Source organism: Squalius cephalus (assembly GCF_949319135.1).
Source record: "Squalius cephalus genome assembly, chromosome: 3".
NCBI lineage: Eukaryota > Metazoa > Chordata > Actinopteri > Cypriniformes > Leuciscidae > Squalius > Squalius cephalus.
In genome coordinates, this window is record NC_137124.1 from 3,521,291 (window position 1) to 3,638,831 (window position 117,541).

General features: G+C 39.5%; 7 protein-coding genes across 7 annotated transcripts; 4 read left to right on the forward strand and 3 right to left on the reverse strand.

The window, feature by feature from the left end:
• Positions 1-25,486: 25,486 nt before the first annotated feature.
• LOC307155338 (C-type mannose receptor 2-like) lies at positions 25,487-48,540 on the reverse strand. The gene is made up of 5 exons (XM_079865942.1): positions 48,484-48,540; positions 48,267-48,305; positions 47,805-48,173; positions 26,531-26,875; positions 25,487-26,366 (listed from the first exon to the last, which is right to left on the reverse strand). The coding sequence occupies exons 2-5, from the start codon at positions 48,301-48,303 to the stop codon at positions 26,011-26,013; spliced, it is 1,107 nt and encodes a 368-aa protein (XP_079722068.1). The 5' UTR covers positions 48,304-48,305; positions 48,484-48,540; the 3' UTR covers positions 25,487-26,010.
• A 9,482-nt stretch (positions 48,541-58,022) lies between these two features.
• LOC307156511 (aerolysin-like protein) lies at positions 58,023-63,047 on the forward strand. The gene is made up of 2 exons (XM_079867923.1): positions 58,023-58,043; positions 62,082-63,047. The coding sequence occupies exon 2, from the start codon at positions 62,099-62,101 to the stop codon at positions 63,044-63,046; it is 948 nt and encodes a 315-aa protein (XP_079724049.1). The 5' UTR covers positions 58,023-58,043; positions 62,082-62,098; the 3' UTR covers position 63,047.
• A 6,731-nt stretch (positions 63,048-69,778) lies between these two features.
• LOC307155350 (aerolysin-like protein) lies at positions 69,779-70,716 on the reverse strand (the record flags this gene model as incomplete). The annotated part of the gene is made up of 1 exon (XM_079865955.1): positions 69,779-70,716. The coding sequence occupies exon 1, from the start codon at positions 70,712-70,714 to the stop codon at positions 69,779-69,781; it is 936 nt and encodes a 311-aa protein (XP_079722081.1). The 5' UTR covers positions 70,715-70,716.
• Positions 70,717-88,388: 17,672 nt separating this feature from the next.
• LOC307156311 (aerolysin-like protein) lies at positions 88,389-89,336 on the forward strand (the record flags this gene model as incomplete). Its single annotated transcript, XM_079867602.1, has 1 exon — positions 88,389-89,336. One exon carries the CDS (start codon positions 88,389-88,391, stop codon positions 89,334-89,336), a length of 948 nt encoding a protein of 315 aa, XP_079723728.1.
• An 11,733-nt stretch (positions 89,337-101,069) lies between these two features.
• Positions 101,070-101,448, forward strand: LOC307155373 (histone H4). The gene has a single exon (XM_079865979.1). It carries the CDS (start codon positions 101,076-101,078, stop codon positions 101,385-101,387), a length of 312 nt encoding a protein of 103 aa, XP_079722105.1. The 5' UTR covers positions 101,070-101,075; the 3' UTR covers positions 101,388-101,448.
• Positions 101,449-102,882: 1,434 nt separating this feature from the next.
• Positions 102,883-103,257, forward strand: LOC307155366 (histone H2B-like; the record flags this gene model as incomplete). Its single annotated transcript, XM_079865972.1, has 1 exon — positions 102,883-103,257. One exon carries the CDS (start codon positions 102,883-102,885, stop codon positions 103,255-103,257), a length of 375 nt encoding a protein of 124 aa, XP_079722098.1.
• A 10,062-nt stretch (positions 103,258-113,319) lies between these two features.
• LOC307155343 (aerolysin-like protein) lies at positions 113,320-115,608 on the reverse strand. The gene is made up of 2 exons (XM_079865947.1): positions 115,554-115,608; positions 113,320-114,365 (listed from the first exon to the last, which is right to left on the reverse strand). The coding sequence occupies exons 1-2, from the start codon at positions 115,576-115,578 to the stop codon at positions 113,395-113,397; spliced, it is 996 nt and encodes a 331-aa protein (XP_079722073.1). The 5' UTR covers positions 115,579-115,608; the 3' UTR covers positions 113,320-113,394.
• Between the last annotated feature and the right edge of the window lie 1,933 nt (positions 115,609-117,541).

Genomic DNA, 117,541 nt, shown 5'->3' on the forward strand with positions numbered 1-117,541 from the left:
TACTCCAACCACTGTCTGTCCCTTCGAGACCCTGGTCCCATATAGCGCTAGATTTTATAACCGCCCTCCCACCCTCCCAGGGTAAGACGGTCGTTTTGACCGTAGTGGACCGGTTCTCGAAGGCGGCTCATTTCATCCCCTTGCCCAAATTACCTTCAGCCAAGGAGACAGCGGTGGCTGTCATAGATCACGTCTTTCGGTTACATGGCCTCCCGACTGATGTGGTTTCTGACAGAGGGTCCCAATTTGTGTCCAAATTTTGGCAGGAATTTTGTAGATTACTGGGTGCGACTGTCAGTCTGTCTTCGGGTTACCATCCCCAAAGCAATGGGCAAACCGAGAGGGCCAACCAAGATCTTGAGAGAGTGTTGCGATGTTTGGTGTCCAAGAATCCTTCCTCCTGGAGTCAGCAACTTTCATTGGTGGAGTACGCCCATAACTCGTTACCAGTGTCATCCACGGGCCTATCTCCGTTTCAGTGTAGCTTAGGGTACCAGCCACCAGTTTTTTCTAGCCTGGAATCCGAAGTCGCGGTCCCCTCCGCTCACGCCTTCATCCAGAGGTGCTGCTGCACATGGACCGGAGCCCGTGAGACTCTGCTCCAGGTGAGGGCACGCACCAAGGCCAAAGCCGATCGCCACCGGTCTAGGCCTCCCGTATACGTCGTGGGTCAAAAAGTGTGGCTTTCTACTAGAAATATTCCGCTCCGCTCCGTCTCTAATAAACTTGCTCCTAAATTCATTGGCCCATTCACTGTCACCAAGATCATTAGTCCGGTGACAGTCCGCCTCAAACTTCCTCCAGCGTACAGGAGAATTCATCCCGCCTTTCATGTCTCCAAATTAAAGCCTGTTTTTCGTTCTCATCTTAATCCGCCAGTCCCGGTTCCCCCACCGCCGCGACTCGTAGATGGGGAACCTACATATTCGGTAAAACGTATTCTGGACTCGAGAAGGAGGGGACGCGGATTTCAGTATCTGGTGGACTGGGAAGGTTACGGTCCTGAGGAGAGAAGTTGGGTTCCTGCAAGAGACATTCTGGATCAGTCCCTTATTGATGATTACAATCAACAGGTAGGTCCTCCTGGGAGCGCCAGGGGGCGCTCCTAGGGGGAGGGGTAATGTCACGGTTCATGAATTCACTGACTCCTTCTCGCGCTGTGTTTGTGTTGTGTGTGTGTGTGTGTGTGTGTGTGGGCGTGGTCGCTGATCAGCCGCTGATTGTCATCAGCACCAGCTGATTCTGATCAGCGATCTCTATTTAAGCTCATGGTCTTTCGTCTTGTGTTTGTCAGATCGTTGTGGGATTTTTCCCCTGTGTAGTGAGTCTTCGTTTGGTGTTCCTGATTCCCGGTGTGGTGTTCCTGTCGAGTTCGTTCTGCCTATCGTCTTCTGTGGATCCTGTTTCGTCTCTTCACTCTGCGGACTCGTTTGGTGTTCCCGTCAACTTCTTCAAGGATTTCATCTCACCTGTTTACACCACGGGATCCGGGTTGCCCATCTGCCATCCTGTGCTACCAGGGACCATCGACTGTGTGCTTTATATCTCTGACTACGTGTTCATTCAATAAACCTTATTCTTGCATTTGCATCTTCTGTCCTTATTTCACGTGACAAAGGGCTACTTGAGCAGGACTTTTTTCAGTGGCTATGTTTACGTGCACAACTTTTGTTTCAACCGAACTGAACTGATTCCAATTGATGAATCTAAATGTAGTGTTTACATGAACGCTAAACATGTGATCGGGTTAATGTCACAAGCTTCAAATCGGAATAGATCTTTGGTATGCACACACTGCACGAATATGCAGTTTCCAGCTGTTTGCGCATAAGTACAATTCTCCTACATTTGTTTGATTTATTTTGAACAGCAGACTTGATATTTATTTTAAGAATTTAAATACCACCCGTTTCAATCAGATCGAAATTTAATTCAGACTGAGCTCAATCGGATCGATTAAAGTGTTTACATGATGGCTTTTCAGTCCAATTGAGCCATCAATCCGATTACTAACGGATTATTTGGTTGCATGTAAATGTAGCCAGTGATATGCTACTCAGTTTGAGGTACATTATGAGATGTTGCAGCTGTAATTCCTCACCATCAGCATTGACAAGTGTATGTCCATCAACAAACCTATGTGAGTATTTCTAATTTATTGCGGTGAACATGCAGGAACTGTCTCAATAACAGTGCATACGTTAACCAAACTCTAACGCGAATGAGTGATGTGACATTAAATCTTTCAAGAGCAAGCATTTTGCAAATCCCGCGTTGAACTCCGAGATTTGAGAAGCAGTCGTCAAATTACGTGTTTGAAGGCGGGTCAAGTTGTTCACAGACGGACAATGGACAACGTACAAGGCGGGCATTAAGCAAATATCTCATCTAGTGACAGAACCGTAACGCGGTGGGATTCAAACTATAGACGACTCGTTTAGGTGGCTCAGACTCTATTCTTTATTTTGGGAGACAATAACTTTACTAATCGTGCACTTTTGACTTTAAAACTTTGCAGAACTTTACATTCACAAACACCTATATTACACACTGCATGAAAGAGAATATTAAAATAATAATTGGCCATGTTAAAGTCACCCTTACGCTGATTAGTGTGATTTAGTTCCCTTTCGAGGGGACTCGCACTGCATCGATGACGACACTATGGGGAACGCCTCTTAGAATAACGTGTCTGAAGTGTGAATGAACTAATCCAATCCTCTTGCCGTTGCGTCTGACGGCATACACGGAAGCTACAAAGGGATGTTGGCACACAACAGCATTAGCTTTCACTCTTCAGCAAGGGCTCTCTGTTATGTATCTGTCTATTTGGTGTTGTCTGTGAATTTACATTGTTTTGAAATGGCAAGCGAGCAATTTAGAAAGTGTGTGCATCCCTGCCCTCATTTTCTCACGGTAGGGAGTACGCGTTTTGTGTGTACTAGAGTTGGGCGATGTCCCCTAAATTGGCAGTTGACGATGTTTACAGTAAAACATTGCAATGGACGATGATATCGCCGGATGTTATTTTTTATTTTTTTCAATAACATTTCAACAGTAGTAATTATTAGGTCCATAGACAACTAAAAACAAACAATTGACATACAAACAACAAAAATACATACAGGCAAATATTCAGCAAACAATAAATAAGTTGCAATATGGAATTAATTGTACAGGGCTTTCACTGTGAGGTTGAGTTACCAACTGATGAGCATAAATCCTTTTCGAGAGAGAGAGAGAGAGAGAGAGAGAGAGTCTACTTACATCTACTGTGTTTACATGAATACTCGACTTGGCATTTTGATATATTTCTGTGTTTATTTTAACGTTTAGGCGCGCAACCGAAGACAAAGGCTACTATGCTCGTCCGTGTTGCGCTCACACAGCATCCTGTCAGTAGAATTCAGTTCTCTTCCGCGCTTTTCATATTTCTTTTCAATATAAAGCACATCCTGCTCTTTTCTTTCTCATTCATTCATGTTTTGTTATTAATAACTTTAAACAGAATCGTCTACTGAAATCGGCGTGGATTATCAAAAATACGACACATTTATAGGACATAAGGGTCTCTGCGGCAAAAGTGAAAGTACCCACGCCCAGCGGGTGAAATGTTTCGAAAAGTCTCTTTGCACAGCAAAGCACCCGTTTCAATAAAAGGATATATTAAAGTTTATATAGCCTACTTTTACATTTTCGCTGCTGTTCTAAAAATGTTTTCGCCGTTACCTTAAACTAGCTGCAGCTGCTTGAATCCCAATGCAGGAGCTGTAGGTTACCACAGAAACGTAAGTGGTTGATTGCTGTGGTGAGTGAACTCGTGACACTCGCGAACAGCACTGAACTCGCACTTTTGCCGGTACAACTTGAATATTATTATTATCATAAACTTTTCACTAACTTCAGTAGGCTGTACAACAAGGGAATTGTAATTGGCGTTTTTTTCTGCAGAGAGACGATTTCTGTTGATGTGTCTTTTTTTGATGAGAGACCTTACGAGCCACATTATTTTTGCTAAAGAGCCAGGTGTGGCTCGCGAGCCATAGGTTCCCAACCACTGGTGTACACGAATCAATAGATTAAATTACGTGACCATTTCACAAACTGCCGTGAGACTGGGCTGGTCGGACAGGATGGGGGGCGTGGCATCACAATGGTGGCTCTCCATCTTGATGTCGGTCAGCCATCACGATGGACGATGATATCGTACTACATATGCATATGCTTTGGTGGGCAGAGCTTACATGGAGGCGGGTCGGGCTGGTGCGAGCCTGCATACCATGGCCATCTTGCAGACTTACCAGGCCAACCTGTTAAAGGACCTTGATGAAGGTGAGGGTCCTACTGTTGAGAATATTGCAGAGCTACGCAAAGCCACAGACCTATCTCTCCATGACAGGACCACAGGAGCACTGCTGACAGGACGGCAGCACTGATAACCACAGCATCTGTGGCTCAATCTGTCGGGCATCAAGGAGGAGGAGAGTACCTTCCTCCTGATGCCCCCGTCTCACCTACTGGCCTGTTTAGCGATGCCGTTAATGCGGCCGTCGACAGGTTACAGGAAACGGAAATCAAAGCTTAGCGTTCAGGCAGTATCTCCCTCGCCGTTCAAGGTCCAAAAAGGCTGCAGCTTCCTCATACCGGCAGGGTCAAAAGGAGTGTGTCACTCCTAGAGGTCCCCCTCGGAGAGCTTGGGACTCTAGGTGGCGTTCTCGCCAACAGCCACTCATTCACGAAAGCTTGAATTTTAGCAGAGATTCACTTGCAGGAGGCTCGTTTTCTCCTGACAGTGAAATGGACATATTTGTTTGACTTTCTAACATTTGCAGATGAAGAATATACCTGTGAAATGTAAGTTAAGCACTGAGGAAAGCACCACATCTCAAACGCATTAAACAGCGCAAGTATGTATCTGTCAATCAGCAACAGTAGCTGTCAGAGCATCTGACAGGGCAAGCTGCTTAAAGCTTGTTAACTATATCTTACCAGTTATTTTAAAGCCCTTAATATAAGATTGTGTCATGTTTAGGACAATCTGTACTATATACTTTCACTGCAGGAGCTCACACTGTGTCCTCAGCTATTTTTCAGATTTGCTCACTCATATCAAACTACTGTATCGATATAAACATATTGCCTCATTCCATATCGTTTAAAAACATGTATATCGATATATCGTACAAACTCGATATACCGCCCAGCCCTAAAGGATACTTAAATGAGCTGTACGTAACCGGCAGAGCAGCCGTGTCAAGTTCTCAGGAAACATTTAAAAATGTAAAGCAAAAACCCCCAAAACCCTTCCTTCCAGTGAGAGCTCTAGGACATGTATGTCAAACTAAAATACCTGGGAGGTGTGACATATTTGATCAGGCTCAGTTCTATCAGGTGATTAAAGCATTTCCAAAAATAATTCCAGTCCTCTGTAACATAAGTCAAATAGTTGAACTAATACACAGTGCTGAAGGTCAGATCATCTTCTAGAGAACAAGTCACATTAGTTTTGGTTTTGGATGTTTGAGGGAGTGTCTTTTCAAAAGTAAAGTATCCGGCTTATATATAAGACAGCTTTTCCACGCAAAAAGAAGGATTCGGGGTGAGAAAAAAAAGAAGGTAAGTGTACACATTATGTACTCTTTACTAGAGGTCGACTGATAGTGGATTTGACAGATACCGATAACTAGGTTGGGCCATACTTGCCGATAACCGATTCATCAAACGATAGTTTTTAAATTGGATACTGGACAAAAAACAAACACTCCAAGTAAAACAGTGCTGAACTTTAAAAAAAAAAAAAAAAAAAAATTTTTTAAAGCATGTAGCCTATTAATATTTGATCAATACAAATGTACCTCGATCATTCATGTTAATTATTAGTGCATGCATAGGTTAACAGATCTAATAAAGTCTCGCTCATTATTTGCTTCTATTTTAGAACACTTGATTACCCAATCAAAATAACAAAATATGTATTACAGTGACAAAAAAATAACTGAAATCTAATGTATTTCTGATGTGTTTATATGTTTCTGTCAGCTGCATGAACTTATAATATAAATATATGAATATGAAAATGAATATTAAATTGAGAAGTTCTATAGAATGATACAGAAAATAATTTCAACATTAAAATATTACAGGTTTCTTTAGCTATAACCTAGAAACATACGTAAATTTCATATGTCACTGATTCTTGAGAGTCGGGACAAAACATGTCCCACATAGAAAAGTCTAATTTATAGCAAAAATTAAGAAATTCATCATGATTGACATACTTACAAAGTTAAATCAAAAGGAATTGTATATACCTATCTGATTTTTAGAATAAACTTTTTTATCTTTTTGGGGAAAATTTGTTTAAATGTATGGTCTGTGGTTAGAAGGTCCATGTTATTGCACTTGTCCTCAGCAAGAGGTCACAATATTAACCATCCCAAAAAACTTTTAAAAAGCTCTACAATTGTGAAAACATATATATCAAATAAAAAATAAGGGGTATAAATATAAAAAACAATGCATGAAGTGAACATCAAACAATATTTTCCATAAAAATCTGCCTATTAAAGTTGTGTCCTCAGTTTCTGTCAACTCCGTCAGATTTTTTCATAAAGCTCTTTAAATCAGGAAATAGCATGGTCAGCTATATCCCTGAGGACCCCTTTTCATCTCCCTGCCTGTGGTGAATGCAGCACTACCACACATGCTCTGGTACATTTTACATTTTTTTATATTTTAGACAAACAATGTCAATATTCCTATGGTCACAGCTGCACCATGTCAATACCATCTTCCTGTTAAGATACTTTTTTTAAACCATAGTGGATTGAATTTAAGCATTTTAGTGAGGTTATTGGGACAGCTAGCAACTGAGGAAAAACTACCTAGCTGCAGTGTACAATACATGTTTTGGCAGGAAAATACATGCCCTTACATCAACTCCGTCAGGTTCTATGTCTGACGGAGTTGACCTGTAAGCTGACGGAGTTGACAAATCCACCAATAACCTCTTAATGTTCGAATATAATATTGTTTGTGAATATAGTGAAGAGTTAAACTGTTATTTTAGGGTTTTATTTACACATAAATGCTCATACATAGCATGCATTACATTATTTAACCATACGCATCTGACTTGTAGATAATGGGCAGGCAGTGGTCTGCTTATTATTGTGTAACGTGTAACTTTGCCAGCACTTTAATATATATATTTATATATGTAGAGACAAAGATAGAGATATGAGAAGCCAGTGTAGGGCTGAGCGATATGGCCAAAAAAAATTATCACGATACATTTTTTATATCAGTCGATATCGATAATTATCACGATCATTTTTTTTATATCAGTCGATATCGATTATTATCACAATAAATGTCAAATCTTTATTTCTTTCAAGTTTAAAGGCAGATTTTTGCTCCTAAGTGAAAGTTGTAGAAAACAGAGCGTTAATTGTGGTTTTAAACTACTCTTTATTGTCAGAACATATCATGACAAACAGGTGAACATTTCACAAATCTGAGGTAAAACATTCAAACATGTTTTGTCAACACCGTCAGTTTTTCGTCAACACCGTCAGATCTTTGTCAACAGCGTTGGATGTATGAATGTTTTTGTTAATTTTTTTGGGGAAAAAAATATTCTTCCTTTAGTTTATGTTGTTTTTGTACTAAAGGACCATCTGACCTACATCCTCTTATGTTTTATTTATTTAAGGAATTTGTTTTTACAATATTGAAATTAAAATCAAAGTTTGAAAATGCAAATATTTAGAAATCTGAGTTTTCAGAATAGTGTGAAATCACAACTTAAGTTTATATATTGGATTTTTTTTTACATATCAGAGTAACTAAACACTATTACAATATACTTCAGAACTTTAGATTCTTGTTGGATTTGAATAATTAAAATTGTACACTTTTTTGTGTGTCTGACGGAGTTGACACAAATCCAGTTCTCAAGGGAAACATGTTTATTTCTTAAAAATGTGTTTTTATTTAGAACCTGTTCCTTTACATGGTTAAATAGCTAAGACCTTTCTCTGCAGAAACATATAACTTTAATTGATATAGTGTGTATTTAAAAAAAAAGTTTTTTAAAAAGTGTTTTGTCCCGACTGTTAACTAGCTTTCATGAACAATTTTTTTTACAGCATGTATTAATATTTGAGCAAGACAATTGTACCTTGATCATTCATGTTAGTTCATAGTACATAGTACTAAGGTTATAGCCTGGAAATCCAGACCTAAATCTAAAAGATTAATGGTCTGGCGTTGACTAATGAAAATCGGCCAGCTCGAGGGGCGGCACCAAGCATGCATTTGAAAATCTCACTGCACGCAATTGGATAACACTACGACCAATCACAACAAGCCCCATACGCTTAGCTACCAGCGGAGCTAATTGGTAGATTAGACTCTTGCCGTATCCGGTCGGTAAAACAGCAAAAACGCCCTTCTTGCAAAGGAACGATTCGAGAGCCGTCTTCTGTTCCTGTTTTAGATAAAAAGCCAAGTCTAACTCGTTCATTGTAGCGGCCAAAGCCGTTTCAAACAAGGTGTTCATCCATTGCCATCTTGCAATGTTTACTAATGACTTCGACGTCGCAGCGCTGTCGTCATCTGTTTAGCTCGCCTCTGGCCCACCTATATCAGATAACCCGATGTGATTGGTGCAGCTCGGATACAAGGGCATATTTAATGAGCATCATTACTCTACGCCAGAGTAAACTCGCTGAGCAAATTCAACTTGTGCTCTCATGAGAAGTCTGGATTTCCAGGGTACTAAGGTTAGCAGATTAAATAAAAACTAAATTTAAAATGTATTAGTAAATATTGAAATTAACAAACTAACAAGGGACAATACTACAACATTTATTAACCTTAGTTAATGCAATTTTGTTTTATCTTAAAAGTGTTACCATTTCATATAAATACAAAGAGTCTGTTATGCTTAAAGATGGCCATTTCATTTGTTTAATTAATAATATATATTAAAAAGTAAATTCACTATGAACCATTAAAAATGCTCTGCCTTACCAAGTACCAAGTAGTCACACAGTGAGAAAAAAAAAAAAAAATCTAGATATATATAAAAAAAAAAAATAAAAAAAAAGATTGATAATCGTTTTATCATCGCAGCCCTCTGAATCGTAAATTAATCGAATCGTTAGGTGCCTGGAGACATTCCCACCCCTAGTTCTCAGCCTCTCCAGTAATGGACGCAACCCAGAAAAACTATCTGTATGGATTTTTCCAGATAGGCCTAAGTGATCGTTCCACCAATCAGCACCGATTAATTGGCAAAACGGATGAATCGATCGACCTCTATTCTTTACATTTTACTGTAGCTTACTATGAAGATCTATGTTTCTAGTGTTTCTACAAATTGAATTGATATTTACTGTATTGACCCCAAAAAAGAATTTGGACTGTAGTTTTGGGTGTAGTTTATCATATTAACTATATGATTTGTTTCACTATAATACATGTCAAACTCTGGTCCTGGAGAGTTCATGTCAAACACTATAATACACGTCAAACTCTGGTCCTGGTCAGAATTCCTGGAAGTTTCTAGTAATCCTGAAGAGCTTGATTATCTGGATCAGGTGTGTTTAATTAGGGATGGAGCTAAACTCTGCAGGACAGTTGCCCTCCAGGAACTGAATTTGACAGCCCTCACACTATAGAATTTGATATCCACAGTGTCAAATTACATTTCAATCCTAATTTTTAATATACTATATTGCTGAATGGATGTCCCAACAAAATGTTTAGGTCTTTTAAACAGTATTTGTGAACGTGTTGAATCTGAGATTGTAATGTGTGTGCGTTCACATGTACTTACAGCTAACTTCACTGGCAACTTAAACATTATTCCATTATTCTATGATGGCTGGGCGTCAACCTCGCCAGGTGTTTGGGAGTCAGTATCCCAACACTGAGCCTCAACCTCGTCGCGCGCCTGGGAATCAGTATCCCAACACTGAGCCTCAACCTCGTCGCGCGCCTGGGAATCAGTATCCCAACACTGAGCCTCAACCTCGTCGCGCGCCTGGGAATCAGTATCCCTACACTGAGCCTCAACCTCGTCACGCGCCTGGGAATCAGTATCCCAACACTGAGCCTCAACCTCGTCGCCCGCCTGGGAATCAGTATCCCAACACTAAGCCTCAGCCTCGTCGCCCGCCTGGGAATCAGTATCCCAACACTGAGCCTCAACCTTACCAGGTGGATGGGAATCAGTATGCCTACACTGAGCCTCAACCTTACCAGGTGGATGGGAATCAGTATGCCTACACTGAGCCTCAACCTCACCAGGTGGCTGGGAATCAGTATGCCTACACTGAGCCTCAACCTTACCAGGTGGATCATTCACATTCTCGAAAAAAGCATCGAAAAAAACTCAGAGAAGAAAGAGATCAAAGTGGCAGCAGCAATTCCTCTTCTGATTCCTCTTCTGATGAATATAGTTGAATCAAAATGAAACACTGATGGTTGCACTGATGAACAAAGATCCCTAAACTAAGCAAACTGTATCCTACAAACTTCCATTCAAACAGCAGAAGTGTTGCTCTCCTGGAAAGGGAAGTTGAAGATCAACATACACCTCACAATGAAGGACACTGAAATGGAACACATCAAATAAATTACTGCAGATTGAGATGCAACTGATTGACTTTAATGTCATCTTAATACAATGTAATATGAAATCAAATAAAATGTAATTATTACAGTTCATATGACTTTTGTTTTGTTGCATGTGTATAATGTTTGACTGATTGGCAATGTCATCTCAGTGAAAGATCCATATGGAATGAAGCAAATCTCAGATCAAATATGCATCTATTTAATTGCAAGTTTATTTTAAAGGGGAGTCAATGCATTTCTTATAGGCAGTTTCATTCCCATTTTAATCCATTTCTTCTTCTTCTTCTTCTTCTTCTTCTTCTTCTTCTTCTTCAAAAAAAAAAAAAAATATATATATATATATATATATATATATATATATATATATATATATATATATTTATAATCATAATCTGATGTCAGACATTGAAACATATCAACTGCAAATCAATCTTTCAGGATCTCTGCAGAGGAAGACTGAAAAACTCCAAAAACAGCATTACAATCTCCATTTATTACAAACCAGTTTGACTTTCTTTTAGGAGTGCTCCAATTGATTTGCTACCCATGGCTAATGGCTGATAATCGCTCAATAGGTAATCTCTCAATTTGCAGGCCGCAGAACTCATTGGTATTTGCAGGCCGCTGATGCACAAAAAGACGCACATGCCATGAAAGGTATGGCATGACATGCTTGCAGCAATGCTGTCAAACTCGCTCTCTCTCAAAATGCGCAAATTGCTTCACATCACCACATCATGTCTGTAGTAGTGTTGTCAAAAGTACCGACTTCGGTACCAAATTGGTACTGAAATTTTTAATTTGTGACGCTTTGAGAGCCGACGAGCGGCCCCTACGAAGAGTTCTGTGTCAGTGACATTCCTTTAAAGTTGTTTTTACATTCAATAAAAAGAATTAAGCTTTTATATCACGTCGTTGTCTGGCCTTTGGTGTACTTTGGTGTAGCTCCTCCGGAGTGGTGGTTGTCCTCGGCCCTAGCGGTGACATACGCATCTGCTCAATTAAGCGTGAGCCGCTCAAGAGTCGCAGCACAGATCAGCAGCAGGAGTCAGGTTTCATTCATCACGAGAGTGAGGAGCTTACTGATGATGGCAGAAGATTTGGTTTCAAAGCGAAATGTAAAAGCATCTATTTGGCAATAATGTTTTAGATTTAAACCCAATGCTAATAGGGAACTTGCAAATGATTAGTAGCGTTTTTCCATTAAGAATAATAATGAACCCACCATTCAAGCAAATTCCACCCCCAAATTGGTGCAAATTCAAAAGAAAAAAGTAAAATGCACACAGGCAATCATAACGGTGCATAATCCATTTTGTTCTAAACATGAGCCATACTTTATATTAAGGGCTTCAATATAGCTGGTAAGGATTAGAGATGCAGCCAGTGACTGGAATCAACTGATTTTCCAAATGATAGTGCTTGTATTGTGCATACTTTTACTAACTCCCGCAGGTTTTACACTTACACTAAAAGTCAGCAGAACGTCTCGGTTACGTATGTAACCCTCGTTCCCTGAGTAGGGAACGGAGACGTTACGTCGGATGACGACGAATGGGGTTTCGCTTAGAAATCCTATCACCTTCGAGTATATAAAACGAGTCAATGGCAAAGAAATGCCATGGGTCTGCGGAATTTGCATAGCACAACTCCTCCCCACCCTGGGAGTATATAAGGAAGTACGCTGGCAACATGCAGATATGTCTTCGCTGAGGAGCCGAGACTGAACTCAGGCATTCCAGCGGTACAGCGGAAGTGGCAGGGAGACGTAACGTCTCCGTTCCCTACTCAGGGAACGAGGGTTACATACGTAACCGAGACGTTCCCTTTCGTTGTCACTCCGAGTTACGTCGGATGACGACGAATGGGGTTCCCAGTGAAATCACGCCACCTCTCGACTGTCTTCCAGTGCCCTGCGTAAGTCTGAGCTCCCTGTCGTGAGACTAGCACGGACGAAGGAGTCCTACTTAACACAGGAATACCAAGGTACACTGGGAAGCATATCCAGTGGAAATATGCAATCATGCCCAACCCGAAGGGGGGGACTTGGAATACACATATGACAAGAGGATGCCACACTCCGGGTGGAGTGGGCCGTCACACCAAGGGGGCACGGTCGACCTTGCTGCTGGTATGCCAAAGCAATGGCGTCCACTATCCAGTGAGACAACCTTTGCTTAGAGAGAGCCTTTCCCTTCAGCTTCCCACCATGACAGACAAAGAGCTGGTCTGAGGTCCTGAAACACTGCGTTCTGTCAACGTAAGCACGGAGTGCGCGTACTGGACAGAGCAGTGCCAAGGCTGGGTCTGCCTCCTCCAAAGGCAGCGCTTGCAGGTTCACCACCTGGTCTCGAAAGGGTGTGGTGGGAACCTTGGGCACATATCCAGGCCGGGGTCTCAGGATCACGTGAGAGTTAGCCGGTCCGAATTCCAGGCACGCTTCGTCAACCGAAAATGCCTGCAGGTCCCCTACCCTCTTGATGGAGGCCAATACAACCAGGAGCGCTGTCTTCATTGACAGGAACTTAAGCTCCACTGATTGCAGAGGCTCAAATGGAGCACTCTGCAGGGCAGTTAAAACCACACAGAGGTCCCAAGAGGGTACGAGGGGAGGACGAGGAGGATTCAGTCTCCTGGCTCCCCTCAGGAACCTGACGATCAGGTCGTGCTTTCCTAAGGACTTACCATCAACTGCGTCGTGATGTGCGGCAATGGCGGCAACATACACTTTCAGGGTGGAGGGAGACAGCCTTCGCTCCAACCCTTCTTGCAGGAAGGAAAGCACGACACTGATGGGGCATTTCGTGGGTTCTAGATTTTTAGAAGAACACCAGTTGACGAAGAGGTTCCACTTCAACGCATAGGCATGTCTCGTGGACGATGCTCTAGCGGAAGTGATGGTAGCCACCACCGCTGGTGGTAGGGTACTCAAACCTGCCTCGTCCCATCCAGGAGCCACACGTTGAGGTTCCAAAGATCGGGACAAGGGTGCCATAAGGTGCCCCGTCCCTGAGAAAGCAGGTCTTTCCTCAGAGGAATTGGCCAGGGAGGTGCTGTCGCGAGGAGTACTAGTTCTGAGAACCAGGTGCGGTTGGGCCAATACGGGGCAACCAAAATTACCTGCTCCTCGTCCTCCCTGATCTTGCGCAAGGTCGGCGCAAGAAAGCTCACTGGGGGAAACGCATACTTGCGGAGGCCCCGCGGCCAGCTGTGCGCCAGTGCATCCGTGCCGAGCGTGCCCTCGGTCAGGGAATAAAACAGGCCGCAGTGGGACGAGTCGTGGGAGGCAAACAGGTCTACCTGTGCATCCCCCGAACTTATCCCAAATCAGCTGAACCGTCTGGGGATGGAGTCGCCAATCTCCAGCGAGAGGCCGAAGCCGAGACAGCTCGTCGGCCGCCTGGTTCAGGTCTCCCGGGATATAAATGGCTCGAAGCGACCTCAGATGCTTCTGACTCCATATGAGGAGGTGGCGGGCGAGGTGTGACATACGGTGGGAGCGCAGACCACCTTGACGGTTGATGTACGCTACAGTCGTGGTATTGTCCGATCGGACTAGTACGTGTTGACCCCTGAGCAACGCATGGAAGCGGTGCAGGGCAAGGCGTACAGCCAACAACTCGAGGCAATTGACATGCCAAAGGTGCTGGGGTCCTGTCCAGGAGCCCGCGGCAGCATGTCCATTGCACATGGCGCCCCAGCCCGTGGTGGAGGCATCTGTTGATACAACAACATGCCTGGAAACTGGTTCCAAGGGCACTCCGGCCCGAAGAAAACTGAGGTTCGACTACGGGGTGAAGGTCTGACGGCAGGCCGGAGTCACTGGGACTCGGAACGTGCCGTGATGCCATGCCCACCTCGGGACTCGATCGCGAAGCCAAAGCTGAAGTGGTCTCATATGAAGCAAACCGAGCGGCGTGACTGTGGCTGTGGATGCAATATGCCCCAGGAGCCTCTGAAAAAGTTTCAGTGGAACCACACTCTTGCCCTCGAACTGACGAAGGCAAGTCAGCAGTGACTGCGCGCGCTCGCTCGTAAGCTGCGCGCACATGGCGACCGAGTCGATCTCCATACCGAGAAAAGAGATCCTCTGCACTGGGCAGAGTTTGCTCTTCTCCCAGTTGACCCGAAAGCCCAAACGAGCTAGGTGCCGGAGCACTAGGTCCCTGTGTTCGCAAACCTGGTCTCGAGAGTGAGCTAGGATCAGCCAGTCGTCAAGATAGTTCAGGATGCGAACCCCGTGTTCCCAAAGGGGAACAAGGGCTGCCTCGACGACCTTCGTGAAGACGCGAGGAGAGAGGGCTAGTCCGAAAGGGAGAACCGTGTACTGGTATGCCTGCCCCTCGAAAGCAAACCGTAGAAACGGTCTGTGTCGAGGAAGAATGGAGACATGAAAGTAGGCGTCCTTCAGGTCGATCGCTGCAAACCAATCCTGCGGCCGCATGCACTCGAAAATGCATTTGGCCGTGAGCATCTTGAACGGCATCCTGTGAAGGGAGCGGTTCAAGACGCGCAAGTCGAGGATTGGTCGTAACCCACCGGATTTCTTCGGTACAATGAAGTAAGGGCTGTAAAAGCCGGACCTCATTTCGGCTGGAGAGACAGTCTCGATCGCACCCTTCGCCAGTAAGGTAGCGACCTCCGCTCTCATAACCGGGGCATTGCCACCGACCATAGTGAAGCGAACTCCCCTGAAGCGGGGAGGAGACCGCGCGAAGTGAATCGCGTAGCCGAGCCTGATGGTCCTCGCGACCCAGCGGGACAGCCTGGGAAGCTCTAACCAGGCTTCCAGGAACTGTACCAGCGGGGTCATACGGACCACAGACGTACCCTAGGTGGTGCAGCGAGGCGGAATGACCGGCCCAGGCGTGGGTGGCATAGCGGCCGATGTGGGGGCACGGTCATTAGCCGCGTCCTGCCAGAGGAGGCCAAGGGAGGACCAGCGTCCCACTGGGGCGTGCTCTGGCAGGGGACTGGCGACAGAGGGGGACGAGAGTGGCAAGGCTCGTGAGCGGCGCACACTGTCATCCGGACACTCTGTGTGCTCAGAGATGGGAGAGTGAGTTATTTCTTTAACCACATTAGGGAGCTGCTCGTCGTGGGAGGAGGAACTGCTGGGCAAAGTCCTCAACCGCCCCGCCGTTTTTTTTTTTTAAGAGAACCTACAGGCTTTGGAGGGGTGCTTTGGGTCACCGCGGGCAGAAGCACTCTGAGGACACAGTTGCATCGCAACAGAGCGTTCAACCTGGGGAACCCCAGTGTACCCTTTGGCAGCCGCCTGATCGAGAGGAGGCAGGGCGGAGGAGGTCGCCGAGCGATCACGATAAGACAATGGTGCCTTCCAGGACCCTGTGATGCAGCGATTGACATCACATCTTCCTCTGGAGCACCGAATGAAACGCAGAGGACTGTACGGCGGTTTCATTCGGGGCACTCGCGGGTTGCACGGCACTAGAGGACGGTGTGGAGCGTGGAATAGTCGGCGCTTTGTTCCACACCGTAACCCTCAGGTCACCCTGGCCGCCAGCCGAAGTACTAGCTCTCGCGGAGCCCGTAGATCGGGGTGCGGATGAGGGGACTCTACCATGAAGGTCATTGAGTCTCGACCGTAACCGTGCGATGGGCATGCTCCCGCAATGGGAACATGACTCATCCACAAACGCTGCCTTAGCGTGCTCTAAGCCCAGACACACAAGACAGCGATTGTGCCCATCAGAGTCAGAAATGGAAAAACCGCAACCAGAAGTGCACGGGCGAGGCATCTTTAAAAATACGTGCCGCGTGCAAGCTCTTTTAGAAAGGAGATTTCTCCACAAATGCTGAAGCGACCAGGGAGAGAACACACACACACTGGCAAATCACTGCACAGATAGGCAGGGAATGTGCACTCGCTGGAACTCGCTGTCACACCAACACTTGGAGAGAGGCTCGTCTCGAAGAGAAATGAAGAGATGAATCTCAGGATTGGCTGTGGAGTGAAGTACATCAACTTGGCTCCGAAGCGAAAACATATCTGCATGTTGCCAGCGTACTTCCTTATATACTCCCAGGGTGGGGCGGAGTTACGCTATGCAAATTCCGCAGACCCATGGCATTTCTTTGCCATTGGCTCGTTTTATATACTCGAAGGTGATAGGATTTCTAAGCGAAACCCCATTCATCGTCATCCGACGTAACTCGGAGTGACAACGAAAGGGAACCACTGATCTATATAAGTCACAACACACAAAATTATGTCAAAATGTATTTGACAAGTATTCAGTTAAACACAGTCAGTTTTGGGTGAGTGAGATGATGAATGGAACCATGGTTTGTGTTACTGTGAGGAAATAACAGGAGGATGCAAATGCAAGTAAAACTTCGAGTGAAACCCAGGAACCGTGGAACATCCAGACGACACGAAGAAACTGACGAAATCCAGATGAAGAACTTTGCAGACGAGGCACGAGAACAGGACACACACCGAGGAACAACCACAACGATCTGACAACATGAGAGGGAAATACTTGGCATATAAAGGGAACTGGGATTGATGACAGCTGGTGACACTAATCAACACAACGAGTAACCACACAATTACACTCACGCAGACATATCAGCATGAGACAGCCGATTCATGAACCGTGACAGTTACATTAGTAACACATTATTAGCAGTTCAGTAATGTAGAATATTCATTACCGCTATGTGTCCAACGTTGTAGAGAGAGATACATACAACGCATTACCATTCTGATACATCGACTTGTAGATGTGCCTGTATAATTCACTCTTCCACTTCTTCTGAACCAGTTTCTGGTTCAAACATATAGTCTTTGGTTGATTTGAGTGATGAAACTGAGTTCAAAATGAGTTTTAAGGGATACAACTATTGACTTATAGGGGGACTTTAACTAATGAAACCTTATTGTAAAGTGATAATGTTCTTTATAGATCTTTTGCACTTTAATCTGTTTGAAACATTTGTTTGCTTTATAAATGTGTGTATTGTTTTATTGTATTTAAATATTCGGGGCAGTTTTAGTAGTCAGAAAAAAATATATTTATTAAATGTATTTTATTGGACAAGAGGTTATTAAAGGCTTCTCATGCTTGGAAAGCAGCGTTTACAGAGCTGATTGTTAATGACAAGCTGCAAATAACAAATAACCACAGCCTTTGTGATTTCATAATCGTGATAAGCCATCTCGATTTAAGTTGGATTACATGGAAATTACGATTAATCGTGCAGCCCTAATGCTAATATACAGTTTAAAGTAGAACTATAAATAATTACGTAATTATTAAAAACAGTTTGAAGCTGAAATATGTAAAAACATCCTGGTTGCGTATGCAACCCACCGATCCCTGAAGGAGGAAACGGAGGACGTAGTCGACATCGACTGAATGGGGATCACGCTTAGGGAGCCTGTCTTCTTCATACTACTATTTAATCAAGCCAATTCAACATTGGCGTGCGTGATTACACGTTCTGCCCCACAGCGCGGGTATAAACACGGAAGTGGACGCACGCACCAGTTGCTTTTTTGCTGAGGAGCCGAGCGGCCCCCAGAGTCAGCTTTGGTCCAGCAGTAGTGGCGAGGGGACTTTGTCTTCCGTTCCCTCTTTCAGGGAATGGTGGGTTGCATATGCAACCAGGACGTTCCCTTTGAGTCAAGAACGTCAGACGTAGTCGACGTAGACTGAATGTGGATCTATTGAAAACGCCACTAGTGCTGCCACCTTCCAGTGCCTAGACAGAAGCCTCCTGATCCCCCAGCAATTTAAGGTGGAGAAGGGACAGGGCTTTAGGCCAGGGAAGTCATTGCTGTTCCTACAGGACAACTGGGGAAGCGTTCCCTGTACATGGAAGGAAGGGACGCTGTGGAAGCCACATCCTGCTCACAGGGAGGTAACTGGGAGAATACATATATGAACTGGGTGAATTGACGGGCAGTACAACATACGGAATGCCACTGGGGAGGCTCCAGCCTATCACGGGGGGAGATAATAACCAGACAGTGATGGCAGAAAGCTCTGCCAAGGGAAGACACGGGCTCGCCGCAGGGCCTAGTACAAGTTCCATCAGTGCATACGAGTGGTAGGCCTGGCTTCGGACGTTCCGCCGCGTCCGTCGCTGGAGGTTGTGGAGGAACTCAACAAGGTTTGGTTTAAGAGGGAACTCTACTGGAGCAAGAACTGCGCACAAATCCAGTCCATAGGAGGGGAATGGTGCAGCAATCCAACACTTCGAACCGGGCTCACAGTGAAACTAGCTTCATGAGAAGAGAGCCAATGGGAGCAGCAATTCGACTTAAGGTGTCACCCAGCCCCCAACTCTACAATATCTGTCAGCGAAGCACGCTGTGTCAATGCCTAGGTGGGAGCACACACTCAGGAGGTGGACCTGCACCTAGGTGGACACGTGCACCTTGGGATTTTCACCAAGATGAAGGCAGCCACCATTTCAGTGGGCCAAGCTCGCTTGGAAACAGCCTTCCCTTTCTGCTGATTTCCTTAACAGACAAGAGCTGATCTGAGGTCATAAGGCTATAACCACAATGAAGCGGGCAGACAGAGAAAGCCAGGGCTGGGTCTGCCTCCTCCGGGCCAGCACTTGCAGGCTCACTACCTGGTCCCACCTTTAGGGAGAGGTAGGAACCTTGGGCACATATCCAGACCGGGGTCTCAGTTCGTGAGAGTTAGCCACACCAAATTCCAGGTACAACTCGTTGACCGAAAGTCCATACCCTTTAGTAGAGACCTGTTTCTTTAAAAGCAGGAGAACTGTTTCTTTAAAAACAGATTTTTTAAATCCACTGCCTGCAACGGGCTCAGAGGCGGCCTCTGCAGTGCAGTAGCACCAGAGATAAGGCCCAAGAGGATAAAGAGGGGCGTAAGGCAGATTCATTTTCCTTGCTCCCTCAGGAACCTGATGATCAGGACATGCTTCCCATGCTACTGCATCTTGATGTGAGTCAAGCATATGTGAGGCAACCTCATTTTGAGGGTGGAGGACACAGCCCTCACTCCCAACCCATCTTGCAGGAAAGAGAGCACTGAAATGACTGTACAGAGATAAGACTCACTCAACGAATAGGTTCCACTTCTATTTGGCCTAAGCAAACTTCCTCTTAGGGGGTGCTCTCGCAGAAGTGATGGTGACTACCACATAATCCTGCGGTAGCTACCTGAACCTCCGAGTCCCTCCAGGGGTCTGAACGCAGGTGCCATCATGCCCCGTCCCTGAGAATGTATTCAGGGGAAAGTCAGGAAGGGCTGTCGAGGGGAGCAAGTTCAAGAGAACTAGGTCTGGTTTGGCCAATAAGGGGCAACTATCAAGACCTACTCCAATCCTGACCTAGCACAGTATGTGCAAGCGACATGCGCGCACAAAACAGGAGCACTGCTCAACACCTGAGTGTGATGAAAAACACTGAACTTGAGCGGGTGCCAAGTGACAATGAGTCGCATAGCCACTTTATTAGAAGGCTCACTGGGGAACGCATTTCTCCGGGGCCCGGGGCCAGCTGAGAGCCAGTGGCTGTCCAAGGGATGTCCGCTCGGACACAACTGGCAGAGGAACGAATCTGGAGAGGGGTGCACAGTGTTTCCCACACATAGATTAATTTGTGATGTTTTTAATTTGTGCATTTCGTTATTCATTTCACCAAAAGTTTGTCTCTCGTGAACACCTTTACACAATCACACATTAAACATTAATATGTTATATTCTAAATACATTGTTGCCAGTGTACCCGACCCTTAGCAAACAAGCGATTGTGCCTTCTTTAGAAAGTTAACTAGTCGCAAGTTTGCAGTAAAATTCAGTTGGGTTGTCGAGGTCAAAACACTATATAAGCTGTGAACCTTTTCACGATAAAGCAACGCTGATGAACCATGGTTTGGACGCATGTTAATTAATATCATCCTTTACAGGTAACAAATGTATAAAATGCACATCATCATTGTTCTTATAGCTTCATAATTAGGACTGTTAAATGTATTAATTGTTTTCCGATGTATATGAGAGTGTTATGACTGTAATCTCTGTATAGTGTTAACGATCGGTGCTGCACACATGATTAGCAAAGAGATAAAGTACAGTATGTGGTGTTATTGTATGTTTCATGTTTTCCTTTATTCATTGTGTTATGAGTTTATTTCATGCTGTTTCACTGATAGTGTGAGTATGTATATGACATCATGAGTATGTTGTCGAGTGAACTTGGATGAACATACATGGCATGAATGGAATTTGAGTGATTACATTACCAGCATGTAATTTAAAGCTGTGTGTAAAAGTATGAGACTATGCACACGCACTAATTTCATACAGATCGTGATGCTCGTTAGGCAAGACGGCCCCTGACCGAGTGTTGTTGAGCTTTGTCTTGTCTTTACAGCAGAATATGTAAACAGAATCATTCAGCTTCTTTTTAGTATGGTCGCCTACCACGCGGTACCAGGCGTTCAGGGTTGCACCGTCCCACTCCGCAACGTACAAAGGCTCCTCGCCGCCGTCGTTCAGATCCCTCCAGACAAATTTGTAAACTGGAGACCAGTCTTTTTCAGGAAATACCACATATGCATCTTCCCCAGCCTGAAACTCGCCGACACCGTCAGTGTTATGTAGAGCATAACAACTCTAGTTGGTTTGTGAAATTTGTACCCGAATACACGGTTACTACACATCATAAATTCGCCTTTAGTCCATTCCGAAATTTCATGGAGAAAATTTGTCAAACGGATGTGACCAAAAGGTTTTCTCGGTGCCATAGTCAGACTTTCCATCATCCTGCTGCTCAGCCCCGCCTCTGGGGATTAAGGGGAGGAGGAGGAGGATAAACCGTCCATGCTCATGTAACTCATGTTTCTCTTTCTGGTGGTTGTAGAACACACTGAGCCCATTTATATATGCTGCTCTGGAATGTGAAGGTGGGAGGGAGCGAGATGCTTGCGTGTGACACACCATATAACCAGACACACACCCATATAACTCGAACCTGACACCGGCTTCAAACACCCATCAAAACTACATGATTTAGGGCTAAAAAGGTTAAAAAGATCAAACATCTGTCAAAACCACATGATCTAGGGCTAGCAGGGTCAATAGGTCAAAAGCTTCTGTCAAAACCACATGATCGATGGCTAGGAAGGGTAAAGGTTAAACCCTGACCCCTATACCGGAAGTTCAACCTGTCAAAAGGTGAAAGTCATTAATCATTTTGACACATGGTGTAGCATAATCAATACTTTAGTTATTCTGTGAATTACACTATGCAAACCAAAAGTAATAGTACCCACTGGATGAAGAAGTGTTGGCTCTCCACAGAATATAAAGTATTCATTTTATTTTATTTTTCGTGTTCACATTTATGAGGAAAAAACAATGTTACAGATGTGACAGTTCTCCGTTACGGACGTGAGCGCTCTGAAAGCGGCACTTAAAGACTGCTTTAAAACTTTCACTGAGACCTCAAACAGGCATTTAAAACACCAAATATTAAGGATTGGCATATCAAGCAAAATAATATTCGATGATTGTTCGAAAATCGTATCTCTCCCCCCACATGCTCACCGGTAAGACGGCGCTTGCTCAAATCCCACTCCAACATTACATTTCTCTGTACTGTAGGCTAATAGGCCTATGTGTTGTAGCCTAGTCATTAAGTAAAACGATTTAGTTTCATATTTATATTAAAAAAATATATATATATTTTTTTTTATTTCATGTATGTTGATTATATGAAAAGTGAAAAGCATGAGTAAGATCATAAGATGCACAATATATCGGGAGACAAATGGAGTGGGCAGACATGATTTTGACCACTTCATTAAGTTAGCTTTCACTTCATTAAGAAAGCCTTTCTTTAAAGTGAATTTCGTTTTGTATTAATTATCTTAATTTGAATCAATGTTTCATCAACCAATTGCATGGATTTAATTTAAGAAGTAAATATAGCAGGCAATAAAATCTGGACACGGAGGAACCGGCGCCTGAACTGGAGCTTATTTCATAAATTAACCGAAACTCAGCGTATAAGGAAGCCTACTTGCCTCACAGACCTGAGAAATATATCTATAGAAAGCTTGAAATGTCTTCTTTTAAACAAAACAATTCAAAATGAAAGAAAACAGACTGCTCTCTGCTTATGTAATCCACATGAAATGTGCATTTCTCTCTGGCGCATTCACTACTGCGAAGATCGCGGGTCAGCATCGTCAACTTCATTTTGCAGCCGACACTGACACTGAAAACACTTGTTTATTAATAAAGAATTGAAATGTCTCCTTGCTATATTTGACTTATTCATAATCATTACTTTTGCCGGTTCTTTGTGACAGCTTTTAGGTGTGTTATTGGCAGCGCCATCCTGACATGTTACATGAACGCGTCACCACCGCTCAATAGTTAATATTGTTCTTTGGTGTTCAGTTTATGCGGGTTTTTCAAATGTTTTTTAATAAAAAATTGTTTTTTTCCCCTCAAAATCTCTCTTTTTTTTCTCTCCTCCAACCTAATCTCCTCCAACCTCTCCTTTTAATTTACTTAACTTAGTAGAGTTTTTTAATTCCATATGTGGAGTTTACTTAATCTGCGCACAAAAGAAATATTAAGGACATTTTACTTATTGTTTTTTTTTCAGTGTGGCTGGACGTCAGTTGTAGTGAGTATTGAACACACACACACGGGCCGTTTTACTTTTGCAGCGGGCAGGAGTGGACAGTCAAAAAAATAAAGTGCGGGTCCTGTAGTCCCGCGATGTGCCATGTAACATGAAAGGAATCAACAAAGGAAGTTCACGCAGTCGATCAGTAACTCTTTCTCCATAGCATTCTGTAGAAGGCTCGGCCAAGTGATTCATTCATTATTTCATTCATATGGTAAGTAAATACAAACATAACGGCTAGAAATCCCCCCAGAAAGTCTTTTCTCACTAAGTTAAATATCAGAATGACAGTTGACAGATGTGAGTGCGGAAACTACCTATGTCAAACACAAGAGGTATACTCACCTCAGAGAAGAAGATATGGATTATATTTTGTGTTGTATTTTGTTAATCTTCATGTCTTGCAAAATGTGTGTTTTTCATGGCGAGTCGGAGTGAACTGCGGTGCTGTCTCATGAACGCGCAGTCGAGCACAGACCATCAGGCAAGGTCAGGATTTTCGTTAAATAATACATTAAATTTCATATCGTATACCAGAACACTATAGCCTACAGCATGTATCGCATAGGATTATTCAATGATATCGTTGTGTCTTTTTGAAAAAAATAGTTGTTTTAACAGTTGATAGAATTGTAGGCTATTGGTGGTGCTAGCATTATTTTTAGTTAAACGCAGAGATGGGACCAAGTCACACATGTGCAAGTCTCAAGTAAGTCTCAAGTCTTAACCTTCAAGTCTCAAGTAAGTCCCAAGTATTTTTTTCTTGGGCAAGTCAAGTCAAGTCAAGTCACAGGCTATGTCAAGTCAAGTCAAGTCAAGTCCTGTAGTAGGTCAAGTCAAGTCCAAGTCAAGTCACCTTATTATTGTAATTTTACCTGCAGAATCTGATCTAAATAAAGTGAAAAGACCAGATATAAGTAACTGTCAATAAATTACAACAATTTGGATTTGCATTGTAAATACTCATGTTCAGTAAAATACATCATGGAATCAAACAAAATTGTAACTTCATAAAATTATTTATTTTTCACTTCTGCCAACAGTGTTTAAAATGTATCGAAGTTTAATGTTGTACGTAAACTGTGTTTACAATAAGTGTATTGTGATTGTCAAAACATTTTAGTAACTAAACTGAATTGTATTCGGTTTAGTGACAACATGTTACAATGTTTACATAGTACAATTTCTGGTAAGCTATGCTTTTTTATTATTTGAATTCAATTCAATTATTGTGATCTGATTTAATATTGACTCATTTGGATAAATATTAGGTAGGCTACACAAGATAGCCATTCATTTTTCTCAAGAAAAAAACAACTCACCTAATGCTGTAAACATACAGATAGATATATAATGTGTTTTTTATTATAATAACAACTTTATTTAATGATATATGTAAAAATATAATAAATATAGTACACATATAGTGCTATAGCCATATTATGGTCATCAAATGGCTTTCCTGGGGTAAATGTTATGTGACATTGTTCTCCAGCTGTTTTATTGACCCATTTGTTTGATTGATTGGTCGATATTTGGTATGAGGAATATACATTTCAGTAAGTTGTACTGTATCTTTCAACAGTGTTCATTCGTGTTTATTTACTATTAGCTAGAGATGATTGGTTCACGTGCTGCCAGGGATCTGTCACATCACATTTTCACGTGCCAAAACGGTATTTATTGTTTGAATTTCGTAATAAAAGTGACTGAACCTGAGAGCGGAGATTTTTTTTATCATAAGTAACCTGCTCTGTCCAGTCTGTCGGTTTCCGTGTCCTCTTCTTTGCTTCGCGATTTTTCTATGCGTGAGAAAATGGATTTGTGGCGTGAGTGTGTGAAAAATGTCTCACGGTGAATGCGAGAGAGTTGGCAGCTCTGAAAATATCCGGATAAGTTACGGCTGGCAATATGGACGGATCTTTACTTAAGGCTATTGGGTCTATTTGATATGGGTCCACACCAATCAAGCTTATCTTCTCTTGATACCGACGAGATGAAGTCATTAGGCTACTGCTCCCCTCCTCAACTCAAATCTGCGTGCGGCTAAGGGCAGGACAGATGTCATGTCAACAATATGGCCGCGGTTAGCTACTTCCGGTGTTTGCGAATAAGGCCTATAGCCTGAAAAGTCTGATTTACGCACTGTTACAACAGTTGTTGAACACACATTACAGGTTGCAAGATACTTTATACTGAAGTTTATTTTTCTCTTTAAGAATCAACCATATTTCATTTCATTGAGACACATATAGATGCTCACGAACATATTTTAAACAAGTAATTAGTAAATATATGACTGGTGCAAAACACAGGAGAGAGGAGAAGAAAGAAGCCACACCACCAGGATAACAAGATCCCATGAAATTAACTGACGTGGCTTGTGCTTTGCGTTTATTTTCTTTTAAACAGCCAATATACTTTGAGCCACATCCTCGAATCATGATCTTCTACTTTATATTTAACAGCAAGTATGTTTGACTGAACAGTCACAAATAAAAACTCATGTTGATGTCATGGGGTCTTTAAAACATATAGTGCACATTTGTATTTTAAATACCCAAAGAACATCACATTGATAGTAATAAGACTCATATGATACTTTTAAATGACATACATTAATTTAATTGTACTGATATAAGCACATTATCTGATGATTAAAACAATACAAAAAAACATTCACCAGTTATGTAAGAACACAATCATATCCTTCACTCCTCAGATCTGCTGCAGATGAAGTTGAGTTTGATGTGTTCAGGACGGCTGATCCAGAGCTGATCTCCTCCAGACTGAACTGCTCCAGATCTCACTCCAGACACACAGTCCTCGTCTCCTGAAGCCCATTTATGATAGCTCACGGTCTCTCCACTCACCCAGTACCAGATGCCCAAAATATGGGAGTGACGTAAACCCAACCACACCGCCCCAGTAGACGCACCTTTAACCACATTCATCACACGACGCTGCATCTCGACTGAATGAACCGAGACCAGATCCGTATAATTCTGTCTGCAGTATCTCAGAGCTTCAGGCCACGTCAGAGTCTCTTTGATCAGAATCAGTTTATCTGGACACAAAACAAACCACAAGCAAAAACTAGAGAGAGACTGATCAAAAACAACATGCAGAACAAACACTGTGGAGGAATCTGTCATGTCAGACATGTAGCGTGAACTTTAAGATATCTGGAGGTGATGGATGGATTGTGTGTGTTTGAGAGGATCTGCTCACCTTCATGACACACAAAAGGATATTGGTTGTTGCAAGAGATGTCATGCCACTGTCTCAGATCATTGTTTTCAATAACAACACAGTTTTCATCACCTCCACTATTATTAGGTTCACCTGTATTCCAGTATCTGAATGAGGAGTTACTCTGATCTGACCACTGCCATGAGTCTCTGAACAGACCGATCCAGATCCGTGATCCTGATAACTGATGACCACTAATGAAATCCTTAACCTGTTGATTCTCATCCTGGTTCCTCACACTGACCAGATCAATGTGATTCTGTCTGCAGAAACTCTGAGCATCTCTCCAACTCATCTGATCGACACAGACGAGTCCTGTGTTCACTTTAAAAAAAAAAAAAATTCAGTTTGTTCCTTTTTTTTTACTGGACTTTTTTCAGAAAATGTTTTTTCTACACAGAAATTGACTCAACATTGAAAGTGTGACATTTATCCACAGTCTGTTCTATATTCACTAACAAATTACATGAATTACATACAATAATGATGTTATGCTGGGTACACACCAAAAGATAATCGGGCTGATTTTGGGCAGATTTCCCCCCTTCTGACAATCCTAGCTGCGTCCTGATTATCTTGATGGTTCTACAGATTATCTTATCAGATTTTCCCTTGGTGTGAGGTGTGTTAAGAGTGTCCTAACCTGCTCGGAAGAACACCGGAGCCGCTCCGATCACAAAACGTAAATATTCAACATGTTTAATATCTACGATCAGAAATCCTGATGTGTGGGGGAACCCCGAAGAGAAACGCACACACTCTGGAGATTATCACGTGAAACAAAACAATATCCAATCAGAAAGCGAGATGATGGAAGACACGGTTATTCACACACACACACACACACACACACACACACACACACACACACACACACACACACACTTGCAGGAAGCTGAGTGTTAAGATTTAATATTCATAAGTGTAAATTTGGAGGAAAAAAGCCTTTGTTTTTCATTTTAAGAGCAGAAATGTTACAATACCTAAACACAATATTGGGTTTGAAAAATAAGAAAGCTGCAAAGTGCGTTTCAATCTGTAAACATTTAAAACATTTTGTTTAACTTTTAAGTTTGTCACTGTTTATGTATATGTCTTTTTATGTTTGGCTTTACTCTTTGTACCCCCCTGACTGTAATTGTAATTCTTAAAATCAATTTAAAAAAAAAGATTAAAAAAACAGGGATTAAATAACTTTTTCTAAAGAGACAATAAATCCAATAAAGAATAAATAAAGACAATAAAGAATGAATATATTTCTGTATAAAAGGTTATATATAGGCTAATGGTGGGTACAATGTTTTTTTTTCACGTGAATTTTATGTGAAAATCATTCCAAACACTATCGCAATTTCTTCCTGCATATCATCCGCCATGCTTATTCTGAAGTCTCGCGTCATTATGTGAGATTTCCTGTGTTCACAGTCGAGACTCTGGTTGAAAATCTGTTGGTGTGTGGTGTGCTGTCTTTGTCACATCATGGCACACACACACTATAGGAGCAAAATGCTTAAATCTAGGATTTTTTTGTCCTCAAGTTTGTGGTCTATCACATTTTGAAAATCTTATAAGATGTAAAAAATCTTTTGGTGTGTACCCAGCATTATTATATTTTACACAGTTACATTTACTCAGATTGTAATATAATTTGTAAGGACACACACACACACACACACACACACACACACACACACAGGGTGAGGCCAGAAATGGAATGGACTTTATAAAACAGGATAGGTAAAGCATAAAGTATGAAAACTGCACTCCAAATTACCAAGAAAAAATATATATAATTATGGGTATATGAATCTGTTACATTGTTCCTCAGTCACTCCTGAAATTGTTATGATTGACAGTGATAACCGTAGCAATGGGCGGGACAAAACCTTTGTCAAAATAAACCTGTGCATTTAGTGCTGTAGTGTAAATGCAGACTTATAGACCTGCATTAACACAGACCAGAAGAAGAAAACAGGTCTGTGTTTTCTGGGTAATTTTAGCTGCTTTAAAGATTTTTGTAATATATTTTTTTTCCACATGTGTCTTTTAGCAATGTTTAAAAATCAGTTTAATTGTAGAGTTTAGCATTTTAGCACTTCTGGTTCCATCGTCCCGAAGTCAATGGGTTTTTTGAATGGGATTTTGGTTAAATGGCTGAAATAAGGTCTGTGGTGAACACAAGCTCAAGACACTTTCACGTTTTATTCTACGACATAAAATACATCAATATTACGCCACTCATGATTTTCTGAAGCTGTTACATGTCTAACAAGTGGCTAAATGGGACTACAGAGGCTGTCGGAGATTAAACAGAATAGTTTATTTGGAGATTAATCTCTTATAAACTATATTCCAACTCAATGTTATGGGTACATGTTTTTAGATAAAAACTGAAAGAGTTGTCAGAAGCTTTAGTGATGATAGTCTTGAATTTGTGGGACCATTGTGGAGTTCGTTTATAGCCTAACTTTAGCTTTTTACTTCTGGCGACTGCATTTATGCTTCAAAATTCATAAAAGTTGTGTTCATCTGTGATCTTGATGGACAAAACGTGCAAGTATCATAAACTTTTGTTAATTACAGAGCTTGTTTTTTAAAGAGCAAACGAGTCCTCTGCTGCCATCTACTGGTTATAGTGGTAATTTCATTATGCCATTTATTAAAGGTCTTTGTTTTCCACTAGGGGACAGAAATCATCCACTAAACTAAAGCATGGCATATTTTCCATATCTCCATTAATGAAAAAGAGAAATGTAGGCTAGATCTTCTTTAAACTAAATTCAGTCTACAACTATAGAGGTAAAATATAATAAAGTGTTTAAGACCTTCTATAAAATAAAACAAATAAAAAAATATTGGGGTCTAAACAGTAAATCTGCTTACAGTTCAAAACGAGATAATAGATGATGACACAAAAATTGCCTTCGTTTTTAATTCTTTTTTTTATTGATTCTGTTCAGGAATTAGGAAATCATTTTAAACCTAGGGAACAATGTATTAGCTTCGGTATTGTAGGAGAGGGTTTTGACTTAGTTACAGTCACTGAAGAGGAAATAAATAAAATTATTTGCTCCCTAAGAAACTCAAAAAGCAAAGATGCTTCTCATCAGGACACAATGTTTATCAAAAAACACTCAGCTACTCTAACCCCCCCTATTGCCCGTCTAGTAAACCTCTCAATTATTCACAGTTTCTTTCCTACAGACTGGAAAAACGCTATTGTAAGTCCTATTTTCAAATCTAGCGACCGTCACATAGTCAGTAACTACAGACCCATAAGCTTACCAGTAATCTCCAAGGTTGCTGAAAAAGTGGTCATAAACCAACTTACAGATCACATTAACAGCTGTAACCCTGGTCTAAACCCAGTCCAGTTTGGATTCAGAAAACTTCACTCTACAGAAACAGCAGTTCTACATCTAACAGAGCAAATCAGATCTGGTCTTGACAAAGGTGGAGTTGTTGGAGCTGTGTTTTTGGACTTAAGTAAAGCCTTTGACACAGTTAATCACAATGTCCTTATGTCTAAACTCACTAGCTTCAACCTTTCGTCCAATACACTTGCATGGATTTCGTCTTACCGATCCAATAGAAGGCAGTGTGTAAAAATCAAAGGCATGTGCTCCAGCTTCTTGAGGTGCACAACGGGTGTACCTCAAGGATCTGTGTTAGGCCCACTACTCTTTAGTCTGTACATCAACGATCTACCTAAGTACTGTCACGACGTAGAGGTACAACTCTATGCTGATGACAACAGAGACTGCTCTTTGTAAATAATTGGAATCTTTTCTGGGAGCGACCTAGGCTCTTCCGTGCTGATGGCCTGCACCCCAGCAGAATCGGAGCGGCTCTTCTGTCGGACAACATCTCCAAGACGCTACACACCATATGACTAGTAAGTCAAAGTCCAAATCACACTCTTTGCTGTCCAAACTTAATTGATATAAGTACCAATGTAGAACATTATATTGAAACTGTGTCTATTCCTCGTTTAGTGAGATCAAATAATAAATCTACTGCAGGATCTAAGAAAAATCTAATTGTGATTAAACCAGAAAATCTCAATATTAGTGAACAAAAACAATTTATAAAGCTAGGTCTTTTAAACATCAGATCGCTTACACCTAAGGCGGTTATTGTAAATGAAATGGTCACAGATAATAGTTTCGATGTACTTTGCCTTACTGAAACCTGGCTTAAACCAAATGATTATTTCGGTCTTAATGAGTCTACTCCTCCTGGATACTGTTACAAGCATGAGCCCCGTCTGATTGGTCGTGGCGGTGGTGTTGCTATAATCTATAAAGATATTCTTACTGTTACTCAGAAAACAGGTCACAGGTTTAATTCGTTTGAAGTACTTGTGCTAAATGTTACTCTCTTAGATGTAAGAAAGAAATCCATATTATCTCTAGCCTTGGCTACCGTATATAGACCGCCTGGGCCTTACGCTGATTTCCTAAAAGAGTTTGCAGACTTTCTCTCAGATCTTTTGGTCAATGTCGATAAAGCATTAATTGTTGGAGATTTTAACATACACGTAGATAATTCAAATGATGCTTTAGGGGCTGCGTTTACAGATTTATTAAACTCCTTTGGGGTCAAGCAAAACGTAACTGGTCCCACTCATCGTCTTAATCATACGCTAGATTTAATTATATCACATGGAGCCGATCCAACCGATATAGATATTATACCGCAAAGTGATGAAGTCACTGACCATTACATGGTCACTTGCATACTACGTACCGCTGAAATTTGTCATGTTGCGCCGCGTTATCGACCAGGCAGAACAATCCTTCCAACAACTATAGATCATTTCTCAAATAGCTTACCTGATCTGTCTCAGCTGCTCAGTGAACCCAAACAAACAGATGAACTAGAGGAAATGACTAGCACTATGAGCACCATTTTCTCTAGTACATTAGACATCGTTGCACCAATTAGATTAAAAAAGGTTAGAGAGAAAACTAAAGCACCATGGTACAACAGTGTTACGCATGTTCTAAAGAGAGAAACTCGTAATTTAGAGCGTAAATGGAAACAAACTAATCTAGAGGTCTTTAGAATCGCATGGAAAGACAGTATGTCACGTTATAAAAAGGCCCTAAAAGCAGCCAGGGCTGAGCATCTCCGCAAACTAATAGAAAACAACCAAAATAATCCTAGGTTTTTATTTAACACCGTCGCTAGACTAACAAATAAACAGACGTTACCGGAGCAAAATATTCCGTCACAGTGTAGTAGTAATGATTTTATGAATTTCTTCACTGAGAAAATAGAAAGCATCAGAAACACAATTGTAAATGTACAATCTTTAATGGTGTCTTATGATTCAGCCTCAATTATCACCCCGCAAGAACAATTACAGCGCTTTGCAACTATAGGACAGGAAGAGTTAAATAAACTTATCATTGCATCTAAACCAACAACGTGTTTATTAGATCCAATACCAACTAAACTACTGAAACAAGTGTTACCTGTAGTGGAAGAGCCTCTTCTCAATATTATTAACTCGTCTTTATCCTTAGGTCATGTTCCAAGAATATTCAAGTTGGCAGTTATAAAACCTCTTATTAAGAAACCACAATTAGATCATAATAACCTAGCAAATTACAGACCCATTTCAAATCTTCCATTTATGTCTAAAATACTAGAAAAAGCTGTGTCCGCTCAACTGTGCTCTTTCTTGCAAGAAAATGATATCTATGAAAAGTTTCAGTCTGGATTCAGACCGCATCATAGCACAGAAACTGCGCTCGTTAAAATCACAAATGATTTACTTTTAGCTTCTGACCAAGGCTGTATCTCAATACTAGTTTTACTTGATCTTAGTGCTGCGTTCGATACTATAGATCACACAATACTCTTAGACCGACTACAAAACTACACTGGTGTTCAGGGACAGGCATTAAGCTGGTTCAGATCATACTTATCAGACCGTTACCATTTTGTCTGCGTAAATGGGGAAAAATCGAAGATAACGTCAGTAAACTACGGTGTACCGCAAGGATCTGTGTTAGGCCCTCTGCTATTCTCAATATATATGCTGCCACTTGGTAATATTATAAGAAAACATGGAATTAATTTCCACTGTTATGCTGATGACACTCAATTATATATTTCATCACGACCAGATGAAAACGCTAAATTATCTAAATTAACAGAGTGTGTTAAAGATATAAAATACTGGATGACATGTAATTTTCTGCTATTAAATTCAGATAAAACGGAGGTATTACTTATTAGTCCAAAAAACTGCCCACAAAACCTCTTACAATACAACTTTAATTTAGAAGGGTGTCCTGTTACTTTATCCTCTAAAGTAAAAGACCTGGGTGTTATATTAGACCGCAACTTGTCTTTTGAAAATCATATTTCATATGTTACAAGAACAGCCTTTTTCCACCTTAGAAACATTGCTAAGCTACGTAATATGCTATCTGTTTCTGATGCAGAAAAGTTAGTTCATGCATTCATGACCTCAAGACTAGATTACTGTAATGCCTTATTAGCTGGTTGTCCTGCATCCTCAATAAACAAGCTACAGTTAGTCCAAAATGCCGCCGCTAGAGTTCTTACTAGATCAAGAAAATACGATCATATAACACCAATTCTGTCGTCTCTACATTGGTTACCTATAAAGTTCCGTATCAATTACAAAGTATTGCTACTGACCTATAAAGCCCTAAATGGTTTAGCTCCCGTGTATTTAACGGAACTTCTATCGCCCTACAATCCATCGCGCTCTTTAAGATCACTAAATTCGAGGCTTCTGGTCATTCCTAGGATATCTAAGTCCACTAAAGGAGGGAGAGCTTTTTCACATTTAGCTCCTAAACTGTGGAATGGCCTTCCTGATATTGTTCGAGGCTCAGACTCGCTGTCCCAGTTTAAAACTAGATTAAAGACGCATCTCTTCAGCCAGGCATTCACATAATACTTACATTTTATACTACAGTTGAATCAGATTGAATGCATTAATATTGCGAACAGCAGCTACGCTAATTATTTCCCATATGCTTTTCTGTTGTTATCTCGGGACGCTAGTCCCGAGGTAAATACAGATCGTCAGCTCCAGTTTGTATCCAGCCTCTCATGGAAACTACAGATTCTCCAACACCCGTGCAGAGACGACTCGGCGCCTGTGAAGAGACGACTCGACGCTGGCGATGTTTATGCCCTAAATCAATACATGATTAACTAACTGTATTTCTCTATGTACATTTCTGAAATGCACTTTCTGTAAAGCTGCTTTGAAACAATATGTATTGTGAAAAGCGCTATACAAATAAATTTGAATTGAATTGAATTGAACAGTCTTGTACACTCATGCAACATCAGCTCAACAAGCTGCAACTAAATTAACCAATGCTTTGGTTGGAGTGGCCGAGTGGCTAGATCAATCCTGCCTTACTTTGAACATAGGTAAAACGAAAGGCATGTTCTTCACCAAAACCAAGCAGAACATTCTAGACGTAAACATCTGCTTTAAAGGTAAACAGATTGAGACTGTTACTGAATTCAAATATCTTGGAGTGCTGCTTGATTCAAACCTGACCTTCAAAAAACACATAAAGAAAATGACAAAAATCATTAAATACAATTTGGCAAATTTTAGACAGATTAGATCCTCTCTATCAACAGAGGCTGCTAAGATATTCTTACATGCTTGTTAAAGAGGAGGTCAGCAGTGCCATCTGCTGGACAACTATATTATCCATCCAACAAATATACTAATAAGCGACATAGTGATCATGCCCTGATCACGCTGTCATTCCCCGATCACGCTGACGGACAGCCAATCACATCGTAGCATTGGTCAAATGACCGTGCGCATAACCTTTTAGTTTCGTTTCGCCTTATCGCTGATGGTTCGTGTGTTGTTTTTGTTCCTAATACCTGCCAGAGTTGTGTGCGTCAATGACTCAAAGTAAGTGTTTATTCATCTTACATATATTGCCGTTGTTGCTGATCAAGATTAATCGCTGAGTTGTTTATATGTAAGATAGAGAGATGCACGAAAGACCCGCGGCTCCGCACAACGGTTGTTGTGTAAACAGTATTGCATTAGGTGAACTTGTTTATGCTATTGTAGCATATTTTCCGCCTAATACAGATGTTAGTTAGATTAGATGTAGGATGACCCAGTAAAATGTACACTTTAATGTATATTGACCTGTATGCACATGTAGATTTGGTTCATAAAGCCAATAAGTTTAACCCTCTGGGGACCAAGCTGTTTTTGGGGTCCTTGAGATGTTCTGACATGCCTTGATATTTGTGCTTTTTTCAGTTATTTATAAACATGTTAATGGCAAAGGTGTAAATTCACTCTATATAGCACAAACAGGGCTACCATAATATGCGAGCAACGTGCATGTAGATGTTTGTATTTTTAAGAGAATAATGTTTATGCGTGGTTATTGGAAAAAAATAAAATGAAAGTTGCTGATTTAAGAACACAAAACACATAATAAATATGTGTCCACAAGACTTTTGACTAATTGATGTTGTCCCTTTGAGTTCTAGCTTCAAAATTATATGAAAATCATCCTGCCTGATTGTTCACATGAAACACTACATTGATTTAAACATTGTAAAACAGTTTTTTTTGTCAGAAGAGGTTTATGCGTGGGAGTGGTAATGGGTCATCAATATTAATGAGATTCAGACCAGAGGTGTGACATAGACGCTCCCCCAAGTGTTAATGGGCCATCAGTGAGGCAGCCTGAACAAAGAATGAGGAGATTCAAATGTTTTGTTTTTCAATCTGTTTTATTGTAATTTTGTAAAAACAAAAGTAAAGGCAGGTATCTCACAGTAAATGCTTATGCCCCGTTGATGCGGGCTCTAAGCAAATCAAATGTGACCATATATTACATATATGTGACCTTTTATATTAACATTACCAATCAATAATTGTTATATTGTGCATGCATAACAACACATTTGTTGCAAAGCCACACAGGCACATATAGGCTACATTTGTATCATCAGTATAAGTATATAAACAAAATGTAACTAACATCTGTAAAATAGTAGGTAAATATGTACTTACTCTTTTTGATTTTTGTTGCTGCGTGTCCTCGTTGCAGTGGAAGGCGAGAGTGAACAAGCTACATTCCTTTTAAAAAAAGTTACAAAACATATGTAACATCAACCAATCTCCAAAAATAAATAATAAAGTCATACAGGCTCATATTATTAACACTAAGTATAAACAAAATTGAACTAACACCTGTAAAATAGTGGGTAAATATGTACTTACTCTTTCTGATTTCTGACTGTGTTGCTAAGCGCACTCCGAGTTGCAGGCGGAGGTAGTGATGAAGCTACATTCCTTTTAAAAAAGTTGAAGAATATTATTACATAAATATAACTATAGTAGCATTAGTCTATAATGAATTACTGATGTAAATAATTGTAGACGCGTGCAATAAGCCTATATGCGTGTCAATGGGCCATTACCGGAGAGGCACACCGCAAACATTAGCCTAACACATTTGTGCACTTCATTAACTGGGTATATTTACACATTTCAGCACATTTACACACATTTACAACTGATATTTGCGAGCATGCATCGTTAATGATAATGAGGCAGCATTTATATAGTCAAAATATAATCTAAACACCTACTTTCTAAAATAATTTCTAAATTCTATCTTTCATACATAATGATCTAAACATATCATTTAGGCTACACATACAAATACAAATTTCCTAACCAAGGGGTGTAGCATATGTACACAAAAAAACAAAACAAAACATTTTTAACGTTGAAATGGTACGAAATATTAAATTCATGGTATAAATATGCACTTTCATTAGATCGTGTTGAATAGGTAGATATAAAATGTCAGTACTCTGGATGGCAAGTCCACCCAGTATAATATGTAAGCTCATGTTTTGAATAGCTTGTCAATTAATGCAAGTAAGAATAAATACTTACTCATCCGAAATTCTATCCACGGCTGGATCAAGTCGCTCTTCAAAATACAAACGGTCGTCATCAGAGTAGTCGCGCTCCTCTTCTGATGAAAATCTGGACTCTTCGTCGCTAGTATCCAGGACGAACTGAAGGGCTTCCGCACCGGTGTACCGTGTCATCTTCCCAACGCGCAGGTGACGAAATGATGAAACTTGAAGCGTTTAATGCATTTGCTTGGGGGCGTTTACCTGTTTTGCATAGATGGCTTAGCACATTATCTTGTGAATAGCGCGCTCCGTGAGTAGGCGTGAACGAATTAAAGTCAATGAGCTCGTAATGAGCTCGACTGGAATCGCTCTATTTTTATACAGATTACAGAAGCTGATAATATTTGTTTTTTATATAAATGACTTCATTTAACAGATGCGATCTCAAGCTTTATGCCCGTGGGTCTGTTTGCCTGTTTGACTGAATTTTCGCGGAGTTATAGATCATTTTCGAACGCGTTTCAAATGGGAGTTTACTGACAGAGAGAAGGCAGAAATCGCATCATGTTAAAGTTTCTTTATTTGTCAAAAAGCAAAACACTTTATTTTTATTGTGAGTATACAGAAAAAAAAAAGAAACTGAACAGGATCGATTGATGTATAACACGAAAATTAAAGATCAAAATTAACAGAGCATTTTGTGTTTATTTTTCATTGCTAAAAAAAAAAACGAGCAAAATGCGCCGGCGCGTTTTTGGTCCCCAGAGGGTTAAGGATTCACATTATTTATGTATATTGTGTTACAGTGTCATGTACAGCTTTACATCTGTTATGTTATCTGGTAATTTACATGTGGTAATGTTATGTTATCCTAGACTCACTTAATTTATGCCATTTATTTCTTCTTTCCTTTGTTTAGACCACACACATACACACGCCCATGAGTTACCATCTATTGCAATGTAACCAGTGAACTTGATGGACATTAAAGTCATTCAAATGGGTTCCCTGTCTCCGTGTTCTTACCGACACACCATGGAGATGACCAATTCTACCTAATAACCAGTCCACCTTCATTACAAAATTGGTCCTTCGAGCCGGATACAGGTCATTACCATGGCAACTCCAGAGTCGGCGATGTCAAAGTCTGCTCCAGCCTCATCTCGCCGTCCACAAAGAGTAATTCAGAGGCCTGTTTACCTAGATGACTACGTGGTCGACTATGCTGGGAACCCATCAGGACAGACTGTTAGACCAAAAGAGAAGGTAATTGTGGCTTCAACACCCATCTCCTCTTACCAGCCATTCGGAACAGCTGGTTCATCAGAGGACTTTATGCTGCAAATAATGGAAATTACTAAGCAGCAGAGCGAGACTGCTAGGCGCCAAACAGAACTATTGGAGAAAGTCCTGTTACACAGCACTCCTCAAGCATCTGCTCACTCCTCACAAGCATCATCCCGGCATCAGACACCTAGAGCCCAGATCCTGAAATCAGTGGAAAAGGGACAGTTGAGATCCGATGCTAGCCCTGATGATGTCTACTCGAATCGTCATCATTGGCCACAGCCTGCCAAACCCCAACCTGCTTTCTTTGAGGAGCTTTCACAAGTATTGAGGAAAACTCAAATCAGAGACACTCCTTTCCAGTCACCACCTCCTGTGAGTAGAGAGACTACCCTGTCGGCGCACCAGTACGCCTCACCATGCAGCAGTTCTCCGTCAGAACCTATTAGAACCCAGGTGCACAACAGAGAAGAGCCCTGGATGAAACCATTGCCTCCTCATCCTGAACAGAGGCCGAGCCCGACAACCCAGCTTCCTTTCTATCAAGTATCAGTTACAGAGGCCTTTCCAGTACACAGGCAGTTTGCTTCAGAGTCTGAGCCGATGCCAAGAACTGTGTACCCAGTTACAACATCTCAGCTTAGGGCTGAGGCTCTACCCTACACTTCCCATCCCTCATCATACTGGGCTCCAACAGTAGAAGGCCCAACCTTCCCAGATTTTAGTAAAAAAAACAGAGCTCAGTACGTGGAACTTAGGATCGCTCTGGACAACCTGCTTCACCCACAGTTACCAGAGCATTATAAGTACTCCATCCTTCTTAAGCATGTGAAGGTGCCTAATTGTCACAGACTGGTGTTAGCACATGCAGAGTCAATCATGCCTTACACTAACGCCCTGCAAGCCCTTGACAGAAGGTATGGTCGTCCCTACCAGTTCGTACTGAAGGAAATAGAGACTTTGGAGAGCCTGCCGCCTATCCGTGCCGGTGACGAACGAGCATTCGACAACTTTTCCCTCAGAGTCCAAGCAATAGTCGGCATGCTTAAAGCCCTAAAGGGGGACGGGATTGAAGAACTGCACAGTGGGTCAAATGTGAAACGTCTTTTGAATCGTCTTCCTCGTTCACAACAAACTCAATTCAGGAGGCATCACCTCAAGAGAAACCCAGACAAGACTAAGTTCTCCCTCCTCGAATTTGCAGATTGGCTGCAGCTAGAAGCTAACTGTATGGAATTTGATCCAACTGACGAGACAGGAGCCACAAAGCGAGATCAAAGGGTAGCATTTCGAGGACAAAGTAAACACACCACCATATTGCATGGCGTGGAACAAAGACAAGGCATAGAACCAATAACCAAACCCAAGGCAGTTCATCTTAAAGTACCCACCAAGCCCAAAGCCATCTGTCCATACTGCAGTGCTGAACATTACCTTAGCCAATGTACCACATTCACAGCATTAACCAAAGAGCAAATGGTTGGCTGGATCAAAGACAATAAACGGTGCTGGAAATGCGCACGTTCCCACATGGCCAAAGACTGTGACCTAAAGAGGCCTTGCCACCTTTGCCAAACCAAACACCTCTCCATACTCCACGACATAAACCAAAGGAAAGGTGAGGTTACCAGTGAGAGCAATAACCTATACAACTCAGCCACAGAAACTCTATATTTAGACCAACCCCGATGTGGTGGGAAAGTGTTTCTGAAAGTTGTTAAGGTTACCCTCCATCACCAGCACAAAGCTTTAGACACATTTGCTGTACTTGATGATGGTTCAGAGCGCACCATTTTGCTCGACTCGGCTGCACAACACCTCGGTTTAAAGGGCAGACCAGAGCAACTGAATTTACGGACGGTGCATCAAGATATCAGGACATTGCACGGTACTTCTGTGAATTTCAGCTTATCCACCCCAAGTAACCCAAGAAAAAAGTTCAACATCCATGGAGCCTTTACAGCAGATCAATTTGGACTAGCAGAATACAACTACCCGGTGAATACCCTGCAGGAAAGGTACAGACACCTCAGAGGGATACCAATATCACCTCTGGTCAAAGCTTGTCCCCTACTTCTTATTGGTTCAGATCATACTGAGCTCATAACCCCAATTGAACCAGTGCGATTGGGCCCACCTGGGGGTCCAGCTGCTATAAGAACTCGTCTCGGCTGGACCTTGCAGGGCCCCTCCAAGCATCTGCAGGATCAACTCTCAGTCTCACAGTGTCTGTTCACATCTAACTGTTCCCCATCTGCAGAACTGTTTCATCAAATTGAAAGATTATGGCAGATGGACATCCTGCCTTATCGCAGTGAAAAGATGGTGATCAGGTCACAACAAGACCAAGAAGCATTGAATATGCTGGAGACACAGACAGTGCGAGTGAAAGTGGATGGAATTGAATGATACGCCACTCCACTTTTGAGAGTTAAAACCATGCCTCTGTTACATGCTCCAAAGGATGCTGTGATGGGCCACCTCCGTAACACTGAACGTCGGTTAGCTAAAGACCTGCCATTGGCTAACAAGTATCAAGAAGAGATCCAAAAACTGGAGAAAGCTGGTTATGCCATTAAAATACCACCTCAAGAGGCAGCCCAGTCTACAGAATCATGGTATCTGCCCCACCATATTGTGACCCACAATGGGAAACACAGAGTGGTGTTTAACTGCTCGTACACCTTTAATGGGGACAATCTAAACAAGCAGCTATTACCTGGACCTACACTGAGCCCCTCTCTCCTTGGAGTGTTAATCCGCTTCAGAGAACATCGAGTGGCCATCAGTGGAGACATAAAGGGGATGTTCCACCAGATCCGGTTGCTCCCCAAAGACAAACCCCTTCTAAGGTTCTTGTGGCGGGACCTAAAGCCTGGGAACCCACCAGACGTGTACGAATGGCAGGTCCTTCCATTTGGCACAACCTGTAGCCCCTGTTGTGCGACATTTGCATTGCAGCAACACGTTCTCACCCATTGCCAGCAGGGTGATAAGAGAAGACAATCAGTTGAACGCTGTTTTTATGTTGACAACTGTTTACAGAGCATTCCATCCTCAGTTGAAGCCCGTGAGCTAATCGATGGATTAAGGTCCTTACTGATTTCAGGTGGGTTTGAAATCCGTCAGTGGGCGAGCAATGAGGCCTCCGTGATTAGTCATCTCCCGAAAGAGGCTAGATCAGAAAACACTGAGTTGTGGATTTCCCGCAGTCAATCAGACCCTCAAGAAATGACCCTGGGATTAAACTGGCATTGCGTACCAGACACCCTAAATTACCGCCACCGTCCTCTATCCTACCATGAGGTAACAATGAGAAACATATACCGGGTCCTCGCCAGCCAGTACGACCCCTTGGGTTACATAATACCTTTTACAACCAGGGCCAAAATCCTAGTGAGACAATTATGGGAGAAAAAAACGGGGATGGGACGACCCCCTTCTTCCTTCTGAGCTGCTGCAGGCCTGGCAAAAATGGGAAGCAGAACTGGAACATCTACCATTAATCACTATACCCCGGTGTTATGTGTCAGCCACACTAGATGTCCCAGAGGTGGAACGAGAACTTCATATCTTCTGCGACGCCTCTGAAGCAGCCTATGGGTCAGTAGCATACCTACGTACTGAACAGCAAGGTCAAGTTGAGCTGGCATTCGTCCATGCCAGATCCAGAGTATCTCCAAAAAGGCAACAGTCAATACCCAGGCTTGAGCTATGCGCTGCCCTCACTGGAGCACAGTTAGCCAAACTACTCCATAATGAGCTCTCACTGGAAATCGGGAACACATTCTTGTGGAGTGACTCAACAACAGTACTCACCTGGCTGAAATCAGAGTCCTGCAGATTCAAAGTTTTTGTAGGAACCAGAGTAACTGAGATACAAGAACTTACCGAAGGTCATTGTTGGCGCTATGTAGATTCAGAGAGGAATGCTGCAGATGACATTACACGTGGCAAAACCTTGCTTGAATTATCCCAACCTAATCGATGGAGTAAGGGGCCTGACTTCCTTTACCTACCACCTGAATCATGGCCAGAAAATCCTCCCATCGGACTGAATGAGGACCCTATTGAGCTTCGTAAAGCAAAGTTTTGTGGCCTCACTTTGACTGATCCTGTAACACCACTGCCAGATGCGACTCAGTTCTCGACTTTTGAGGAACTCCTGGAAGTTACCTCCAGATCTCTGCATGAGGCGACGGGAAAAACAGGTGACCCTGGATCACTGGAGTACCAGCAGGCTGAAACAGACCTATTACGGAAAGCCCAATTAGACAGTTTTCCAACAGAATACCAGGCTCTTACAACTGGTAAGCCAATCCCTTCATCTAGTCGTCTGCTCACATTGTCACCAGAGTTAGATAAAACGACTGCGCTCATCCGTGTAGGAGGACGACTACGTCAAGCTACCCACTTAAGTTACAGTACAATACATCCCATAGTCTTGGACCCAAAACACCCTATAACTCGCCTCCTCATTAAGCAATACGATACCAAACTCTGTCATTCTGGTCCAGAAAGGATATTCGCAGAAATGCGAAGATGCTACTGGATCCTCAGAGGGAGAGAAGCAATAAGGCGCCATCAACATTCCTGTGTCGAATGCCAAAGGTGGAGAGCCAAACCTAACATACCAAAGATGGCAGAACTTCCTCCCGCCAGAGTCCGCCTACTGAAACCAGCCTTCTTTTCAACAGGGGTAGATTGCTTTGGCCCATTCCAGGTAAAACGAGGGAGGAGCAATGAAAAGAGGTGGGGAATCATTTTTAAGTGTATGACTACCCGCTGTGTCCACTTGGATCTACTGAGTAACATGGATTCAGATTCCTTTCTGATGGCTCTTAGGCGTATGGTTGCTCGACGTGGAACTCCTTCGGAAATCCTAGCGGATCAAGGTACCAATTTTCGAGGAGGTGATAAAGAGTTACAGACAGCTTTCACATCCATGAGTCCACATCTCCAAACCCAATTAGCAAAACAGAAGATACAGTTCCGGTACAACCCTCCAAATGCCCCACATTTCGGAGGTATGTGGGAGCGTGAAATTCGCTCAGTTAAAACTGCTCTACGTACCATAGTAGGGTAGTAGGGTATTCCTTATAGAGGTCGAGGCTATACTCAATGCAAAACCACTGGGGTATGTCTCTTCCGATGTAGCGGATCCAGACCCGGTGACCCCGAATTACCTGTTGATGGGGCGGCCAGATTCATCACTACCACAAGTGATTTACTCAGAATCTGAAATTCTTAGTCGGAAAAGATGGCGGCACTCACAAGTATTGGCAGATCAGTTTTGGACAAGTTTTATTAAGAATTACTTGCCCACCCTGCAACCACGTCAAAAATGGATGAGTGACTGCAGCAACCTCACACCTGGGACTGTTGTTATGGTAATAGACCACCAACTTCCTCGTGCTCTGTGGCCTGTCGGCAAGGTAATAACCACATACCCTGGATTGGATGGCCGGGTCCGTTCTGCAAAGATCGAGGTAAAAAACAAGCACTACCATCGACCAGTCTCTCGTCTCATCACACTGCCTGCCATCCCAGATAATGACCCTACAACAGACTAACAAAGAATATGGAAAGTACATTTGCAAAGCAAATGTAGGGGCGGCTGTTAAAGAGGAGGTCAGCAGTGCCATCTGCTGGACAACTATATTATCCATCCAACAAATATACTAATAAGCGACATAGTGATCATGCCCTGATCACGCTGTCATTCCCCGATCACGCTGACGGACAGCCAATCACATCGTAGCATTGGTCAAATGACCGTGCGCATAACCTTTTAGTTTCGTTTCGCCTTATCGCTGATGGTTCGTGTGTTGTTTTTGTTCCTAATACCTGCCAGAGTTGTGTGCGTCAATGACTCAAAGTAAGTGTTTATTCATCTTACATATATTGCCGTTGTTGCTGATCAAGATTAATCGCTGAGTTGTTTATATGTAAGATAGAGAGATGCACGAAAGACCCGCGGCTCCGCACAACGGTTGTTGTGTAAACAGTATTGCATTAGGTGAACTTGTTTATGCTATTGTAGCATATTTTCCGCCTAATACAGATGTTAGTTAGATTAGATGTAGGATGACCCAGTAAAATGTACACTTTAATGTATATTGACCTGTATGTATATACATGTAGATTTGGTTCATAAAGCCAATAAGTTTAAGGATTCACATTATTTATATATTGTGTTACAGTGTCATGTACAGCTTTACATCTGTTATGTTATCTGGTAATTTACATGTGGTAATGTTATGTTATCCTAGACTCACTTAATTTATGCCATTTATTTCTTCTTTCCTTTGTTTAGACCACACACATACACACGCCCATGAGTTACCATCTATTGCAATGTAACCAGTGAACTTGATGGACATTAAAGTCATTCAAATGGGTTCCCTGTCTCCGTGTTCTTACCGACACACCATGGAGATGACCAATTCTACCTAATAACCAGTCCACCTTCATTACAATGCTCTTATTTTCTCACATATCGCATACTGTATCACCTGCTGGGGGCAGGCTAGTCAAACAACAATTAGGCCATTAGAATCCCTGTATAAACAGGCCCTGAAAATCTTTGATAAAAAGCCATTTAGGTACCACCACTGTGACATACAATCTATTGACTTTTGAAATTTTTTGAATATTCTCAAATTTATGCACAGTTTACAAAATCCTAAAAGGCCTGGCCCCCACCTGCTTGAGTGAGTTTGTCTGTTACCTTTCTGTACATAGCTGCACTGTACCCTTTCGCTATTCAGCATTTGGGCAGGCAGCTTTCTCTGTCAAAGCAGTGATACAATGGAACACAATTCCAGACAACATAAAAACTTGTGACTTGTTTGGTGCCTTTAAAGTTAACATAAAAAAAACACTTAAAACTTTCACAACAATGCATCCACTAACTTGTTAGTGGGCAATATCACTTTTCATTCAGTCACATTTACCTCCTTATAGGGTTAAGAAGGGCGTATGCCGTATGGGTTGAGAAGGGGTTGTGTGTGGGCATAATACTGTATGTTGTGATCATAGTGTGTGTGTGTGTATGCATGTGTGTGTGTGTGTGTGTGCCAGTGAGGGGCACTTCATGAGTGAAAGTATATGTTAAATGTTCTTGAACAATGTCTGACGTTTTATGTTTGATATGTCACATATTCTTCAATAATGTTGATATTTTAATCTGTGCTGTATTTATTTGTACCTGGGGACTGCAGATGCAAATTAGCCTAACTCTGGTGTAATGCATCAAATGTTTACATTTATGTTTTTAATTACACATGGTCCCTTTTAAATAAAAAATCAATCAATCAATCAATCAATCAATCAATCAATCAAAACATCCCTAGTGTGCACCATAGACAAAACGGCCCGATTGCGCAGACCTCCATGATTGAAGATAAAACATTTCAGCATGAAAACACTGCTTAATTTAGTGGCATTTTTCAGATATCTGAAAAGGAGGCATAGTGATGATGTGAGTAATAATACTTTTTTTAATACGTTTAAATTAATTTACCTTGATTATCATTTTTGTAACAATAGGGGTTTGTGGTAGATTTGTAATCTGGCTTAAAAACAAATTGACCAAGGATACTTGACAAAGAGAATATCTGCAAACAGTTTATCAGTAGGCTATACATAAAGTTTGTGTATTGTTCTTTTTAAGCATTTTTTTATATATATAAACATTTGCAAATGTGTCTACAAAACCTCTGGTTTATATATTTTTCTACACTTAAAGGTACAATATGCAAGATTTTCTACATTTTGCTACATTCCAAACAACAACACCGATGTAGCTTGATGACGATGTGAAGGAGCGTGGAATGATGGGAACTGTTGTTTTCAACTCCACCGTGGATGTAAATCAGTCAGATCCCATGACAAATGACAAACACCTGTATAAGGGACGGGGATTCATGGAGAGAGACACACGGAGATCGGTGGGCTGAGAGCGCGAGGACACGATCGCTGTTACATTGGACTTTGGACTTTGCTGCTACAGCGCTGTGTGCGCGACTTTTTGTTGTTGTTTTTCTTTCATTTATAAATAAATACGCCCACAGCTCTGCAAGCCGACCCTGTCCTCTTCCTTTCTTGAATTAGAATTTTGTTTCAGTTTAATTAAATTGGTTATCATAGATGTTACTGTATTTGTCGAATTCATTCTTGTGATAACGCTGCACAGTTGTACGTGTTCTAAACAACTGTTGTAAAAGTACATTCGAACATACCCACATCATTTGCCAAAATACTGATTAATCTTCATGTATAACACATGCTATATGCAACGAAGTTCAGATGTTATGGGAAGAAGAAGGCGGGAACCGGCGAACATTCATGACACATTTTAATGATAAAAATAAAACAAATACAAAACGAAAGTAAAAGATAAAACAATAAAACAAAACACAACACAAGTTCAGGCCTGTCCTCTCTCGCTCTTCACTGTCGTCACTTTCCCTTTATGCTTCCGCTCCTCCGTGACTATTGTCTATCAGTAATCACGCCACCGGCCTCGTGCCGCTCTCTCCGGCCCTCGGCCTCATCCTGCTTGCCACACTATATTTATTTACATGGCCATAAACACCAGATGTGATAAACAATGTCAATAAACTAAACACAAACCTAAAGCAATAATACCCGTACGTTGACGTTTATGGGACTTGTCTTTGTCGACAGAAACAGCTGCAATCGGTAAAGAATAATTGTGTTCCATAACGACTGCACGAAACAGGCTAACGTGTGTTGCTTGATAGACACTACAACTACAACTTCCGCATTTGTCCAGGACTCCACGCAGTACGAGCGGAAACCGAGGGTAACGCGGATATGACGCCATTGACTGGCGACTCCCAGCTCCCCCCTGCTCTAACGCCCCGTTTCCTTGGTTAAAATCGCAATTTTCTCATGATTTAAAAATAGTTGGAAACATTTGAGATATTGTAAGTAATCAATTTAACAAAATATATAACACTGGCCTTGTGATTTTGGGATATTTTAATGCAAAAATCTTACATATTGTACCTTTAAGATATGCAAATGAAAACTAGCCTACCTGTATATATAAATATATTCTTTGTGTTTTTGATATTTTTTTTTTTGTGTGAATTTTTGATAAATCATTGCATATGCACCCGCGTCACACATCATCAGCGCGTTCTGTAAGGCTTTGCATAAACACACAGTCACTGAGCGCCACAAACACACACAGTGTCTTTTACAGTTCCTCGTGAACCAGAACAACGAGGTCATGCTGCGTTCACACACCATGAGTAACCGTAATTATGAGATGTCAAACTCTATACCAGGAGCTGTTCACGTCCTCAGACTCAGATTGATGTGTTTCTATGTCAACACTATCAACGCCGAAATGAATCTACAGCAGTCAGGTGGTACAACTAGAGCTCCGTATGCTGTTTACGTTCATTATTATTGTAATGTTATGTGCTTTGAAATCATGAAATTGTCCATTTCTCATCATAGCACACTCATCTCTGCCTTCAGGTTGCCCAGTAGCAATGTAAATTATCAAGTACTCTCGGTTCTTTTTAGCGCAATTTTCCTACGGACAAAATTGCGATTGTTAACTCACAATTTCTGTTCTGTCTGTGCGCACCAATCTTGCACTTCTATCTCCTCCTCAACCAGACCACCTAGAGACTTCGGGTTTTCGGCATTATGTTAAGGAAGGTCTAATCTCGGGAACGCACAAAAAAAAAAAAAAAAACATAAAAACATTTACTATCTCTTAGTGTTGTGATCCCATGACGTCAGAAAATTGCGCTAAAACACTCACTGAGTTTTTATTACTTGTTTAGTTACTGGAACTTCTATAACTGAACTATTCTAACTAAGCTTTTGCCAGTGCAACAAACTATTCCTATTTCACTTTACTTTTTTTTTTTTTTTTTTTTTTTAAGGCAATTGGTTTGCATGCTTTTAAGTAAGTCTAACTAATTAGATTTTACAGTACAGTTTATGGTGTATCTTTTATAAATGAATGTTTATTGTGATTGTATGGAGCTGCACTTACTGCTGTTAGATGAACTGCAGATGAAAGCCAGGCTGGTACTACATGAAGAAACATACCATTGTCCATCAGAAATGAAAGCACATCTCTCATCTCCTCCATCAGGTGGCCCAGATCTCCAGTTCAGATAGAGAGCAGGTTCACCTGAAGACCACTGCCATTTCTCAACACTCGTCTTCTGCAGCCCAATCCAGATATACTGAACACCTCCATCATTCACACTCTTGTTCAGCTCGTTCATGTCGTTCATGTTGTCAACGGTGGCCAGATCTGTGTAATTCTCTCTGCAGAATCGCTGAGCTTCAGTCCAGTTCTTCCTCACGTTTATAAAGTGATACTGACGCTGAACACATTCAGATACGGAGCAGAGAGCTGTGAAAGACAGCGTTTGATTTAATGCTGTTCATAACAGGGTCAAACCTGATGAAACTACAAAACCATAAATAATACAACAAACACACTCACCAATGAGAATAAGAATCAAATATAGAGTTGGGTCCATTTCTGAGGAAGAAACACAGAGAAAAACTCAGACAACAAACATTCTCTGATTCATTTTGGAGTAAAATATGACCATTTCATTTAGTATCTCAACAGCAGCATGAATTCACTGTACATAATCATTCAGACAATATTAACATCTGAAAGTGTAATTGTGTGTGAAGAATGAACATGTTCTTACTTTAGAGGTTGTGTGTTTCTGTCCTGAGTCTGATGTTTCTGTCTGCAGATTTACACTACGCTATTATTATATCTGCTCTCATCCCTCATTCAGCTCACCACATCATTTGTGTATTAATCTGAAAACCCCTATTTCATATTTTACTTCCTCCTTATTTGTGTATTTTTTCCACCCTTGTCTTTCCCTTTATTTGCATATTGACTTCTGTGTCAGTCAGTATTAGTCTATAATATATATAAATATATATATATATATATATATATATATATATATATATATATATATATATATATATATATATATATATATGTATATACATATATATTAGACCTTATGGAATCAAAAAAATCATTTGAACATTCACAACTAAACACTGCTTTAATGATATTGCTGGACTGCATAACTCGTGTTTCATCCCTGATCATCTTGAAATCATCGTCCATCCACACTTGCCATCTTTGCACTTCACCATTTGTCTACTATATATTTTTCCTTGTATTTGGCCAAGTGTTCAAGTGTGTGTAGAACTTTTGATGACCTAATTTGACACACTTATGGTGTTGTAAAAATGCAAGTGTTTATTTTGATTTTCAAAGCTTTGCATTTTTAAATAAACCTCTAAGTGTCTGTACAGCAGTGCCTATGTAACACAGTTTACTGGTAACGATGGTGCTTTTAACTAAATGATAAAAAGCATTTGCAAATGTTGCAGAAATGACAAAATACGTTCACACCGCAAGTCTTAATGCTCAATTCAGATTTTTTGCTCAGATCCGATTTTTTGATTGGCTGTTCACATTACCTTTTAAAATGTGACCTATATCTGATTGCAGTGTGAACTGTTTGAGGTTTCAAACTAACCCGCATGCGCAAAAGAACAATAACAATGACATCAGACGCAGCACGCGGTTTCACTAAAGTTCGTGAGGTTATGGAGGAAGTAAGCATATTCGCATTTATTTCAAAATGTTTGTGTAATGGAAGCCGTAACATTAATGAGCAGGTGACGAGGAGGAGAAGAACGAAGAGAAAGAGAGCAAAATTGGCTATTTTTGCCTTTTGCGGGTTTATGGCTGCAAATTCACTACAGAGGTCTGTGTGGATGCGTAGTTTGACACTGCAACCACGTTCTCCTGTGTCCCCGTTCTTCCATTTCGTGTGCAATTTTTTCAAAAACGGAGCGGTTACGGTAGGATCCTTCTAGTTTAGCTTGAATTGAAGTATCTCCCCATATACTAATTAGGTCTAACACCTCACTCTCCCTCCATTGACTCGCTCCATCACTGTTCTCCATATCTAGTCAAGTTTTTAATGTTAGGCTACTGTCTGTGTCTGTTGTGTCTAGGGCTTCGCCGGCGCATAATTGTGACAATTGTCGACGTAGATGGACGTAAAAGTCGCATCAAATCCGCCTTGGTTGTTCACACTGCGGCCGCATTGAAAAAAAATCAGATCTGGGTCTTATTCAGGACCACATATGTATGTGGTCTAAATCTGATTTGAAAAAATCAGATCTGGGTTAGATTTGAGTGTTCACACTACCTCTGAAGAAGTCTGACCTGGTCACTTGACCCCAAAAAAATCTGATTTGGGCCACTTTTGCCTGCAGTGTGAACGGGGCCATACTCATGTTTGCACCAGTAAAATGTGCTCACTTATATCCTGTTGCGTGCACATATTCTCTAGTGGCCAAGTGTGGGTATTCGGACATACCCCATGTTTGAGTTTCTCTGTTTTGGGCCACTTTTATCTGTTGCTGTTTGAACTGAAAGAAGGGTTGAGTTCAGTAGTGAAGACTGGTGACACTGGTTACTGAGAGCCTTTAAAGTTTGAATATTGAGAGAGTTTGACTAGTGAGAGAGTTTGGGGCATTAAAAAAGACAAAATGAAGAGGAAGGGAAGACAATTATTTTTTCCCCTCTTCTGAAAGCTGAGACCCGTCACATTAACAACAGAGACAAGATAAAGACATGAAAGCTTTCATTCCCCTGAAGTCCATCTCTAATGTTAGTAAAGATTATTAGACTCATTATCCCACTGAAATAATATCATCTTCTTATTATACTGTTTCAGAATAAACATCTTTATTTCCTCCGTCTAAATACTTGATTGTGATTGGTTGGAATGTGTTCATTAAAACATTGTTACATTTTTAAGAATTAGTCTTATTTAGAAAATTCTTATTTTGTTTCGTGTCATACTCCTGCTGTTCTTAGTTTATAGAACATGAACACATTTGCATGTTAACGCATCCTTATCACTCATTTGTTTAGGTCCACATGTAGACGTTCAGGGTGGACAATATTTGCATCTCTGACGTGAAGCAGAAACAGTGTGTGATTGTACATGTTATTGACACATTCCATGGTCTCATTCAGTCTTATTCATCTGTTAGTTTTATTAAAGGGATATTTCACTGCTGGAAAGATGAATGTGTATTTAAATTGGGTCATTTATGTAGTAGAAATGTGAAATTATTTCAGAAGTTGGAGCCTTCTAGACTGAAAAAAAAAACGAGAAAATGTATTTTTGGCTCATGTGGATGAAAAACAAAAACAACTCCCAGAATGCACTTGCTTCGCTGCTCTATGAGGCCACTCCTAAGCCGCAGCTGCTCCGGCCGCCTCTTGTTCCTCCATCATCCGCATCTGTTCATCGCTGTATTGTGGCTCTTACAGGCAGCCACGAGCATCGGATTCACGCACCAGATCTTCAAAATCCCCTTCTGCCATATCATCTTCAAAACTACCTTTCGCCATCGTGTTTAGCCCACTACTCAGCTTTCTCCACAGAGCAAGAGCCTGTTAGCTTAGCTTAAAAAAAAATCGCACCCCCTATGGGCGGGTTGAACACATGCCGAGTAGCTCCTCCTACTGGCTGTAGTGTCTCGCCCAAGCGGCAACCTCCCCGTCTCTCTCTTCAAACCAACACGGAAGTGAGTTAAACTGCAATTCATTGACTGGCCGCTTGAGGCTGGCTGCAGAAGTGAGTCAAATCTGTATCTCCCCCATGTTAACATTACCAACTTTACAGCAGAAAAAACATGTTTACAGCCTGGATCTCTCTGTGGCTTTGGTCTATACAGCTAATTTTGCCCTTCATAACAACTGTGAGGGGGGTGCATTTTTTTATAACTCATCCGTTTAGTTGATTCATATTTAAAGTTCTGCATAATTAAGGGTGTGGCCACTTGAGTGACAGGTGGATTGTCGCTGATGTCAATGCTAGTATCTGATGTCAATGCTAGCTAGTCTGCTGTTACTAGCCGTCACTTCACCTCAGCAAATGTTAGCTGCTTAACTTGCCATCTCTGCAGTGTTTTGTGCTTTTTTCCGGGATTATTTCATACAATTTTATACACCCATTACTTCACCCACGGCTTAGGATTCTGTCGTCGAGTATCGTTCGAGAGAACAACCAGCGCTGCAGTCGGTCGGTGCGCGTTCACGGGAGATGGATGCCGGCGTATGACGTAGGATGCGCGTCGACCATTGCCGGAAGCCAGTTATTTTCATTTATAAAGTTTTAAATATGTATATTTTTACGACAAAACACGTAAAAACCCACGGATTACCCTCAGAAGGCCTTCGTTTATCCCCCTGGAGCCGGATGGATTACTTTTGTGAAGGATGCATGCACATTTTTGGGACTTGAAGGAGGTGGACCCCATAACTTCACATTATAACCACTGAAAGATCTAAGTAAGACATTTTCTAAAATAAATGAAAATGTGTTCATCTGAAAAATGATTGACATATGCATCTCGAACAGCTTGAGGGTGAGTAAATCATGGGTTTAATATAATTTTTTAATATCCCTTTAAGCTGAGGTTTGACTGATATAGGCTGATATAGGCTTTTCACGCTTGTCTGTCAGTGAAGAAAGTAAACAGAGAGTCAACTGATAGGTTGATTTATGAATTTTTCTCAGAAGCATTCATTTACTGAAAGGTACTAGGAAATCTAGGTAACTAAGTTTATTAAATTCATTCACAATATGCACACATTCATTACTGATCTTATGCCTAATTCAGGGCCGTAGACAAGGCTTTAAAATCAAAGAGGTCCTAAATTTGAGGTTGTTAGGGAGTTCAATTTTTTTATTTGTCTGATATGTGCATTTCAAGATGTTTGAAGGGCAAAAAAGTATAAGAAATAGCTTTAAAACCATGTTTGCGGGCAGTAGATTATTTGTCAATACCTTCTCTCTCCTCATTTCTCTTAGTCTCCTCATCTTGCCCTGTCTCTTCCCCTCCTAAAGCTGAGCTTTTTCTTTTTTTTTTTCATTATCACATTATGATACATTAACAAGTCATGAATTCATGTTACTTTTACTTCATGGCGGGGCACATTATTACTAACTCATCATTAATTACTTGGAAAGTAACATGAATTCATGACTTGTTAATGTATCATAATGTCATGACTTTACTTGGGGGGGCACATCATTACTAACTCATCATTAATTACTTGGAAAATCCAAGAGTAAATCTTCAAAAATGTATCAATTACACATGTTTTATACATATTCAGCTCCTCTAAATCAGATATCATTTGGTGCTTGTCGGTGGTTTGTAAAGAAGTGGAAGAGCAGAGGTGCTGTGCCTGAATTTAGATGGAAAAGGAACTGAACGGTAGGAAAAAAGTGGACAAATTTTGAAGGGGCAATAGTGGCCCCAAAGAAGAGCCAGCAAACAAGACTAACATCCGACTGCATTATGATATAAAGACAGTAAACAAATCCAGAAAATAACCATCATCTGTGCTAACACTGATTTTAATTTTGAAAATTGCATCTGTTTAATGAATATGCTAGTGTAGTAGGTATTTTACACTTGAAGGCAGCAGTGGAATCACTTAAAACGGAATGTGTGTTCAATGAGTAGGTTTAATATAAATATTTCAAGACATCTTGTGTCATTCACTGATGTATGTGACAATTGATGGTGTTAAATGTATGAACAATTTAACATTGTGCCCTTTTAGTACATCTTTCTTCTGATCTAGAGCATGTTTGATTTACTTTACCTCGAAATGTTAATTAATACATTAATTAACAAGCATGTACTAACGCGTAGTTAAGATGGTATATTCATGTAGGAATTCATGATACTCATGTCGTAATTAAGGTTAGTACCTCATTAATACATGTCTTAACTCATCATTAGTTCATAGTAAAGTAATTATTAATTCAGGAATTAGTACATGATTATTCATGTACTATTATTGTAAAGTGTTACCGCGAGTGTTTATAGGTGTATATGCATGCAGTTTATATGTATATGCGAGTGTTTATAGGTGTATATGCATGGAAGTTTATATGTATATGCGAGTGTTTATAGGTGTATATGCATGGAAGTTTATATGTATATGCGAGTGTTTATAGGTGTATATGCATGGAAGTTTATATGTATATGCGAGTGTTTATAGGTGTATATGCATGGAAGTTTATATGTATATGCGAGTGTTTATAGGTGTATATGCATGGAAGTTTATATGTATATGCGAGTGTTTATAGGTGTATATGCATGGAAGTTTATATGTATATGCGAGTGTTTATAGGTGTATATGCATGGAAGTTTATATGTATATGCAAGTATTTATAGGTGTATAAGCATGGAAGTGTATATGTATATGCGAGTGTTTATAGGTGTATATGCATGGAAGTTTATATGTATATGCGAGTGTTTATAGGTGTATATGCATGGAAGTTTATATGTATATGCGAGTGTTTATAGGTGTATATGCATGGAAGTTTATATGTATATGCGAGTGTTTATAGGTGTATATGCATGGAAGTTTATATGTATATGCGAGTGTTTATAGGTGTGTATGCATGGAAGTTTATATGTATATGCGAGTGTTTATAGGTGTATATGCATGGAAGTTTATATGTATGTGCGAGTGTTTATAGGTGTATATGCATGGAAGTTTATATGTATGTGCGAGTGTTTATAGGTGTATATGCATGGAAGTTTATATGTATGTGCGAGTGTTTATAGGTGTATATGCATGGAAGTTTATATGTATGTGCGAGTGTTTATAGGTGTATATGCATGGAAGTTTATATGTATGTGCGAGTGTTATAGGTGTATATGCATGGAAGTTTATATGTATGTGCGAGTGTTTATAGGTGTATATGCATGGAAGTTTATATGTATGTGCGAGTGTTTATAGGTGTATATGCATGGAAGTTTATATGTATGTGCGAGTGTTTATAGGTGTATATGCAGGGAAGTTTATATGTATATGCGAGTATTTATAGGTGTATGCGTGCGTCAAGTTTATATGTATATGCGAATGTTTATAGGTGTATATGCATGGAAGTTTATATGTATATGCGAGTATTTATAGGTGTATGCGTGCGTCAAGTTTATATGTATATGCGAATGTTTATAGGTGTATATGCATGGAAGTTTATATGTATATGCGAGTATTTATAGGTGTATGCGTGCGTCAAGTTTATATGTATATGCGAATGTTTATAGGTGTATATGCATGGAAGTTTATATGTATATGCGAGTATTTATAGGTGTATGCGTGCGTCAAGTTTAGATGTATATGCAAGTTATTCACAAGTGTATATGCATTCATGACTAACATAATATGTATTGGTATGGATTTCATATTAGTGTGCACGTGTATTTCATATATGTATTTTGAACATCCAATAGTATACATGTATATGCGAGTAATTTATAGATGTATATGCACGTGTGTTATGTATGTATTGATAAGCGAAGTTTGATTTAAATACTACGTGGCGCCTCATACATTTCACCAAACACAGTACTACACATCTAATTTGAACTTTTTAAACATTCTTGAGGATCACAAACAATTTATCATCTGCAGAGTATGTGTCAAAGGGCCTGAAAGTCCATCTCTTGCCCTGATTTCATAATACTCCATTCAAAGTCAACTTTGACTGTGTACGCATGGAAGTGTGAATCATACGACACTGGTATTGAAAATTTTGCCACACAGAAACCATACAGTATTGACATTTAAAATGTACTCAACTTGGAAAAATAGAGGAATTTCTTCTGCATGGACATAGTCAAGTTTATGTACGCTTTGCAGAATAAACTGCTTCATCAGGGTAGTACTAAATAAAAAGAGAACATATACATTTTTATGATCCCTCTTATTGCTAAAATTATTAACATTTTGCAGATACTGCAAGGTGTATATAAACTTTAAAGTGCAACTGTATATCTATCACTTTCATTCATTTGAGCCAAATATAATAATGGACTGGATCTGTTTTATAAACAAATGTTTTCCTTCTGTTTTTTTTCCTAATTTTTTTCTGACTTTCCTGCCTCTTTGAAACATTTCCATTCACATTTACTGTGGAGAGCACCTGCGACATTGACATAAACAGCACTTTCCAACAACTTCAGAAAATTTGGTGACACATGATTTTGGTTTTCTTGTTTTTGTGCCTTTGGATTTCTTCAGTTTTTGTTTTGTTTTTAGACAAACTTATATTCACTGTAATGCTGGAGTAAGCATTTTGTCCTGTTTAATGTTGGTGCTATGTAAAGGTTTTAAAGCTAAAATTAACAAGGTTTGGTAACACTTTAATTAGGTATCATTTGTTAATATTAGTTTATGTATTAGCCAACATGTTTTTTTTGTTTTTTTTCTACTATGGAAGTCAATGGGACCAGTTAACTGTTTGGTTACTGACATTCTTCGAAAATATATTTGTATTCAGCAGAAGAAATAAATTCATACAAGTTTGAAACAACTTGAGAGTGAGTATATGATGACAGAATTTTCATTTTAAAGTGAACTATCCCTTTAAAGTGTTGTAACTGTTTGTTTATGTACAGTATAGTGTTTCTTGGGTTTTTCTTGTGCATCAACAGAAAGGTTTTTATGTATTTATTTTAGAGATTGTTTTGTCAGTAAATGTAGAGGGTTTTAAATTGAATTTGTGTTGATTGTAACTAGGTTATTAAGATATTTTTTTATTCAAATTTGAAATAAATTGCAACTTTATTATTATTTTTTTTTAATTACAAATGTATTTAATTATATAATAGTGTACATGTATATTACATTAAAGTATATTTTAGTTCACATTAATTGCTTGTCAGTTCATTAAACAGTACACTTTAACTATATTTTAAATACACTATATGCAATTATAAAAGTACTTATTACATTTGTATTAAAGTCCCATTTAAGTTGTTTAAACAAGCATTCAAAAGTGCAACTGATTGCATTTAATATGAAGTTAATTTGTGATACATTTGAAACTAAATACAAATAAAATGCACTTAAGCGGTGAAAACATTATATTTAATTCACACTTAAGTGTATTGTTAACTGACATTAAAGTACATTTTAGTTCATATTAATTGCTTGTCAGTGCATTGAGCAGTGCACTTTAAATCAATTTTAAAGACACTAGAAGCAATTATGAAAGTAAATATAAAGTTGTATTAAAGTCCCACTTAAGTTGTCCCAAAAAAATCACTCTTAATGACAACTTATTGCATTTTATTTCAACTTAATATGTGAAATATTTGAAATCAATTACACTTAATGTGCATTCAGTGCACCGAAAACATTGCATTTAAGTCACACTTAAGTGTATACATTTAAAGTATATTATTTGTATAATAAGTACACTTTATAAAAGGACACTAAAGGTCAGTGAGAGACTGATTCTGCTTCATCATACAGTTGAGTAAAAATCAATGTCACTCAAGTCTTCTTCATTGTGATTTGTTCTGGTGATTGGTTTGTAATGATCTGAGCTAGTCATATGACTGTTAGTTCTACTGTGTTATGCACTTTTTGGTTAAGTATATATGACCTTTGACCTAAGCATCCTTAGTCTGTATTTCTCTGTACATTTAATGTTGAAAATACCCATTAGCCTACATAAAATATTTCTATCACAAGACTCCCACAAAATATAGTGATAGGCTTTGCCTTTTCTACTAAGCTTATCAAAACGTCTCTTTCTGTAGCATTTCATTAAAAGACCTGAGAGTAGAGAACTGAACTCAATGGAGTGGTTTAAGATTTCCTAACTACAGATTAGATGAGATTTTGTAAAATAGAAGTTAAGTATCAATTTCAGTTAATTTGTTTATGTACTATGAATTTGTGAAGAATCCTAAATTAACTTGTCAGATCTTAACTTAAGACTAAAGATAGAAAGTTTCTGTAAAATGCCCCCTGGACTAGAGTTAGAGTTAGAGTTAGTGATTCATAGTTTGGCGAGGCTGACCTCTGTTGATAGTTAGAAAAACTATTCTACTTTATTTTACTTTTATATAGGTTTGCATTCATATTTGCATTCAGACCTAACCTATTATCAGAATGTTTTTATTACAAGCTGCATTCCGTATGGTTTTAATATGACACTCTACTTTGTGAGGTGGAGCAGATTACACAATCATTGATCAATCACTCAGGGTGTGTTTTAAGGACTTTCAGAGCTGTATTTAAGCAGCAGACTGACCAAACACATCACACTTCTCCAGCTTTGACCAGGCGAGCTGCTCTTGAGAAGAATTTCAGACTGCAGTCATTCATGTAAGTATACTTTCACTCAAGGGCACTTGACTTAAGATGTACTGTAGCTAGCTAACAGTTTCTAACACTTTGTATAGCTGTATACACTGTATAGCACGAGTTCAAGCTTTCATTTGCCATGCTCTTTACGCAAAATTTACCCATTGACTTTAATTGGTTGTCTAGCCACCGCAATCCAACAGGTTATTTTAAATGAAAAGTCAAAATATGTTTAAGTTAGGTTTAAAATGTTATGGGTAGGTTTAGGTAAAGGTTTTGGGGTTATATTTACGAAAATAATTATCAATCTGGATCTGGGCATTTCCCCTGATGAGGCAAGAGAGGCGGCTCAAACAACTGGATGAGAAAAAATCCGTATTATAAAAATAAATCAAAGCAAATATTAGGAAATGTGACATTCAAAAGTGTAAAAATCACTCGTTTTTCTAAAGTAACACTAACAGTGGCATCCGCAGGGTTACAGGGAGAGTCCGCTGTTTTCCTCTTGGCCACGACTTATGTTGAGGAGCTGCGGGAACATTTTAGGCTTGTTGGACTTGAACCGGCGCTGCACAGACCGATCGGTTTATGACATCAAAGTACCGCGAGAGCAACTCAAAAGCATAAGGAGCGTCTGCTCTCTATTCGCTCTCGCTCTCGCGGTACTTTGATGTGATTCACCGATCGGGTCTGTGCAGCGTCGGTTCAAGTCCAACAAGCCTATTATCAGGGGTGCTGGAGGGCGGGACATGATGCTACATAAACGCTTTTTGACTTTCTCAGTTTGTGTAAATCTATAGGGTTCAGAGTATTTATTTTCTCCCACAGTAATTTCACACGTCTAGTACAATTATGTGGTTTTGTTTTATTAATACAGTGTATACGTTTTTCTTGATATACCCCGATAGAATGGAAGTGAAATGTGACAACATGCCCCATAGGTGGAGTTCATTGTAACATGACCATTTGACAGCTTATAATGATATCTGATCTAATAAAACTATATATATATATATACAGTACCAGTCAAAAGTTTGGAAACATTACTATTTTTAATGTTTTTGAAAGAAGTCTCTTATGCTCATCAAGCCTGCAGTTAAAAAAAAAAAAAAAAAAAAAAAAAAAACAGTAATATTATGAAATATTATTACAATTTAAAATAATGGTTCTCTTTTTTAATATACTTTAAAATGTAATTTATTTTTGTGATGCAAAGCTGAATTTTCATCAGCAAGTACTCCAGTCTTTGGTGTCTTATGATCCTTCAGAAATCATTCTAATATGATGATTTATGATCAATGTTGGAAACAGTTGTGCTGCTTAATATTTTTTTTATAACCTGAGATACTTTTTTCAGGATTATTTGAAGAATAAAAAGTTAAAAAGAACTGTATTTATTTAGAAAAGAAATCTTTTGTAACAATATACACTACCGTTCAAAAGTTTGGGAACAATAACAATTTTTTTTTTAAGAAATTAGTACTTTAATTCAACAAGGATGCGTTAAATTGATAAAAGGTGATGGTAACGATTTATATTGTTAGAAATGTTTTTATTTTGAATAAATGCTGTTTTTATGAATAAATGCTGTTAACGTTTTACTCATCAATGAATCCTGAAAAAATTATTCCAAAAATATATATTAAACAGCACAACTGTTTCCATCATTGATAATAACTGAGTATCAAATCATCATATTAGAATATTATGATTTCTGAAGGATCATAAGACACTAAAGACTGGAGTACTTGCTGATGAAAATTCAGCTTTGCATCACAAAAATAAATTACATTTTAAAATATATTAAAAAGAGAACCATTATTTTAAATTGTAATAATATTTCATAATATTACTGTTTTTTTTTTATTTTGTTTTTTTGTTTTTTAACTGCAGGCTTGATGAGCATAAGGGACTTCTTTCAAAAACATTAAAAATAGTATTGTTTCCAAACTTTTGACTGGTACTGTATATATATATATATATATATATATATATATATATATATATATATATATATATATTAAACCTGTTGTAGGAGTCTCCAAAACAACATTAGGAAACTTTAAAATAGCAGAATAGGGGCACTTTAAAGAAACATATCAACTGTTAAATAACATATTGGAGATTAATATCAGATTTGTCTAATTTAAAATCAATACCAAAAATAGAGATGAGAAATTAACATGAGAAAGAAATGTACTTTTTCTATGGTTAAATGCATGTTCTTTGATATCTCCCAAAGATTTCTGAAATTTGGAAGCAATTTCAGCTCGTTTCAAGCCGCAACATAAAAGAGGGATCATACACCAACGTTTAATGAATACAATGTTTTATTTTCTTTAACAAATACAACAATAACCACAAAAACAAACATAAGTATTGGGGTAAACAAAGAAAAAAGTTTCCCTTTTTAACATAAAAAACATAATTTTTATAAAAGCATCACAAGCTTTATATATCTCATCCCCAGCATTAAGCCAATCGTCAAGTCATCCGAACCACAGGCTCTTCAACACAATGGTAACCACACAAACTCACACATACCAGAAAAGTTTTTAAATTCCAAAATAATAGAACACTAAACGCGAACATATCTCCCCCTATATTAATATTGAGCAAAACAAATGAAATAACACTTACTTTTAACATTTTCTCCAGTCTGAAGCAAAGCATGCTGGGAACTCATTCAGTGAATATATGTGTATATATGTGTGTGTGAACATACATTTACATTTATATGGGAACATGTATGCAATATATGTAAAGGATGAAACCTTTTGTGAATATTACATGTTATGCTATTTTTGTCTTCATTTATAAATATGTTTTATGTATTAATATATAGCCAGCATGGTCAATGCATATATTACATTATATTGAAAAATATAAGCACTAATTTCCCATATATGGAAATGTATTATGTAATATATTGCATTATATTTTGCAGTGTAATTCCATATAGTTTTGTTCCATAAGGGAAGACACAGCCGACAAGAGGCAACAACAGCTTTTGTCTTGGTGTGTCTCGGGCTTTAGAGAAAACATGTTAATATCTTCCACCAGAGGAGAAATAAATTAACAAAGCTTTGGAGAAACAAGGTTGGGAGTGTAAAATTATTAAATTAAATTTACTTTCATAATATGCTCTAAGTTTCTTTCTTAAACCAAAGTTTAAAAGCAGAGAAATAAGAATACTAATAGCCTAATAATTCTACTTACTACTGATAAAAAAGAAAAAAAAATTAAACTGAACTGGATATTGTGTATCAGATGCATGTAAAAGTTGTAAAAGTTGATTTCTGCCTGAAGAGTACGCCAAATGAAAGCATGAACTCATGTTATAGATACGCTGTACCACAGGACTACACAACAATAGCGAACAATAGCCACTTTTCCACCATCGGCCAAACTCTGTGCTTAATTGCTCCTTTCCGTGCCAATCCGGCCCAGCCGGTATGGATATGGTTTCATTTTCCATGTGAGATTGATGCCAGCACTCTTTGCAATGTGTTCTAATGTGTCAGTCATTGCCTTTATAACACAAGAGTTACAGACGTATGAGCGGTACAAAGGATGATTGGATATTTCTGTTAGTAACTTGTTTACTACGCTCAAATAGTGCACTTGACGTGCAGACAACAGACAAGTGACCAATCCTGAGTGGCGAAGTCACAACATGCATGGTTAGCCAATGGTGCGGAGACTTCCGAGCCGAGAATGGTTATTAATCGTGCTGTGCCGAACCAAACTCGAGTGGAAATATAACATTAACCATTCCTTACCACTCTTATATCCGTCTGGCCTGACAGTGGAAAAGCGGCTAATGTTTCCCAACCCTGTTTCCAGAGGAATGCCAGAACTGCACATTTAGCATGTTTGCCTATTCAGACACACCTGATTCAAGTCAGCTTATTAGTAGATACTCCAAGACCCGAAATGGATGGGTCAATTAAGAAAGAAGTCCAGCGTGTGCTGTTGTTGTGTCTATAGAAACTGGGTTGGGAAACACTGCAATAAAGTTTAAAGCTGATGTTAATTCTGATCTGATATTTCTTTCAGATCGATTTAATTCCAAGATGTCCGACACAATGAATCTACATATAATTGGTGGAAAAGGAGGTCATGCATTCTCATTTACTGGTCAGAAAAACGGTGCCAGTTTAGAGAAGATCGGAGTCTGGGTGGGAGAATGGCAGGTGAAGGCTGTCCGGGTCTGGCTTTCAGATGGGAGAGTTGAAACTTTTGGAGTAGGTTCTGGACCGTATCAAGAGTACACGTTCACACCTGGTGAGTGTTTCACCTCACTGTCCCTGTGGGGGAACGGAGCAGGAACACGTCTTGGAGCCATCAAATTCAAGACCAGTCTGGGGAGAGAATTCTTTGCAAAGATGACAAGCTGGGGTTTAAAAACAGAATATCCCATGGATGTCGGGTCTGGATATTGTTTGGGAGTTGTAGGAAGAGGTGGTTCTGACATTGACAGCATGGGATTCATGTTTCTCAAAGCAGTTGAATCAACAGTTCTCACTGACGTCAACTATCCCACTATCAACCAACTGATACCACAGGTGGCAGTAGAAGAAATCAAATCCGCCCATTTCAGGAATGACTCATCCACCACGGACAAACAAAAAGTTGAAAGCTCAAAGAAAATATCTAACAAATCTTCATGGTCTGTGAGTGCAAGTTTATCTGCAACATTTAAAATGGAAGTAAAGGCTGGGATTCCAATGGTTGCTGAAGTTACTGCAGGATACAGTGTCACCATTGGAATTCAAGGCACTTATGGTCAGGAGTACACAGATGAGAGAACCGAAACTCTGACTACAGATGTAGAGGTGCCACCAGGGAAGAAGCTGCATGTTTCAGTCACTATTGGCAGAGCCACTTTTGACCTGCCTTACACTGGCACAGTGAAGATGACCTGCAAGAACGGCAGCGTGTATTCGTATGAAACCAAGGGCACATACAAAGGCATCAATTACACTGATATCAAAGTGGATACCAAGGAATCTCCTCTGTAATGTCAAGACAGATTGCACATGTAATGCACAAGTTCTTTGATAACTTCTAATTGTGTCAATCATGTATCAGTTGCTTTACATTCAGGCCTCATTGTATTTTTTGGGCTGGTGTTTGAGTGTTATGGGGAAATATATATATTCAATATTTGTTGTTTTCAAATAACCTTATATAATACCAATACACAAATATTCATATAGCTTAATACTTTTTGTAATCAATTAAAAATAATCTCCAGATACTGATTCTGTTATAATGTGTTTAAAATGACATTTAATAAAAAATAAAAAATAAAATAAAAAAAATTATTAAATAAACCCTGTGTTGTAAGCATTGTTCCCTCTACTTATTTTCTTATTTTCATTACTTTTCTCTATTGGGTGAACATTTCAGCCACATGAGTAATGGTCTTTATACCAGACCTGAAAAGGGACAAAAAGTGGTTGAATCATTTAGTTGTAAGATGTAACTTTAATGTGCTATTTCTATTTGATTTGACCCTTAAAGTAACTTAGTGATTTAATAATAATATACAGTATCTCTGTTGCTCTATTATGCTGTAGTTCATTAGAATGTGCAGAAATGCTTAGGGTTAGGGTTGGGATCTCAGTCAAGGAGTAATTTCTCACAACATAGTGACACTTTATAGTTAACTTAATGTATTACTAATTTACATACTTTGTAACATGAAGCGCCTTTTTATATGGATTAAAAGATAGTCCAATCACAGCGAGTTCTGCGATAAAGTCACAGCCAATGACAACCCATCTGAATAGAGGCGTCACACTTGTTTATTTATGGTAAATTATGACAGATCTCTTTCACAGCTGAAGGGATTGATTCCTTAAATATTTAATATTTAGACTGTTACACAGATTTTTTTCTCTAATTAAATAATAATAATAAATAATAATAAAAAATTTCTAAGCAATGTACAGCAGTGGTAATCTTGCAGTATTCAACAAAAGATAATTGCATCTACTAAAGTGCTTCTAACTTTTACAGAGTATGTATAGTATATCAATGATATAAATGTAACCACTTCTTTGGAATTAAAATAAATGTAACAAACCACTGTATTAAAAGGTTTAATAAAGCTACATGTGTCAGGCTTCTGGGTGGATGAAGTAGGAGACGAACACGAAGATTATGAATTCCAAGATTTTAATTCTAAATATAAACAAATACAAACAAAAAGGGAGCGTGCGCTCAGAACAAAGATAAACCTAACATTAAACATTGACCGACAAGTGAAGAGTGAAAACCAGGAACTTAAATACACACACAGATGAACACAAGACAGGTGATGCAGATAATGATGATGAACAGGTGGGTAATGAAGGGAGTGAGTTCAGGTGTGGAAACAAGGAGGATTCTGGGAACTGTAGTGCAGACAGGACGATGACAGACAGTGAATGTGACATTACTCCCCCCTCCCGATAGGCGCGTCCTCGCGCCGTAGAAAGACCAAAGGGGTGGGAGGGTGGGTGCCCTGGAGGCTGACGGGGAAGACAAGGCAAGGGAGACAAGGCAGGAAGCCTCCAGGGCGGAGCAGACTGTGGGTGTGGTCACGGTGGAGCAGGCTGTGGGTGTGGCCAGGACGGAGACGACCCCTCGGGCGGCCACGGCGGTGAGGACCCCTCGGGCGGCCACGGCGGTGAGGACCCCTCGGGCGGCCACGGCGGTGAGGACCCCTCGGGCGGCCACGGCGGTGAGGACCCCTCGGGCGGCCACGGCGGTGAGGACCCTTCGGGTGGCCACGGCGGTGCGGACCCTTCGGGTGGCCAAGGTGGTGCGGACCCTTCGGGTGGCCAAGGCGGTGATGTCCCCTCAGGCGACCACGGCAGTGAGGACCCTTCGGGTGGCCATGGCGGTCCGGACCCTTCGGGTGGCCAAGGCGGTGCGGACCCTTCGGGTGGCCATGGCGGAGAAGACCCTTCAGGTGGCCATGGCGGAGAAGACCCTTCAGGTGGCCATGGCGGAGAAGACCCTTCAGGTGGCCACGGCGGTGAAGACCCTTCAGGTGGCCACGGCGGAGAAGACCCTTCAGGTGGCCATGGTGGTGAGGACCCCTCAGGTGGCCATGACGGAGCCCTTTGGCCCCCCCCCCAAAAAATACTTGGGGAAAGTCCCGGGTCTCAGAGAGGGATGGTTAAAAACAGTCTCTGACCGGGCTGATGGGGACCGTGAAGAGGGTTCGGTGCTGGGCAGCGATAAGGGCTCGGTGCTGGGCAGCGATGAGGGCTCGGTGCTGGGCAGATCCAGCGATGAGGGCTCTGTGCTGGGCAGATCCAGCGATGAGGGCTCTGTGCTGGGCAGATCCAGCGATGAGGGCTCTGTGCTGGGCAGATCCAGCGGTGAGGGCTCTGTGCTGGGCAGATCCAGCGGTGAGGGCTTTGTGCTGGGCAGATCCAGCGATGAGGGCTCTGTGCTGGGCAGATCCAGCGGTGAGGGCTCTGTGCTGGGCAGATCCAGCGGTGAGGGCTCTGTGCTGGGCAGATCCAGCGGTGAGGGCTTTGTGCTGGGCAGATCCAGCGGTGAGGGCTTTGTGCTGGGCAGATCCAGCGGTGAGGGCTTTGTGCTGGGCAGATCCAGCGGTGAGGGCTTTGTGCTGGGCAGATCCAGCGGTGAGGGCTTTGTGCTGGGCAGATCCAGCGGTGAGGGCTTTGTGCTGGGCAGATCCAGCGGTGAGGGCTTTGTGCTGGGCAGATCCAGCGGTGAGGGCTTTGTGCTGGGCAGATCCAGTGATGAGGGCTTTGTGCTGGGCAGATCCAGCGACGAAGAGGGCTCTGAGCTGGGCAGGACCAGCGGCGAAGAAGGCTCTGAGCTGGACAGGACCAGCGGCGAAGAAGGCTCTGAGCTGGACAGGACCAGCGGCAAAGAAGGCTCTGAGCTGGACAGGACCAGCGGCGAAGAAGGCTCTGAGCTGGACAGGACCAGCGGCGACAGGACCAGCGGCGAAGAAGGCTCTGAGCTGGGCAGGACCAGCGGCGAAGAGGGCTCTGAGCTGGGCGAAACCAGTGGCGAAGAGGGCTCTGAGCTGGGCAGGACCAGCGGCGAAGAAGGCTCTGAGCTGGACAGGACCAGCGGCGAAGAAGGCTCTGAGCTGGGCAGGACCAGCGGCGAAGAAGGCTCTGAGCTGGGCAGGACCAGCGGCGACAGGACCAGCGGCGAAGAGGGCTCTGAGCTGGGCAGGACCAGCGGCGAAGAGGGCTCTGGGCTGGACGGGACCAGCGGTGAAGGCTCTGTGCTGGACGGGACCAGCGGTGAAGAGGGCTCTGAGCTGGACGGGACCAGCGGTGAAGAGGGCTCTGTGCTGGACGGGACCAGCGGTGAAGAGGGCTCTGAGCTGGACGGGACCAGTGGTGAAGAGGGCTCTGGCAGGCCGATGAGAGGAGGAAGATCGCTGTCAGTCACAGGCGCGGCGGGCACGACGCTTACTGCCTTGGTCTCGGCAGATCTGGCGTGAAGTGCAGGCTCGGCTGGACTGGCGTGAAGTGCGGGCTCAGCTGGACTGGCGTGTAGTGCAGACGGTGACATGGCGTGCCACGGGAGGAAGCTCTCCAGACAACAGGAGAGTGCCTCTCTCCAGTCCTGACCGGAGAGATCTGGAAGCTCCCTCGGGTCGACCTCCTTGGCCCCAAGCCGGTAACACGCCTTGATCGTCTCGTCATCCAGCGAGCAGGAGGCAGCAAGAGGAACAAACCCCCAGGTGAATTGGAACAGATCGCGGCTATCCCGAGCCAAAGCCGCGATCTGTCCAGCGAGCTCCCAGCTCATATTGTGGTCGGTCAATCTGTCTGGCTTCTGGAAGGATGAAGTAGGAGACGAACACGAAGATTATGAATTCCAAGATTTTAATTCTAAATATAAACAAATACAAACAAAAAGGGAGCGTGCGCTCAGAACAAAGATAAACCTAACATTAAACATTGACCGACAAGTGAAGAGTGAAAACCAGGAACTTAAATACACACACAGATGAACACAAGACAGGTGATGCAGATAATGATGATGAACAGGTGGGTAATGAAGGGAGTGAGTTCAGGTGTGGAAACAAGGAGGATTCTGGGAACTGTAGTGCAGACAGGACGATGACAGACAGTGAATGTGACAACATGCCAGACATTTTTTAAGTCCATCTAAATGTAAATGTAACAAACTCACAGAATATTGTCCAGAGTGTCATTTCTGATCAGCACCAAACAGAATTCAAAAGGTTTTCCTGAACATCTTCAATCTTTCGGACAAACTCGATGATGATATATGAGTTATATACCTTTAATGAGTTCCCAGCATGCTTTGCTTCAGACTGGAGCAAATGTTAAAAGTAAGTGTTATTTCTCAACATAAATATATACACACTTGCTGTGTTACAGGCGTACCAGGCCGACCTGCTGCGGGATCTCGACCAGGGGACAGGACTATCTCCTGAGGCGGTCATTGAGCTGCGCCGTACCACGGATCTTGCTCTCCGGGCCACCAAACAATCTGCTGCCGCTATTGGCCGGTCAATGGTGGCTATGGTGGCCACGGAGAGGCATCTGTGGCTTAACCTGGCTGACATCGGGGAGAAAGAGAAACTTTCGCCCGCTGAACTTTTTGGCCCCTCCGTTCAGACGGTGGTTGAAAAGTTCAGGGAGGCGAGGGTGCGCTCAGCTGCATTTAAAAGCTGCATTCCGCTGAGATCCGAGTCAGCGCCCAAGCAGGCGGGAAGGCCTGGCCCGTCTTGGTCTGAGGGCCATAGACAGGCCCAGAAGGCCAGTGTCTCCTCTCGTGCGCCTCCTCCTGTCCAGAGTAGGTCACAGAGGAGACGCAACTCCCGCAGGAAGAAGGATCTGAGGGAGGTTATCCAGCAAAAGCGCACTCAGCGGCGTTAGGGGTAATCTCCCCGGATGCCTTCTCCTAACATTCCCCAGGCGTTTCTTACATCAGGCCTGGGGCTGGGCCTATGATGAGTATCATGTCTGATGGCCCTCCTCGGCCTGGTTGGTATGAGCGCCTCTTTTAGGCATGTAAGTGGTGAACCCAGGTACTCTTTGGGAAAGAAGGAATTCCTGACGTGTCTTTACTCCACACGCCGCAGGTGTACTGTCTGTTTGTTTGTTTTTTTTTGTGCGCAAATATAAGGGGATCTAGCCCAGGGTGTACTTCACTGTAGAACCGCCACTGCCCTGTCTGTTCATGATGTTTCTCCACGCCTCATAAGCTTCCTCTGTTTGCAAGAGTGAAAATGACAACAGATGTTCGATTTTTTTGTCATAATCAGATCAGTTACACTGCTGATAACTGGCCCGTTTGTATCCAAATCGTGTTGTTGTTTTTTTAATTTTTTTTAACAAACTCATATGAATATAGCTTGCTAATAAAGAGACACTTTTAATAATGGAAATATCCACATATCAGTGAACTTATTACATAAATGCATTTAACGTTTAGTTATGCAACACTCTTTACAGAAAGAAATAACACAGTTATGTACAGTATCATCATCGAGTTTGTCCGAAAGATTGAAGATGTTCAGGAAAACCTTTTGAATTCTGTTTGGTGCTGATCAGAAATGACACTCTGGACAATATTCTGTGAGTTTGTTACATTTACATTTAGATGGACTTAAAAAATGTCTGGTATGTAGCTTTATTAAACCTTTTAATACAGTGGTTTGTTACATTTATTTTAATTCCAAAGAAGTGGTTACATTTATATCATTGATATACTATACATACTCTGTAAAAGTTAGAAGCACTTTAGTAGATGCAATTATCTTTTGTTGAATACTGCAAGATTACCACTGCTGTACATTGCTTAGAAATTTTTTATTATTATTTTTTTTATTATTATTATTTAATTAGAGAAAAAAATCTGTGTAACAGTCTAAATATTAAATATTTAAGGAATCAATCCCTTCAGCTGTGAAAGAGATCTGTCATAATTTACCATAAATAAACAAGTGTGACGCCTCTATTCAGATGGGTTGTCATTGGCTGTGACTTTATCGCAGAACTCGCTGTGATTGGACTATCTTTTAATCAATATAAAAAGGCGCTTCATGTTACAAAGTATGTAAATTAGTAATACATTAAGTTAACTATAAAGTGTCACTATGTTGTGAGAAATTACTCCTTGACTGAGATCCCAACCCTAACCCTAAGCATTTCTGCACATTCTAATGAACTACAGCATAATAGAGCAACAGAGATACTGTATATTATTATTAAATCACTAAGTTACTTTAAGGGTCAAATCAAATAGAAATAGCACATTAAAGTTACATCTTACAACTAAATGATTCAACCACTTTTTGTCCCTTTTCAGGTCTGGTATAAAGACCATTACTCATGTGGCTGAAATGTTCGCCCAATAGAGAAAAGTAATGAAAATAAGAAAATAAGTAGAGGGAACAATGCTTACAACACAGGGTTTATTTAATTATTTTTTTTATTTTTTTTTTATTTTTTATTAAATGTCATTTTAAACACATTATAACAGAATCAGTATCTGGAGATTATTTTTAATTGATTACAAAAAGTATTAAGCTATATGAATATTTGTGTATTGGTATTATATAAGGTTATTTGAAAACAACAAATATTGAATATATATATTTCCCCATAACACCCAAACACCAGCCCAAAAAATACAATGAGGCCTGAATGTAAAGCAACTGATACATGATTGACACAATTAGAAGTAATCAAAGAACTTGTGCATTACAAGTGCAATCTGTCTTGATATTACAGAGGAGATTCCTTGGTATCCACTTTGATATCAGTGTAATTGATGCCTTTGTATGTGCCCTTGGTTTCATACGAATACACGCTGCCGTTCTTGCAGGTCATCTTCACTGTGCCAGTGTAAGGCAGGTCAAAAGTGGCTCTGCCAATAGTGACTGAAACATGCAGCTTCTTCCCTGGTGGCACCTCTACATCTGTAGTCAGAGTTTCGGTTCTCTCATCTGTGTACTCCTGACCATAAGTGCCTTGAATTCCAATGGTGACACTGTATCCTGCAGTAACTTCAGCAACCATTGGAATCCCAGCCTTTACTTCCATTTTAAATGTTGCAGATAAACTTGCACTCACAGACCATGAAGATTTGTTAGATATTTTCTTTGAGCTTTCAACTTTTTGTTTGTCCGTGGTGGATGAGTCGTTCCTGAAATGGGCGGATTTGATTTCTTCTACTGCCACCTGTGGTATCAGTTGGTTGATAGTGGGATAGTGGACGTCAGTGAGAACTGTTGATTCAACTGCTTTGAGAAACATGAATCCCATGCTGTCAATGTCAGAACCACCTCTTCCTACAACTCCCAAACAATATCCAGAGCCGACATCCATGGGATATTCTGTTTTTAATCCCCAGCTTGTCATCTTTGCAAAGAATTCTCTCCCCAGACTGGTCTTGAATTTGATGGCTCCAAGACGTGTTCCTGCTCCGTTCCCCCACAGGGACAGTGAGGTGAAACACTCGCCAGGTGTGAACGTGTACTCTTGATACGGTCCAGAACCTACTCCAAAAGTTTCAACTCTCCCATCTGAAAGCCAGACCCGGACAGCCTTCACCTGCCATTCTCCCACCCAGACTCCGATCTTCTCTAAACTGGCACCGTTTTTCTGACCAGTAAATGAGAATGCATGACCTCCTTTTCCACCAATTATATGTAGATTCATTGTGTCGGACATCTTGGAATTAAATCGATCTGAAAGAAATATCAGATCAGAATTAGCATCAGCTTTACACTTTATTGCAGTGTTTCCCAACCCAGTTTCTGGAGACACAACAACAGCACACGCTGGACTTCTTTCTTAATTGACCCATTCATTTCGGGTCTTGGAGTATCTACTAATAAGCTGACTTGAATCAGGTGTGTCTGAATAGGCAAACATGCTAAATGTGCAGTTCTGGCATTCCTCTGGGAACAGGGTTGGGAAACATTAGCCGCTTTTCCACTGTCACGCCAAATGGATATAAGAGTGGTAAGGAATGGTTAATGTTATATTTCCACTCGAGTTTGGTTCGGCACGGCACGATTAATAACCATTCTCGGCTCGGAAGTCTCCGCACCATTGGCTAACCATGCATGTTGTGACATTGCCACTCAGGATTGGTCACTTGTCTGTTGTCTGGCTCTCTGTGGTGAAGTGCGCTATTTGAGCGTAGTAAACAAGTTACTAACAGAAATATCCAATCATCCTTCGTAACGCTCATACTGTACGTCTGTAACTCTTGTGTTATAAAGGCAATGACTGACACATTAGAACACATTGCAAAGAGTGCTGGTATCAATCCCACATGGAAATTGAAACCATATCCATACCGGCTGGGCCGGATTGGCACGGAAAGGAGCAATTAAGCCCCGAGTTTGGCCGATGGTGGAAAAGTGGCTATTGTTGTGTAGTCCTGTGGTACAGCGTATCTATAACATGAGTTCATGCTTTCATTTGGCGTGCTCTTCAGGCAGAAATCAACTTTTACAACTTTTACATGCATCTGATACACAATATCCAGTTCAGTTTAATTTTTTTTTCTTTTTTATCAGTAGTAAGTGGAATTATTAGGCTATTAGTATTCTTATTTATCTGCTTTTAAACTTTGGTTTAAGAAAGAAACTTAGAGCATATTATGAAAGCAAATTTAATTTAATAATTGTACACTCCCAACCTTGTGTCTCCAAAGCTTTGTTAAAGGACAAGTTCGGTATTTTACACTTAAAGCCCTTTTTACAGATAGTTTCTGATGAAATAGAACGGTTAAGATTAAAATTTGGTCACATGCTGCTGTCCCGAGAATTTTAGGTTTATTTCGCTTTCCCCCCCACCTACACAATGGCAGCCTATGGGCACTGGAACAATCCTTCCTAAAATGCATTAAACTTTCGTTTACAAAGACGTGAAACTCACCGAGTGGTCAGGGGTGTCCACTGATATGCTCACACAAAAATCGCTGCAAAAGATGCTTTCCAACAGGTGTTTTACCATTCGTTGTAAAACTGTGGACCTATTTTTCCAAACGTCTCACACCCGTAGATTCTTCCGTTGAGAGCTTGAATAATAAACACTCCAGCCCAGTTGGTGGCGATAATGCACCTTTGCCAATTGCAAGCAAACCACTGGCATTTAATTGAATACACAGAAGAAGCAGAAGAAGAAGCGGCGGAGTAATACCGTACTGCACACAGCCCATCCAATTCAAGTCAATGGAGTTGGACAAAAACTACGATAAAACCTGTTGGAAAGCATCTTTTGCAGCGATTTTTGTGTGAGCATATCAGTGAACACCCCTGACCACTCGGTGAGTTTCACGTCTTTGTAATCGAAAGTTTAATGCGTTTTAGGAAGGATTGTTCCAGTGCCCATAGGCTGCCATTCTGTAGGTGGGGGGGGGAGAAGCGAAATAAACCTAAAATTCTCGGGACAGCAGCATGTGTCCACATTTTTATCTCAACCATTCTATTTCATCAGAAACGATCTGTAAACAGGGCTTTAAGTGTAAAATACCGAACTTGTCCTTTAATGTATTTCTCCTCTGGTGGAAGATATTAACATGTTTTCTCTAAAGCCCGGGACACACCAAGACAAAAGCTGTTGTTGCCTCTTGTCAGCTGTGTCTTCCCTTACGGAACAAAACTATATGGAATTATACTGCAAAATATAATGCAATATATTACATAATACATTTCCATATATGGGAAATTAGTGCTTATATTTTTTGATATAACGTAATATATGCATTGACCATGCTGGCTATATATTAATACATATAACATATTTATAAATGAAGACAAAAATAGCATAACATGTAATATTCACAAAAGGTTTCATCCTTTACATACAGTGCTATGCATAAGTTTAGACACCCATGCTAAAGTTGACTAAAAAGAGGAATAAAAAATCATCTTTTGGAAACTGAACTTAATGCCTTAATTTAAAAAATTAGGAAAAATCCAACCTTTAAGGACACCAATTTTCTTTGTGAATGAATAATGTATCGTAAATAAATAAATGTTCTTCCTTAAAATACAGGGTGCATAAGTTTGGACACCCCTATGTTAAATTCCCATAGAGGCAGGCAGATTTTTATTTTTAAGTATTTTTTTTTATTTATTTTTTAGGATACTATGCATCCTGATAAAGTTCCCTTGGCCTTTGGAATTAAAATAGCCCCACATCATCACATAGCCTTCACCATACCTAGAGATTGGCATGGGGTAGGCCTACTTTCCATAAGATCATCTCTCAATGCAAATCAAACTAGCTATTAGGCTAACTGAAATAAAACCATGCCAATCTCTAGGTATGGTGAAGGCTATGTGATGATGTGGGGCTATTTTAATTCCAAAGGCCAAGGGAACTTTATCAGGATGCATAGTATCCTATTTTTTTTTTTTTTTTAAATACTTAAAAATAAAAATCTGCCTGCCTCTATGGGAATTTAACATAGGGGTGTCCAGACTTATGCACCCTGTATTTTAAGGAAGAACATTTATTTATTTACGATACATTATTCATTCACAAAGAAAATTGGTGTCCTTAAAGGTTGGATTTTTCCAATTTTTTTAAATTAAGGCATTAAGTTCAGTTTCCAAAAGATGATTTTTTATTCCTCTTTTTAGTCAACTTTAGTATGGGTGTCTAAACTTATGCATAGCACTGTATATTGCATACAAGTTCCCATATAAATGTCTTCACACACACATACACATACATTCACTGAATGAGTTCCCAGCATGCTTTGCTTCAGACTGGAGCAAATGTTAAAAGTAAGTGTTATTTCATTTGTGTTGCTCAATATTAATATAGGGGGAGATATGTTAGCGTTTAATGTTCTATTCATTTGCAATTTAAAAACTTTTCTGGTATGTGTGAGTTTGTGTGGTTACCATTGTGTTGAAGAGCCTGTGGTTCGGATGACTTGACGATTGGCTTAATGCTAGGGATGAGATATATAAAGCTTTTGATGCTTTTATAAAAATTATGTTTTTTATGTTAAAAAGGGAATTTTTTTTCTTTGTTCACCCCAATACTTATGTTTGTTTTTGTGGTTATTGTTGTATTTGTTAAAGAAAATAAAATATTGTATTCATTAAACATTGGTGTATGATCCCTCTTTTATGTTGCGGCTTGAAACAGCTGAAATTGCGCCAAATTTCAGAAATCTTTGGGAGATATCAAAGAACATGCATTTAACCATAGAAAAAGTACATTTCTTTCTTATGTTAATTTCTCATCTCTATTTTTGGTATTGATTTTAAATTAGACAAATCTGATATTATTTTAATCTCCAATATGTTATTTAACAGTTGATATGTTTCTTTAAAGTGCCCCTATTCTGCTATTTTAAAGTTTCCTTATGTTGTTTTGGAGACTCCTACAACAGGTTTAATATATATATATATATATATATATATATATATATATATATATATATATATTAGATCAGATACCATTATAAGCTGTCAAATGGTCATGTTACAATGAACTCCACCTAAGGGGCATGTTGTCACATTTCACTTCCATTCTATCGGGGTATATCAAGAAAAATGTATACACTGTATTAATAAAACAAAACCACATAATTGTACTAGACATGTGTGAAATTAATGTGGGAGAAAATAAATACTCTGAACCCTATAGATTTACACAAACTGAGAAAGTCAAAAAGCGTTTATGTAGCATCATGTCCCGCCCTCCAGCACCCCTGATAATAGGCTTGTTGGACTTGAACCGGCGCTGCACAGACCGATCTGTGAATTACACCAAAGTACCGCGAGAGCGAATAGAGAGCAGACGCTCCTTATGCTTTTGAGTTGCTCTCGCGGTACTTTGATGTCATAAACCGATCGTTCTGTGCAGCGCCGGTTCAAGTCCAACAAGCCTAAAATGTTCCCGCAGCTCCTCAACATAAGTCGTGGCCAAGAGGAAAACAGCGGACTCTCCCTGTAACCCTGCGGATGCCACTGTTGGACAGTGTTACTTTAGAAAAACTAGTGATTTATACACTTTTGAATGTCACATTTGGTCATATTTGCTTTGATTTATTTTTATTATATGGATTTTTTCTCATCCCGTTTTTTTGAGGTGGCACCGCCTCTCTTGCCTCATCAGTGGAAATGCCCAGATCCAGATTGATAATTATTTTTGTAAATATAACCCCAAACCTTCCCCTAAACCTACCCATAACATTTTAAACCTAACTTAAACACATTTTGACTTTTCATTTAAAATAACCTGTTGGAATGCTGTTGCTAGACAACCAATTAAAGTCAATGGGTAAATTTTGCATAAAGAGCATGGCAAATGAAAACATGAACCCGTCCTATAGATACGCAGTGGGAGAAAATTGGGTTGGATAATCTCATGCAAAGTATGATAAACTGTTAGCTAGCTACATCTTAAGTCAAGTGCCCTTGAGTGAAAGTATACTTACATGAATGACTGCAGTCTGAAATTCTTCTCAAGAGCAGCTCGCCTGGTCAAAGCTGGAAAAGTGTGATGTGTTTGGTCAGTCTGCTGCTTAAATACAGCTCTGAAAGTCCTTAAAACACACCCTGAGTGATTGATCAATGATTGTGTAATCTGCTCCACCTCACAAAGTAGAGTGTCATATTAAAACCATGCGGAATGCAGCTTGTAATAAAAACATTCTGATAATAGGTTAGGTCTGAATGCAAATATGAATGCAAACCTATGTAAAAGTAAAATAAAGTCGAATAGTAATCAGCCTCGCCAAACTATGAATCACTGACTCTAACTCTAACTTTAGTCCAGGGGGAATTTTACAGAAACTTTCTATCTTTAGTCTTAAGTTAAGATCTGACAAGTTCATTTAGGATTCTTCACAAATTCATAGTACAGAAACAAATTAACTTAAATTGATACTTAACTTCTATTTTACAAAATCTCCTCTTGTGATAGAAATATTTTATGTAGGCTAATGGGTATTTTCAACATTAAATGTACAGAGAAATACAGACTAAGGATGCTTAGGTCAAAGGTCATATATACTTAACCAAAAAGTGCATAACACAGTAGAACTAACAGTCATATGACTAGCTCAGATCATTACAAACCAATCACCAGAACAAATCACAATGAAGAAGACTTGAGTGACATTGATTTTTACTCAACTGTATGATGAAGCAGAATCAGTCTCTCACTGACCTTTAGTGTCCTTTTATAAAGTGTACTTATTATACAAATAATATACTTTAAATGTATACACTTAAGTGTGACTTAAATGCAATGTTTTCGGTGCACTGAATGCACATTAAGTGTAATTGATTTCAAATATTTCACATATTAAGTTGAAATAAAATGCAATAAGTTGTCATTAAGAGTGATTTTTTTGGGACAACTTAAGTGGGACTTTAATACAACTTTATATTAACTTTCATAATTGCTTCTAGTGTCTTTAAAATGTATTGAAAGTGCACTGCTCAATGCACTGACAATCAATTAATGTGAACTAAAATGTACTTTAATTTCAGTTACACTGAAAAAAAATGAAAGTTGAATTTACTAAAACATTTTATGGTAAGTGGTTGATTTTAGCTACATTTAAACAAATGAATTAAATTTTAGTTCAACTTAATTCATTTGTTTAAATGTAGCTTAAATCAATTGTGTGCAACCACTTACCATATTTTTTTTTTGTAAATTCAACTAATCATTTTTTTCCAGTGTAACAATACACTTCAGTGTGAATTAAATGTAATGTTTTCACCGCTTAAGTGCATTTAATTTGTATTTAGTTTCAAATGTATCACAAATTATCTTCATATTAAATGCAATTAGTTGAACTTTTCAATGCTTTTTTAAACAACTTAAATGGGACTTTAATACAAATGTAATAAGTACTTTTATAATTGCATATACACTCCAAAAAATATTTAACCCCAAAAGTTAAAACTTATGTATTTCAATAACATGTCAATTTTCCATCCAATTTAATCACATAAATCCAACGTAAAAGTTACAATTTTATTTAAGCTTCAACATCATGTTCTGTTGACGTGAATGAATTAAATAATTATGTAAAATGATGAACTGTGATTTAAGATTGTGTATTAAATACACTTTACTTATTTTAAATAAATTGTTGTTACTTGCTTTATATAACTATCTTACATTTCCTTAATTCTATTGAAAAATGGTCAAAAACATGTTCAATTTTCAAAGATTTATTGTGTGCAATTGCTCCCCATGTCAAAACAAACCCAGTCTGACAAAAGAAACAATAAAATCCATCGCTCACATGAGGAACGTCTCAGGTTACGACTGTAACCTATGTTCCCTGAGAACAGGGAACGAGACACTCCGTCATAGACGCTTTGGGGAACGCCTCAGGCGTGACAGGTGTCTGAAATCAAATATCAACTCACGTCAGTCATGTTGACTGGCGACAGCCCGTGAATCATCAGCTTGATTGATTAACGCGCAACCTGGATGTATAAAAGGGAGCCTTGCACACACAACAACATCCTATCGTCTGAAGGGACTGTTGCAGGCAGGCCCCGAGGCATGGCAGGGAGACGTAGTGTCTCGTTCCCTGTTCTCAGGGAACATAGGTTACAGTCGTAACCTGAGACGTTCCCTTTCGAAGGGAACTCGACACTACGTCATAGACGCTTTGGGGAACGAAATACCCACTCCGCCATGTTGAGGGGAGTGCATGCGCCAAGGCAGTGACAACTGTCAAACCAGCAATCCGGTGAATGCTAGAACCCCCTCAGGTCACACTGAGCTGTCAGTGACAGCACTTCCTACGGTCATAGCCCAAGCTAAAGGATACCACAGAAAACCTCCACAGTTAAAGGAAGGTCTACCTGGGCCAGCTCAAAGGCCTAGGACCACAATTAAAAAAATAGAAAGGGTCCCTTCTAGGGAATGTAGCTAGGGGACCCGAGGGAACCCCAGCCAGTCACTATTCAGGGTAACATGCCACCTGAAATACCACCAGGCGGGCCTGACCTGGTGTCACTACATAAGACACTAAGGGCCCTATCTTGCACCCAGCGCAATTGACTTTGTACACCGACGCATGTATCATTCCTATTTTGCACCCGCGCAAAGCGCGCTTTTCCCTCCACAGAAGCACGTCGCTAAACTAGGGAATGAACTTGCGCTCCCTGGGCGGTTCAGCGCAAAAAAGGAGGCTTGTTCCGGCGCAAACGTTCCTTCATGCTATTTTGCAGGTTTAGAAAACAATTGCGCCACTAACCAGGAAAAAATAGTTTAAAGTCAGTGGCGCGTTGCGCATGTTATTCATATGCTATTTTAAGGGCGCATACTTGGCCATAATCAATGTAGCGTGTGCACAACGCGCATACACTTTGATTCTCTCATCTACACAGAAGCAGCAGTTTTCATTTTTGCAAATCATACATTATTACGATAGATAGATAGATAGATAGATAGATAGACAATTTATTATAAAAGCATACATCTAGCTTACACATTTACCCAAATTATCATACGCCTTTTTAACCGAAGTTAATTTGGGTGGGTTTCTCCATCCCCAACGTCCCTGACGAGAGCGTTGCTCTCTTTGGCTGTGAACCGCTCCTGGCGCCCGCCTGGCAAATCCGCCGTTATGATAGGAATCCGCTTTAGAACAAGCGCGCCTGCTCTTAAAGGGAATGTGAGATGACGCTCTGATTGGTTTATTTCACGTTACGCCCAAACCACACCTATGAATAATGAAGCTACTTCAGACCAACCTCTTTTAGATTTGCGCCGGGCGCAAGAGTCATTTATCCCGCCGGAAAAATAGCAACAGCGCCAAGACCCGCCCACAAAGTTACTTGCGCTTTGCGCTTTGACACTTGCGTTTCAGATCGTTAAAATAGGGCCCGTAGTCTGGCCACTTCCTGTCTGTCTGAAGACAGAGCCTCTGGACACTTGCCTTTAGGTAAGGCATCCAACCCGAGTGACTGCAGAACAGGCAGTAAACCACTCAGCCCGGATCTCAGAGACGGGATATCCTGGAGAGTATGACTCAGCATAGTGCTTTACAACCCTTACCAGCGAGGGGAGTTTCTCTACTCTATCCACGGATCTACCCAGTGTTTGTATTTCAAAACACTGAGGAGGTCTGTGAGGACCTAGGACTGAAATGCCATCAGCCAGCCGCCAGAAATGTCTAACCTGGCGACCACAATAGGTGGGAGCTCACATCAGGAAGGACGGTGAGGCCTGTAACCTGGCGACCACAGCACATGGGAGCTCAAATTCAGGAAGGCCTGTGAGGCCTGTAACCTGGTGACCACAGTAGGTGGGAGCTCATACTCGGGAAGGCCTGTGAGGCCTGCCACCTGGGGACCACAACCTGTGGGAGCTTACTTTCAGGAAGGCCTGGTAAGGCCTGTAACCTGACAACCACACCATGTGGAGGCTACCTCCAGAAAGGCCTAATGAAGCCTGTAGCCTGATAACCACAGAATGTGGAAGATAGCTCAAGAGGGAGGCGTCTGTCGTAATACATTACGACAGCAAGATGCCTCTAGAGTGGGACTCAAGGTGAAAAACCAGAGTCTGAACCACGTAAAAAAGGGAACTAAACGTACAACGCATAACCCTTACCATAAATATGGATTATAGAAAGTACATGAAACAAAGTGCATGTACTTAGCCATTCCGAATCCAGGAAGGCCTGATGAGGCCTCTAACCTGGTGACCACAGTGTGTGGGAGCTCATCAGAATGTGGAAGTTAGCTAGAGAAAGGCGTCTGTCGTAGCATACGTGACGACAGGACGCATCTAGAGTGGGACCTGAGGTGAAAGACCAGGGTCTGAGCCACATAGGAAGGGACCGAAGCGTAAAGCGCATGACCCTTACCATAAAAAATGGATTTTAGAAAGTACACAAGACGTTCAGTCGTGTGACTTACCATAAGCATGGGTTAAAGAAGGTACGGAGCGTATGTACCAAAATGGATGAAGTAAAGGTGCATGTACTTCATCACTCTAAATTCAGGAAGGCCTAATGAGGCCTACAACCTGGCAACCACAGTTAAGTGGGAGCTCATCCTCAGGAAGGCCACTGAGGCCTGTGACCTGACGACCACAGAATATGGGAGCTCGTATCCAGATTAGGCCTGTAACCTGATAATCACAGAATGTGGGAGCTCACATTCGGGAAGGCCTGGTGAGGCCTGTAACCTGGCAACCACCGTATGTGGGAACCCATGATCAGGAAGGCCAGATGAGGCCTGTAACCTGACAGTCACAATACGTGGGAGTTCACATTCAGGAAGGCCTGGTGAGGCCTGCCACCTGACATGTAAAAACTCATAACAAGGAAGGCTGAGGAGGCCTAAAGCCTGGTGGCCACTAAATGTGGAAGCTTAATACTCAGGAAGGCCGGTGAGGCCTGTAACCTAGCGACCACATTATGTGGGAGCTCATTTAACCACAGTATGTGGGAGCTCACATTCAGGAAGACCTGGTGAGGCCTCTGACCTGATGACCACAGCATGTGGGAGCTCATATTCAACCACAGTATGTGGGAGCTCATCTTCAAGAAGGCCTGGTGAGGCCTATAACTTGGTAACCACAATATGTGGGAGCTCATATTCAGGAAGGCCTGGTGAGGCCTCTGACCTGATAACCACAGTATGAAGGAGCTCATGTTCAACCACCGTATGTGGGAGCTCATGTTCAAGAAGGCCTGATGAGGCCTCTGACCTGAAAAACCGTAGTATCTGGGAGTATATTTAACCACAGTATGTGGTAGCTCAAATTCCCACTATATGTGGGGGCCCATCTCCAGGAAGGCCTGGTGAGGCCTATAACCTGATAACCACAGCACGTGGGAGCTCATATTCAGGAAGGCCTGGTGAGGCCTCTGACCTGCTAACCACAGTATGTGGAAGCTCATGTTCAACCACAGTATGTGGGAGCTCATATTCAACCACTGAATGTGGGAGCTCATATTCAACCACTGAATGTGGGAGCTCATATTCAGGAAGGCCTGGTGAGGCCTCTGACCTGCTAACCACAGTATGTGGAAGCTCATATTCAACCACAGTATGTGGGAGCTCATATTCAACCACTGAATGTGGGAGCTCATATTCAACCACTGAATGTGGGAGCTCATATTCAGGAAGGCCTGGTGAGGCCTCTGACCTGATAACCACAGTATGTGGGAGCTCATATTCGACCACTGAATGTGGGAGCTCATATTCAGGAAGGCCTGGTGAGGCCTCTGACCTGATGACCACAATATGTGGGAGCTCACATTCAACCACAGTGTGTGGGAGCCCACATGTTTCCTTTTTTTTTTTTTTTTTTTTAAATGGGGACTGTCTGGTCAAGGAGGCCTGCCAAGGCCTACTACCTGCCATACAGCACCTCAAAAAAACCTTTAGATTTTTACCTTCTTACCATAACATGCCCCAAACTCTATACAGGAGACGTGGTCTGTAAGAGAAACAAAAATATGTTATTTGCGCACAAAAAACATTTCACAAAAAAACAAAACAAACAGACAGTACACCTGCGGCGTGTGGAGTAAAGACACGTCAGGAATTCCTTCTTTCCCAAAGAGTACCTGGGTTCACCACTTACATGCCTAAAAGAGGCGCTCATACCAACCAGGCCGAGGAGGGCCATCAGACATGATACTCATCATAGGCCCAGCCCCAGGCCTGATGTAAGAAACGCCTGGGGAATGTTAGGAGAAGGCATCCGGGGAGATTACCCCTAGCGCCGCTGAGTGCGCTTTTGCTGGATAACCTCCCTCAGATCCTTCTTCCTGCGGGAGTTGTTCAGCGGGCGAAACCGGCGAATCGAGAAGAAAGGTCTTCTCTTTCTCCCCGATGTCAGCCAGGTTAAGCCACAGATGCCTCTCCGTGGCCACCATAGCCACCATTGACCGGCCAATAGCGGCAGCAGATTGTTTGGTGGCCCGGAGAGCAAGATCCGTGGTACGACGCAGCTCAATGACCGCCTCAGGAGATAGTCCTGTCCCCTGGTCGAGATCCCGCAGCAGGTCGGCCTGGTACGCCTGTAACACAGCAAGTGTGTGCAGAGCAGCACCGGCCTGACCCGCTGCTGTGTATGCTCTGCCATTCAAGCGTGATGTTGTTTTTAGCGGCTTGGATGGCAGGGTAGGAGCTCTTAGTGTCGACGCCTGCCCAGACACGAGATAGTTAGCCAACGTCTCGTCAACGGGCGGCATCGACACATACCCATGCTCCGCAGCTCCATCCACAGCAGCGAAACTACCCCGCTGATGTGGATGAATACGGGCAGAGTATGGGCTTTTCCATGCCTTCTTGATCTCAGTATGGAGATCTGGAAGGAATGGAAGGCTCACCTGAGCTGGTGGCCTATGGCTGGGAAGAATCCGATCGTCGAGACGGCCACGAGCGGTTTCTTCCCTAACGTGCCTCCACGGCAGCTGTAATCTGTCGGTGGCGCGCCCCATAACATCCACCAGCTCCGCATAAACAGGGCAGGATGGTTGAGATGGCTCGGTCTCTGCCAGACTGACGGCATCATCAACCATATCCTGCCCGTCCGGAAGAGCACCAGCTGCAGACGCATTAGGCGATAATGATAAAACGTCATCATCTACCTGCAGCTCACCCTCGTCAGCGGACGAACTGTCTGAGAGGTGAACCTCCCTCTCTCTCGAGAGCCTCTCGTGCGTGCTCTACACCCAAGCAAAAGACGCACAGATTGTGTGTGTCACCCGGCGTCAAATATCTTGGGCACAGGTCTGCACACTTACGGAAGCTCTGCTTTTTCTCTGCGCGTTTCATACTGAAGTGATATTCTTACCAGACAAACAGTCCCTGAAGACGAAAAGGATGTTGTCGTGTGTGCAAGGCTCCCTTTTATACATCCAGGTCGCGCGTTAATCAATCAAGCTGATGATTCACGGGCTGTCGCCGGTCAACATGATTGACGTGAGTTGATATTTGATTTCAGACACCTGTCACACCTGAGGCGTTCTCAGGGAACACACAACGAGCTTTGCAATGTCCAGAAGGAAATAGAAAAAACAAGAGAGGAATTAAAAAAATATGAATTGGCAAGAGACAGAGAAATAGACAATGATTTAAATAGTTTAAAGATATAGATATGATTCCAGTTAAAGACTCATGCAAACACTTACTGATTTATCCATGAGCATGAGTGAAGAAGAAAAAAGAAGAAGATTGTTTTTGTTTTTTTGATCTAAATAGTTAATATGTTGCTCATAATCAACCAGAATTCAAGAGTGTAGCCTGAGTTTTATTAGTTATATATATACTGTATATATACAAAAGTTAGTTCTAGTTTTTGATTCTGATTGGCTGAAAGCCTTTTCCAGCCATGCGATATTCTACCAGTATCAGCACTGGAACCATTTCACCGTTAATATCACTCGGCTTGTCATGGCGGAACAGCAAACCACCATCATTTTACAAATACTACTGTTGTTGTGTCACGTAATGTAGTTTTAAGAGTTTTTAGGTGAGAATGTAGTTATTTAGACCTCACATATGCGACTTATATATAAAGGTTTTCAGAGATGTGAGCTCCAGACTGTCAGCGGTCGTTCAGCGCTCATGTAGCCGCGAGAACAGCTTAATCTCCGCTACTCCTTCAGGAATTTGCAGTTGGCTGTTCAACATAGGTATTTTACGTACACTCTCAGAAAAAAAGGTACGAAAGTTGTCACTGGGGCTGTACCTTTTTAAAAGGTACATTTTTGTACCTAAAGGGTGCATATTGGTACCTTAATGATGGTACATATTAGTACCTAAAAGGAACAAAAGTGTACCTTTTGAAAAGGTACAGCCCCAGTGACAGCTTTCGTACCTTTTTTTCTGAGAGTGTTTAAAAAAGCATTGAAAAGTTCAACTAATTGCATTTAATATGAAGATAATTTGTGATACATTTGAAACTAAATACAAATTAAATGCACTTAAGCGGTGAAAACATTACATTTAATTCACACTGAAGTGTATTGTTACACTGAAAAAAAATGATTAGTTGAATTTACTAAAAAAAAATATGGTAAGTGGTTGCACACAATTGATTTAAGCTACATTTAAACAAATGCATTAAGTTGAACTAAAATTTAATTCATTTGTTTAAATGTAGCTAAAATCAACCACTTACCATAAAATGTTTTAGTAAATTCAACTATCATTTTTTTTTAGTGTAACTGAAATTAAAGTACATTTTAGTTCACATGAATTGCTTGTCAGTGCATTGAGCAGTGCACTTTCAATAAATTTTAAAGACACTAGAAGCAATTATGAAAGTTAATATAAAGTTGTATTAAAGTCCCACTTAAGTTGTCCCAAAAAAATCACTCTTAATGACAACTTATTGCATTTTATTTCAACTTAATATGTGAAATATTTTAAATCAATTACACTTAATGTGCATTCAGTGCACCGAAAACATTGCATTTAAGTCACACTTAAGTGTATACATTTAAAGTATATTATTTGTATAATAAGTACACTTTATAAAAGGACACTAAAGGTCAGTGAGAGACTGATTCTGCTTCATCATACAGTTGAGTAAAAATCAATGTCACTCAAGTCTTCTTCACTGTGATTTGTTCTGGTGATTGGTTTGTAATGATCTAAGCTAGTCATATGACTGTTAGTTCTACTGTGTTATGCACTTTTTGGTTAAGTATATATGACCTTTGACCTAAGCATCCTTAGTCTGTATTTCTCTGTACATTTAATGTTGAAAATACCCATTAGCCTACATAAAATATTTATATCACAAGAGGAGATTTTGTAAAATAGAAGTTAAGTATCAATTTAAGTTAATTTGTTTCTGTACTATGAATTTGTGAAGAATCCTAAATGAACTTGTCAGATCTTAACTTAAGACTAAAGATAGAAAGTTTCTGTAAAATGCCCCCTGGACTAAAGTTAGAGTTAGAGTCAGTGATTCATAGTTTGGCGAGGCTGATTACTATTCAACTTTATTTTACTTTTACATAGGTTTGCATTCATATTTGCATTCAGACCTAACCTATTATCAGAATGTTTTTATTACAAGCTACATTCCACATGGTTTTAATATGACACTCTACTTTGTGAGGTGGAGCAGATTACACAATCATTGATCAATCACTCAGGGTGTTTTAAGGACTTTCAGAGCTGTATTTAAGCAGCAGACTGACCAAACACATCACACTTTTCCAGCTTTGACCAGGCGAGCTGCTCTTGAGAAGAATTTCAGACTGCAGTCATTCATGTAAGTATACTTTCACTCAAGGGCACTTGACTTAAGATGTAGCTAGCTAACAGTTTATCATACTTTTCTCCCACTGCGTATCTATAGGACGGGTTCATGTTTTCATTTGCCTTGCTCTTTATGCAAAATTTACCCATTGACTTTAATTGGTTGTCTAGCAACAGCATTCCAACAGGTTATTTTAAATGAAAAGTCAAAATGTGTTTAAGTTAGGTTTAAAATGTTATGGGTAGGTTTAGGGAAAGGTTTGGGGTTATATTTACAAAAATAATTATCAATCTGGATCTGGGCATTTCCCCTGATGAGTCAAGAGAGGCGGTGCCACCTCAAACAACTGGATGAGAAAAAATCCATATTATAAAAATAAATCAAAGCAAATATGACCAAATGTGACATTCAAAAGTGTATAAATCACTAGTTTTTCTAAAGTAACACTGTCCAACAGTGGCATCCGCAGGGTTACAGGGAGAGTCCGCTGTTTTCCTCTTGGCCACGACTTATGTTGAGGAGCTGCGGGAACATTTTGGGCTTGTTGGACTTGAACCGGCGCTGCACAGAACGATCGGTTTATGACATCAAAGTACCGCGAGAGCAACTCAAAAGCATAAGGAGCGTCTGCTCTCTATTCGCTCTCGCGGTACTTTGATGTGATTCACCGATCGGTCTGTGCAGCGCCGGTTCAAGTCCAACAAGCCTATTATCAGGGGTGCTGGAGGGCGGGACATGATGCTACATAAACGCTTTTTGACTTTCTCAGTTTGTGTAAATCTATAGGGTTCAGAGTATTTATTTTCTCCCACATTAATTTCACACATGTCTAGTACAATTATGTGGTTTTGTTTTATTAATACAGTGTATACATTTTTCTTGATATACCCCGATAGAATGGAAGTGAAATGTGACAACATGCCCCATAGGTGGAGTTCATTGTAACATGACCATTTGACAGCTTATAATGGTATCTGATCTAATATATATATATATATATATATATATATATGATTACTATTCGACTTTATTTTACTTTTACATAGGTTTGCATTCATATTTGCATTAATATATATATATATATATATATTAAACCTGTTGTAGGAGTCTCCAAAACAACATTAGGAAACTTTAAAATAGCAGAATAGGGGCACTTTAAAGAAACATATCAACTGTTAAATAACATATTGGAGATTAAAATAATATCAGATTTGTCTAATTTAAAATCAATACCAAAAATAGAGATGAGAAATTAACATAAGAAAGAAATGTACTTTTTCTATGGTTAAATGCATGTTCTTTGATATCTCCCAAAGATTTCTGAAATTTGGCGCAATTTCAGCTGTTTCAAGCCGCAACATAAAAGAGGGATCATACACCAATGTTTAATGAATACAATATTTTATTTTCTTTAACAAATACAACAATAACCACAAAAACAAACATAAGTATTGGGGTAAACAAAGAAAAAAAAAATCCCTTTTTAACATAAAAAACATATTTTTTATAAAAGCATCAAAAGCTTTATATATCTCATCCCCAGCATTAAGCCAATCGTCAAGTCATCCGAACCACAGGCTCTTCAACACAATGGTAACCACACAAACTCACACATACCAGAAAAGTTTTTAAATTCCAAAATAATAGAACATTAAACGCTAACATATCTCCCCCTATATTAATATTGAGCAAAACAAATGAAATAACACTTACTTTTAACATCTGCTCCAGTCTGAAGCAAAGCATGCTGGGAACTCATTCAGTGAATGTATGTGTATGTGTGTGTGAAGACATTTATATGGGAACTTGTATGCAATATATGTAAAGGATGAAACCTTTTGTGAATATTACATGTTATGCTATTTTTGTCTTCATTTATAAATATGTTATATGTATTAATATATAGCCAGCATGGTCAATGCATATATTACATTATATTGAAAAATATAAGCACTAATTTCCCATATATGGAAATGTATTATGTAATATATTGCATTATATTTTGCAGTGTAATTCCATATAGTTTTGTTCCGTAAGGGAAGACACAGCCGACAAGAGGCAACAACAGCTTTTGTCTTGGTGTGTCTCGGGCTTTAGAGAAAACATGTTAATATCTTCCACCAGAGGAGAAATAAATTAACAAAGCTTTGGAGACACAAGGTTGGGAGTGTAAAATTATTAAATTAAATTTACTTTCATAATATGCTCTAAGTTTCTTTCTTAAACCAAAGTTTAAAAGCAGAGAAATAAGAATACTAATAGCCTAATAATTCCACTTACTACTGATAAAAAAAAAATGAAAAAAATGAAACTGAACTGGATATTGTGTATCAGATGCATGTAAAAGTTGTAAAAGTTGATTTCTGCCTGAAGAGCACGCCAAATGAAAGCATGAACTCGTGTTATAGATACGCTGTACCACAGGACTACACAACAATAGCCACTTTTCCACCATCAGCCAAACTCGGTGCTTAATTGCTCCTTTCCGTGCCAATCCGGCCCAGCCGGTATGGATATGGTTTCATTTTCCATGTGGGATTGATACCAGCACTCTTTGCAATGTGTTCTAATGTGTCAGTCATTGCCTTTATAACACAAGAGTTACAGACATACAGTATGAGCGTTACGAAGGATGATTGGATATTTCTGTTTGTAACTTGTTTACTACGCTCAAATAGCGCACTTCACCACAGAGAGCCAGACAACAGACAAGTGACCAATCCTGAGTGGCAATGTCACAACATGCATGGTTAGCCAACGGTGCGGAGACTTCCGAGCCGAGAATGGTTATTAATCGTGCTGTGCCGAACCAAGCTTGAGTGGAAATATAACATTAACTATTCCTTACCACTCTTATATCCGTCTGGCCTGACAGTGGAAAAGCAGCTAATGTTTCCCAACCCTGTTCCCAGAGGAATGCCAGAACTGCACATTTAGCATGTTTGCCTATTCAGACACACCTGATTCAAGTCAGCTTATTAGTAGATACTCTATAAGAAATGAATGGGTCAATTAAGAAAGAAGTCCAGCGTGTGCTGTTGTTGTGTCTCCAGAAACTGGGTTGGGAAACACTGCATTAAAGTTTAAAGCTGATGTTAATTCTGATCTGATATTTCTTTCAGATCGATTTAATTCCAAGATGTCCGACACAATGAATCTACATATAATTGGTGGAAAAGGAGGTCATGCATTCTCATTTACTGGTCAGAAAAACGGTGCCAGTTTAGAGAAGATCGGAGTCTGGGTGGGAGAATGGCAGGTGAAGGCTGTCCGGGTCTGGCTTTCAGATGGGAGAGTTGAAACTTTTGGAGTTGGTTCTGGACCGTATCAAGAGTACACGTTCACACCTGGCGAGTGTTTCACCTCACTGTCCCTGTGGGGGAACGGAGCAGGAACACGTCTTGGAGCCATCAAATTCAAGACCAGTCTGGGGAGAGAATTCTTTGCAAAGATGACAAGCTGGGGTTTAAAAACAGAATATCCCATGGATGTCGGCTCTGGATATTGTTTGGGAGTTGTAGGAAGAGGTGGTTCTGACATTGACAGCATGGGATTCATGTTTCTCAAAGCAGTTGAATCAACAGTTCTCACTGACGTCAACTATCCCACTATCAACCAACTGATACCACAGGTGGCAGTAGAAGAAATCAAATCCGCCCATTTCAGGAACGACTCATCCACCACGGACAAACAAAAAGTTGAAAGCTCAAAGAAAATATCTAACAAATCCTCATGGTCTGTGAGTGCAAGTTTATCTGCAACATTTAAAATGGAAGTGAAGGCTGGGATTCCAATGGTTGCTGAAGTTACTGCAGGATACAGTGTCACCATTGGAATTCAAGGAACTTATGGTCAGGAGTACACAGATGAGAGAACCGAAACTCTGACTACAGATGTAGAGGTGCCACCAGGGAAGAAGCTGCATGTTTCAGTCACTATTGGCAGAGCCACTTTTGACCTGCCTTACACTGGCACAGTGAAGATGACCTGCAAGAACGGCAGTGTGTATTCGTATGAAACCAAGGGCACATACAAAGGCATCAATTACACTGATATCAAAGTGGATACCAAGGAATCTCCTCTGTAATATCAAGACAAATTGCACATGTAATGCACAAGCTCTTTGATTACTTCTAATTGTGTCAATCATGTATCAGTTGCTTTACATTCAGGCCTCATTGTATTTTTTGGGCTGGTGTTTGGGTGTTATGGGGAAATATATATTTGTTGTTTTCAAATAACCTTATATAATACCAATACACAAATATTCATATAGCTTAATACTTTGTGTAATCAATTAAAAATAATCTCCAGATACTGATTCTGTTATAACGTGTTTAAATGACATAAAAAAAAAAAAATACAATTTATTAAATAAACCCTGTGTTGTAAGCATTGTAAGCATTGTTCCCTCTACTTATTTTCTTATTTTCATTACTTTTCTCTATTGGGCGAACATTTCAGCCACATGAGCAACAGTCTTTATACCAGACCTGAAAAGGGACAAAAAGTGGTTAAATCATGCATACAATCAAATAGAAATAGCACATTAAAGTTACAAGTTTGTAACTTGTAACTTTAATGTGCTATTTCTATTTGATTTGACCCTTAAAGTAACTTAGATATTTAATAATAATATACAGTATCTCTGTCGTTCTATTATGCTGTAGTTCATTTGAATGTGCAGAAATGCTTAGGGTTAGGGTTGGGATCTCAGTCAAGGAGTAATTTCTCACAACATAGTGACACTTTATAGTTAACTTAATGTATTACTAATTTACATACTTTGTAACATGAAGCGCCTTTTTATATTGATTAAAAGATAGTCCAATCACAGCGAGTTCTGCGATAAAGTCACAGCCAATGACAACCCATCTGAATAGAGGCGTCACACTTGTTTATTTATGGTAAATTATGACAGATCTCTTTCACAGCTGAAGGGATTGATTCCTTAAATATTTAATATTTAGACTGTTACATTGATTTTTTTCTCTAATTAAATAATAATAAAAAAAATAATAATAAAAAATTTCTAAGCAATGTACAGCAGTGGTAATCTTGCAGTATTCAACAAAAGATAATTGCATCTACTAAAGCACTTCTAACTTTTACAGAGTATGTATAGTATATCAATGATATAAATGTAACCACTTCTTTGGAATTAAAATAAATGTAACAAACCACTGTATTAAAAGGTTTAATAAAGCTACATGCCAGACATTTTTTAAGTCCATCTAAATGTAAATGTAACAAACTCACAGAATATTGTCCAGAGTGTCATTTCTGATCAGCACCAAACAGAATTCAAAAGGTTTTCCTGAACATCTTCAATCTTTCGGACAAACTCGATGATGATGCTGTACATAACTGTGTTATTTCTTTCTGTAAAGAGTGTTGCATAACTAAACGTTAAATGCATTTATGTAATAAGTTCACTGATATGTGGATATTTCCATTATTAAAAGTGTCTCTTTATTAGCAAGCTATATTCATATAAGTTTGTTAAAAAAACAAACAAAAAAACAACACGATTTAGATACAAACGGGCCAGTTATCAGCAGTGTAACTGATCTAATTATGACAAAATAATCGAACATCTGTTGTCATTTCCACTCTTGCAAACAGAGGAAGGTTATGAGGCGTGGAGAAACATCATGAACAGACAGGGCTCTACAGTGAAGTACACCCTGGGCGAGATCCCCTTCGAGCTAGAGATGAAATGGCATGAACATTTCATTTATGATTATAGTGACCAAAATGATCACGCGGTTATCACAGAATCTTGTTAAAAAAAATACTAATACTACACAATGAAATCAATTCAACAAGTTTTATGTCGAAAACCAGCAAATAACAAATAAAATTAGCATTAATATGCACTTTTTTGTTTACATAAACATTAAAATAATAACATTTAAAGGAGTGTCTTGCTCTTGCAACATTTTATCTACTAACATGAACAAGTTCAAATCAAGTTTTGACAAAAAAGGTTTTATAAAAAAGATAATCCTCACATATGTCAGCCTTTAAATCATTTTTATAAAAAAGATAAATGACTGACATATGTACAATGCACATATCTTTTATTATTTATAGTAAAATTCGGTCCGATTTTTGGGCCCGTCATCGCTGCTCGCAGCTATATTTTTCTATTTGCTTCTCTGTTTTATCTCGGGATGCCCATCCTGAGGTAACTAGACAGTATGTCAGCTCCAATTTGGATCCAGCCTCTTATGAAGACTTCAGATGCCCAACACCTGTGAAGAGACGGCGCCAACTCCTGTGAAGACTTCAGATGATGCAAACTCTGAATCAACATGCACCAATGCTACAATTTTCTATATATCCTATGTTAACATATGTTAACATATTTTTATCTCCAGAAATGTGGTTGGCCAGCGAAAGCAGGGATTACTAGTCAAAAAGCACGACAAAGGAGTTACACTCATATAAGATTTATTTAATAATCCAAAATCGCTCAAAACACAGGAATACATAAAGGAGACAACACTTATCCAGACTTAACATTGACATTAACGAGAACCGACTACCTTGACTTGATATTAATTCAAGGAACAAACAAAGGGAACTAGAAGAACACATTCAGAATCTGATTATCAATGATTAACCATAGCAACAAGCTAGAGAGTGAATAAGTTACCAAGGGAACTAATATATGAACAAGAGCAAACAGAGTGAAAAACAAACCAGAATATACATTACACATAAAACCTTTATATATATATATATATATATATATATATATATATATATATATATATATATATTATACTATGCTAATTATTTATTAAACCTCTATTTTACATTTAAGGTCATAAGCAGTGAAATATAGCAATTAATATGTGACAAATTATTTGTAAAACATAATTGGTGTCATAATTAACGCAAATACAATTAAGAATACAGTCAAGTCTTTCAGAAATGATTATCTTAGTATGCATAGTAAGTGTATTAATAAGACATTAATCTGAAGAAGAATATTATCGTAATATGTGTACTTGAGATTTCCCTTGGAATTATTTAGATACAGGTTTGACTATACTTTTTTTACCCACAAATCACTAAAAACAAATATAAAACAAACATGGTTAAATACTTATATTTAATGAACTAATAATAATAATAGATAACTAATAGTAATCCATAAAAGCTAAACACTATACTGTATATCGGTTGAGATTCGCAGGCAATCGCAGCCATATCGCACCGCTACTCATGTGATATTGCGTTTATATATTTTTTTTTATTTTTGTACACGTTTGTCTTATTGTTTACAACCTTGTTTCAGTCCCTTTCAACATAAAAGTCTTTGCTGCCATCTAATGGTGTAATAATGTAGCTAACTCTCACTGAAGTCTAAATCACAATAACTAATGGGCCCTTTCTTAATATCAAATATGGCATGTTATTCAAATTATTTATTGAAAAAAGATAAAGATTAAATTTAAACAATAGGAAATAAACAAGCAAACAGTAAAGAATTTTAGTTAAATACAAATATAAAGTTATGAAACTTAACTTTAACCTTAGCCAAATCGATTTGCATAGGAACAAGTAATAGATTAATAAGTCCAAAGATTGTCTGCTTGATATACGTAAAATACCAAATTTTTCAACACTATCATGTTGAACAGCCAATGGTAAAATCCTGAAGGAGTGGCGGAGATTAAGCTGTTCTTGCGGCTACATGAGCACTGAACGACCGCTGACAGTCACTCTGAAAACGTCTAAACAAATTGTAAAATATATGCTATGTTTATAAGTCGCATATTTGGGGTCTAAATAACTACATTCTCGCCTAAAAACTCTTAAAACTACATTACGTGACACAACAACAGTAGCATTTGTAAAATTATGGAAGTTTGCTGTTCCGCCATGACACTCGCTGTGAGAAATGCTGCAAGCTGAGTGATATTAACGGTGAAATGGTTCCAGTGCTGATACTGGTAGAATATCGCATGGCTGGAAAAGGCTTTCAGCCAATCAGAATCAAAAACTAGAACTAACTTTTGTATGTATGTACATATATATATATATATATATATATTTATATATATATATATATATATATATATATAGATAGATAGATAGATAGATATAAACCCTGCGTAAAACTCAGGCTACACTCTTGAATTCTGGTTGATTATGAGCAACATATTAATTATTTAGATAAAAAAAAAAAAACTGTCAAAAACATCAGTAAGATGTTGCATGCTTCTCTAACTGGAATCATATCTATATCTTTAAACTATTTAAATCATTGTCTATTTCTCTGTATCTTGCCTTTAAACTATTTAAATCATTGTCTATTTCTCTGTCTCTTGCCAATTTATATTTTTTAAATTCCTCTCTTGTTTTTTCTATTTCCTTCTGGACATTGCAAAGCTCGTTGTGTGTTTTCCTCATGTGAGCGATGGATTTGAGGACACTGGAATTGACCTTTTCTGGATCATCTTCTTTTCCCTTTCTCATCTGGTGAATGTCTGCAGCATCCATGAAGGCGACGTCAGCTATGACTAATAGTCCACCCAACACACCTGAGACTGCTTCTGCTGCCACTCGTCCAACTCTTGCAGTCTGAGTAACAATTCTGCTAACATTTGCCAACAGACCTAAATTGATGAGTTCTGTGCCACAAAAAATGTTTCTTTTGTCTACATTGCATGCCATTCGTACATTGTCAACAGCCGGGTTGCCGAAAAAAACCTTGAACTTTGTAATTGTTCTCAGTACCTTTCTCAGTGTATTCAGTGGTGTGAAAATTGGTTTGCTTACAGATTCATACATCTGCTGAATTTGTTCAAGGCTCTCTCTCAATGATATGTGTTGTACTCTATCAGTAATGATGGAGGCAGTACCCGCTACACCACCTGCAATTCCAACACCAATCCCAACACTAGTTACAATCAGCGACGCTCCAAGAGTGAACGGTGCCAAAATTAAACCAACCAATGCAGTGATTCCTCCAGCTGCCCCGATCACTGAACCTGACAGACTCCCCGCTGTGGCATTATAATGTGCAGACTCCATCGAATCTGTAATTTTCCCCCACTCACTAACTAAACCCTCAATGTCTTTATAGTGCTTGTCATAGGCCTTTTCAAAGATATTGATGGACTTCATGAAGCTTTGCTCAAGTGCTTCTGGAATTCTCTTATTTCTGTTTATTGCTTCTTTCAGGAATGGTTTTGCTAGAATCTCATCAGCTGAAGGTCTGTCTTTACGGTCACAGCTGAGCATTTGTCTGATCAACTCCCTCAGTTCCTTTGAGTATCTCTTTGAGATGGGAGGGGGGGTCCCTGTCATGCTGGAAGAATGTAGTGTGTGACGCTGTAGGATATTTGCCTGTGGAGGAAAAAAACAAAACAAAAAAACAAAATAAGTATCTGGTTAGTGTCAGCAGGGGTTGAAGAAAAAACTGAAATAAATTATCTGGTTGCTGTAACTGTGTTTGTTATGGCAAGAACAGAAAGAGAAAATGTGACCAGATGCTGTCAGCTGATTGATGATGAGATTATAATCATCATATAGTGTCTTAATTTACTGATATTATGTCTGAGTTTTATATGGATGATATGTTATTAGTTTTGTCCAGCACAGTTTAATCAGAACATCTGAATAAGTTGTAAAACACAATTTTCACATTTTGAATTCCTGGGAGATTTTCTCACATACAGACATCAAGATTCAGCGTATGAGTCTCAACAATGGTGACATGCTTAACCCTCTGTGGTCTGAGGGGTTTTCTGGCCCTGGAGGTGTTCTGACATGCTCTGACATTTGTGCTTATTTCTGTTACTTGTGACATTTTCATGGCCAAATTCTGAATACACTGTATTTAGCACAAACTCTGCTACAATAATATATAAGCAGCATGTATGTAAAAGTGTGTAGTTTTGAGATAATGACATTTATGCGTGGTTTGTGATAATACAAACAAACAAAAAAAAAAGACTTTTGAAAATTGTATCACATAGCCTAGACTATTTGCTCCAAAACTATGTGAAAATCACCCTGACTGCTCATTCAGATAAGACAATATATTGATTTAAAATTCGTAAGACGTGTTTTTGTGTAAGAAAGCTTTATGCGAGTAGGCGTGATCATCCTGAATATTGATGGCTTTTCACACCTGAGAAAGACAAAGACACTCCCCTAATGGCCCTATTAGGAGCCATCAGGCCCTATCATTCTGAGCAACCTTGCACAAAGAATGAGGAGATTTAAAAAAGAATGGCTTTTTGATTGTTTGGATTTATTTAAAACACAACAAAGATACACAACAAATGACAAAAAAGCACATTATTGAAAACACTGATCCAAAGACAGAGACCTTTGTGCCATTCCTAAAAACATTGTACATACCTTTCATTTCCAAGGTGTTTGATTTTCACTTTACCATGTTCATATACAGAGACTCATGTGAATGTTGAAGTCAGCAGGACTCAGTGGCATCTGGTCCCTGTAAAAAAACAAAACAAAACAAAAAAAAAACTGAAACCAGCCTATAAATCTTCCAAAAGTTTTCAGTAACAACTAAGCTAGAGAAAAATATATTGATTATCATACGTTACTTCAAATGTTTCCATTGGTTATGATGATATGAAATGAGATTAGAGTAAAAACATGAAGCCTAATGTTTGGTGGGCGTTTCAAAAGCACAGCGCTCCAAAATATGAAACATTCAAATGCAGAGCGCGCTCCAAAATATTAAACATTATGGTTACCATATTATACATATCTACGTTTGAGCAGATATCCACAAACACAGTATTTAACAATAAACACGGGTCTAAATATTATAATATTCTGCGGAGAGGCAGAAATCACACCCTGTTCATTTTCTTTATTTTACAAAAGCACAATGTTTTGATTTGATTGTAAGTGGACACATACAAAAGTAGTCATATCACAGATTATTTTTTCATATTGCTTTTTTCTGTATGACCATAAATGACGGAGAAATTTAAGTTTATTGTGCTACAATGTGAAGAAAATCCAGCAAAACGCGCCGGCGCGTTTGCCGACCTCAGAGGGTTAATGGCGCAATGCATTCTGGGAGCCATGGGTGAGTTTTATATGATTCTCCCAGAATGCTTGCGGCATTAGTTCTCATGAGATCAGCAAACAAGGCTGCTTTTTGAGGAGTACAACTGTATAGTCAATAAAAAGCCAACATTATTTAATCACATTTTGTCTTGCTGTTCTCGTCATAAACAGATACAGCAGCCAGACAAATACTGATGTTAAAGAGTCAAACTGCCCAACTAAAGCAAACACTGATCACCATAATGGAGGAATCAAAACCAACTATTATTTTATATAAAACATCAACATATAAACCTCTGTTAATTCTCAATAAAAACTTATGTAGATGTATGACAGAAATAAAGTCAGTCTGGTTAGTAATACAGGAGACTTCACTTCCTGCTCAGCTACTGTTCGGACGCTCTTGCTTACTGCTCCGCGCTTTGCTCTATCGCTTTTACATTTTATCTCCTATTTTTTTTTAATATTTTATTTCCTTTATTTTATTTCCTTTTATCACCTAATTTTAACTTCAGCAAATCAGCACAGTGCTCATACGACAAAGTTTGGATTACTACAAAAACTGAGAATTATTTTACCCGACCAGCTTACATTCTGGGAAAGGAAAACACAACTGCCTCAGGGATAAGAGAAAATGCCTCTTCTGGAATCTACTTGCTGCACTAACTGCCACAGACTTTTACAAAGGATTGCAGTTCTTGAAACAAAGTCACTTACGGGACCACCAAACCAGACGGAGCACACAACAGAGCTTCTTCATCGACATATATATATATATATATATATATATATATATATATATATATATATATATATATATATATATTTTTTTTTTTTTTTTTTTTACAGTACTCAAAACAAACTTACCAGAGTGTCTTTTTTAAAATAGCATCTAAACCTGCAAGAAAAATAGTTCTTGGAAAAACAGGAGATGGCAAAAGCAGCAGTGGAAATACAATTCTCAGTGAACAAATATTCACAACTAAATCTTCACCTTAATCTTTAACAGCTGAATGTAAATCAGGAGTTGCGACGGTTGGTGGAAGAACAGTCACAGTTATTGACACACCTGGATTCTTTGACACACGTCTTGATGAGAAAGTCATCAAATCTGAGATCATTAGATCAATTATTGAATGTGCTCCTGCTGTTGATGCCTTAGTCATCGTTCTAAAAGTTCAAAGGTACACAGGACAGGAAATACAGATTCTGGATAAAATAGTTGAATGTTGTGGAGAGGATACCTTTAAACATGCAGTGGTTTTATTCACTCAAGGTGAAGATCTAGATGGTCAAACCATCGAGGAATTTGTGAAGAAGAGTCCAAAACTGCAGGAGCTTGTTGATAAATGTGGAGGCCGCTGTCACGTCATTGACAATAAACACTGGAATGACTGTCAATTAGGCTACAGGAACAACAGGGTTTATGTGAAAAATATGCTGGAGACCATCGACATTGCTTCACCAATGAGCTGCTGTCAAGTGTAGAGGAAGACATTCAAGACGAGATGAATGGTATGGACACTATTCATTTGACTCCAGAGGAGAAGCGAGAGGCAGCGAAGAAGAAGGTTCATAATAAATATGTCATTAGGTTTACAGGAGTGCTTACAGGGACTCTGGTTGGTGCTTTTATAGGCATCTGCGTCGCAGTGGCATATGTCTTGGGTTTACTGAAAGCTGACTAGAACAATGCACTCTTGAAATTGCTCATTAGAATGAATGAAGCTCTGTGTATCAAGTGTCAAGACATTATTTGGTTGCATTGCTCACTTTTCATTTATTGTGTCTACATTGCAAACAAGTGATTGAAGAAGAGTAATTGGTTCATATTGCATTGCTCAACAAACATATCTGTGATTGATTCCAATGTTCAACCACTGCAAAAACACAATGATTGACGCAGCATTATTAAACATACAATATAAAAATCTTTCAGTTATTGCTTGATTTGGACATAAACCAAACCAAATGGCTAAAAATCCAATTTGACCTAAAATGTACACGTTTTTTCATGAAAAGTTTGCATTGCACAAACAAATTACAAAGATATGCTTAATATTTTTGTTACATTTCAATTAACATATTTAAGGACAAAACAATGTTTAATGTTTAATTTTTCTTACTCAGTATATCCTCAATATTCTTCATATTTAACAACAATGACATTTCAACACAAGTTGGACACAATTAATCACAATTAATCATACAAACAGGAAAATCTGTTTTCCCAGAATTTTTTTGCCACAGATTGTATAAGGAGAGTAAAGGAAAGTTATTTTGTGTATTTTTGCGCAGGATTATTATCTGTTATTGTGTTAATGTGGGATCTGTTATTGATTAAGCTGCATGCTTCTTAACTTGAAAAGCAATCGTGCAGTGATAGTTACACATGTATGTATGCATTTTAGTGGATTACTCATTTATTATACTCATTTATATTAAATAAGTTATATTATTACTTATTTATTATTTGAGTTCCCTTAACTTTTTAGTGTACTAATTTTGAGTGGTCGTGGTATTAAATGTAGTTATTCAGATTGCTCAATTCATACGGTAACATAAGGTTTAAGGTTTATAGTTATGAATACATGATCTTGCTAATCCTAACCTTTCTGAGCCTTTTTGGGTTAAATTAATTTGTGACGTGTGCGCAGACTGGTGCATAGATATATACACTAGATGTCGCCTTAAAGACATTCGTTCCAATGAACTGCCGTAGCCAAGGCGACATCTAGTGTATATATCTATGCACCAGTCTGCGCACACGACACACACCAGGATGCGCGCGCGCCCTCAGATCACTTGGACGTGGCTGTGTTACAAGAGGTAAAAACGATATAAATACTGTTCGTTTTCTCACACAAACCGCTCGTTTCATGTCTTAGGCCATCAATGTGTACTTATGATGGGGAATTGTTTAATTTGGACGATGGGGAATTGTTTAATTTGGACTCTGTGCATGCTCTTTGAGGTGGTGACCATAGACCTGCATGAAATGACTGTCAGACAAGAACGGTTTGACCTAAAAATATCAAAATTGAAACTACTGCGGAAAAAAAAGACACCTACATCTTGGATGCCCTTGAGGTAAGCTAAAACATACCAAAATTTAATTTCAAAGTGAACTATCCCTTTAACTAAAATATATTTATTGGGCCAATTTCAAATATTTGCATATATTCCAAAAATATATTTCAAATATATTTATTTTGTGTATGGGTTCTCAGCATCATATCCTGGCTCTAATAAAAAAGATACAGTAACAGTGCTTACCTTAATTAAACTCCATCTTCACTGTCTTCATCTGCATCCGTCTCCCTGCTCTCTGATGCTCCACTCACAGAGTACATGCGACTACTGAAGCGCTGGAACATCTCTTGGCTTGGGGCGAAGTCCTCACAGCATAAGCCTGGTCTTCTCAGTCCGTGTTTTATGTGGAGTTTGCTGCTGAGAGTTTATTGTCCAATTCTGTTCCTCAGTTTGGACTTGGCCAGGCTCATCTGTGAGAACACTCGTTCTACGTCAGCATTGCTCAAAGGCATCGCAAGCAAGAAAAGAGGGCAAGTGTTTTGAAAGTGTGGTCTCCACTGCTGTCTTTGTAATTGAGCACTTCAACCCAAAAGGCCTCTGCCTGGCTGTCCTCCTTGTTTGTCCAGATATGCAACAGCCTGATACTGTGTTTCAAGAGCTGCAAGATCACCAGAGTGGAGCTTCAGCATTGAGACTGAGCTGAGCTGTGACAGGATGACAGTGGGACTGAACACAGTCATAGATTTCCAGATCTGGATGTTAGCTGGGAGTCTCTGTTGCACTTGTCTGGCCGCTTCCACCAAGAAGTCACGGCACCGGCTCTTCATATTTCTCTCAGCCGTGCTCTCCATTCTTGCCTCATCCAAAGCCATCATGAAGGCTAACCATAACTGACTGCACCCACAGGCGAAGGCCAAGTAAACCGACTGAAGCTTCTCTCAAACCAAAGGCTCTTTTAAGAGCCACCCGAGAGAGTGATTTCATTAATCCAATCACTATTGAAGTTAACTGCCCATCATAAAAATAAAATTTGTTTGTTAATATTATAAAATAATAAATAGTTTTCTGAGCCTTTTTAATCGAAGTAACACGCTGCATTATATTTATTTATAAATGGCACGGCATGGTTATTTTCCCCCATTGTACTATGAATAAACCGCTTTGGCATCGTTAAAATATTTCAGTGTTAAAAAATATTACATTATAAAACATTAAGGAACAATTACGGCCTCTGGTGCAGAAATATACGACTGGTTTAATCACAAATATAAGACTGGTTTAATCTGTTTTCTGGCTTTGTGTATCCAAATAGAGTAGACAAATAATAGAAGGCTGAGCGGAAAATTAGGAGGCACACATCAATGTAATTTTATTAAATCTAAAAGCAAATAAAAGTAAATTAACAATGGTGTGTAAGGTTTTTTAGTTTAATGCTACAGCATTCAGTTATTATTTTGTTTATGTAGTTATTATTATTATAGTTTATATTGTTAAGTTATTTTTATTTTATATATTATGCAGTTATCAATATTCCCTATTAATTTCCACTAGTGTCAAGCATCAAAAGACTGACCTCGACTTGGTAATGCGTAACTGGTGACGTTTACTAGAACCGCCCATGAATGTGGTTTCAACTAGGTCCGCTAGCTGACTATAACTCCTCTTCCCCAGTGGTTTTACTCTTAATATATCTGTTGTTGTCATTTGTAGAGTATCTGTCGTCATGTCTGGAAGAGGAAAAGGCGGGAAAGGACTCGGGAAAGGAGGCGCTAAGCGGCACCGAAAGGTTCTCCGCGATAATATCCAGGGAATCACTAAACCCGCTATTCGTCGTCTTGCTCGGCGTGGTGGCGTCAAGCGTATTTCTGGCCTGATCTATGAAGAGACTCGCGGTGTGTTGAAGGTGTTTCTGGAGAACGTCATTCGTGATGCTGTGACTTACACTGAACACGCCAAGAGAAAGACCGTCACCGCCATGGATGTTGTGTACGCGCTGAAGCGACAGGGGCGCACTCTGTACGGGTTCGGGGGTTAAGAGATCCACGAAGAAGAAAAACCAACGGCTCTTTTAAGAGCCACACACATTATCACACAAAGAACAAGTTACGAATTCATTATTGTGATTACCTTAAATGATTTCTTAAGCAAATAAAGATTTTTTTTTTTCTGTTATTCTAACGATTCTGCTTTGCAGTTAATTTAATTATAAAGAGTTTTGGGTGTTCGTGTTCATTGTGCAATATATATATATATATATATTTTTTTTTTTAAATGTAATTCACTGACGCTTCATTACATTTGTATGTTTGTCTTTAAAAGTGTGGTATAATATTTATTCTCTACTGTAGTGGACCTTATATTTCAGTAATTATCTCTGACACACGTCCTGTAAAGAGCAGACTCAGGGCTTTCCACAGATACCAAATGTTTGGAGGTTTCACCATGACAACAACTTCTGCTTAGTCTTTAAAAGCAACTGACATTAATTTAGTGATCAAATTTAGCACTCTTATGTAAATATAATATTTTGTATTATTTAAATTTGACTTAAAATCAACATCTCAGGAAAATATATGGGGTTTTGGGAGACAGAAGTGAATAGGGAAGGAAATTATATACCAATATTCCTATGAAATATTACATGAAAATGATTACAGATTATTTTTTTCATTACATGTTGCCCAAGTAAACATTAATATGCAAAATAGATACAGTTATATTGTGTTGAATGGGAATGGCATTTATGGCCATGTTTACATCAATTACAATATCAATTCATTACATTATGTCTTTCATAACATGGCTAGAATCATCTTTACACAAATTTTGGTTAAAACTTCCTAAAACTTAAAAATGTATTGCTGAAGAAAAATAATCCCATTGTTTTTGCCAATACATGTAATATCTTGTCATTTTATTTTTTAAACAACTGAGTCCTGTCGTTCAGAGGACATAGCATAATATAAAAAAATAAAATATAATTTTTCAAAAAATTTTTTTTTTTTCCCTAATTTGTTTTTTATGCTGTAAACAATACAATGACATGGAAAAATACCTAATAAAAAAAAAAAAAAGTATTTTCTCGGGCCCAATATTCATATCTTTCAAAGATTTCACAGTATTATGAATTTATAGTGTAGAGTTTACATCGAGTATACATTATGCCATGTCTGCTTCTAAATAAACGTTAAAATAATATAGAATCCTCAGCATACCTCGTTTAAGAATGGAAATCATTCACAATATTTCACTTCATCGTTCAGGAAGAAATGCGGGAAAATGAAACAAAGGAAAGGAGTCGCGGGGGATGGTTGTTGTCGATGGGCGTGATTAACATTTTAAAGCTTCTGATTGGATCACCTACAAGTCAGTGAACGTTTGTGGCCAATGAGGTCATTATATGGGTTGGTCGAGGAAGACCAATCAGAGCCTCGTTCTTCCCTTTGTAAATTAGCATATAGCAGCGGATAAAGCCCGCCTGCAGTGATTCAGCTTTATGTTCTCTGAGTTTCTCTGACTGAATCATCATCATGCCTGAACCAGCGAAGTCCGCACCCAAGAAGGGCTCGAAGAAGGCCGTCACTAAAACCGCCGGCAAGGGCGGGAAGAAGCGCAGAAAATCCAGGAAGGAGAGCTACGCGATCTACGTGTACAAAGTCCTGAAGCAGGTTCATCCCGACACCGGGATCTCCTCCAAGGCGATGGGAATCATGAACTCTTTCGTCAACGACATCTTCGAGCGCATCGCCGGTGAAGCGTCTCGTCTCGCTCACTACAACAAGCGCTCCACCATCACATCTCGCGAGATCCAGACCGCCGTGCGTCTGCTGCTGCCCGGAGAGCTGGCCAAACACGCCGTGTCTGAGGGCACAAAGGCGGTGACCAAATACACCAGCTCCAAGTAGAGGAGGAGCTCAACACACACAAAGGCTCTTTTAAGAGCCACACATATTATCTGTGAAAAGAGTTACGGTTTTCACTACTTTTGAAGAAATGTGTTATTGTTTGACGTTATTGTTGATTTTGGTGAAAACTAACACGATTAGTTAAGTTTTAACTCCGTTTAGTTTTTCAGTAATATAAGATTATTTTAACAAGCACAAAATAAAGCCTTTTAGATTAGAACGAAGAGGCTATATATATTCACGAATCTAAAGCACCTTGATGTATTTGTATTTAGAGAGTGAAATACAATAAAACGGGGCAGAGCATACTTTTTTTTTTTTTAACATAAGCAAATTCATAAATGTTCAGCAATAGCCTCTTAATTTTAGGAGTTTGAGAACACTTTCAAACTGTTCATATTTGTGGATGATGCTAATCTGTTTTAACTGAGATTAATTACAGGGATGTGACAACAGATTCTATCTAACAGACGGAGATTGTGAAGATCGGAGTATAGAGAAAGAATGTTAAAAGAAGATATTTGCAGAATGAAAGGAGAGGTACATACAGAAATCTTGCATCCTCTGAAACTTATGCTTTGGTCTAATAAGAAAAGGTCAAACAGATTTATCCATTATGTCATAGTTGGTGTAACGGCAAGGTCAGAGGTCAAATGTCAAAGATATAATGGAAAATACACCCACTCAATCTGACAGCACAGAAGAGACACCAAAGATCTTACATCTGGAAATAATCAAACACAGATCATGCAGTAAAATATACATACACAAATGATTAAATAACTTAATAACACGTGACATAATAACAAAATATAAATAATAATTAATAAAACAAATAATATGAATAAAGGGACTATCATAAACATTGACCATTTTGGATTCACCAGTTTGGAAAATGTTTTGTCTTATTAAAGATATTCCTTCTGAAATGAGCATCATAAGCAAAGGGTCCTGGTGGCATTTTTATTATTCATTACTATTCTTTTAAAATAAAAAGTTGACCAATTTTGTCGTTTTATAGAAATAATGTGGAGATGTGTTAGCTTGAAATATAATAAACCTGGAGTTTCACACATTTAATATGCAACGTCAGATATAGTCGTATATGTCTCAGCTTTTATTGACATTTTCCAAGTTCTAAATGATCATGTTTGTGAGCAGAAACATACAGTTGTGGTCAGAATTATTGGCACCCCTGGTAAATATAATCAAAGATGGCTGTAAAAAAATATATCTGCATTGTTTATCCTTTTGAACTTTCATTTGAAAAATGCACAAAAATCTAACCTTTCATTGACGTGAAAGAAATGAAAGTGGGGAAAAAATCACATTATGAAATAAATGTTTTTTTTTTTTCTTTCTCCTAAACACATTGGCCATAATTATTGGCACCCCAATATTTTTTTACAAGTAAAATATTAAGTATATTCCCATTAATATTTACTTTTTTTTATATATACACCAGGGTTACTAGGAACATGAAATTGTCTAGCTATGACTAGCTATGAGTATAAATATGACGAATACACAAAGGCCAAATCCCCTTAATCATCCATCACACTGAGAAAAAACAAAGAATACAGTTCTGATGTGCAGCAAAAGATTGTTGAGCTTCACAAAATAGAAAGTGGCTGTAAGAAAATCGCTAAAGAATTGAAAATCCCCATTTCCACCATCAGGGCAATAATTAAGAAGTTATAATCAACTAAAGATGTTACGAATCTGCCAGGAAGAGGACGTGTGTCTATATTGTCTTAATGCACAGTGAGGAGGAAAGTTTGAGTGGCCAAAGACTCTCCAAGGATCACAGATGAAGAATTGCAGAGATTAGTTGAGTCTTGGGCGTCAGAAAGCCTAAAAAAAATGAAACAACCCCTATATCAGCCTGAGAGGGTTTCAAGAAAAATCCTCCTCGCTCCTCCACAAATAAACTCCAGCATATTCAGTTGTCAGACACGACTGGAACTTCAAATCGACCGGCTTCTGGTCAGATGAAAAAAAAAAAAAAGAGCTTTTTGGCAGCAACGCCACCAGATGGGTTTGGTGCAAACAGGGATAGATACAGACGGTTGGTCTGGGAACGCCCCGTCACGTGATGTGAATTTAGCCCGTGGGGGAAAACAGCTCGATGGTGTTTTAAGCCCCCAATGGCTCCTAGAGGCAGCTAACCCTACCCTCAACCTTAAACCTACCCATCCCCTCGCTGAAGGCGCCGCTGGGGGCTTAAAACACCAAACACCGGGAAAACATTGCCTTGGCGCTCATTGAAATACACGGGACAATCATGCCGAAGAGTTGCTGTGTCCTTTTCTGTACCGCCAATAAACAAACAAATTATGAATTGAAGTTCTCCTTCCTAATAAACACACAGAGCCGGAAAGGAGGACAAAATGGCTTTTAAGCTTTCTTTTTTGAGATTACTGTGTGAGTAGATCTCTGTGTGATATAGTAGTGGGTGTTAAACTCGTATTAGCCAGATTTGTCTACATCCCTTACGAAAAAGAACTATAGTAATCCTATAAGATTTCTATAGTAGTGTTCTGTGATGTTCTGTAGGCTAATACCTCTATAGTACTTCTATAGTATCCCAAAATACTACACGATTCCTATAGTTGTTTTTCATAAGGGATGTCTCATTCACATTAGCGTTATCAGCTGAAGGCTCGCTTGATAGGCCAATCGCGAACCTATGGAGTAGTTCGAGGTCTACACTCAATACAGACTGCAGTCTGTGAGTTAGGGATAACTGTCAGCACAGTCCCTCGGCAACTTCGTACTGATCACCGTTTTACAAAAGGATTAATAGTTTGGAGTGAAGCATACGTGCAATTGGTAGGGGAGACCGGGGACAGTTGTAACAGGGGATGGTTGCACCATGTCATTTTTCTCCAATCAGAAACAAGCTAGAGTGATGACAATCTCATACTGAACATGCACAGTTAGACCCTCCCCCCACCAAAAAGACAGTAGACATATTCAACATCTGCTGCTGCATTTATTGAACAAAAATTGTTTTGGAGGTATGAAAGTAAATTTTTTCATGAGATATATTTTTGTCATACTGTCCTGAAATTTTGTATGAATTAATCAAAACCTACTTAGTTTGAATTATTGTTTTGTTGACTTCTAAGTGACATGGTTAGCATGTGTCAAAGTCAGTGTGTCTAGCAGGCACATGATGATCTGTCATGGCTGATAGGGTTGGGGACGGTTGCAACAAGTTATAAATTGCATGTTTAATAAAACTTTGTTGCATTGCAAATTGTTCAATTATTCCTGTCTGACACTGAAATATTGAGAGATTGAATAGCATCTGTAACACCTGCACACTGAATCTATGTAGGCCTACTGTATGTTCTACACATAAACAAACAAAACTCAATAACTGTTATTTGATAAATATGACTAAATAAATAAATTATAGTCTACAATAATATTATTTAAATAAATAATACTATAATATTATAGTAGGCCTAAAACAGTTCATATTTTCAGAATTCTATGCTCATTGAGACAAAAAGCTAAAGTTAATTAGAGAAATTTAAGGTATTTTTAACATGTTGCAACCGTCCCTGGGTTGTGTTGCAACTGTCCCCTGGGTCGGGGTCAGTTGCAACATCTGACTTCTTCCATTCAAATAAATACTGTGAACGATATGTCATATATAATCATCTTTAAATGGTATGGGTAATTAGCAGACAGATGCAAGTTTAATATATACAAATTTGGTTGGTCTAGTCCAAATAGTCTCCGAGTAACTGAGAGAAAGGCAAAAAGTGTTGCAACTGTCCCCGGTCTCCCCTAAGTGACAAGGTTTTATGGAGTTGCATCATACTAAAGTTGATTGAGTTATAGCTAATGTTACCGCTACAGCTACCGCGATGTCTTACCTGGAGATTCAACCAGATAACAAAATATGTCTGGAAACGACACCTCTGGCCATTTGGTTGGCTCATTGACCCAGTTTTTAATTAAATAAGGGCAATCATAAGTGGTCCGTGAGTTAGGGATTTAAATAAGGGATGTCTCATTCATAAGGAATAATAAAGGGATGTCTCATAAGGTTATGATTGCCTTTAATTAAAAACTGGGTCAATGAGCCAACCAAATGGCCGGAGGTGTCGTTTCCAGACATATTTTGTTATCTGGTTGAATCTCCAGGTAAGACATCGCGGTAGCTGTAGCGGTAACATTAGCCTATAACTCAATCAACTTTCGTATATGTTGCATATAACTCCATAAAACCGTCACTACCAATTATTCACTCCAAACTATTAATCCTTTTGTAAAACGGTGATCAGTACGAAGTTGCCGAGGGACTGTGCTGACAGTTATCCCTAACTCACAGACTGCAGTCTGTATTGAGTGTAGACCTCGAACTACTCCATAGGTTGCGATTGGCCTATCAAGCGAGCCTTCAGCTGATAACGCTAATGTGAATGAGAAACAACTATAGGAATACTATAGTATTTGGGGACAAAATATTATAGTAATCCTATAGGAATAGCCTACTATAGTATTTTGGGATACTATGTACTATCTAGAGGTATTACAGAACATCACAGAAGTATTATACACTATTATAGAAATCTTATAGGATTACTATAGTTCTTTTTCACAAGGGATGTAGACAAATCTGGCTAATACGAGTTTAACACCCACTACTATATCACACAGGGATCTACTCACACAGTAATCTCAAAAAAGAAAGCTCAAAAGCCATTTTGTCCTCCTTTACGGTTCTGTGTGTTTATTAGGAAGGATGTAGAACTTCAATTCATAATTTGTTTGTTTATTGGCGGTACAGAAAAGGACACAGCAACTCTTCGGCATGATTGTCCCGTGTATTTCAATGAGCGCCAAGGCAATGTTTTCCCCCACGGGCTAAATTCACATCACGTGACGGGGCGTTCCCGGGCGCGTTCCCAGACCAACCGTCTGTATCTATGTATGCCTTTTCTTTTGCATTTAAATTTGAATACAATAAATCTTGCATGTCACAAATAACTTGTTTTTCAACCTCCACGAATGAGACGATTGTTGTTCATTATGTCGCCTTGTTGAGGTAAATTGTAGTTTTCCTTGCTTTACCCCGGTCTTAAAGTAAAAAGATGACTGTGAAAAAAAAGTATTTAATTAAATACATTTATGGTGAGATTACTATATTTTATTTAATTAAATGCATTTATGGTGAAATTACTAAATTTTCATGTCAATCTGTGTTCATTTTGACCACGAAACATGCGCTGTCTCTTTAATTCAGCGCGTGCAGCACAGCAGAAATAGACTCGGTGCGGAAACGATCTCTGCACTGCTGTATACGCACCGCAACTGGAACGGATCGATGGACCGCATCCGCGTGCAGTGTGAAAGCTCCGTTAACATGGGTACGAAAAAAAAATACATTTTCAAAAATGTGTGAAACGGGCGTTAGTAGCCTAAATGTTGAAATTAACATTAACAATGCTGTAGAAGTGCAGTTTATTAATGGCAAATGCTAACTAATGTAACTAGAGTTTAATAAATGGAACATTATTGTAAAGTGTTACCGATTTGTTGTACACCGATTCAGACATCTCGTGAGTTCAGTGTTGGACAGATCAGGGGCCAGTTGTACCAGCTGTCCGTAAGTTACAACTTAGCCTAGTTTTGACGTAAATGGACACTCAGTTACGACTTCTAAATATTTTTGCGTTGCACCATTAAACTTAGTTGAAGCAGAACTCTACGTATAGACTAAATATTTACGGCAGCCTCCGATCAGGAGTAACGGTTGGAATAAAATATCAGACAGACTGAACTGCATCAAGCTCTTATTTTACCTGACAGACTTCAGTTCTTCAGAAATATATGATAATGCTGATTACACTCGCTTACATTTTAAGAGAGAGAACATTATGTGAAAAATATTAGCCTACTTTGTTAGCGGCTCTTTAACACGAACCCGTCCTAAACAGCGCGCCGCTGTGTGCATCGGTCCATGATGTGCATGGCAAATATCAGTCATAATCAATAAACGTAATTTCTTATGTTTTTGCATCAATATTTATTTATTGATTCTTATTAATTTAATTTTAAAAACAGTTTCTGAATGTTATTTACATATAAAAACACTTATGTTAATCATGATAAAGTATCGTATTTAATGGAAACTTATTTTTACTGTTACGTGAGGCAAAAGAAGTTAGAATGAAGGATAAACTGAAATGCATGGCATTTCAAAACAACTTATGCTATTTGAAGGCTGCTATTGGATCATCAAGGCTAAACGTCATATTATGTGACTACGCATTACTTGAATTTTAGTTGACTATGGAGAGCTTTTTATTTCAAAAACATTTGACATTATTTTACTTCCATAACTGAACTTTGTGTCTGCACTCTAAAAAAGAAAACATTGGGTCAAAAAAAAACAAAAAAAAAAAACATGTTAACGTTTTCCACTAGAATTTTTACGTTAAGACTGCTGGCAGAATTACATTAATTCAAAGCGATGTTTTGAGTATGGTGAATTACCTTTTAGGCCACAATAAAATGCATTTCTAAGTAACATGAACTTAATAATTTTCAACATGAATGCAAGTAATTAAGTTGATCCAACATAATGTTTTAAGTTAGGTGAAGAAGTTTTTTGGCCACAATAAAACACATTTCTAAGTAACATGAACTTAATAATTAAGTTGATCTCTGCAAGAGTTAAGTTGAGCCCTTTTGATTTGATATGAAGTTGATTACTCTTTTAAACATACATGTAACATTCATCTTTTAATATATTTCCCTTTCAAAACATTTAAATGAACTGTATTACCATTACTGTCCTTTCTAATACAATGCAAAGCATACATTTTCTTAGAAATTAACCTGTGTACTTATCACTTCAAATCAAACTCTTGCTCGCTCGCTCGCTCTAGATTCCGGGAGATTTTAACTAATTTGCGGGCATCAGGGAGCCGCGATCATCATGCGGGAGACTCCCGGAACTTCCGGTAGACTTGGGATGTCTGGGAGGGTCTCTCTCTCTCTCTCTGCTTGTTCTCTCAGTAACATGCGCGGGCGCCTGTCACAATTGTAAACAATAAAAACGAAATTTGGAAAACTAAAACGGAAATCATAGGGCCCTACATAACTCCGACTGGTTTTGAGCAAAGTATCTGAACAAATAGTATAGCTACTCAATCAGGGACAGCCTACAGCTAGCTAACTTTACCTCGGCACAAATGTCAAGTCAAGTCAAGTCAAGTATATTTGTATAGCGCTTTTCACAATACAGATTGTATCAAAGCAGCTTCACAGTATTAAATTAAAATAATACAACAAGGTTTGTTTCTAGTGAAATTTATTGATTGATAAAATTAAATTAAATATTCCCAAAATATCCCCAACTGAGCAAGCCAAAGGCAACAGTGGCAAGGAACCGAAAAAACTCCATCAGGTGACCTAATGGAGAAAAAAAAAACCTTGGGAGAACCAAGTGTGTAAGTGTTAAAGGGTTAGTTCACCCAAAAATGAAAATTCTGTCAGTAATTACTCACCCTCATGTTGTTCCAACCATGTAAGTCTTTCGTTCATCTTCGGAACACAAATTAAGATATTTTTGATGAAATCTGACGGCTGCATCACTCCTCCATAGGCTTTCAGAGGGACCGAAACTCGTCGGCCCAGAAAAGTTATTAAAAACATTGTTAAAATAGTCCAAGTGACTACAGTGGCTCTACATTACGTTTATCATGCAACGACAATACTTTTTGTGCGGAAAAACAACAAAAATAACGACTTTATCCAACTATTAGTGTTCTTCAATGTGGGCCTCTGACGAGAGTTCACGGGAGCGCCACGACGCATGCGTGAGAACTGATTACGGCGTTCTTCTTTAGGAATCTTCTTTCCTACATTTAGATAGGTGGGCAAATGCATTTTTGTCTCAGTGCATGCATTGTTTTAGTTTGACAGGGTCGGTGCTAGCTTAGCTTAGCATAATGAATGGAATCCTTTGTTGCCAGCTAGCATGTCCTGAGTAAAAGTAATATATATATATAAAAAAAAACACCTAATTACTTCTTGTGGCCTGTGTATTCACAATGAGTACAAATAGCGATGCAGATTAACACTAGGCGATTTCCTAGGCAGATATTGACTTATATATAAGGACTATATTAGGGGGAAGCACAGGCGAAGCACTGCTACTTGGGTGTGATATCTCTGCGCCCAAGTAGCAGTGCTTCGCCTGTGCTTCCCCCTAATATAGTCCCAAGTCAATATCTGCATAGGAAATCGCCTAGTGTTAATCTGCATCACTATTTGTACTCATTGTTAATACGCAGGCCACAAGAAGTAATTAGGTGTTTTTTTTTTTGTTTGTTTTTTATATTACTTTTACTCAGGACATGCTAGCTGGCAACAAAGGATTCCATTTATTATGCTAAGCTAGCGCCGACCCTGTCAAACTAAAACAATGCATGCACTGAGACAAAAATGCATTTGCCCACCTATCTAAATGTAGGAAAGAAGGTGAATAAGCCCTATTTCAAAAAACGGTGGAGTGTTCCTTTAATGTATTCACGTGTCCTGCTGTACTCAGGAATCTCATGTACAGATGTATGTGTAGATTAGCAGAGTCACATAACAGCATCATCGCAACACTAGTGAACCCTGCATTGAGTGCAGTTAGGTTCACTTCGAGATTGTGGAACCACTGGCGTTTTAGTCTATATGCTAATATTTGAACACTCTTTTTGTGTATTGTGGAATTTTGACTGTTGTAGTCATTTTTTTTATTGTATGTGTTTTATCTTGTATTGTTTTTTTTTTGTTTTTTTTTACTATGTGTTTGTATAGTGCTATGAACCTTTTTTTTTATGTTTGTCCTGAATAAAGAATATGATGATGACACAGACTAACGTATACTATCAACACTGCTCAAATTTCAGAGTAAGGACTTCCAGATTTCGGTATCTGGTTACAGTAGGCTATCACCAACAGAATCCTGAGCGAATGCGAATATGTGTAAGTGTAGAAAATCCTACTGTGATCTGATTGGCTGACTGAGTCTTGATAAAGAGCACCTGTGGCCCCTTACTAATTATGTTTCAGTCTCCTCTTGTTTGAACCAAAAAGCTGTCGTTCAGACATGGCTTGTGTGGAATTGTTGCGTTGTTGACCATGTACGTTTCCTTTTTGATTGTTTGTTTAGTTTAAAGGATTATGTGTTTGATATGATATATTGAATTCTAGTTATGTTTAGTAGCTCTTTAATGTTATACTCATTGATTGTTAAAGCTGATTTCAGATGTATGATTTAAGATTTGCTATTGTGTTTGTATTTATTAATGGTTTTGTTCATGGGTTTTAGAAACCAACAATTACCATCACTGCCATCTGTGAAATGTCTACTCCTATATGTCACCACAAATAAACTGGGAAAAGTACTTGATGACTGAATGAGTTTTAATGGACCCACCATTTCAGTAGCAACAGCCAAATCAGCCTAGAATTTCTGCTAAATTTCTATAAGCATAAAATTACTTACCATTCACCACATTACGCTTCAGCGAGTTTCAGCTGTGGCCACACTCGTCTGGCCTTGAACATGCTCATGGAAACTGTGGGCTGTTTACACGTCATCAAATAGTTTTTTTTACATTAACAGAACTTAAAATTAAATTAATTTTTGATTAACTGAAAATGTTAAACTCTGACAAGTCATGATAGTATATTTAATCAATAGGCATAATTTGTGTGTCATCCCAACTCAAAATAACAATTACAAGTAAAAAGTCTAACAGTATCTCAGAACTTGATTTTTTTTATTTCACAACAATACAGTATATATATTTAAGTAATGACTAAAGGTCCTCTGTGCGCACACAGAAAACATACGCAAGTTCCAGTCTTCGTGCGCTTGATGTTTAAACTGACAGTACTTAAAAATATGCAAATGATAAACTTTCACTCTATGCTGGTTAAACTTTGCAATTAATCCGCGAATCACAAGCGTTAAGGGCTGGGGGGCAGCTGGCCCATACAGATCATGAATCACGGATCAGCTACCTATTCTTGACATCCTGCGATGTGACCATCGTGGATGCGCACACCACAATATCGATGCTAAAACGATACATCGTGCAGCCCTACTTGACATTACAGAGGAGATTCATTGGTATCCACTTTGATATCAATGTAAGTGACGCCTTTGTATGTGCCCTTGGTTCCATACTCAAACACACTGCCGTTCTTGCAGGTCATCTTCACTGTGCCAGTGTAAGGCAGGTCAAAAGTGGCTCTGCCAATAGTGACTGAAACATGCAGCTTCTTCCCTGGTGGGATTTCTAAATCTGTAGTCAGAGTTTCGGTTCTCTCATCTGTGTTCTCACGACCATAAGTGCTTTCAATTCCCAAGGTGACACTGAATCCTGCAGTACCTTCAGCAACCACTGGAATCCCAGCACTCACTTCCATACTAAATGTTGCAGATAAACTTCCACTCACAGACCATGAAGATGTTTTGATCACATTCTTTGAGGTTTCAATTGTTTGTTTTTGTGTGGCGGATGAGTTGTTCCTGAAAGTGAGGGATTTGATTTCTTCTACTGCCACCTGTGGTATCAGTTGGTTGAGAGTGGGATAGTGGACATCGGTGAGAACTGTTGATTCAACTGCTTCGAGAAACATGAATCCCATGCAGTCAATGTCATGACCACCTCTTCCTACAACTCCCAAACAAAATCCAGAGCCGACATCCATGGGATTTTCTCTTCTTAAACCCCAGCTTGTCATCTTTGCAAAAAATTCTCTCCCCAGACTGGTCTTGAATTTGATGGCTCCAAGACGTGTTCCTGCTCCGTTCGCCCACAGGGACAGTGAGGTGAAACACTCACCAGGTGTGAACTTGAACTCTTGATACGGTCCTTGTGCATCAAAGGTTAGACCTCGTCCACCAAATTCATCAACTCTCCCATCTGAAAGCCAGACCTTGACAGCCTTCACCTGCGATTCTCCCACCCAGACTCCGATCTTCTCTAAAGTGGCACCGTTTTTCTGACCAGTAAATGAGAATGGATTACCTCCTTGTCCTCCAATTTGTTGAAAAGTTGTTGTGTCAGACATCAAATCTGAAAATAATATAAATATACAATTTTATAATTTTATATAAATTATATTAATTAAATTATATAAATTTAATATACAAATAATATCAGATCAGAATTAGCATCAGCTTTAAACTTTATTGCAGTGTTTCCCAACCCAGTTTCTATAGACACAACAACAGCACCAGCTGGACTTCTTTCTTAATTGACCCATTCATTTCGGGTCTTGGAGTATCTACTAATAAGCTGACTTGAATCAGGTGTGTGTCTGAATAGGCAAACATGCTAAATGTGCAGTTCTGGCATTCCTCTGGGAACAGGTTTGGGAAACATTAGCCGCTTTTCCACTGTCAGGCCGAACAGATCTAACTGTGGTAAGGAATGGTTATATGGTGTGTAGGGCTGAGCAAATATGGGCAGAACTCTTTACTGCCCTAGTACTTCAAAAAGCCTTTTAAAGGTATACATGTGAATTAAACGTGGCACAATGGCCTTCATCATCACAGTATGCTAATGCCTATCTAGTGCAGGGATTCATCAATATGCTGATTGAGGACTGTTGGGACACTCCAGGCACAGGATGGTTCTGCCGGGAGAGACAGAATCGTTTGCACCTCAATGACACGTCTGTACCATTTGTCTGTATATTTAAACATATAAATTAATAAATAACTTTGCCTGCTTTAAAACCAGAGAAACTGATAATCTCTTATTTTTTTCCAGAGCTGTATATGTGTGAACATACATTCACATTTATATGGGAACATGTATGTGTAATATATGTAAACAATAAAGGATAAAACTTTGTGAATATTACATGTAATGCTACTTTTGTCTTCATTTATATTTTATATGCATTTAATATACCATACATGGTCAATGCATATAATTGCAGTATATTGACAAATATAAGCACTAGTTTCCCATATATGGAAATGTATTATGAAATATATCACATTTTCTGTATATTCCCATATCTATTTTTTTATTTTTTTATTAAAGGGTTTATACACTCTTATTAGATATTTTTATTTCAGAAATGTTGGAGCATGCAGGAATTGCAAAAATAACCATTTTCAAAACATCTTACATATCGGTTTGAATTATCAACACTCAGTTCACTGAGGATTGAAGTGTGGTTATATCATGCCAAGATCATAAGAACTGCCTGAGCAAAACGTGGCTCAAAAAATCATAATGTAATTTACTCACATTTCATTCGAGGAAGATGCTCCATGCTGTCGTCACAATGAATTTGTTAGTCTCTTAATACAGTCTCAGTCAGAGATGTGCTGTCAGACTCTTCAAAACCTACAGAGAGAAGTGACACAAATCAGGATGAGTACATCCTCACCATGTCTTCCAGTTAAATGTAAAACGCGGTATGTTTGTTCAGAATACGAGGCAGTTCTTTATTAAATTCATATAAGACAAAATAATTACAGAAATAATGTATTCTAAACCTTAAATAAATTCCACAGTCAAGAGTTTGAAGCATATGAGGGAGAAACACCCAGAAAATCTAAATTGTGCTTTGTTGGTTTTGCATTCTTGTAGATAATTTCTTGTTAGTATAGTGTAACTTTTTTTATTTTACTACCCACCAGACTCAAGAGCCAGCTGATGGGTCACTGGTGTTCAGAGGGCTCAACCCCACAGACTTCTTCCAAGCATGCTTTGTAAGTTACGTATTTTCTCTAAGGCTGTCTCAAAGGACCATGACAACATAATTATTTTATTATTTGATATTCCAGGGCTCTAGAGTGCGACCAAATTTTGTAAGGGTGCGACTAAAACATTGCCTAGGTCGCACCAGTGCACCTAACGTCCTCGCATCCGCTGCCTCTCCACGAACTAAGCGTTTGTTCTCCTCTAGGTCGCACCGGTGACAGCCCTTACGCTGTCATTTCTCCCTAAAACTCAAACTTAACGACAGAATCAGCACGATCGGTGATTGTTGTAAAATGCTGTCTAGCTACTGTTGTTAAATTGCGGGACGCATTAATAATTAAAAGAGCTATTAAAAGCATAAAAATCTGCGCAAGAGATGCTGTTCGCAAGGCGGCGCGCGCTCCGAAACAGAGACAAGCAAATTATACTTTAGGTTTCATGTGCGCGTTTATACGATCAAATGTACACAAAAGTACTGTATGTCAAAATGACCGGCTTGGAGATTCACTAAAAACAGTTTATGTCTTAAATGGACGTAGTTATGGAAATAGTTGGGAGAATATGGTGCATCAGTATTAGATCTGCACTCGGTCTTAAAGGGGCCGCAGACTAATAAACATGCTGACGATTGCGCCTTTACTGCGAATCAAACAACAAGAGAAAAATCACTCACAGCTCTTGAAAGAATAACTTCAGCTTTAATAAGCATTAATCTATTTATGATAAATTATGCAGTGTTATTTTACATTTGATTACTTTCTTCGATTTCTTTTTAGACCATACCTGAACAGTAATCTTAGTAGACCTTCCTGAAAGTCGGCTATTGCGCGGCGCGATAGGCTCTTTTTTTTTTTTCATATCAGTGCAAAAGAGACTCAAAATACTCTGTTGATTTTGATCTTACATAATTGTGTTGTACATCATTCAAAACTGTTAAATGTCTTCTTTTATTTGTGTACACTCATAATAAAAACAAAATGTTGTGTTTTTCGTAAAACAAAGAAAATAAACATGATGCGCGTTCTGCCGTCTCTCTCAAAATGATCTGTAACTCAGCGAATGTTTGTCACACAGACTTGAAACGCACAACGCTTGGAGTCTCTATTTTTAAAATATGTAAATTATATAAAAAACAAATACGAAGTGACATTGAAGTGTTACCTGTTTTTGGTCAATAAAAAAAAAAAAACATTGAAATGTTGTTTAATTTCTTTACATAAGACATTACATAAATATGTCATTTATTACTACTTAAAATAATTTGGTAATATAATAAATGTTTTATGTTTAACTCATTCTGTGAGTAGTATAATATTAATAGTAAACCTATATTATTAACAATAATAATAATAATGTGAAATAATGATTTTCAGTAGAGTCTACTAATGTAAGCTTGATTTGTGCACTGCACCCAACTTAACCTGTTTAGTGTCACCCTGTGTAATAACTAAAATGGATTAGTGGAACGGGTTTCCACGCATTCGCGGGCCATGACCCCAAAACCAGTTATTGTACTTTTAACATTTAAC

Coding starts and splice junctions, on each gene's coding strand:
- LOC307155373 (XM_079865979.1), top strand. CDS start 101,076: ATGTCTGGAAGAGGAAAAGGCGGGAAAGGACTCGGGAAAGGAGGCGCT.
- LOC307155338 (XM_079865942.1), bottom strand. CDS start 48,303: ATGGACCCAACTCTATATTTGATTCTTATTCTCATTG. Junction 26,876..47,804: donor CTGCAGTTCATCTAACAGCA/GTAAGTGCAGCT, acceptor TTTTTTTTAAAG/TGAACACAGGACTCGTCTGT. Junction 26,367..26,530: donor TCCTTTTGTGTGTCATGAAG/GTGAGCAGATCC, acceptor TTTTGTGTCCAG/ATAAACTGATTCTGATCAAA.
- LOC307155343 (XM_079865947.1), bottom strand. CDS start 115,578: ATGGAGCATCTTCCTCGAATGAAAT. Junction 114,366..115,553: donor GCATCTTCCTCGAATGAAAT/GTGAGTAAATTA, acceptor TATTATTTTCAG/ATTTGATGTCTGACACAACA.
- LOC307156511 (XM_079867923.1), top strand. CDS start 62,099: ATGTCCGACACAATGAATCTACATATAATTGGTGGAAAAGGAGGTCAT.